This window comes from Patagioenas fasciata, chromosome 17 (genome assembly GCF_037038585.1).
Source record: "Patagioenas fasciata isolate bPatFas1 chromosome 17, bPatFas1.hap1, whole genome shotgun sequence".
Lineage (NCBI taxonomy): Eukaryota > Metazoa > Chordata > Aves > Columbiformes > Columbidae > Patagioenas > Patagioenas fasciata.
This window is the reverse complement of record NC_092536.1, coordinates 11,126,185-11,269,062: the sequence shown is the minus strand read 5'-3', so window position 1 is coordinate 11,269,062 and position 142,878 is coordinate 11,126,185. Positions and strand designations below refer to the sequence as shown.

At 47.1% G+C, this 142,878-nt stretch overlaps 1 protein-coding gene across 4 annotated transcripts; it reads left to right on the top strand.

Moving 5' to 3' along the window:
• Positions 1-37,797: 37,797 nt before the first annotated feature.
• TBX5 (T-box transcription factor 5) lies at positions 37,798-101,397 on the top strand. 4 transcript variants are annotated; one of them, XM_071815881.1, is made up of 9 exons: positions 37,798-37,818; positions 65,068-65,243; positions 66,933-67,027; positions 69,695-69,814; positions 70,509-70,656; positions 72,810-72,962; positions 81,135-81,226; positions 91,996-92,222; positions 100,749-101,397. In XM_071815881.1, the coding sequence occupies exons 2-9, from the start codon at positions 65,097-65,099 to the stop codon at positions 101,330-101,332; spliced, it is 1,566 nt and encodes a 521-aa protein (XP_071671982.1). In that variant the 5' UTR covers positions 37,798-37,818; positions 65,068-65,096; the 3' UTR covers positions 101,333-101,397. The 4 variants fall into 4 exon arrangements, with proteins under 4 accessions (XP_071671982.1, XP_065707594.1, XP_065707595.1 ...); XM_065851522.2 differs by lacking the exon at positions 37,798-37,818 and adding an exon at positions 57,312-57,549; XM_065851523.2 differs by lacking the exon at positions 37,798-37,818 and adding an exon at positions 59,862-60,104.
• Positions 101,398-142,878: the final 41,481 nt, after the last annotated feature.

Here is a 142,878-nt window from a genome sequence, read left to right as displayed (position 1 = left end):
GGACAGCACGAACAGGCTGGAGACAGTGAAATCCAGCCTCAGAAAGCAGCTTTCACTCCCCCGTGTGATGCCTCAGGCAAGGATTTGGATCTGAGGACTAGATCCTTCATCAAAGTTTGGAAGAAATGCATAAAAGTGGGAAATTTGAAGAGCAGTGAGTGTAGCCTTAGGCTCAGCTCTGTGTATAGGTGCTGTATAACTGGCATTACAGGTCTGCCTCTGCAAAGCGTTTGCTCTCATCCCTGCTTCTCCCTAGGTGGATTTAGTGTTGGCTGTGAACAGGCTCGTGTCAGAGGGCGTTCTCCTCCCACCTCTGTCACTCACAAGCAAACCTGTGCTTGGGTCTTGGGTTTGCACTGAGCTCCAGACCTGGCTGAGGAGTGAAGAGTCTGGATTTTCCCTGTACCTTGGCCCTCAGTCCTGCCCTGTCTTGCACTCAGGTCAGATGGCACAAGGTCCAACCTGTCTACTGGCAACTGGGATTGGCCCAATTCAGGCTAAATAAGGAGTATTTTGGGGTGCCAAGGTTTTTACAGGTGAAGAAAAGCAAACTTGTGGCCCTTTCCCCGTTTTTTGCTTTGAGAAGAGATGGAGAGGGAAGGTAGTTTTCTCCTGCCCTTAAAGTAGCCAAATGGCAGAGGTTCACTTCTTCCTCCAGCCTTGCTGTATCAGTGCGTGAAGTGACAAGCACAAACTTAAACCCAGTTTTTTTTCCCTGCTTTCCCTCATGCAGAAGTTCTCCTTACCTTTCAGGAGGACCCAACGCAAAGCTGACTTCTTCCATGCTGAAAAAGGATGTGAGAAAGGTTGTTCTGGTGCAGGGAAGGATGTGAGAAAGGTTGTACTGCACCAGGACAAAATTCACCCTGCCTCTTACCATAGAGGAGCCAGGAACTAGGGCAACCAAAAGGAGCTCAAGGTTTTTCCACCCTCGAGTGTCGTTAGGCTCTTTGGAGAGCTGTAAAGCAAAGCAGTTTTGCTTGGGGTGACTCCCCTTTTCTTCCTCCCATTCCCAGTCTTTTGGTATTAATGTGGAGAGCAGATGCAGGGGGGGAAACAACCACTTTTCTTCTTGTCCTGGTAAAGCACCTGTCCAGAGGCAGCACAAACTCCTTGGCTACAGTCTATAATGGAGGTGTTTTCCTCCTGCAAGTGAAAACTTCTTTTAAATAAAAGGAATATCTTTTCCTCTTAGTGTGTGTTGCAGGGAGAGGTGAAGGGGGTCACAGAAAATACCATTCTTTAAAAACAGAAAACAGTTCAGGCTGAAAGCACTCAAGACAGGGTCCTGTTCCCATGTAGAAATCTGAAGATCATCTGTAATTTTGTCCTCTAAATAGAGAACATTGTAAAGTTTTTGAACTGTTTGTACTATACTTTTCATGGGAAACTTAATGGAGGGGTGATTGACCCTTTAACAGAGGTGGAAGGGAAATGTATATGGTTAATGTGCTGGTTAAGATGAAGCTGCCTCAGTTATAGTGATAGTTGAGCTGCAACAGAGAGCATCTCTCCCTTACCCTTGTGTGAGTTCCTGTAGTATTTCTAAACTTGTCAGGACTAGAGCTGATTTCGAAGTTGTCATGAATGCAAAGAATATCTAGGAATATAACACTTGAACTACAGAGAGAAACTTTGATTTGTGTATGTATGAAAAAACATATCCAGGAGAGATTGTATGGAATAGATTTTCATCATGTTGACTTCTGCTGCTTTAGGACACGGGTCTGTGCTTCCTGGGTGTAAATCTCAAGCCATGCACTGCCAACAGAGTGGGATTAGGTTTGGATTTAATCTGATCTCTTAATAGTTATCAAAATAGGCTGGAAGAGCAGGGAAGATCATATGCGGAGCGAGAAAAGCTTTGGATGCTGCGACTATCTCTGGGAAAAGGGCTGGTTTGTACCAGTCAGTCAGCACTCTAGGTGTTTAAAACTGATTCTCCTCTACATGTGGTCCCTGTTGTGGAACTATATAACAAATCTGAAAGGACACAGCTTGGGGTGATATCCTTGAAGAGGATGGCTTGTTTAGCCTGCAGCGGCCAGAGGAGGGTCCTGTTACATGTCCGGTATTGTGCAGTGCAAGATCGAAGTTGTGTTGTGCAGGAAGGGATTAATATTATACTAAGAGGCTTGGCTCCTTGGTGGTTCTGTCAGAAAGCAGGTGGGAAAAAGAGGCTTTTTAATGTGAGCTTTTAATGAGGTGGTGAAAATCGCTGCTACACGAGGTGAGGACCTATGTTAGTCTTGAAAAGACATTATCCCTGCTCGGAGAGGAGAAACCGTGCAAATAAACACCATGATCTGGATGCAGCCCCATATTTTGCTGTCCCTAAGTAACACACAGGTCCTGCCAGCATCCCTGGGAAAATAATTGTCCCTGTCTCCCCCGGCGATGTCCCTTCGCTCGGGCCACCGGCCGTGACCGGGGCTGCAGCGGGGGGTGGCGGCCACGAGAGGGCACTGACATGATGTGGATTTCGGGGCGATGCTGCGACTCTTCCGAACCATCCAAGTGCCCTATTTACCAGGAAAAATAGCTTTCCCCTCTTTCCCCCCGCTCCTCTTAATCAGAAATCAACACACCGGAGCTTGAAACAGGATCGGACTGGCAAACCTCCAGCGTCACTGCCTACTTATTGTCTTTTTGTAAGGGGATATTTTTCTTCTAATCCTAAATTTGGCAGTTTTTGTAGTGCTGTTGTGTTCTATTAATCTTCCTTTAGTGCATCAGGGAGTCCTATTAAGCTGCAGCAGCACAGGTCTTCCAGGGAGCATCCTGTTTTCTTCATCCTGAATGCTGGAGATGGGACCCTGAACTTAATCCCAAATGGGATATGCAGAGGAGACAAGTTCAAAAGGATCACTTTATCCTTTCCAGCTACAGAATGCAGGTGTATTTTGTCCTGGTTGTGAGGCTGCAACTTCTGTTTTTTCTGAATACATTTTAAGCAGGGGATCCTTGGTTTCTTGATCCAAAATGGTGACAGAGAGGTTTCCCTAAGAAGTAGCTGTCTTGCCTGCAGAAGAAAGTACTGTGGGAACGTATCCTGCTTCAACTGAATTTCAGAGGGAATTCCAAACCAGATGGAAATTGAAATGTTTATTTTCCCTTTTCACTTGACCTTCTTTTTTATTGTGACTCAGTTTTGTTCTGATTTTTGGGCCACACATCGAAGTAAAAAGAATAAGTTTCCATCTTGGAATATTTCAAAATTTCCATTTTGGAAAATATTTCAGGATCTTGACTTGTATTTTTCCTTTCAACCTGCAATCAGGAGGAAATGAAATCAACATCCTGGCATGTCTTTAGGAGACAAGCTGCTGTTTTCTGATCTCTTCCCTGACAGTGGCTTTCTGATTTTGCTGGTGTGTTGAACTGGGATGATGGCTTTGCTATGCTGGAACTCATTTCCAAGCAGTGTCTCACTTTATCCTCCACCTGGCATTTAGTACTATAGCCAAGGTAAACCAAGATGCAGGTTTGAGCCCCCATTGAATGCTGATTCATGTTTTGAGTTCTGCAGATGGGAAGTCTCTCAGGAAACAGTATTATATCTACTATATTTTTTTCTTACAAAAACGAGCCCATGAGTTAGGATTGGAGCAGGGATGTTGCCAAGAATTTTGCAAACATAGGGAGGCAATATTTTTCACCTCTCTAAGCATGAAGTGTATTGTGAGCTGCACCAAAGTGGGGAGTCCTCTAAGCAAAATAGCAGTTTAGGCATTGCTAAGTAATGAGAGGCAGAACTGGGGTGGGCAGATTCAAAATCCCTGCCTGGTCCCGGGCAGTTCTTCTCCTTCCCCTGCTGATGGCAGTGCTTGGACTGTGTACAGGGACCCTGCTGAGCCCAGCGGAGGAGTCACCTGAACACTTTAGGGGTTCATATACAGCCCAGGATAAACCTTTAAAGGGAAAAAACCTTTTTGCAGGGTTATTTTCAAACTAGTGATTTCTTTCACCAGAGCTTGAGAACTGATGTGTTGGCAGACTGAGCTTTCGGAGGGGCCAGAATTGTTGTTTGTAGCCCTGTGCTCACAAGCTCTTCCCCACATCTCCACCGGAAGCTGAGGGCTTCATTGCTGGATGCAGTCTGGCATGAGATGGGCATCTGCACCAGAGATTTCCCTTAGTGACCAGCTTGATCCTCAGATCTTTGGGATCAAACCACAGGAGAGCGCTGGGTCCTGCAGGGAAGGGAGGGTGTTGCAGGTGAGAAATGACTTCTAGCTGTCCCAGCTGTTCATCTTTAAATGAAACCAGTTTATGCCAATAAAAACAAGCCACTCAGTAGTTCCTTCAAGTTATTCAGTGGGAGTAAAACACAAAGGACATGTACTCTCTGAAGAGACCTTTTTTCCAAATTCTGAATCTTCAGTTTGCAATTACTCTCTTTGATATAGACATGTTTAAAATAATGTAACATTAAAACAACCCCTCTTTCACTAATTGAGAAATGGGAACCTCACTTGCAAAATACAGATTCCTGGTGAAGCTTTGGTAATTCAATAAGACTAAAAAAAGGATTTCCCAGTTTGTAAAAACCCAGAGCTTTGCAAAGTGGCAAACAAGCAATTGAAGAAAAGGAAAAGTCAGCTCTCAACTGTGAGGTTTAAATCAAAACATCCACCCTTAAAAATTCTCAGGGACTTTTGAGGCTTTGAGAAGGAGGAACAGCAATTCATTTGCCTTGGGTTTAAGATGGTGCCTTGGATTGTTCAAAGAGATAGCATGTGTGTGGGAATACTTCCCTGGTAAATGAAGATATCCACTCATCAAAGCGGGAACCTGCCAAACGTGTGTTGCATAAAGGGGGAAATTCCAGGCATTCTTGGGGAAATTGCAACTTTGAGACTGCAGAATCAAGCCCATACCGGGTGAAATGCTTGTTAGACCATCATGGGAGTCCGTGTCCGATGCATGAAAGCAGGCTTGAATCGGCAACAACAGCATGATCATGGGTCGTAATGTTCCCATGTGGGGAGGGAAGGAGGTATTTTCTACTCCTTATGGACTGGAAATTTCTTCCCAGCACAGTGTTGCAGTCATACTGATAACCACAGCTCCATCTGGCCATCAGTTATTCATGAAGACCCCAACACTGATGGGAGTCTGCGTATATAAGAAGCAGCAGTGTTTTAGCTGTTAATTGGATGGGTAAGTTCCCCTCCTGAGGGCCAAGGTTGAACTTCCCATTGACCCTAGAACTGGTTTCTGAAGGCTGGAATGAAGCCAAGGATGCTCAGGACAGGTGGCTTTGACCAGCGTTTGCTACACTTGCTGTGCAGAGATAGTTGGCTGCGGTTGCTCCCAGGCTTTTTAGAGTCTGGTGAAAGAGGGAAGGACAGGTCCCATCCTTGCTGAAAACAGTGGCATCCTGGCTCCTATGGAGTCACTCAGCCTCTGCTTTGGTGTGGTAACAAACTTCTTCCCATGATTCCTTTGATCCTCTGACTTTGAGAAGGTTTCTGTAGAAGAGCAGGATTAGGCAGCTCTTGCTTTCTGTTTGCTCTGCTTCAGGTCATAGCTGACCCTTTGACTTGTTCCCACAGCCACCTGCATCACGCTCACTCTCATGGAACTTCAAATGTTCTCTTACCTCGCACTGGAGCCACCTAAAAAAACCCAGCCTGCCATATGCAGATGTAAATGGACAAACAGCCCCTGAAGGGAGCCAGAGATATTTCATTGTGCTGTGGGAGTGGATAGAAGATTGCAATTGAGTTGACACATCCTAAGCAGCTGCCTGGTGATGTTGGAGGTGGCCATGTGGGGTTGGGAATGGGTCAGGGCTGTGTCTTGTTGTGGTGCCATCTGCTTGTCACCTAAAACCCCACAGCTATGTTGTCAGGATTTTTCTCTAGAAACCAAGGAGGGATGTGTTGCAGGTGTGTTTCCTTTGTCTTGGGATACTCTTGATTGTGTGCGTGGTGGTATCAAAAGTGCTTGTTCCTCTGTGCAGTAGCTATGTGGCACCACACTAAGGCAGCCTTGTGCCCACTTGTGCTGACTGTTTTCCCCAGTTTGGCAAACCACTGGAACGAAACCAGGGACAGCTGTCAGGAAAGTCTTAACAGATCTGATCCACATCCTCCACCTCTCCTGTGTGTCCTCCTTGCTCTTACAGGGCTCCTTTTTTTTTTTTTTAAAGCTTTTTGTGCTTGAGGACCTCCCAGCCAGCCAAAAATCAAGTGTCTAGAGCTAGAGAGCAGTTCACTAAGCAGCTTCACAAGAGATGAGTGGTGTCCCTCTTTGCCTCTTCATTGTGAAAATATTCCCCTGCTTTCCTTGCCTTCATCTGCTCTGTAGCCCTAAGTGGCTTTCCAAATGTGTTTATCTGAAATTCTTTACATTTTTACCCTATGTCCCATGCATGGGAAGTGGCTGGGCTCTGGGATGCACCGCACTGAAATCAGCACTCAATGTACATCTGGTTGCTGGCCTGGCGTGGAGTTATCTAGAGGAGATGATCCTGTTGAAGGAAGACGAGTACAGAAATCAGAGCAGTGCCCTCAGTGAATATTCAGGTGATAAATGTCCCCCCGTGATTACATTCCTCTTCTGTGCATCTCAGCATTGCTAACTAATCCCTTCTAGGAAGAAGGCGAAGGAAGCAGGGTGCTGTAAATTACAGCTCGACCTAATTGGCCGGTGTGAGTTTGCTGTGAGGCCAGGCTGGGAATACACAAAATATCTTTATGTAAAAGAAGTGGTTATTAGCAGGAGATGCAATGAAATGGGGGTTTCAACCAGTTGGTGTCTTGTGGTTGGATCCTCTAGTGTCTAAGAAGGTGCAAACTCCAACTGAAGCTTTTCCTGCCATTGGGGCCTTCTTAGTATTTCTCTCTCCCCTGTGGATTCTCCAGTGTCTAATAATATTACTAATAAGCTGCAATGTGAGCTCAACGATTTCTTTCAGTGTGGGCATTAATAGGTCTCAGGATACAGGAGAGGGCCCTATTTTCATAAAACTTAGAGGAACTGTAAGACCTCTGCCCCCTCCACCACGCTGGGTTGGAGTTGGCCAACAAATTTGAAAGTTATTGGAGGCAGGGGAGATAAGTATGTTTATTTTATTTATATTTTATATATGTATCCCACGTGCGGACTGATTGCATAAACCTCATTTCTTAAGAGACCAAGCTTAAGCCTTATGTTTCCCTCTTTATTGTAATAAACTTTGTCTCCTTTTATTTACCCACCTGTAGGATTTGATGATTTCCCCTTTTCCCCTACTCCTTAATTTCCCCATATCCTGTTCCCGAAAGGGCTGGGGCCCTTCCCAAGGGATCATTTAATGCTGTTTCCCAGGAGGTCTGACTTGAAGGATGCTGATATGTAGGTGCGCGTATGTTATGCTTGTATTATTTGCTCTGCAGTGAGAGGGGAAAAGTGTATACAGAGATAGTCTGCTCTGGTGTCTCCCAAAGGCAGCTCAGATTTGTGTGCTTTCTTTTGAATCTGTCAAAGGCATCTACATCCCCACAGGAAAAAAATACTGAAACAATGCAGAATAGGAGCAGCATGAGAATTGTAAATATATTTAGTCCAGGAGGCCGCATTTATTGTCTTGGAAAGGATCTTTCTTTTGGGGACTGATTTTTTTTTTTTTTTTGATGACATCAGAAAACCCAGCAATGCTGTTTCAGAATTTGGATCCATGAGTCAATATGCTTTTAATGCTCCTTCGGTACATGTGTGCACACAAATTATCCCCTCACACACGCAACGTTATGTACATGTTTTCCTCTCCCAGCATTCCAGCCTGCTTGGGTTGACCTTGTCTCTCTCAGTGATTTAGGTTTTAGAGAAGGAATGGGTAAGGATTTGCTTTGACATTTAAAGGCAATCCAGGTAATTGATAGCACTGGCAGTGTCCATCTCTCCCTCCATATATCTGCACAACAGTATCTATTTTTGACGTAGCTGACACGCCATTTCCTTTGGCAGCCCAAGGGCGGCTCATCTTTAAATTAAACTCGTCTCCGACCCTTCCAATCTGCAAGCTGTACAGAGGCAGGCACTGGTGGGGTATATCATCTGGAGACTGTGCAGGCATATTTGAGCAGGGTGATGTATTATCAAAAGGGCTCTGCATTACTGCGCACTGGAACCAAAACAAGCTCTAAAGTATTAACTAATGACATGGGAAGTCCCTTAGGTATCTAATCACCTTTAATGTTCAGATTTAGAAGACAACTTTAAAGGAAGAAAAAGAGATTAGCAGGTCAGGTCAGAGCACCCCTTCCCCCTCCCTCCGCCCCCAAAATACAATTGGCTTTTTAAAGTCAAAACCAGATTCATATTTCACCTCATCAGTAAATGCACCATTAAAAAACGAGTCCTAGAGCTTGGATCTTGCAGCAAAGCTTTGCTGAAGTTTGGAGGGGCTTGAATCTTTGGCTTATATCAAAAGCACTGATGGCTTTTTTGGGGGCCTGGAAAGCCCCCTCTGCAAGGCTTTGAGATGAAATGGGGGGCTGTCTGGCTATAGGAATGGGAACCCCCTGCAAAATTTCAGCTGTAGAACCCCAGGTTTTCATGCACGTAGGCTGCTTGTTCTCAAAACTGTGGTGTGCTAATTCTGCAGCTCCCTACCTGGACAGAGGTGCTACAGGACATGCCCATGTCATATAGGAAATCTGTGTGGTGGGAAGGAAATACTGATTTTGGCCTCCCAAGACTCAGGCCAGCATGTGGCTTGCAGAACTGGCTCTGTGGACTGAAAAAAACCTCCTAAGAAAAGCAAAGCTGTTGTCAGTAAATTTGCTTTCCTGCATTGATGTGGACCCAGCTGTACTCTTTTTGACTTAGGGCCCTACAAAGTTTGGGACTAAGGCTTTCAACCCTCTGCTTTACCCAGTGGACCAATTCCTTCCTCCCACACCAGTTTCTCTCCGGATTTGAAGGAGAGAGGGTTTAGGTTTCAGTTTCCATTTAGGAATATCGCTGCTGTTTATCACAGGAGAAGATCTGCATGTGAAGCATGAGGCAGAAACCCCAGACCTGCTATGTCAATCTGGCTTGGTGTCCTGGGGAAATATCAGCTGTGAGTCAAGCAAGAGGAAAGTCTATATAGTATAAATATATGTCTATAGGCACAGATCTTCCTCAGGCCGGTTGCTCAGGAATTGCCCCACTTGCACCTTAGCTGTGGGTAATAAACCCTGACCTTGCAGGTTCAGTGTTGTGATGATAGGGAAGATGCTAACGAGGCTGTGGGTGACCTTGGGAGACTGGTCCAGCCTTGGCCATGAGCAACATGCTCAGCTCACCTGGTGCTAAACACGTTGACTAGAAACACTTTGTGTTGAATTCGCAGAAATATCAGGAATTGCAGTCTCTGCCTCCACTAACATGGGGTCTTCTCCAGTGTTGGTTCTAGTTCTGTTGTGCAGTTTCAGACTGGGATTTCCAACGAAACTGAATGAGTTTTGGCATCTGAAGTTCTGCAGAACTCTGCTGTGATGATGTTTGTGCTGTTCTGAGCCCTTCTGACAGTAGTACATGAGACCTCAGTGCTAGGCACACACCTCAGCAAGTTTGGATGCAAGTGTAAAATTTGCAGGAATTAAAGTTACTTTAAAGCCCAAATTCTACTGATTTTTTTGTTTGGTGGTTTTTTTTTTTTTTTGGTCCAGTAGTGCTTTGGGGTTTTTGAGTGTTTTCCTTCAATCCTTGCTTTTTTTTAGGGGTGCCCCGCAGTCCTGAATTCCTCAGTGTTTCTAGAAAACCAACGGAACCTGGAGATGCTCAGCATCCCTCTAAGTGAGGTTAACATAAAATCTGATTTCTTTCCCTCTTCCTTATTCTCTTCAGCCCTCTTCAAAAACTTCTTAGGAACAAGCCCAATAACTTTGTCGTGTCCTCATATGCTTTTCTGGTTTTTGGTCAAGCTTTATGTACCTGGCTTAAACTGCTACTTTCTTTTGAGAGTATAGGCTGTATTAAGGAAAGATTTGATACCCCAAGCCATAGAGAAGACAGTAAATATGAAAGCTGACCTCAAGTAGGAGGACAAGCATGATGATGAAGATCAAAGTCTTTTATTCTTTGTGTGGTTCTTTGATTTTAAATAATCACGCCCTGTGGAATCGTATCCAAGGGTGTGCACATATCCAGGGGTTGTGATGACATCATAAGTCACTGAAGCTTTGTTCTCATCTCATTTGTTATGATGTCACCTCTCCAGATGTATTTATAACTTTGCGATGTGTGGTTCCCAATCATTTATTCTCGTTAGATAAATACACGGATGGGAGGCTTTGGTGACACCATGGTAAACCACGGGAGTGAAGCCTGAGGACTTTGTGATTGTGTGGTTGGGCTGGAGTGCTGGCAGGAGCCTGGCAGCTGTTGTTGTGCTCCTGTGGGTCCCCCACATTGAGTGGTGCTGGTCAGAGGTTGCTCTGGAACAAGGAATGTGCTTGTGTTTCCTTCTTTTCTTATTAGCACTTGTAGATTGGTATTAAAATTATGGTACCAGCTGGTGGTCAGTTCACCTGAAGAGTCTCTTTACAAGAAGGTGGAGATGCTTCCTGGGATGGGAATTGGGAATTATGGCAGTGGACACACAGCACTAACCTGCTCAGAGCACTGTGTACCAGAGACAAGAACAGGCAATTGTGCCATTTCAGGGCTTTTCTAGTAAAATGGGCAACAAATCAGATACTTAAATGGGTAAGAATAGGTGAGAACTTGTTTATAGGCATGAGTCAAAAATTATCATCACTTCAGCAAGATGCCAGGGGGATTATATGGGAGATATGAGCACTGCAAGTGGGTATCTGTGTTGGGTCACTGACACTGAACCGATCCATCACCGGCTTGTGCTCCTTGTCCCTCCCTTGAGAGGAGGAGATGAAACGAGCCACTGAAAGCTAGTTGGCACGGCTGCTGCCTTCGCGCTCGACTGGAGCTCAGCCTACTTTTGCATTTCACTTTTGATTATTGAAATCCAAATCGTAATGGGAGATAATTAGAATGGCAGAGAGCTGATGGTGCCCACCTATGTGAAAAAGCAGAGTTAAGGCTCCACCAAGAAAACTGGGTGGGTGGTGAATCTGACTTGCTGCTGAAGTGGTAGGTAGTGAGCTCCTATGGAGGGGGATGCTAAATCAGTACAGGCTCCAAAAAAGTACTTTACCAAGCATCTTTCCATCTATGTTTGCCAGTGACCCACCAGTTGTTGCTTTTCTTTGAGGATGATGCTATGGTTGGAGATCTTGGAGCATAACCCACGTGACAGCGGGGTCCCAGCTCTCCCTTTGCCTTGCTAAATGGCCCCTAGAGATTCTGGGCCATTTGAGTGTGAAGACATCAAACTTCCTTGGTATTTACTGTTGTCCTGGAAATGTCGAGAAAGGATTTGCTTCCTTCTGAAGTAGTCAGTGGTATGGGAAAAACTGCTGGCTCCGTCAGCTAGTGCTCTGGATGACACTATGTTAGCATTGCTCCTTGAGCTTTTGGAGGACTGTGACACTGGTGTGTCATGTGCCACTGGCCCAGCCCTGGGGATGTCGGCATTTGTCTCCCTATGTCTCCTGACAGCACTGTGAAAACCACTCTGGTCATGGTACAAATATTCTTAGTATTTGAAGAAGCGCAAGTATTTTCTGCCTCTTTATGCCAAAAACAACAAGGGTAGTTGAGAGCTATTTTCTACTGCTGCCTCCTTGCTCTAGTGTGAGGCTGTGGTTCCTAAGTAGGGCCTTGCTACACTGTTACTGTGGTCCGTATCACTTGCTTTTCTCCTATCTGCCAGCAAGCAAGATTCAACCACAGCACTGATTTGGGGGGTAACCAATGCATTTGTCCATCTGTCATGTGTCTGGGTGTGTATGCTCAGCTGAGCAAGGCTGATGAAGGTGGGCATGACAAGGAACCATTTGTTCTGTTTTGGTAGATTGTCTAGATGCTTAAGATGCTGAATTGAAGGCATGGAAATCTTGTAGGCTCCCTGTGCAGAAGATGGCACTAGTTAAACTTTTTTTTCCCCTCACCTCTTCCCCGAAAAAGAGAATCCCAGCTCCTGGTTTGGCTGCCAGCATTTGGGCTGAATGGATTCAGGGGTGGCTGCATCTGTGTCTAGAGGAACTGGTAGAAATTTTCTGCTCCCCAGGCAGTGCACATGCAACGTGGAGCTCTCTACAAACTTAACACAAGGCAATAACGGAGATGGATGAGACTCTGTGAGAATGTTGTAAGGTTGAGATAAAATCTGCAGTTCTCAGGGCAGGGTCTCTGTGCAGTGGTGTCGAGGGTAAATGGAGTTTACCCACTTGGAACGTGAGTGACACACTGTTTATCCATTTCTCATCTACACCAGGCAATGGAAATAATTTCTTCTAATATCCCATCTTGACACCGGGAGGGAGGGGGGGATCACCCCACTGGGGGCTCAGCAACAGGTGCATGGGGGTCACAGGGAATTCCACCATTCCCATGGCATCAGAGGGGGCTCTGGGCTTACTGGGAAGACTGTGTGGCGACTGTTCACCCCAAATTTATACAAAGTTTTACTGCTAAGGAAAGGTCTGAAACCCACTGAGTTATGTTGTGCTCTGTGCAGAGAGCACCCTCACTTGTGTGCTCTCTCTGCTGGCATCTTCTCTCATAATCATTCATCCTCTCTATAAACAGATTTCCCAGTAATGGTTTTCATTTTCTTTGAAGTGTCCCATTCATTCTGCTGCTCTGCCCATTCATGTGCTCAGGGTTCCTTGAAAGGAAGACAGACACAAACATCCAAAGTGCTTGAAATATGTTAGCAGGGGGAGGGGATGGGCAGAGGCATTTCTTTTAAAATATATGTATTTGAGGAGACTATCATACTTCTTCCTTTTTTTTTTAAACAAACAAACAAACAACTGAATAATCTATTTTTGGTTTGGTGTTGCTTTTCCCCCTGCTCCCCCCAAGATCCCAGTGTAGCATGATTTTTAAATTCCACCTCCACAATCTGTTCTTGCTGCTTTAAACTATTAACAAATTGAAAGCATGTTCTGGAGGCTGATTTAATCCAGCCCCAAAGTTAAGCAAGTGCTGAAGCAGTTTGCTGATGGATACCTTTCTGAATTGGGACCTTCCAGGCTAAGATGTGACTGCCATCAAGGCTTGGTGGCTGGGCTCATGTGAGTAGGAAGGAATATTTGACCTTAAAGTTCAGGAATTACATCTCTTCCCTGTGAAGGTGGAGAATTGTAAGGAAGGGCTGCTTTGCTTTTTTAGGGCAGCAAAAACCCTTAATGATGGTCAATTAGGGTACATCATGCCCCGTAAAGTTTCATGTGCATCAGGATCCCTTTCCACTGCAGTAGCAGCGCAGATTTAAGGTTCAATCTGTGCAAATGTTGCTTCATTTTGTCCTGATGTTCCCTTCTATGGGGTCTGAACCTCCTGGTGCTTTCTCATGGCCCCAGTCTTCATCAGTCCCCCTCCCCAGTTTAAGAGTACCCTTGCTGTATCCCTGGAGAATAGTGTCAAACAAATGTATTCCATTTAAGTGACAAGTTGATAGCTTGCAATTTGCTCTAATTACATCCTCATAGACTTGTCCCAGCATAAGGTAAGATCTTACGATTCTTATTAAAATCAGAAGTGTGCAGACTTTCCAACAGAGACTGAGTTTGTGTTTAGAGCAGAGATGAGACCTCAACCTGGGTGAGGTGACTGCTGCTCTTGGGTGACAACCCTGGGAGCATTTGCAAAAGCAAGTGTCCCAAGCGAGTTCTCAACTGTGTTTTTCTCTTGACACCTGGAGTTTCTGCCTACACGTTCAAGATTGTGCATGGCATTTGAAGCTGTATTTGTGGCCAGCTTAAGGGCTTGGGGTTCTTTTTAATTATTGTTATATAGTCATGGACTGGGGGCTTGGTGCAAGAATGAGTTTGCTTTTTCTTCAACAGCTTTTTGTATTGGGCTGTTTTTTTTATTAGGACATGTTTGGCTTTGATTTCAGATTTATATGTTGTTCTGTTCTATCAGGCTCCAATAGGCTTTTTGAATCCAGGCCTCCATATAAATGGAGAATTATGATTCTAACATTATGCCTAGTAGCAATAATAATAAAGAACTGGAGGTTCATATTCATATGAATTGCAAGCCCAAATTCTCTTTCAGAGGACTGAACCTTTGCATGGCTGCAGCCCACGGAGAACACTCCATTTCAGGGAGTGGAAGGTCTGTGCCCACTCAACTAAGAGGGGTGGGGTCTGAACCAGATTTGGGTGAGGAAACAGAATTGGGGGAAAAGAGGGAGGAACAAGCCAGCCCCTAGCATACCACAAATGTGTTTTATATTGTAATATCAAACATTGGCTTATTCTGTGTTTTCTGTTAAAACAAGTCATAAAAGAACTACTTAAAGGGGACTCCATTCCTATATTTTATATATACCCACAGAGAACATGTGGAGCGCAGATAACGGTGACCAACCTTCCCCCGCAGCTTCTCTCCTTCTCCCCCCACTGCCCCATTCATCTCCGCCATCTAATAAGAAAAAGAACAGAGCTGGTGTTAACACAGGAGGGGTTGTTAATCTATTCGGAAACGGATTTTTTTGGGTCCAGGCATACTATTTTTTTCTTCTTGGCTGAAAGGGCCTAAGAAGGGATGTTGAGCTCGTTTCTTGGGGACGGAACCGAGGGCAAGCGCGGTAGCTGGGGCGGGGGCACCGGAGCCGGCCCGAGGGGGCAGCCGGGGTTCGCTCCCCTCTCTGGAGCGGAGGGCAGGGAGGGGTGTTTAGCTTGGGGTGGGATGTAATTGATAGCAGGGAAGAGCTGTCACAATAGCAGGATAGGAAACTGGCTATCCGGGGACAGAGCCAGCTTTTAAAAGCCCCTAATCTGCCAGTCTATGTATTAAAGGGTTGATTTGAGGGGAGGACAACGGGGGGAGGGGGGTTAAAGAGGAGGCCTGACTCCTGTTAGCTCCTTCTAATGAGGCAGTTGAATAGCATTTAAAAGGACTCCTGGCCTGGCATGAAATCTCACAAAGGAACCTCCTTATTTTAATGCACGCAACTGACTTTGCTTTACAAATGCTTTTATGGTGTCCAGACACTTACAAATCGACCTTCAGTGATTCTTGAGTTAATACGAAGTCTTGGGAAACATTAATGCACTATTAAAAAAGTAAGTCTCTCAATAGATCTTTCTAGTCTTACAAACACGCTCAGAGCTCTTGAGTACTCAACTCTGGGTATAAAAATGTAAAGTCGTTTAAGGCTATTAATGGGGGGGAGGGAGCCGATCCTGCATTCCTTGCCCAAGTCTCTCATTTAAGCTATTAACCTCCCGCTTGTAGGTTTTTTTTCCCCTGACTAAAGAGCAACGGATTTTGGCTTCGAGCAAGCATATTTAAAACTCGAAGAAGGGCTTGTGTGTCGGCAAGTTTATCTTCCCTCCCCTCGATATGTCAGTTGGCTTAACAAAAAAACAAAACACCACCAACCCTATTACTTCTCCTTAGAGACCGCGGATCTCTAATTACTGAACAATGCAGGGAAAGAATTTTAGGGTTCCCATCCCGCCGAGAGAAAATACTAGAGGCGAATGGGAACGGCGAGATCAGGTCCTGTCTGAAAGCAGTTGGAAAATACCCACTTCCCTAAAAAAAATACATATATGTACCAAAAAAAATTGCAACAGGAGGGAAACGGTTTAAATTGGCAAGCAAGATTAATGAGGGATGTGGAAAGAGCGAAGTAAATCGTAGTGAAATAGCTGAACGCGACAGGAAGTGTGTGTTTGTGTATATACATGTGTAGTGTGGGTATGTATATAATACGTATAGCTTGTGCGGCTCTTCTGTGAGAGATGCTGGAGTTTGAGTTTGGGAGCTGGGTTTCCCAGGGGCTTTGTCCCATAGACAGAGAAAGGGCCGGGGAAGGAGGAAAAGGACTGGGAGAGAACTGTAGTGATGAAGATGGGGCCGAGGTGTGTGGGCGCCTTTTGGGATAGGTTTTAACGGGGGGCAGTCTCTTTCCCCGGTCTCTGCCTGCTGTGGCTCCCCGGCAAACCCTGGCATTTCTAACGGCGAAAACTCGTTTTTCATCTATTTGTTTTCGGGTTTCGTCCCTTGGCGGCGGCTCCTCCGTCGGACTAATCCGGGGAGCGATGCAGGAGCCGGGCTGTGAGGCGGGGGGGCTCCCCGTAGCCACCCCAGCGGTGCGGGCGGCGGCTGCCCTGCTAGGGGGTTACTCCAGAGCTTGGGAAAAGAAAAATACCACCCCAAACACCCCACTCTCACGGTCCAAATTATCTCCTCTTAGCCCTGGGCTCCGATAAGACCGGGCGCTGCGCAGACAGAGACTGCCGGCCCGGGGGGGTGGTGATGGGGGCGCGGACCCCCGCGCTGCTCTTTTGTCTCGCTTTCCCCCATCTCCCGGCTCTCAGATGTTGCTGCTTTTTTTTTTTTTTTAATTTCAGGGCACCTCAGGGAACAAAGAAACAATTTAAACCCGACTCTAGGCAAACCAACAGTCCCGTCCTAATGACGAGGCGTTGTTTGTGCAGAACCGGCCGCTGCGCTCCGCGCAGGCTGAGCGCGGAGGCTCCGCTCCAGCGCACCGCGGAGGGGGGTGCTGAGAGGAGCCGGGAAAATAAACAATGCTCTGTTTTATCTCTTTGCATCCCCACTCTTCAGTTAAATTCGCGGGAGGGGGGTGTGTGGATTTGAGCGTATGAACAGCTGCTTAAAATCTAATATAGACAAATGGACATCTTGTATAACATTGTTTTAGTAGGCAACTCATTTATTTTGAAGTGCTCTTGCGAATAGTTTGGCAAAGAGCTTTTCTCCCTGCTGTTCCTGGAAAGTAGCTGGAGCATTTGCTGGGCAGAACTTGGGATCGGATGTTCGGGAAGGAAAAAGGCGCTCTGCCCGTGAAGAGTCTCCAGCTCTCAGGTCGCCCACCCCAACGCCCCGGCCCGGGGACGGTTCCACTTCACTCCGCCGAAAAACTATCAGGAACAACCCCCAAATAAAATGAAATGTAGGGCAAGACAGTGAGGGTAATATTTATTACTCAGGCAACCTGGTGGTTCTGTAAGCGTCTTTAGAGAATCTAACACTTGTAGCAGTTGAAATGCAAAGCTCATGGGCATCCCTGGCTGTAGGCTTGTGCGATTTAAAATTTAAAAAAACGTGGCACGGGGGTATTTTTAATCTGTAAATGGCTCAGTAAAAGCGGGTTCTGCCGTGGGAAGCTGAAACTGAGGGAGCGGGGTGCTCCTGCCTCGGCGGCTGCCTGGGACGGACACAAGGACCGCTCCGTGCCTTTGTCGGGGAACGGAGAGTAATAAATTCGGCTCCGGATTTTATAGGAACGGCGGAGCCAAAAGCACGCAGGCTAAACGCAAACCTGTGTCCAGCCAACCGTGGGGAGAACGGCTCCAAATGAGAGGATTAGAGCTCGGGAAATTACAAAAAAAAAAAAAAAAAAGTGCCGAACTAACTAGAAAATAAAGATTTTATTCGTAGAGGTGTGCGCTTGGGTGCTGTCATCCACCCGGAGTGCCGGTGTCCTTCCTCTCCGGGCAGAGGAGCTTGTTCTGCCCTTCCCGAGAGGACAAAATCCTTCCCCGGACATGAGTCTCTAGGGCTGGATACAGGGTAAAAAGGGAAAACTGCGATTGATTGAGAGCTCGTAGGGATACCAGGTCCCTCTGAGCTGCTATCCTCTGCCGTCTTACACGTTTATTTGTATGGACAAAATTCCCACAGGTCGCCTTAGACTTTTGTTTAGTTCGTTATGGGTGTGTATATATATATTTCTCCTTCGTACTAGGACAATCTGGTGAATTACTAGATGGGAAACAGCCCGCTCACCAAGATAAAGTTTTCTGCCTGCTCAGGGGTTTGTTTATCGTTTTTCTTCTCAGAAACCACTTTCTTGGTCTCCCAGAGCGGCGGCAGCGAACGAACACCCTTCTGCGCTTTGCCGTTGGGGGAAAATAGGCGTTTCGGATTAAAACACTGGTGTTTTTAGGCTGGATTGCTTCGGGTATTTTTTCTTTTCTTTCTGGTAATTTTTAAAAAACAGATTTGCCCCGTTTCGGAGAGAAAGAAAATGTAGAAATGTGCAGCGTGATTAGAAAACGCGTTCTTGGAGAAAGAAGGGAAAATAGAGAGGCGAGAGTTTTGGGGAAAGGTATTAAATCCCCGTTCTCTGTAGCTGCACGGGGCTGTTGAAATACCCTCGTAGTGAGACGAGAACCGAAGCGGAGCTCCAACCGCGCTGCTGCTGCCTCCGCGCTTCCCCGGGTCGGGCGCACCCGCGGAGCGGCCGGGCCGGGGACTGGAGATGATTTATTGTGTGTTTGTTTGAGATCATTCCCCCCAAAACAGAAACAAACCATTGATCTCCTTGAAAGGCGAAAAACCCTTGGCTCTGCTGAGAGGGTTTGCAGGCGGAGAGGAGCCGGTGCCCGCTCCGCACCCGCGGGCGATGCGCACGGGGGTGGCGGCAGCTCCGCGCCCGCGCAGCCGAGGCGCAGGGATGGGGTAGGTGTTTTCTCTCGCCTCTCTCAGCCGGGGAATATAAATTTTGACTCCCAAAACCTTGGCTCGGTGGGGGAGGAACCCGCTCACCGCTCTGTCTTTAGGTCCCGACTTAATGAAATTTTACCGCTTAAGGAAGCGATCGAGCCTGCCCGAGCACCAAAGGTGGCTGGACGTGTCTGTTAGCCCTCAATTATAACTTCATTAATATCCTGTGCTCACGCTCAGCGGCGCCTCCGCGGAGCGGGAGCTCGTCCTGCCTGCGCTCCGGGCCGCGGAGGCAAAGCGCACAGCTATTGCCAGGTATTATCATCATTATTATTATTTTTATTAATATTAAGATATTCGCCGGTGCTCGCTCCTCTCTGCTCATTCCGCCTCCCTCCCCGGCGCTGGGAACCGCACCAGCCCCGAGGTGTTAACGAGGGGACAAACGGCTGAGGCTGTGCCGCGGAGCAGGCGCGGAGCCCCGCGGAGGGAAGCGGAGCGGCCGGGCCCGCACCGCCGGTAGTGCTGGAGGAAACGCCTTGGGTTTCTTTACGGGCTCATTTTCTCAGAGGAGGATTTTACTGCATGCGTAAAGAATTTTGAAAAGCAGTGGTAAATATTTTCTCTTCTGGCAAGTTATTTATTGGCATGAAGAGAGGATTTTTTTTCCCCTCCTCTTTATAAAGCTACATGTGGTGACCATATAGGATCAGAAATAATGTGGCCTTTCTGGTTTTGAAGAACTGCTAATGTCATTAAAGGTCTTCCTAACACGCCAGCTAGGAGTTCAAAAAGCCTCGCCTTTTATCCTGGGCATATATTTGGTTGTTTATAAAGTGCAGACTTCCTTATGCTTCAAGTGCATCAGGAGGATTTCTTAACTCTGTAGAAGGATCTGTTTTCAACTATATTCTTCTTTGGAAATTGGACTGTTTAACTAGTGTCTTTCACACTTCTTTTCTGGCTGCTATTTTTATACATTCAACCACAGAAGACGTTCCCGCACACAGAAGCAAACAAAGAATTTGCCCCTCTGCTTCGTATTACAGAAAATATCTGTGCTGGCCACTAATTGTCCATTAGTGCTAATAAGTGGCTAAAACAATATTAGAAGATAACCCGAGCAACCTGTCTTCTTTGTTTTAATTTGACTTACTGAAGTCGGGAAGGTTTTGACGAAGACCCGACTAGACGTGCCTAGGGAATCTGTGTACTAAACTTTTGGACTGTTGATTTTGAGGGTCACTTATCTAAGCTAAGTTCAAAGTGTCACCTGCTTTAATCCTTTTTCTGTCATGCTCAGGGAGACTCCACACAGCACACAGTTCGCTTCTCAGAGCGCCGGCGAAAAAACCCTCTGTCTCGATTTTTCCCCCCCTGTTTCCCCCCACAAATACATCAGGAATTTCTCCCTTCGATTCTAGACTCTTAGGAAAAACTCATTTGAATTCAATTATTAATATTTTCCGGACATGCTCCTTTGCTGTGCCATTTGTAATATATTAAGATGAATTATATGTTTTATTTTTTTTAAAAAAGGGGGGGGGAAGGAGAAAAATCCAGAGAAAGAAGGCCTTTTCTATTAAATAGAAACAAGATGTTCAAATATAGAATGTATGAATTTGAAATCTGGTGTTTTCCACTCTTGGATGCTGATGGCGTTAAATAAAAAAAATCTACTTTGCTGCTTCTGCGATTAAAATCCTTACGTATAAACATAAATTATACACCGGGATATTATTTTTAATTAAAATTCTCTTTCCTGAAGGAGTTGGTTTTAACTTCTCGTCGGTTTTCCTGAAGATTTTTCTTTTCCCTCCGATTTAACGTTTTCATTAATCGGGGGATTCTTAAGCCGTGTCTTGTAAGCGGGTTAGTGTTTCTGAAAGTTTGACAGAAAACAGTCCACTTGTTTTGTTTTGGGTGAATGGTTTTGGTGAAAACGCATAGTTTTAAAACAACTCAGAGGGAGTGGAAAACTTGGAGCTCCTCAGACATGTCAACGAACAGTGGTCACACACACACAATCCCATGTTTTTAAAACGAGCTCTTGAATGTCAAGCTCCACACTTAGGCTTTGGAGGGGCAAACCTAAATTTACGCATCGCCAGCTGGTTTTAGGCACCTAAATAGAAACGGAACCGTTCTCAGAAGTGCTGAACCCTCAGAAATCTGTGTGAAGACAAGGAAGACAGCTCCGGTTCATCACCCCTAAAATCTAGTCCCTTTTCTCTCGCTGCCCGCATGTAACTTCAGGCACTCGATGTGGCTGTTGAGTTCAGCTGCCTTTATAATTTCCTCTTAGAGAAGACCTTGGAGAAGCGAGGGAAAAATACTTCTGTATTCAGCAAAGGACTTGGAGTGCTTGGTGAACTTCAAAAGGTTTGGGAGCAGTAGCGCAACACACCTGCTTTATGTTAGATGTTTAGATGGGTTGAGAGGAACCACCTCAGCCACTCAGTCCTAAATTCCTGCGCAAACCTGTAACGGGCCCCAGAAGAGTTCCCAGAGCATGTGTACCACACAACACCTCCTTCTCCTCGGGAAAACACACTTGAGGGCTGGTGGGACAGACCAACCTGCTGCCAAGTGGTGGAGAACTCCAGGACCAGAGCAGGGGACCTTGAGGGTTTGTGTTTTGAACACATATGGGGTTTTCTGTATTTTGATTCAGTATTTTGTCTCTCAGAAGTTTTGTCTCCTGTTGTTTCAGGCTGACGCAGCCACAGCACTTTTGGGGGAAACAAAATTTCTAATGAAAATGAGGAAAACGTGAATATAGTCAGCTTCTTTCTTTGTGCCTACTGGGAAATTATTTTGGGAAGGGAAAGAGTGGTTTTTGTGCTACTTGGAGCTGGCAAGAATTGAGGTAACAGAAGTCATGATTTCTCATGGGTATTTTTAGATTTTGGTGGGTTCTTTAGAAATGCCGGGGTCCTGGTGTAACACCTGAAACTCCACTGACCTGTCCATTCTTCTCTCCATTTTGGCAACTGGTGTCATCAAACACATGTCCTGTGTCTCAACAAATAAAGAAGGTGAACAGGTATAGAGGTCACAGAGAGAGATATTAAGGCAGGTATATCTGCTAATATGTTATAGTGGTTTCATTCTTTTTTTTCCTGTAATTTCTAAATCAATCATTCTGCTATCAGCTACCTCTAGAGATGGATGAGTAACACCAGTGAGATAAAAGAGTCAAGACTCCCTTTCCTGTGATTTGGCTGCTTTTTGTTAACAGTGCTCTGACTGTCATTATTTCCTATAAAAGACATCTGGAAAATCATCAATGTGTGGTGGAGAAAGTGGCTCTTCTCTGCTTTGTACTCCCCTTTGATCCAACACGGAGCACAATTCACTGCCTCTTGAGATCAATAGCTCCCATCCTGGGACATTTTTCATTCTCCTGTGCTGTGGGTGATTTGAACCACTTTAAGAAAATATGAATGTCAACTCCTTTTTGTCTTAGAACGTGTTTATTTATGAATTTGTGACAGTGAGGCCAGCGCCAGGAAGAGAATGGCATGGACCAGCTGGCTATCCCTGCTGAGTACAACCAGTTGAGTTGTTCTGCTGAGTTTGATTAGCTTCACCTCTGTAATACCACCTGATTAAAGATTTGCAAAAGTATGGGTGGGCATGGCTGTGTTAGACAGCCTCATGGTCATCAAAGCAGAGACCTCCAGAGCTAAAAGCATCAACATTTGTAATTTGAGCTTGACTTGTCTACCTGGAGTAGTGATGGGTTCAAAACTGTATGCAAAAGGGATCTCTGGGGGAACGGAGTGGGAAGGGTGTTGTGTGCGCTCAGGTTCAGTAAAAATCTGTTTGTTCTCTGGTCTTTTTAACCTGTTGTGCTCAGTTTTTCAATTTTTTTAACCTGTTCTCAGTTGAGCTCTGGTCTTTTTAATCAAGATTCGTGAGCTGCATGCGGCTCTATCGTACTTCAGATGTGGTTCCTGTGCCAGAGCTTTGTCATGATGGGCTTCCCACTCGTAAGCCTGGTCCAGGCAGGAGTTAGGGCTGAAGGGTCTGGTGTTAGAGCCAGTCTCACATTCAGCACAGCCTCATTCAAGGATGAATCCTTTGGATATCAACAACCATGTCCCACCAGTGACCCACAGCTGGAGTCTTCCCCATCCCAGTGTTTTGATTCCTCTGCAAAGAGACATGTGGGTGGGTGAGAGTGACTGTGTAATGCCTTCCCTTAAGAAAGCAGCCCTGGGATATGCAAAAAGGTCTGACAGTGCCGTACAGGAACTAGTGACCTATACGTTCAATGAATGGCTCAGTCGGATGAACTTTGAGGTGTTTGTCTGTTCAATCCCTCTGCTTTCCAGCACTAAATCCTGTAGTACTCAACCTGAAAGGTCCTGCTAATATGAGTAGGATCAAGCACAGGCCTACAAAGAGCAAGGGAGGTCATTATTTTCACAGGAACTGAAAGTCGGACCCTAAATCTTCAGAGGAGAGCGGTGCCTAGAAACCAGCTGTCTAATATATCTGCTGTGCTAAACTGGTAGCAGGGAGGGGAGAATAAAAATGTGTTTTGCAGTATAATATTCCTTTGTGCCTCCAAAAAGGCTTCTAATTTTATGTTTTAAAGGCAAACATTACAGCTAATTGAAGAGCGGAGAGGAAAAATGGATCTCCTTTTCTAAGCGCCAATAAGACTGGGTTCTGGGCCAGTGGTTCTGTGAGAGGTCTCCATTTACTACCTGTCCTAAACCTCAGGTATTTTAGAAGGAAAATGCCTGCCATATATTAAAGAGAAAAGTCATTAAATGGATGTCAAAAAAAAAAAAAAAAAGAGGACAGAGAAAACCCATATGACTGAATTTATGGCTTGCTTAAGCAGCACAAGGTAGCACTGAGAAAACATGAATGAGAACAAGAGGGCATCCACGCAATGGAAAAGGCATTTACCACTTGCTGCTTTCCCAGTGGTGACCTCAGGAGAAGTCCCCTAGGTTGGTAGTGTCACTGTCCCATCCCTGCAGCCTGGACCCTCCTCCTGCCTTTTCCCCCAGCCCCTCCCTAGAACAGAATAACCCTCCTCCACCTCACTGGGAGTTGGATTAGGCCCCATGCCCAGAATGTCACTGGGTTTTTATTGCTCTGGTGAATGCACCCATTTGCCTCTGGAGGAAACAGGGCTGAGCTCGAGCAGTCCTGAGCCAGCAGGAAATTCAAGGCTTTGTGGGCATCCAGGCAGGAGCCAAGTTAAATGAGCAGGAGGCAAAGCGAATGCTCTTGGGGACAGTGGGATTCAGAACGAGGGGCTCGGCTTTTGGGTAGGAGGGTGCAGGAAGAGGGCGATGTGGAGTTTTAGCCATGACCTTGATGGAAGCAGGGGGATGTTCAAAGTGTTTGGCATCCCACCAGCATTCAGGCTCCCATTGAACTTCAGGCTCTTATTTTGGACATACAGGAGCTTATTTAAGAGAAGAACTAAAAATCTCATCCTAGAAGGCATGTGTCCTTCCTAGCCCATGTCCTTGTTTTCTCTGGTTTCAACAATGGGACACTGCAGTCCATCCTACAGATGGGCTGAACCAGGACGCAGGATGATGGCTCTTCCCAGTTGTCCCAGCTGTCTGGTAGGGACACACTTGTTCTTAGACGAGGTGCTGCATGGTGCTGTTGCTTCTTATGCCTACCTTCTTGTATCTCGGTATACAAATCATCACAAGCTTTGGGTGTTTTGGGGAGAGAGAAATCAAAAATACCAGTGTCGTAAGCAACAGTTGGATGAAATTTAGTTTGTTGTTTTCTCTGCCTCGTCCTGCATCCCTTGCAACAGACCTAGTTGGGGGGTGAACAGTTTCCACTGGCTGCACTGGCAGCAGATTAACGCCATTGAAAACATAGCAAAGGAACTGGCTTTTGTGTCAGATCAGGTACTGCATTGATCACCTTATGGTTGGGTCCTGCGCAGTCCTGATCTTCTCTCTGCCTTTGGAGTGGCTTTGCTGTATGATCAAGCCAAGGGCAGCTGTTACCAGTAATCTCTTTAACTGTGTTGCCAAAAGGCTGTGGAGGGGAAAGTAGAAGATGGGATCAGTGAGAATCCTGCCCTGGACTTAACAGGGTAGGCAAAGAGCTTGGGAGAAAACAGATCCATTTTCTCCTCTGCTACTGGTTTGTCCCTGTGGCCTTGGGCACCTCACCTAATCTCGCTGTGCCTATCTTGTCCCCAGCCTTCTGCCTCACTAGTTCTGGTGAGGCAGGACTGGCCTCTCTTCGTGTGTTTGTAGGATGCTTCACACAGTGGTGTCTGTCATGTCCTAGCCTCTGGACTCTATCACAGCCCTACTACTATTAATAATCCAGAGGATTAGAAAGATAAGCCAGTTACAGCAAGACTCAGGCTAGCCAGTGCTGTCCGCTGACTTGCGGTATCTTATAGGTGGGGAAACTGCTCCAGTCTGCTTATTTACAGTCTATAACTTTGCAAATGGTATAATAACTGCTCAGGTTTTATTTCTTTGCAAACCCCTCAGCGTAGGAGACATCTGTGCTGACAGAATTATCTTTTTTCTTTTTTTTTCCCTTCCCTACAATGGTGCCTTTAACGAGAGCTAGGCTTTAATTGGTAGCTCAGATGGATCCCTCCCCCTCAGCTTGGGGGAGATGCCTGACAAGTACTATAGAGGTAATATACGGGCAGACTGAATACATTTATTTTAGCTATGAAGCACAGTATGTTATATATTTAATATATATTTAATCCTAAAGAGGCACAAATATTTTATTTATATATATGTGAAGGACCATAAACCTCTGCAGTTTTCTGTGTGCTTATTTCAGCTAAAGGCAGCAGTTGCTCTGCAGTTCAGGTGTCCCTCATGCCAGTGCTGTGGGACCCACAGTCAGGCAGATGTGGGTCCTGGCTTGACTGGGCTCTGGCCAGGCTGCCTGGGCATCCCTTGCAAGGCTTCCCTGGGGCTCCCTGGGGATGCTGGTGGCTTTGTCACATCCATGGGCTCTAGGACTCCTGGGGGTCACAGCAAGGTGAGAGTTGTTTATCCCACGGTGGAGGATCTAATCGAAGCCAGGGCACAAGGACAACCCTGTGTTGACTGATCTCCCTCTAGGGGCATTTTTCCTTTTTTGATTCAATACTAAGCGGATTCTGTCCCCTGTCTGACACAAGAGGGTTTATTCCTGTATGAAGAGTCTTGGTCTTCCTTTTGTGGGGGAAAATCAGACACAGAAAAGCAAAAGACAGGGATGGGGCTTTTGAGAGCCAGGTCATTACTCTGTCCCCTGGCTGGGTGGTCCATGTCCCTGTGCACCCCCTCAATGTGCAAAGCCAAGTGGTAACACAGGGCTGATGCTCCTACAGGTGCAGATCAGCTCCTGGTCCTTCCTCTTACACAGGTAGAGTGTTGCAGGGATGAGATTTGAATAAAATCAAGAAGAGAGCTGCTGTCTTTGAGAATTCAAGGATTTATGAGACCATCCAGTTCCTTTCAGCTGCAGGACCTGATTTAGCCCTACCCAGCAGCCAAATTGTAACTCAGTTGCACATATCTGTTCCTTTTCTCTTTCCAGCTCTCCTATTTCAGCACAAGGGGGATTTAGGAGAGAGATGCTGTGTGTGGGGAAGAAGGGATGAGGTGGATGTGATGAGGTTTATATGTGTGACAGATATTACCTGGGAACAGCACAGCCAGAGTTGGGTTTTGAGGCTTTTCAGTGCTGCAGGACAAACTAAACTTGCCAGCCACACCAGAGAGGCCTGTGCTGTGGGGAGGGAGAGGAGAAGGAGCTGGTGAGGAGTTCACCTGGGCTTGGCTTACTGCTGCTGCTGAAGAACCTGGGCTTGTTGCTGGAGGAGCATTTCAGTGTGATGTGGCAGCTCTTTGCCCTTGATGGCAGCAGCCAGCCTGGCTCCCTAGGGCTCTGGCATGGACTCCAGCTCTTTGATCGCATGGCACTCTGCTGTTAAGGCACCTGCTAAACTGCCTGTGCCTAGAGCCAGCCCTTTGTGCTGCACTCAATGCTGATTTTTCTGCGTCCTCTTCCCATCCTTTGCTGTTAGACTAAGAATGCTCCCTGCCCTGCTTCCCTTCCTCTCTTCCTCTGCAGTCTGAGAACTTAAAAGCATGTTTGAAAGGGTAAATAAGTGGTAAAACTGAAGAAACTTGGTTGCCAAACATTCTCAGAGAGGGATTTCATGGTGTCTAGTCTCGTGAACTTCTTGCTGCGAGTGCCACCTTTCTAATGACACTCTCATTTGTGTCTGGTAGTGTGGCTGAAATAATCTGGCTGTCTCAGTGAAGGCACTGACTTTTTCTTCTTCCATGTTGTGTAGGAACTTTTTTAGCCGCTGCTCTTCTAGAAACAATGGTGGAAATGGGACCAAACATTCAATATCTATGAATGGAGGCAAGAGAGATATGAATGAACTAACAGAGGAAGGGACATGCATGTGGAGCTTGTCTCCTTGCCTTAGGGAAACTGGCCAAGCACTGGGGTCTTGTTCTGCAGAGGATCACACCAAGCTGGAGTCCTTGGGATTGGCCCTGGTGGGTTTTACGGCCTATAGTGCTGGATGCTGTGACACTAACTGCATCCCTTAAAGAGAGGGCTTTTCATCCACAGAACAGCTCTAAGAAGGCTTTATTTAGTTGCTTATTCCGTTAGTTTCCTCCAGGGTGGAACCCATCACTGTGGCTTTGGAAGAGCCTGCTCTGCCCATGGCTGGCAAGGATGAGGAGCGCTGCCCAAACCATGGCTGCTCCCCGCTGTCTCTGATGGCTCGAGGTGCTGGTGGGGTCTCTGGAGGGCAGGAGTTGGGCTCTGTGCAATTTCTGGACCCATATTTTAGGGATCTTACAGAAACCCTTTGTTAGCAGCTCCCTAGCTCTTGACTCTTCTTCACCTCATGGACCCAGCCTCTCCTTCCTTTCTCCCCAATGTCTCCAGGTTCTTGCTCCTCTCCTCTTTGATAGCACTGGTACAAGTTACTAAATAATCTCAGAGCTTCTCTGCAGCGATTCACACTCACTGACACTCAGCCTGACCCTTTCTGCAGCCGGTGGGTAGGCTGACCCTGCAACATGCAGGTACTGGGAGCGATATTCCCCCTGTTAGAGCCATGTGTAGGACCCTTGTGACAAGAGCAGTGTTTACACGAGGTGGGGCATTGGGGTTTTCACACTGGGATTTGGGAACATTCCCCCCACCCTATTCCTCCTGAGTAGTTGGTCAGAAATGTTTATCAAGGTCTGGAAAGGAAACCCGTGTGTATAATACCCCAGACCAGAAAGCCAGAAAAAATCTAGCTGAAACCACAGGGTCAGCCTGGCAGATTTGCAGCGCTAATTTACTGGTGGCTTAAACAAATAGAGGCAGATTTGCACTTTTACCTCCTCCTCTGCTGTGCTATGCTGTGATCCAGAGGGCAGCCAGGCAAGGAGCCACCTTTGCAATAGGGTCACTAATGCCAGGTATGGTGGGGCTGTGCTCCTGGATGGTCCTTCAGATGGGTGTTGGAAGGTAGCAATGATTTCTGGTGACTGCCCTTTCCTTCCTCTACCTTGAAAGGAAAAGGGGATTGAAGACATAGTCCCCTCATCAAGCTGCTGAGTTAATTGTCCCCGTCCATGCTCCCAGCCTGCGGTCGATGCCGGGGAAACACCGCTTAACTCTGACCCCATTTCCTTTCTGGTGACGTTAATTCACTTGACCTTGTGTTTGCTGATCTCGTGTTCCTTTGCAGCTGACAGGCAGGCAGGAGGCTCAGGAAGGGCAAGGGCATGTGTTCGCATCGTCCTGCTGCTCACTGAGCACACAGGAAATCAGTGCTGGGCTCCCACACAGGAGCAGTGACTCGTTGATCCATGCTGAGGGATGTGTTGTTCAAATTTGAATTTAAAAATGGGAATCCCAGTCCCAGGTTCACCTTTGCTATGCTGAAGAGATGCATCCTGTATACGGGGATCCTGGGTCTCCTGGTAATTCACATTTTACCTTTGCCTCTGGGTCTAACATGGGCAGAGGCAATTTGCCGCTGGTGGGTAGTCAGGAGCAGCTTAATGTTTAACTCAAGTTTGTGTTGATGCCTCTGAAAATGCTCTCACTGGGGGTCTCTCTGCCTCTTTAGGATCATAAAACATGGTCCCTCTTGTATCCCTGGAACTCATCTTTCAACCTACTGTCCCTCGCTTGTATGATACAAAGATGACTGTGTGAAGGATGAGGAGAGGCTCAGATATTTAAATATGTGGGGGGATGTTTAGGTCAGGTCAGCGGTTGGGTTTGAGCTGCTCATCAGGCTGTGGCAGGTAGGGTCTGCAATGGTCGAAACTCCTGCCAGATGCTTTGGGTCTCCTGTTGGGAAGGGGTACTGTGGTTTGGTCAATGATGCTGGTTAAACAGTGACTGGTTTTCCTTGAAAAACTAGCAAGTCTTATAGACATATCTCCATTGGTATGGACGGACGTGTTACATCTCACGAACAAAAATGAGCCTTTGTTCTGAGGACAAAAATTTGGACTTCCCAGTAGAAGAGAGAGGAGCACCTTTGTTGGTTCTTTGTCTTTTTCTTTCATGTTTTGTCTCTGTGATACAGCCCTTTCCTCCCTGGAAGGTGCCATCACTGAGCTCACTTTCCCAATTCCAAATCTCAAGAATGTGATAAACCTTAGTTGATTTTTCCAAACCAAACGGCTTGAACTGGTGTCAGGGCCATCTGCTCTCCAGGTCATTATAAGAATTTGCACCGTAAAGCTTTGCCATGTGTTCTCTGCAGATTACATACACCTTTGGCTGTGCTCTTGTTGTTAGCTGCTCATTATTGGTTGGTTTGAAAAGCTTTTCTTAAAAATGCCTGTGTCCTAACCACACGTGTTGTATCAGTGGTTTTATAATGACCCATTTGGAATTATTTAGCCAGGGAACCTTGCAGTTTTTCCTTTCAATGTGTCCTTATAAGATGCCCAACTTCTACAGTTAGTCTATGAATGTACCCACACTATTAGATCCACTTGTTTATAATAGCAACCAAATGTCTTCAAATATTCAAGCCTCCTTTTATTTTTTACAGCACTGGCAATAAGCCTTTACATGTTAACTCTTGGCCTCTCTGGGTAACCTCTTATTTAAAAGCAACTTAATTGACTTTACCAGGCCTGGGCTATTTTTCATTTCTTCCTAGAGGACTCATTACTGGAGATGGATGTTTATAAACTGAATCTGGATCCTTCTCTCTCTAACACACACACAAGCCCCTTATTTTACCCCTTCCTGCCTGTTTACATTAGCAGGCCATAATCATATTCATGGATTCACGTAGTTTGGCGAAGATTTTTTGTAGTGGTGACCCAGTGTAAAAAGAAAAAGGCAAACAGTTAAACAGCAAGTGCTGAAAGGGAAAGAGCAAGCATTAAAATACTCAGGTTTTTAGGGATTTATCTGTCAGTGAGATGGTCAAGATTAGAAGAGAGGTTTGATTCTTTAAAACAGATAGGTTTTATACTGGTACAATTATTTTTCATGTATGATGTAAAACAGGTGTAGTCCGATGGTAAACTGGGTCCAGTGCTGGGTTTTTTTCTTCCTCCTTTGCCTTTTGGAAGTAGTGGTATCATTATAATGTAGGAAAAAGAAGTGAGGCAACTGGAAGCAGATTTTAACCAAGCTACAGTCCTTGGCATGACAGATACTTGAGAGTTAAGTGTCCAATAACCTGCAAATGCTTATGGCATGAACACTTTGTCCTTGTCAGCCTTCCTGTCTCTGTAAGCAGGGCACACACTTAAATCCACAGCCTTTGGGTATTATATGTAATGCACCAGCTCCTCAGCCCAGCCTACATTGCTATACATTTCCTGGTGTCATTGGATCCATTCTGATTTCCAGCAGTGGAACCTCTGGTACTTTGTGCCCATGTCCCTGGTTGGGTTTCAATCCACAGGCCTGTTCTGATGGAGGGGTTTTGAACAGCTGATACATTTGTTCAGTAGCTAAACTTTTCTGCTAGTACATGTGTAACTGCTTGAAAAGCCCATGTTAGTTCTTGTTTTGCAACTATCTATACAGAGGTCGAAACACCTATTAGGCCATATTGTTGGTTTGATTGGATTTGTTTTGTTTTGTTTTCCTCCTGTTTCTGCTTTGTACCTGAAAAAAAAAAAAAAAAAATTGTTCCGAATCTTCTGTCTCATTTTAAATCAGTGGGGAACTGCAACACTTTCCACCCTTCTCAGACCAGCAGAGCTTATGGGGAGGATTGTCCTGCTTATTTGTCTGGAATTTCCCCATGTTTCATCCTATCTTCCCATCTTCCCTGGGCTGCTTGCTGCTTGCTCTTGTTCACCCAGCAAGGATCAGTGGGACTGGATGCTCAGTCCCTACCAGCAGAATGAGTCAAGGGGGGGTGGCTGTAATGGGATCCCAGATTTTTGTTGAGAGAGAGCAAGTGCATTTTTTTCTGTATGCACCATCTTTATGCTCATCCTTGCAGACCTGCCATGGTGAGGAATGCTGTTTTCAGATGCTGAGAAGGAAAGGTGGGCAGTCAACATCTGAGATTAGCAGCCTCTGGTGTATCTACTGTGGTCTGGTATCTTCTCCATCACTATCACAAACTATAAATGATCCAGTTCTAACAGATTTGATGATACATGGGAGAAGCACAGGGAAACCCAAAAGATATGGGGGCTTCTCTGCATGAGACGCCTGTGGCAGGCTGATTATTTCTACGCTTGAAGCCAAAGGTCTTTTTGCAGCATAAGCATTTATTTTTGCTCTTCTTGAATTTATCTGGGTTGTTTTTTGCTCATTGCCCAGCAACAGGGTGCATGCCCCTTGCATCCCACCTCTGTGTGTGAGCACAGCTCCTGTGCGGTACCTGCCCTCCTGACTTCTTACTGCAAACTTCAGGCTATAACCTTCTGCCCCATGCTCTCTCTGGGACTAATAATTTATTTTTACTGGATTTTGGATAAAACCACAATTGAAGAATTTGGATTTTGAATAATCCTCCAGCCACCTTTCCCTGAATTTAATCCTCGCAAATAATTTCATGCTCTTTCTGTGTCTTTTCTTTCTGCTTTTCTCTGTCCTCTTTTCCCCCTTTTTAATTCTCTCTTGCTTTTCATGAGTTCCTTTAATTGGGTAGCATCTGCCAGTTTTATTAATGGGCTGTGTAATCCATTTACAGGGTCATTAATGAAAATATTAAATAAGGCCAGACCTAACAAAAGATCCTTGGAGTGCTCTGCAAGATACCTCCCACAAGTGTAATACTTGGCTTACTGCCTTTCTGGCAGGTTTGAATCCACAAAGCAATGTTCATATTATTGTTATTATTGTTATTATTATTGGCACTAGGTGATAACTAGAAATCCAAGCCAAACCCTGGGTTTTGTGGTGATAGGCATGGTGCACATATGCTCTGATTATTTATTAGAAAACACCAGCGTCATAGTGTGATGGGGGTCCTGGTTTTGGCTGAGAGCTACACAAAGAGGAGATCATTGCGGGTCCCAGGGTGGTTACAGTATGAAAAGAGGGACCTAGATGAAGGATGGGAAGGGTGACAGGGAGAACAAGGGCACTGCCAAAGGCTTTGCCCTCTGACAGTCAGGTAGCACTTGTCTCCATCTGCTTGATTTTAAATTCCCCATTAAAGTGTGCAAGCCCTGGTTATCTCATGAACAGCTTCACCTGCCCAAAATGGCAATTTTTGGTGAAATTTGTAAAACTGAATATCTTAGGGGGTGGGAGGGAGTGAAATATATATCTATATATATATATACACACACACATATAAACTAGCCTGTGTCTTCTGGAGTGTTACTGCTCGACAGACCAGCCGAGTGCCTGATTTAAAACATAAGCAGAGGGGATTCAGCTGACCCACTGGCACTTTGCATCAGTGCTTTTTTCTGCTGATCTGTTGGTCAGAGGGATATTCAAGTTGATTTTAAGATTTTTGGGTGCATCTCCAGTTGCTGCTTAAATGAAGAGGTGAGCACAGTGTACAGTAGATGGTAGCACAAAGCTGTAGGTAATCTGGAGAGAGAGCAGAGGGGGAATATAGCAAAATACTCAATGGAAAAGACTCTGGTGGGTGATATCCTGCAAGAAAAAGTGTGAATTTCCAGAGCAACTTATAGCACGGAGATGCCCAGCTCCCAGTCAAATTCCCACCTTTCATGTTTTCAAGAGCTGAAGCTAATTAAGATAAATGCCTGTATATGTGAAGTGTGCATCAGATGTGTAAGGAGGTATATGTGTACACAGATGGTTAGTGTGGATTATTTTCATACCATACCCATATATCGAGCCTTCCGGATGCTGCAGGTTTAAGGCCTTTGGTTGCATTTCAGGAGACCTACCCTAGTGCATGTGCCTGTGTATATGATACTTTTATATAGTCTCCTTTCCAGGTGCATTTTCCACAACGTGTGTGTGTATACCAGAACCCCTACGTGACTGTATGTGGAAAACAAAGTCTTTTTGTTACTTTGCAGCTCAATCTGAGCAGCTTTCGGGACTCCCAGCCTCGCAATGCTCCTTGCAGACCCTTAAGTCCAGGCGAAAAAAACCCCACCTAAACAAAAAGGGTTAGGGGTTGGGGGATGGAGGGGGAGATGTTTCTATTGAAAAGAAGAAATTTCTGACCATGTTAGTTTTATTGGCCTGGAGGAACCCTATAGATTAACAACCAGCAACCCCCCCTCCTCAACAACACACACACACACACACTCCTTCACTGCCACCCACCCCCCACTCCAACCCGGAGACCTTAAACAATCCGGTAGAAGGTGTGACTTCAAACTTGGTGGTAGGGATAAAGAGAAAGGAAGCCGGAATGTAAGCACTTGTGTGATGTGATTATTCCCAGAAATGCCTCGACATCTCCCCGCTGTCCTGGCACGGCTGCCAGCGGTGCCGCGGAGCTCGGAGCTAAGGTGCTGACCGCTGACTGCAGAGACACCGTGATACCTTATCGAGGGGAGGCATTGGGTCCCCTCGTAGTTACAAGCGGAAATAGGGCTGGTAGCCAGCTGAGCCTGCTGCCAGGGCCACTGCGGCCTCAGCATCCATGAGAACTCTGCCAAGGTAAAGGGGAGGGCTCCCCTGGGCTGCCCCCCCCCCCACCCCACTTCCCCTGCCTGGGGGTCACCCTTTGGTTCCCTTGGTCTGGGCTGCATGGCCATGTCTGGGGTTGGAACCGATGGGGTTGATGTGATGGGGGAATGTGTGGGGATACCCAAGTGGGTGGGCATGAGGGGGCTTGGCCTGACATGCGTGGGATGGACCCAATGGGGCAGGCATGTGGCGCCTGGGACAGGGGGTGCTGGGACCTTGTCTGTGGGTGCAGAGGATTTGGGGTGGCGTGGGTGTTTGGTGGTTGCCTCTTTATTCACTGCCCTCCAGGTGTCTGGACTCGATAGAGGGGTTTGGGGGTATGTCTGGGGTTGTCTCTGCCTGCGTCATGTTTTGGATGCAAATGTGCATCCAGATGCTCTGATACAACTTGCCTAGTCACTTCCCAAATGCTTTTATTAGTCATTTATTCACCTGAAGTGGTGCCTGGTTCTCCAGCTCTGATCCCATGTGTCAAGGGAAAAAAAGTATACTTATTCTCTCTTATAAATATATATATTTTTTTTATTTAAATGATTTCATTTACAGGGGAGGTGGAAGTGGGAGAGGGCTAATGTATAACAGGTGTTTTGATTTCATGTTACTCTTTGAAAAGCAAATCTCACCATTTGGACCCTGTATTCACCCTTGGTTGGTGAAGAAAGTAATAATAGGAATTGTTTAGGAATTCATCAAAGAAAAACCCACCTCCTTTCCCCGCCTCTCCATTCCTGCACCGTCGGTGGGATCCAGCACCCCCTCATAGTAGAAGGCACAAAGCTTTGGGGTGTGTTTTGTTGTGTTTTTTGTGGTTGTTCGTTTTATTTTCTAAGATGCTGTTTGGCGATGTGCATTAGCAGCTTGTCACGGAGGGTGAGGTGTTGACTTTTTCCTCCCGGTGAGAGGGACGTGGCAAACAGGGAGATGCAGCCCCGGGGCGAGGCGGGGGGACGGCGGTGCCGGAGCAGCTGCGGCTCCGCGGGTGCGGATCTCCCGCGGGGAACGCGCAACCCCCGTGGGTGGTGGGGTGAAGGGCAAGGTAGGCAGCGGCTCGGGGAGCCGGGGGACCCACGCCTGTGTTTGCAAAGCTGCTGCCGAGCAGCTCCCGGCCCTTTCGGGGCTCTTTCCCGCATCTCTGCCTTCGCAGTCGGCCGCGTCCAAGAAGTAGCTCAACATAAATATATATATTTCTTTCCTATTTCCGCTTACCTCCCACTCGAAAATAATGAAAACCATTATTCATATAAACCACGGCCCGGCCACTGAGTGTTCCCAGTGTCAATCAAGCGGTCAGTTAAAAGAGAAAACAAAAAATGTGCCTGGACGGGGGCTGGGGGTGAGCGGGGTCCGAGCTGCGACCCCCACGGCTCCAAAAATAAACCCCCGGGATACGGGGACGAATAAAGTTTGGCTTGGTGGTTTCTTTTTTATTATTTTTTTTTTCAAATATATTTTAGTAAATATATTGTCTGAAAAGCGCGTTTCGATGCTTTTCCCGTTGCCTGAGAGCCCGAAAGTGCCTCCCCGCTCGTTCGCAAATTCGTAAAACATCACAGCAGTGGTAGGGCTGAGGTAGATAGTTACACGGGGAAAAATGATGTGTTTGCACTGGGGTGATTTGGAGTAAAAACGGTGATTGGAGAATTAACATCGAGTTGGTTACGCGGCGCTAACGACATCGTCACGCTGGGGTTTTCGGGGCTGGTTTTAGGACGGGGTTTAAATGCGCCTAAAATGCGAATAACTTCTGGCCTATATCCGTCCACGTCAGGATAAAATGGATTCAGGATCTTAAGTGATGTTCAATTCCAAACCCAATAAATTCAACCAAATATCTGGCAATTCAAGAGCCAGATCCAGCAATTGGTTTCCCGGCTTCTTCTGGTGCTTTGGCAAACCCATGGGTAGACACAAATTCTATTTCTCCTGCCCGATCCCGCTGTAGGTGCCTGTGCACAAACAAACTCCTGGTTGCCATTGCTACCGGCTCCAAGAAAATCTGTTTTTCTGGAGCCCAGGACTATTTCCTCCATGTTTCGCTTTGCGAGGCTGCTATGTCGTGCAGAAACCCCGCTAATTTGTCCGACCCATCTTAATATTCACCACGAAGCTAAAGGAATGAACCGGCTAATTCTTCCTTCGTCTTTAAAGGTGATTTCAAAGCTCAGGGTGGTGGGAGGAGGGCTCTCCGCACCCCTTTTGAAGAGGCAGGGAGGAAATCAGAAATGAAACATCTTCCCTCCGAGATGGAGAAAGTCCTGCGAAAACTCTTCAGACACTCACACCCGCCGGGGAGCTCTCCCAGCAAAAGGCATGGCCGTGTTTTCTCCAGCAAGTGCATTGCGAGAGCTCTCCGGAGCTGGAGATATTCGTGTTTCAAACTAAGGGAAAAGGAAAAGAGAAGTGTTTTTCTGTACGAAAATCAGGGAATTCGCCTATCTCTTCCAAATTTTTTTTTTCCCTCTTGTGTTGAAGCTGTTGTAATTTATCACTCGAACGGTTCTAATTTCGTAGCGATGGCGGTGATAGTTTTTAATCCCGAGCCTACCGGTAGCCGGGTTTTGCCCGAGCCCAGGCTGCTCTTTCTCCTCGTCTGTCAAGAAGATGGGTGCCTCGCTGATATTATCTACAAACAACCTTATTTCTCCCGAAAAGCAAAGGTTCAGTGGTTCTCTTCAAGGCCCCCCGAAATATCGCATCAAACCAAACCCAGCGCCACCGCTAAACCTGGTTTTACTGGGAATCACTTCGGGAGCGATTTTGGGGAATTTTGCCCCTTTAGATATCTTTAGGAGAAATTTTTTTCTCTCCCATTAGACACACGGAGACACCCCTGAAATTCTTCCCCACCCCGCTTTGGCTGGGGAGAACAGTCGAATTTAAAAGCCGCCGTGCGCAGCCCGAACAATAGGAGCCGTAAACCGAGACTATAAGAAAGTTGTCGGCAGGGACGTAGGAACCACAAACACATTTTTTCCCCCCAACCATACAATGTGGAAGCTCTTAAAGGGCGCTATCTGTAGACATCTTGCAATCACTGGTCTTCCTTGTCATCTGAAGGAGAAAGGGGAAAATATATTAAGTGAAGACACACTTTAAAATTACTTATACATTTTAAACATGCTGGCAAAGGGAACTGCCTGATAAACTCTTGCCCAGATTTCCTTTTTCTGGGGTAAATTATTTCAAGTTGTAACACAAATATCTCCCTCCTCTCCCTCCTTCCCCCTCAGCTTCATCGCATTTAATTCAAACGAAAACAAACTCTTGCAGCCTCACAAACAGCCCGGGCTTGGGGCAACGGCAGGGCCGGTCCTGCAGCCCCGAGTGGGGGCACACACCCACTTCAGCTGGTTTTAGAGGGGAAAAAATTAAGAGTGGTGACTTAAATTAGATAAAATGCTTAATAACAAGCCTGCGCACCGCCTGGTTTTGCAGCCAGGTGGGAGCGGAGCTGATCGTGGCTGTGCTTGGGCCGGTTCTCCTGAGCCAAAATCACCCCAAAGCGGTCGGGGCAGCAAATTATTTCCCTCCTAACGAATTTCCTAGCCCAGATTCCAGCACCTGACGACGAGGGCTTCAGCCAAGAGCGCTTTACCGCCTGTAAAGCCGCCAGCTCCAAACAAGTAAAGCGGCGGAGGTTTGGCCCCGGATTATGCGGAGCAATTTTCCCACCGTGTGAACGCGCTCCTTGGTTTTAGAAATGGGATTTATCCGTGAGAAAAGAGCAATGTTAAAGAAAAAAAAATTAAAAATGAGGCTCTGGTGATTTTTTTTTTTTGCTCCCCGCACCCCCCCAGCTTTTTTTTTTTTCCCCCCGTTCATTTGGGGTAGCATTGGACCTTTTTTTTTCTCCTTTTTTTTAGAAGAAAAATAAAAATGGAGGAAGGCCTGGGATGTGGTAGGAGTAAGGGATGCTCTGCCCGGTTGGGTATATCCCTTCGTGTGGGAGGGAATATCGGGCAGCGGGGAATGGAGGCAGCACTGCGGTTCCTCACCGGCGGTAGGAGGAAGGATCGGGCCCCGACTCGCGGTTCGAAGCCCAGAGAGAGGGTGGAAGGGAGGGTTCCTCCCATGGGCTGGGGACTCTTAGAGTCTGCTCCGACTCTAAACCCATGCAGCAGGATCGGGCCCTCCCTTGCCAGCGGGGTGTCCCACCGCCCCCACCGCGCTGCCAACATCTTCAAACGGCGGCCGTCGCACAACCTGAGGGTAATGCGGGGGGAGGTGGGATGGAGAGGGGGGCTTTTTTGCTTTTTCTCTTTCTTTTTTTTTTTTTTCCTTAAGTCTCTTTCAAGCTGAATTTATGTTTGTGTGATGAAATGCCCCTCTGTGTTTAACATTCCCAATGATCATTTGTTTCCTTAGCTCCATTACTCCTTTATGAGAGCGCCTTTCGCCCGGGCATGTTTAATCATAACCGCTTACGCAATATTTTCTTTGGGATAGATTCACTCAGCCTTATTACATATCAATTATTTCCTTACAACTTCGTTCCACACCAGCTGCTTTGTTATCTGGGCCTGCCACCCTTTACCCCCCCGGTGTGTGGTGGGAAGGGAGGGAGCCGTTTGTTTTTCCTAGGATAAAATACTGCTAATAATAATGCAGATTGAGTGGAAGGAGAAGGGAGAAGCGGCGGTGGGGAGAGAAGCCCCGCAGCCGGGGGATGCTCCGCAATCTCGGGGGCTACATCTCCTTGCCACGAACAATTGGGGGGCAGAGGGAGGGGGTACAGGACTGCTGCGGGTCGGGGTGCCCTTCCGCCCCCCGCAAGGGGTCCTTCCTCGCCCTGGGGTTGCGGGGGAGGGTCTCCCCATTTCCTAAGGCCCCGGGGCGCTGCGCTTTTGCACCGTATTTTGGAGCTGCTCCGCCGTTTCTGCGCCTCTTAAGCTTCGTGCTGGCGCAGAGGAAAGACTTTCTGCTTTACAGGTCCCCGGGGGACCTTTACCCGGCCCGCCGTCGTCCCCTCTGGCCGGCCTGCAGCCACCCGCCTAGAAAAGGACATTTTGAGTCAATCCGAGGTTCCTCTCCTGCCCCGGCTTGGGTTTGAAGTAATTTCAGTGTCGCTTTTATCGTGATTTTACATTGTGAACAGGCTGCCAGACTTGGCTTCTCTCTTGCTTGTCTTTTCCTCTTCCCTGGGGTGCCCCTGGATGGGGTCCCCTCATGCACCCAAAGGACGGGCAGCAGTGCTCACCTGGGTGCTCCCGGCCCCCGGGGGCGCTTTTCTCTTCATTCTGATGCAGTCAGGTGTGGGCAGGAGGGAATAACCTCATACACAGGTGGGGAGAACTGGGGGTCTTGGGACCCCAGCAGATCCCACATTCCTCAGTCCTTCCTCCTTCCCCCTCTGCTTTTTACTCTTTCTGCCCCAAAACTCAAGCAATAGCATTTTGTTTCCCATTTGAGGAGCCCACAGTGCAGCCCAGATTATTTTCTCTTTTTGTCCTTTTTTTTTTTTTTTTTTTTGGATATTCTCCTCGATGCCAAAAAGCACGAGATCCTTTGGTTAAACTGTGTCTTTATAGGGGAAATATATATATCCCTTTATGTGAGCCATAAAGCTACGCTGGGGAAGCGAGAGGGGCCGATGTGTGTTGTGAAGTGGTCCCGGTTCACACGGGATCGTGACTCGCTGTGAAAGGGACCCTGAACTGCACCATCATCATGACATGAGCTAAGCAGGGAGGACACACACAGGTTTGGAGCGTGTCAGGAGCCTGGGCAGGATATATCAGGGAATTGGGGGGGGGTTAATGCTGAATTTCCTGGCTCTGGTGAGCTGGTCTCTCCATCATCTTTACGCGTGCACACATATATGTGAACAGATGACTTGGCAGCGGTGAAAAACACTTAAAATAATGCCTCTGCCTCTGGCCAGGCCTGTGTAAATATCTCACTCTCCCACATGCCCGTCTAGCTTTTCCTGATGCTGCGTTACTTGATCACAAATACATAATTTGCGCGAGTGTGTGTATACACAGGGCCGCTTTGATCTCGGCGCAGAAATGCCCCCCTTCGCCTTTGGAGGGGCTGCAGCCCCGAGAACAAAAGCAGAGAATAAAAATGGTCAAATAACACATTTTCAAATGGGAAGCGTGTGTCGGCTTCCTCGAGTGGTTCTGGCATTTGGAAAAGGGGGGAAAAAAGAGACTTTATTGAACATATAAATTTAAACTTAGTTACTGCTAACAGTTGCCTTATAAAAGGGGTCCATATAACCCATATCAGTGTTTTTTTCCTGGAGTCCCCAGGAGCGTTTCCCAGCGCACCCGATCTCTTGGCAGTGCCGGTCCACGAGCAGCGGGGCTGGCTGCGGGCTTTTGCAGGGGGAGATGTTTATTTTTCAGTCATTGTTGGCTCCCTCCCCTGGATTATTTTACTGCTGCAGATTTAAGCCCTCTACTTATTTCTTGATTCTCTGGCAGTGCTTTCCACGAGCTGCTCCCAGCTCTGTGCTTTCTCCCTTTTGCCGTGTCTCGGGGTGGTGAAATTATAGGGTATGAGGGAAATGTGTAAATTATAGGGTTTATTAAAATGTAGACGAGCGCGTCTCTCTAGGCGAAACAGATGCAGGATGGCTTGAAGTCAGCCGGCCTGACAAACTGCAGAGCAAGGCGGCAGGGGAATCATTAGGGGGGTATTTCCCGCAGGGAGAGAGGAAGCGATCCTGGGGTTGAGGAGGAGGCTTTGCCAAGCAGCTTGGGGCTGCCAAAGGTTGGGGTTCCCCCAGGATCCCCCCAAAGTCATGGCAGGCTCCCTTGGGGCGCAACAAGAAGGTTGGTCCCAGCGAGTTGGATGAGACCTCCGGGTGCTGGGCCCCTGCATCCCCTTGCTCCCAGCCCCTGGGGGTACCAGCCCTCCCCAGAGCCTCCTCTCCACACCTGGTCACAGACCCGGTCTCAAAGGCGATGATTTATTTAGGCTAAAGCATAATTCTTAGTTTACAGTTTGGCTTCTCTGATATTAACCTTAGCTGCTTTTATGTTAATCTCGGGAATGATGAAGAGATTTTCTGTGGCAGGAGAAAGCGCTCGGAAGGATCTTGGGGTTTGGGGATTGAGACTCACTTTTTGCCCTTTCCCTCCCTGCAAGGAAAAGCAAACTGGTGAGAAATGGGGCTGTGATGGAAATATGAAGTGGGGAGGAGGGTGGAAAACAGCCCTGGGTGAGGTGGTCTTGCTGCTGCCCCGTTCCTCTTGCAATGCATCCCGCTGGTGCCTGAGAGATGGAGGTGGGTAAAGCAGGCTGAGATGCCACCAGGATGGTGAGGGCTCATGGCAGGAAACTCTTCAGCCTTCCCCAAGTTCAGGTGGAGAGCACGTGTCTTCTCCTTGGCAGGACTGAGACACCCCATGTGCCCAGGACACTGCTGTCACCCTGCAAGAAAGCAGACAAACACCCAGTGGTCCCTTCTCCTCTTATCACAGGACTCAGGGGCTGGACTGTGTTCACACCATCACCCTTGGGATCATTCTCCTTGTCACTGCTTCTCCACAGACCCACAATTTAACAGGGAAGGTCATCTTGAAGACAACATCTCAGCCACAAGTGACCTCGCACACCACGTCCTCCACACCTGGGGCCACAATGTCCCTACAGCAAGATTTGCTCTCACATAAATACGTTAGAAAAGCTGATTATGCTGTTGGAGCTGCCTCAATGATACACTTCAGCATATGGCAGCAGGGCTTAAAACAAGGTAGCAAGGCAGGGAACCCTGCTCAGGCTATTAAGATATCCTCCGCGCATCCCAAATGATCCAAGGTAAATAGCTGGAGCATTGCAAGAAGCATTGCGCTTCCAGTCCCTCTGAGAGTTTCAGCAGCCCCGCTGTACTGCAAGAAACAGGACACAGCCTCTGAGCTGCAGAAAACTGTACAAAGTCACACATGGAAAGATCTTGTGACTCTCTTAGTCCCACAGTATCGATTGCAACCAGAAAAGATACTGTAATGGGAATTCTGGGGATGTTCTCTCCCATCCGTCAAGTTAAGGCAACCGAGCACTTTTGCACCACTCCCGTTTCAACACCTTGTGGAGCTGACCAAGTCTTAGTTCACGTATTTTCTGTTTGTTTTGGAGAGTGTCAGATCTTGGCAGAGCAGCAAAATGCAGACAGAAAGGTTAACAAAGGAAAGCGTTATTTTACTAATCCCTTCACACACTCCATTTGAGGTAACTAAAATGTGGGAATAAAAAGAGCAATTAAGAAGGGCATTGAAATATTTATTTAAGTCTCATCTCCAAAAGCCTGGTTTGGGGATCACAACCAGCTTGTTTATCACAATGTGGCCATCATCCCCTCCTGTTCCTTGGTCTGTGTATCTGTGAGAAAGGCTGCCCACCTTTCCCTCAGCCTTTCTCTGGTTTACAGCATTGGTTGTCAGTCTTGGTTCTCAATTTATGGCCTGAAAGCTCATTTACAAGCTCATCTGACATTCTGTCCTTTTTTTTCCCTTCTTAACCTAGCTACTGCATTAATTTAAGAGGAAAACACCAAATAGAAAACGGTCCTTACGCAGCTCTGGGAGAATCACTCTGTGAGTGGAAGAGGAAACAGGTCTGGGTAGTAGATACTAGAAAAGCAGCTGGATTTTAAATAATAAGGATGTGGAAGAGCTCAGACTGAATGGTGGGAAAGGGAAAAGAGGGCATGTCAGCGGGGAACAGGAGGAGAGAGCCTCCTGGCCCAGCTCCGTTCCTCCTCTGGGGCAGTCCTTGCTCTAGACAGATGCAGGAATTGGTGAGAGCTTTGTTTTCTCATTTAGTGGAGTTTCCTAGCTAAAATGCTTTTGAAAGACAAGCAGATTTGCAAATAAAGGACTGTCAAAACCAGCTTCTTAGTTCAGATGTCTGTCTTTTTTTTTTTTGGAAGTAGGAAAGGGAGGCAAAAGAGGCTGGTTGCTGAATGGAAATGTGCCTAATGTGATGTGGAGAAAGCTTATACACTCAACAGTTGTATTCTCAATGCAAAAAGAGGGGTTTTATGCTGTTTGATATTTCAACAAAAGCTAAAGAGGAAATGAAGCAAACTCATCTGCATTTCCAGAGGGAATTCTGCAGTGTGCGTGCTAGAAATATCTCCCTTTTCTCCCTTGGACTTTGTTGCTATTTTTATGTTACCTTAGATCATGATCCTGGATTCTTTGATCGCTGCTTCTGGGGTGCTACTATTATTCCTAATAATATTTGCTTTCTATTTGTGACTGTTGTTTTTTTTTTTAAATGATTTTTTTGAGACAATGGCGTTGCCTCTTCTCTTTTGCTGCTGGCTCAGCCTGGTGGGAAGGAGACCTTTGCATAAAGGTCTGTCCTTTGCCTCTGTGCTTATCTCAACCATACATAATTCTTCCAGTGCTCTCCTGATTTCTGAGACACACGCGATGTGGCAAGTGTAACGCTCACGTCTCTGCGTTAGAGGACCAGGGGAGTGGGTTCATGTGTTTGGAAACATCAGGACAGGCAGTAGCTATCAAGTGTGAGGGTGATTAACTGAATGGGGACCCATAGGCTGGAGTGGCAGTAGTTTCGCGCTGTGAGGATGGAAGAAGGCAGGTGTCAAGTGTTGGCTCTCAGCTGCACATGAAACTCGTGTTATTCCATGATCTAATGCCCGGGCCAGTCACTCCCTAGTACTGAGCTTAGATGTTCCTTAACTAATGAACTAAACAAAGCCAAGGTGCCAGCTGAAGAGTCTCTGCTTAAAATTGTTCTGGTAGAGCTTTAGTTGCGCTCACAAGACATATAGACAATATTCCTGACCGATGTAACTGTTGAGAAAAGAGCACGAAAGGCTGGTTGTGTGCGGGAGGCAGTGATAAAACAGGCGTTATTCCGTGGGAGGGAGATCCTGCCTTGCTACCGAGCAGGTCTGAGCTTCTGCTGCTCAAGTCCAGTGCCTTGGATGGTTGCCTGTGCTCTCTGCTTCCTTGGGCTGCTCCTTCTCCTCCAGATGAATCCATCAGCCTCTATTTCCACTCTTGCACCAGACTTGTCCACCCATGTCATGTTCCAGAAGAAGAAAAAGGTCCTGTACTTGTGCTTTCTCTCTTCTGTTGTTTGCCTCCCAAATTACTGCATTTTGATCACCATTTCTGCTGCTGGGGTTTGTGGGTTCCAAATGTCTCGGCAGCAGATCTGGTGCCACAACAATATTTTTGTTTCCATAGGACAGAGGCCTGGGCAGCTCTTGTCAAACTCTGTCCCTTTTCTGGTTGAGATGGGCTTGGAGGGATGAGAGGTTTGCTATCTCAAAGCAAAGCCAGAGTGACCGTTGACACATGAATTGGGCACCAGGCACTAGTGCCGTGTTTACAAGTGTGTTGATGTCAATATAGGCATTTGCTGTGTATTTTCTGCCTTAAAAACGCTTTAGTCAGTTGTAACGATCCCTGTTGAGATGAGCAATGCACCTCTCTTCTACTGCTGTGCCTTCAGTTCCACTTATGGCCACTTGGGACTCAACATCTATTTTATATACATAGACAGAAAAAAACGAAAGGATTTTATTGTGCAGTACGGGGAGGACGGATAGAGATGGGAGCCCTGAGAATTCCCAGCCAAGGCTCGGCAGAGGCGTAAATGAAGCAAAACTGAAGCAGGCTCCTTGGGGAGAGGGATTGTTGCTGGGGGGATAGGAGCAATACCGGTACTGGCTTTTCCATCTGAAAGGAAGAGCAAGGATGTGGGAAGGGAAGAGGTATATGAGCCCACTGTGGGAGAGCAGAGGCTGAAAGGAGGCCCCAGCATGAATTCTTCCCTTCCCACTAACTTACAGCATTTTCTCTATTTTGTACAGAACGTGATACTCTCTTAGGAGTGACCCCTCTGACCTCCCACCTCCTGATAGGATGGCGAGTAAGTGAGTGCAAAATAAATGGCACCGAATAGACCTTTTCAAAGAGAAGGAGGGAAATAAATCAGGTTATTCTGGTGCGGCATTGACAGCACGTCAAAACAACTCCCCAAAGCGTGAAACTTGGCTGGGGAATGGTAATTCCACTTACATGCCAGATACTTACATGCCAGATGTATGGCTTATCATCATGTCTGTCTGCCTGTCTACCTGTCTGCCTACCTGCTCTTACTGTAGTATCAATTCTTTAAGCGCACATAAGCTATTTATGATCTTATCTCCAGTTCTGGAGCGGAAACTGGGATCTGGACGTGTGAGAATTGCTCAGGAAGGGAAGTCTGCTAGATTGTAATAGCTGGTGACTCAATGTAGCAAAATACTGCACCAGTCAATGTTGTAGTAGATTGATGGTTATATTTTACTTACTGCAGAAGCTCTGCAGTCTTGCTGAGACACATAGATGTTAAGGCAGGTGGATGATAGAAAAGCCCAATGAACTCTCTAAACTCAGACTGGTACTCAAGGTTTGTATTATCCAGACCCCCTTCCTAAAGAACAGTGACAAACAGATCTAGAGCTTGTCCTGCCAGAAAAAAATGCATTGCATCGTATTCTGCCGAGACCAAGCCTTCATAACGCACACAGAAAATCACCGCTCGGCAATTCCACCAGGAAACCGAGAGACGAAATCCAAACATGATGAACTCCTCCAAAGCCCTCAGCATTGATCTGCACTGATCAGTAAGAGCTGATGAACGAGGTGTAAGGAATCAGGCTAGAGAGCTCCCCACCCTCTCCTACGTGGTTCTCTGGACACACGTCGCTGAATTTTCTGTGTACAGGAGGCTTTGAGAGGGAATGCATCTGTGGATTTCATGCCTGTGAGCTTCATGGTTACTCCAGTGTGAGCAGAATAAAGAAGGCTTAGAAATGCTGGTGAAGTTAGTTAGTATACTGGAACATTCCTGGAGATTCCTATAAGTTCAGAAAAACTGTAGAAAATTATACTCCCTAGTAATTTCCAAGGCTAAAGTCTGAGCTCACTTCCAGTAGTGCAGCTGCTGTAAATTTACACTAATTAGTAGTAGTCTGAGTAATTTGGGGAGTAGTTAATGTTTTGGAATTTGTATGCCTGTTTGTTTTTCTCTTTGGAGGATTGGGGGAAACATATCTGTGCTACACATTGGATCTGGTAGCAGGAGGGGGTGTTTCTGTTGCCAGCTTCAGACCAGGCTTCTCATCTGTGCAGAGCGTGTTTGTAGAAATGGAGCTCAGGACATGGTCGAGGACTTGAGCACACAGACCCCTTGATCCCAAGCAAGGCCTACAGCTTAGCATCAGCAATTCCATCCATAGGGTATGCTGTGTTTCTAGAGGTGATCCTGAAGCTATGTGCTCTCTAGATGGGGAAGTGGAGGGGTCCAAAGGAGTTTTAAAGAAAATCGCTGCTGTCTGTGAGAGGCAACTGAGCCGTGAGTAGCAGAAGCGCTCGGACCAGGCAGGTAGGAGCTTCAGGATGATGCCTCATCCATAAAACTTTCCTGATCCACAGGCATCATGTTTGCCTAGGCTGAAATTTAGCAACTTAGGACTGACTTGCCATGTAGGATGTCTCTTATTTCTGTTACCTTCCGCTTTTGGAAACAACCAGGGCAATAGCAGTATCTGTCCTACTTTGTCTACATGGAGACCTTAATGATATAACCAGGGGTGAAACTTATACCCAGATACATACCCCTGTGTCACAGAGTGGGAGGCATTGTGCTGTGCCTGTTTGGTTTCAAAAATCTTGTACCTGATGTGAATGGGTTTGTCCTGGTCGCCTGCTCTGCAGGAGTGCTGGGGAACCAGCCAAGGTCAGACTCACAGCACTAAGCTCATCACATATATTCATCAGACCTAAGAGATCTAAAAAGCAGATATTTAGTTTAAGCTGGTTGTTTAGGCTCTCTTTGTTAGTGGTGGATGGGTAAGGGCAAGCCAACCCTGCTATTGCAGGGAGGTGTCTTAGGACTAGCTAAAACACCTTTCTTTTGACTTCAGAGGGAGCTCGGTGTAACCAGAATGGTCTAAATGTCTAATTGAGGGGTTTGAAGGAGGGGGGGAGTCCCATTCAATCAGTAGCAAGACAGGAGCAGAGCCCAGTTTTCATCATTTTGAAGTCTTGGAACTTTCACCTTGTTTATTATCCTAATATCCCAAATCACCTTGGTTTATAAGCATGACACTTCCACTAAGAGAAAGGGGAGATGTCACGTGTGACTGCACTGGGAGCGTAATTGTGTTGTTGGATGTCAGAGCTCTGCTACTGGAAGATAAGGGAGGGGTGACAGAGCAAGAGGAGAGACCACCTGCCTCATCAAGTGCAGGCGCTCACAATTACAGGTGACCATGTAATAGCTGCTTAATCCAGAGGGGTCCCCAGAACATCCACTGCATACGCCGCAGGCCATAAAACACTTCCCAACACCCTATAACAAATTTAAGACCGCTAGTACAAAAGACCAAAAGCCACAAAAACTCAAACATGCAGGAGAGATCAAGGGCATTGCCAGTGTCCCGGGTCCCGGCAGTAGCAGGGAAATTGTTAGGTGAAAATGTCCAGATGATCTTAGGAAGTGGACCATGGCCCACCCTACAGAGGAAAGCAAGAAAACCTTACCAGTCCCTGCCAAATCTGACCCGGGGGGAAATTCTTTCCTGAATACAGGCCAAAACTCAAAGTAATTGCACATGTACTCTTTAAAAATGGATTTTATTTAGGAGAAACACATTGTCATCATCATCCTGTAAACTGCGCCAAATGTGTGCTAAGGACTTCCCGTAGAAGGAGAAATGGGAAGGCTCTAGCTTTTTTGCAGAAGTGCTGTGACGAGTGAGGTACCTCCATCCCACCACAACCTGACTGGTGCTAGATGGAGAACCTTCTGGAGACACCCCAGGTTTCTTGGGGAAAGAGGCATTACTTAGCTTGAGCTGCTTTTTCTTTCCTTTCCTTGCCAGAGTCCCCAGACAGCTGTGGTATATTGAATTATTGAATTTATGGCTTCTAATCAATCTCAGTCTTTTGAAAGCAGGACAAAGCTTTTCAGAGGGTTTAGTCAAGGTCCTGGCCTGAGGAACCTTGCGCAGGGTTGGTACATCCATTGTGGCTGATCTAGCATAATGCAGCTACTCTCTTCCTCCGATGAAATCCTCTCTGATGCACAGGGCTTGTAAAAGTCCTAAGTGCCACTTAAATCTAACTAACAGATACTGAAGGATTTGTTCTCAAGGCAAATTAGCTTCTGTTTCCTGCAGTCCCAACCCAGTTTCTCTCGTTTCCATCTCCGTTCCCTTTGATTTGACTCGGTTACAGCAGCAATTGCAGTCAGAGCTATCTAGGCTGCAGTTTAACTGTGTCTGGAGAAACAGATGGATTTTAGAGCGTCTGCCAGTAAGACTTACCGAAATTAGAAGACTGCTGAGTTTCCAACCTTAAAACGTAGCCAGCTCTGTGCTCTGGATGGAATTAAGAGTGGAACTGGGAGGGAGCAAATAGACATTCACTTGTTCTCTTACATCCTTTTGCAAGGTTGTGTGATGCTGAAGCCCCCTGTTTCCACGAGGGATGAGCCCACCTCGGGATCTCAAAGTCCTTGTCCTAACCCAAGACCTTAGTACTAAGTAATGGCATCGAGAAAGACATCAAACTGCTCTGCCGTTTTACAGACAGGTCCATAGTTTTTAAAAAATATGGCCCAAAATTGAACAGAGCAGTTGGTGTTGGACTTTCCTGCCTGGTGTCTGACAACCAGAGATGTTGCCGTTACTGTTTGGGGAGGATCATGACCCATCTCCCCAGGGTGCTGCTCTGGGACCGTTTGTGAGTGTGGGACAACGTGCTGCTGGCCCTGAGGCTGCACGGTGTAATAAGGACACTCGTGCACTAGGGACTGCACAGACACCACCCAACCAGTTCAGAAGCTACCAAACAGGATGAGCAACAGCTTTTCCTCCCAAGGTTTCAAAAAAACCATCAGAAATGCAGGTATTTGCATTGCACTGAGGTTGAAGCGGACACCTAACTCTCTTGATTAGGGTTGTGACAATGATGTGTTCAGGGAACAAATATTTCCAGCTCCGTGGGTGCTGCAAGGCACTCCTGAGTGCAGCCATGGGAGGACAAGCTGGGAAGACCCCAGGTATGGGATTTCCTTAGGGGGAGCTCTTAGCCCTGCAGCCCTGGCATGTGCCATGTGTGAATCTGCCCTCCCTGCTCCATCCCGGTGACGTTGTCTCCATTTTGGCTGTGCTGAGGAGCTGATGTTGTCTTTATTTTGGCTGTGCTGAGGACCCTCTCTAGCCCCAGGAGGGTGGTTTGCAGGCAGCCTGGGCAGTGGCTGCTGTTTGCGATCCAGCAGTCTGCTGCTCCTCTGGAATCCGGTGGCAGAAGAGCTTTGGCATAGGGAGCACTGTGAGCAGCGGTGTTTCCAGCACACCTGGCTGACCAGCAGGGATGATCCAAGACAGAGTAACTGATTCACGCAGCCACAACTTCACGCTTCTTTCTGGCCCTGAATCTGCTCCGGGTGGACATCCAGGGCCAGCCTTCCTCTGCGTTCACTCTCGGGAAGCTCAGGCTAGTTTCTGAGCATGCTAAGCTTTCTGGCAACTTGAGTTTGATAGGAGCCTTGCTTCAGGCTCCTTTCTCATCCCTGGTGAGGAGGAGTGTGGTCCATGCTCAGATCTGGGTGCCAGACCCCTAACCACCCCACTTGCCATGTGAGCCCTCCCTCCTCAGGTGCTGCAAAAAATAAAATAACAAGATTTAATGACAGGTATCCTGTTGAAGTTGTAGAGCTGAGTGTTGCTGGGAGAGTCTTGGCATCTTTTTTTTTAATAGGAGGACTTTATCTATATTTGGAAGGCAGCAGGTTAAAAGCACAAGTCAATGTTAAGTTAAACTGTGCATGGAAGAAATAAAAATAGCCCAGGTTGGACTAGGTGGGGAGAAGAAGAGGTTACACTATTTCCATTAGAAATGACATTTAAATGGAGGGTGAGCTTGAAACTTTGACAGGACCATGAACATCCCCTTTGGAGACTGATCCTACACACCAAGGACTGCAAGGATTTCCCTCCTGATGAGGACTTTCTAATTCATGTGTCCCTTTTAGGTGTGGGAAAAGTTCACTGAAAAGAGGGATGAAGGATTATTTTCTGAAATACTCATATGAAAATCAACTCCTAAAGACAAATCACTTTCCTGCTGGAGATTTGATTTAGGAACTAAATGATGCACTCCTCTTTGTTCCTCTCTCTAGAGGAAAAAAGCCCCAAGTATTAAAGGATGTGCTCAGGTGCTGCTCCTGTTTATGAAGATCCATGAACAGAGCGTGGGGCATTTGTCTGGACTTTAAGTTCAGTTCCTCCATGCTTCAGCACCCGCTGAGCCTCAAGGCCAAGTCTGGAGCGTGTTTGCCAAGATGTGGGTCCCAAATCACTGCAGAGTGGGTCCGGGACTTTGCCTCTTCCCACGGCGCTTGGCCTTGCCCCATGCTGCTGGCTGCGGAGGCTCCAATGGGATGTGAACAGCTGCTTCTCCTTCTAAAACCACTCAAGGGAAATCATATCCAAAAGGTTGTGGAAAGACAAAAGACATGAGCATAAAGAAAAAAAAAAAATACTAAACTCTAAAACTCTACCCATCTTCCTTCTTCTGTGATTTTGAGCGGATGGTTTAAGGTGGTGAGACCTGTTTTTGACTCAATTGAGCAGGACCATCCTGCCGATGTTGCTGTGGTGGGGCAGAGCTGGGTCCATCCTCATGGACCCTGTGCCTGAGGCAGCTGTAACTCCAACCCAATGGGCTGGGCAGAGCCCTCAACAGGCATTAATAACCTGGGGGAAGGTTTCTGCTGCTCTGGCCAGAGCAGGCCTTGCTGTGCACCAAGCCCTGAGCCAGTCATTGGGGTCAAGCTAATGCTGACACTGGGGCCTTTGATTGTGTTTGATTCATGTGCATACACCACTGGTAGGTCAGATGGGCTGTTAATCCCCGAGTCCCTTCCCCCTTCCCCAGGAAAAAAAAAAAAAAAAAGCAAGAAAAAAGAGGAAAATGAGAAATAAGTTTAGCAGGCGACATACTTCCCGGCTTCCTTGAAGGCTTGCGATGCGAGCTGACTGTGAGGTCCGGATGTTCAGAAATGCGTTTCCTCTGTGCTTTGGTGGGTACTTTTTGGTAGCCTGGTGACTAAAATGTGTTGGAGGGGAAAACAAAATCTCAGTTGATGCATGGTTCTGGTGGTAAGATGGATGTAGCGTGTTTCAGGGGGACCCGGGCTCCCTGGGAAGCCATGGGAGAAGGAGGTGACCCCACTTTGCTGTTTGTGTTCAATCCTGGGGATTTAATTTCTCTTGAATCTTAGCACTCAGTGGGTTAGACGAGGCAGGATGGGTGCAAAACTGTGTGCATCCCCACCTACTATGTCTCCCTAGGAGAAAGCTTTTACCCTGTTTGCATGCACATTTGTACATGATGGGAGATTTTTTCCAGCTGATAAAACGTATTTTGGTGTCGCAAAAAGACCTAATAAGCAGTTTGTGGGCGTTCTCAGCCAAGACATGGAGGGTGGTTATCAGGACCGGGCTGCGGGGACAAACCCTCGTCGGCGGGCAGTCCCGAGGGGGTGATTCCTGTGGAGAAATGGGGCTGGAAATGTCTCCCCCGAGACCAAATCCCCTCGGCGGCCGCTCCGGAGGGTCCCCAGGGCTGTGCCCTCGTCTGGGGATGTGGAGTTTCCCCATCCTCAATGTGTGCGGGTGGGTGGGAAGGAGCAGGAGCGAATTGGAGAGATTTGGGAAGGGAACAACCCGGGGAGCAGCAGCCGAGCGGGGTCCTGGGGGCGCGGCACCCCCTTTGGTGGCTGAAAATAGCGTCTGCCGGGCCCCGGGCTGTGGAAGCTGCTGTGGGCAAATGACCAATTAGGGAATCTTTGTCAGATTCGAGAAAGCCGAGATAAGTCTCTTTTATCAGCCTATAAAAATACCACTTTCACTTATCTGGAGCTACCTACGCCGCCCAGCTGCGGGAACCGGGAGGGGGGAGGCAGAGGAGGGATTACGGATGCGCTTGACAGCGAGGGGTTTTTTTGGAAAACCATTTTCTGCTGGAGAACAAACCTTCTTCCCTCCTCCTCCCGGAGCCCACCCGCTCCCCTTCCCTCAGCCTGCCCAGGGCGGGGGGGGCCTTTCACCCGCAGGGTCCCGCTTCTTCCCCAAATCTTGCCTTTCCTTCTGATTTTACACTCTTCTCCCAGGCTTCGTGCCGGGTGTCGGCCAGGCTGTAGAGAAGCCGAGGAGTTATTAGGGCAACGCTGATGGCCTGAGCGGGGAAGGAGCACCCACGGGCACGGGTGGGTGTTGTGCCTGTGCGTTTTCTAAGCACGATGAATCCACGGGGCGCAGACAAATCCACCGATGCTAGTGGGTAGAAGTCGGCTCTGTGCTTGTTTATGCACGCATCTTCCTGTTTATATCTGTTTATATCGAAATGATCAGATCCATGCAGCCTTTCTCACTTACAGCCGCACCCCGAGGTCGTGGGTTCCCACGTCCGTGGGTCTGGGTGTTTTCTGGACACCCAAACGCATTCTGCATCTGTGCATCTGCATCTGAAGGCATCTCCGTATGGATACCCACAGGCAAACAGCGGATCAAGACGTGGAGAGAGTGCTAACATGCATTCCTACTGTGGGAAAACATGCTGCACTTTGATTATTTTCTCTGTGGTTTCCAGTCTATTTGGGCTGTAGGAAAACGAGCAGATAAAGCGTGGAGGGGGGAAAAAGCAACCCATCAGGCCACCCGAATCAAATCAGTGCTTTCTAGGTTTTTGAGGGGCTGTTGGTGGAGAGAAAAATACGGTGAAAACCACGGTTTTCGTTAAAATACCCTATGCAGGTTTGCTCAGGCGGGGCCTCGGGGTGGGAGAAGAGCGGAGAGGCAGTGCATGTCCCTCACCCCTTGTCCCCACAAGGTCCAGGCCAATAGGACAACCCCTTCTGTTGTTGTTGTTGTTGTTGTTATTATTATTATTATTGACAGAACAAGCAAATCTGACTAGCACTCTCCACGATGCCTCAATACACATGGTTGGGGTGGGTGTTTGCTAAACCTTGGCTATCGGGGAGGGGAATAGACCAGCGTGAAGTTGTGCCTCTTCGGGCTTGGGCAGACAAAGCTTCGCACCGCAGTTTTTTCTTGCGTCGTTTTTCTTTCGAGGAATTAAACTCGCGGGTGCGGAGCAGGATACTGACACCGAGGTGGCCCTCGGAGTTGGGGGGGGGGGGGGGGCGGCTCAAGGCGAAGGGGCAGCCCCCGGGGCAGCCTCTCCCATAGGGCCGGTACCTTTCGCACAGATTTGTTGGAAGGGTTTCCAAATTCTTTTCCAAATATAGCTCCGGGGCGGCTGTCTGCCTCCCCCGTGTGCCCTTCAGGGCTCGGAGCCGCAGCCGAGGGACAACCGCGACCCTCCCACCCCCGCCCCAGCCGTGTCCAGCAGGCGGGTGGAAACCCGGAGGGGGTGGAGGGTGTTACTCCCACGCAAAACACGCGTGGAAGCTGCGGGACCGAGCCCAGGTGCCTCCTGCAGCTGAGCTCTACTTTCCTCAGGTTTCAATGAGGCTTTTGGGGGGAAGGAATGGGATGCTTTGCGTCCCTTCTCCTCTGCTGTCACCCCCGGTCCCTTCCCGGAGGAAGGCACCTTCCCCTCCGCCCTGTCACGGAGACAGCGAGAAGGGTCAAGAATTACTGCTCCTACCCACACGGCCTAACCGAGACCTGGACATTCCCACCCAAAACGCCTTGGAAGAAAGCGGGGGGACAGAGCTTTGGGGAGAGAACCGCCCCCCATCTCGCCCAGCTTTCCCACCCTCTAGTGGAACCTGGGCTGGTGGAAGGAGGCAGAGGCTGGAGGGGGCTGGATACCCCGACCAGCATCTGGGGTGGGGGGACCCCTCCCCAATGGGCCCTTACTCTAGAGCCTTCAAAGATCATTTTAACAGCGATAAGTGTGATTTTCCTTCTCCCCCGCTTTCCATTATAAAAGGCTCCGCCTGGGATATTTCTCCCCTATCACGTTTTTATAGCGAGATCAAGGACAAACTTGTTGCATTGTGGCGGGTCCTTTGGGGTTTTTCCCCCCCCTTTTTTTTTTTCTTTTAATTTCCAAAAGCGGGGTAAAGCTCAGAGAAGTTTGCAGTTCTCCCGTTGTAATTAAGAGGGAGAGGGAGCGAGACCTTGATTGCTTCTGCCCGTTCTGATCGCTTCGGAGGTGGGGAAGTGGGGGGGGGGGGCGGAGGGGGGGGACGGGCGGGAATTGATTTTAGATTTCTCTTTTATGTTGGGTCTGGTTTCTGGTGATTAAATTTCTCTCTTATGTGGACTGAACCTAGGGATAACTGATTAATAACATGCCACTTGGCGCCAACACGGGGTCTCGAGGCCTTTAATCGGCAAGATGCACAAGAGAACAGAGAGAAACACAGAGCAGGACAAAACTCCACCAACTATTTTCGCTGGTCTCTGCCTCGGCGGATTTTTTTTTCTTCATTTTTTCAGTATTTCCTGCTAAACTCGTAAACTTTATTTGATTTACAGCTATTTCATGAACCTGCTTAAACTAACATGTGTTCCGTCTTGTCCAACTGAACAATAAAAAACAATCTTGGATCCAAACGAGATTTTTTTTTTTTAAAGAAACGAGTTATTAATGACAAAAAAATAGGTATTGTCTTCAACGGCGGCTGCTCCGGACCGGGGAGGCTGGCGGGCCCCGCACCCGGCAGCCGAGGTGGGGAAACCGGGCTCGGCTCCGCAGGTACCACCGGAGGATTTTGTGCTGAGATTTGATCGACTTTCTTTTTCTTTCCCTAAAAAGTATTATTCGTTGGAAATGAACGATTTCCAAGTATGAAGTGTCTAAAATGTACTCGCAAAAGCATTAATCCCCAGCCCCCGTGCTGGCAGCCTGCAGACAGGCTCCGGAGCAGGTAAACACGTCTGTCTCAATAAAAAAACCAACCCAAACCAAACAGATCCCAAAACTCAGTCAGGCACAAAATGAGCTCCTAATAATTTCTCAAATAGGTGAAAGCGGGATTTTCTGTGCCCACAACCGCTTCTCTACCTAGATCAAAATAGACAAGCATGTATCCAACACAAACGCTCAATAGATGTACAACAGGTACAAATCTACTTATATCTTTAACATAGAAAATCGAATTCACCAAACCGAATGGTAACACCAGCATCTGTTCTCACCCAAATACTCAGCCCCGTTCCCCACCTCTGTTTGCGTGGAAAAACACCCTGGGAAAGCTACTTGCACCCCCCAGAATTGGAGCCCCCACGCTGCGGGCAGCAGGATGCGGCCGAGCTCCACTGCTCGCAAATCTCACTGCTCCTTCCCCTCACACCCGTGGGTCTCTGCCCCTCGGAAACAGATTTCTCTTGCAACCTTGTTGCCGCGGAACCATCCGCGGCCGCGCAGAGCACAGGGCCCTGAGATTTACAGCTTGCGGCCTCATCCAGCCCTGGCACAAAGGGCAAGTCTCTATATGGGACAAACTGCTTTTTGTCCCCTTTTCTCTTCCTTCTGTGGATATTTTTTTTTTTCACTTAACGATTTCTGAAGAGAATAAAAATACTTCTTAGGACCTGCTTAGGTGATTCACGTAATCTGTATTTTTCTCCCGATGTCTTTTACGATGCCCATGACACCCGCAAGAACTCGGGTTAACGCGGTTCCCGTCCGCAGAGCGGGGCTGGGGGAGCTGCAGCTGCCCCTGCACTTCCTACTCCCGCGGCTCCCAAAATTTGTGGGTGTCCTACGAATGTAAATGATACTACAGTCATAAAAGTTCGACCACGCTTTCGCTCTGCGTTATTTAGGGCAGGGGAAAAAGCAAAGAGGGAGAGAAAAGGGGAGAAAACGGAAAAAACAGGAAGAAAGAGAGTGAGATGGATTGGGAAGGAGGGAAGTAAGAAAGAAAAATGAGTTGGGAAGAAAGGGAGGAAAAACGTTTGCGGGGACGAGGGAGCTGTGGAGGTGCCTCGGGTTGCCCGCCCCGGTCTCGCCGGGGGAGCCGGGACCGGCCCTGCCCTCCCTGGGGGGAAAGGAAAGAACTGGTACAGGTGTCCCTTGTGAAGGGCTTTTTTTTCAGTGATTAATTCAAAGCTTTTCGGTTCGGGCCCCTCTACCTAAGCCCCCACCAGCTCCCCCTTCAAGGTCATTGCAAGATCACTTTCAGGGAAAAGCACGGGGCGCTGGAGACTTTCCCCCTCTTGCCCCCATTAACTTTCTTCCCAGGGCGAGAGCGAAGACCTTATCTGCTTTTATTTTCTCCTTCGGCCCGAGATAACGCCCTGATTGACACCCTGTTTGGCAAGAGCAGATTAGCCTTTCCATTCTGGTATCGATAACGCGCCCCTCTCCACCGGGAGCATCAGTCATCGATCGGGGAGGGGCATCCCATGGGCACCCTGTGCCAAAAAAATCACCCGGACTGGCTCCCTGAAAGGGGGAAAAAGAGAAAAGCAGCCTAATTCCTTCTTGCCCTGGGCGGCACTGTGGCCACGGGAAAATTTGAGGAAAGGGCCAAGCACCGTCTCCCTCCAGCTGCAGTTAATTCTGGGGGACATCCCATTTTGGAGGCATAAAGGGGAGAGAGAATAGACCTCTTTTGCTCTAGGGATGCTCCTAGTTTGATTTTGGGACGCTCTTTCCTCCTTCTCGTTTGCCATCTGAGAGAAAAAGTGACCTCCAGCCCACGGCACGCGTGGGAGGCTCCGAAGGGCAGCGCTGTGCCCACCCCAGGCTCTGCAGCTCTGCCCGGCTGCTTATTTTTCATTTTCGTCACTGTTTTAAAGCCTGAAGTTCGCCTGCAAAATTAATGGGCTGAAGGGAAGGGGGGGAACGGTTTTTAATTGCCCTTTTTTTTTTTTTTTTTAAGTAGCCAGAAGGGCGGGAAAAAAGGATCCGAAACCACAGACTTTTAAAGAAAAATACTGTTCACAAATAATTACAAAAAGAAAAAGAAGAAGAAGAAAAGCTCCAGTCAGGTATCTACCCCCGAAGGCTCGTCTAAACATAAGAATTCTAGACCATTAAATGCAGGGGTTTGTAATGGAAATACTGGCACGAGTAGAACTGTATTTGCGTTATTTCGACACAAACATCTTGTTGATAAACCCTCAAATCAATGCAGTCACTCACTGCTCCAGTAATTTAGGGAATTAAAAACAAACAAACAAGAAAGTGAAAGGAGCAAAATGCTTCCAGAGAGGATGATTATGTTAAATATTTGTTTTCTCCCAGGTGCGTGTTTCGCTCAAGCGGGTATGCAGCCAACAGAAGACAGTTAGAAATAAAAGAAGAGAGAACAGGTCGGAGAGGGGAAGTAAATTACCTAAAAATGGAAGGGGGTGGAAAATATCTGTGTTACAAGAGAAGGGAAAATAAAATAAAAAAAAGGAGTTAAAAAGCCAAAAATTCCGAAGCATGTATGTTTTACAAGGTGGGGGCGGCCAGCACCGCTGCCCCGTCCCTGGGCAGGGTGGCTGCCGAGGAGCCGCCGGCTGCGGACAAAACGCAAAAGACTTTTCGGTTTGGTTAAGCCGCCCCAAGACGTGATTTTAAAGGGGGTGTGTGTGAGGAGAGAGGGGAGTGAGTTCATGCTCGGCACTATTTCTTACTGCTGACACCTCGACCCCACTGCAAGCCAGCACCCCGGCCATCCCCCCCCCCACCCCTTCTCCACCTCTCCAGGGTAAAACCCGAAAGGAGAAACCTCCAGGGTGAGTGACACCCTCCAAAGGTAGCGAGAGGGCAGAGGGGCTCCGCAGGGCTCCGGCCATGCGGCCCCCAAAAACGGGGGTTCCCCGCGGCCCCGAAAAGGGTGGCGGGGCCCTGGATGCGCGGGCCTGATCCCGCGCTCCTGACTGCGGCGAGGAGCTGAGCATCAGGGATCGAGCCCGTGGGGGCTGCAGAGGGCTCGGGCTCCCCCCCCGCCCAGCCACGTACCCCCACACCCACGTAGGTAAGTGTATGCGGTGTGGGTGTTTGGCTCCGTGGTTGCTGATGGATGCCCCGGTATTTCTATGCATGCGGGACCTCATATATAGATATATATACGTATATGGAGTACAATGTATAGGCGGCGTTCACGTATTTATCCACTCGCGCAGATTTGCGCACACTCGCGCTGAGCTGTGCGAAGGGCTGGGGCAGACTGATGCTTGTGCGCACCCAGAACCTCTATGTAGACCATAGATAAAACGTAAAGCTCCACAGGCGTGTATAGTATGTAGGGCACGGGTGGCTCGCACTTGTATAGATGCGATTGTGCGACTGTGCGCAGCGATCTCATTACCCGCAGAACCACGCACACACAGTTTTGTGATGCGTCTGTGTGTGTGTATATATATATGTATATTCGCGCATATCTATGTATCTCTGCACCCCCGCGTTTATGTTGTACGCTCAGCTTCCTGGTATAAAATTTGCCTAAACGCTTGAGCAAGTCGTGAGTGTGCTTTTGGAAACTGTGTGTGTCCAGACTCATTTAGACGTGCACACCTATACTGATATGTATACATCTCCAAACATACATGTCTTGGCTTTCCTGCTGCCCATCTTTCACCCGCTCGGGTGGTGTTTGGGTCCAGCAGCGGTTCTGGGCTCAGCTCCGAGGCCGAGCGAGCGGCTCTCGGGCCGGATCCGGAGCGGGGCCGGTGGCGCCGGGCGGGCGGGGGGAAGCGGTTTCCCCTCCCCCGGCTGCAGCCACCTCGGGGGTACCCCAGGGGGCACTGGGAGCGGGGGACCACGACACTTTTATTTCTGATTTGGGGTAAACTTTCGGCAGGAAGGTCCTATCCTGCCCTGGCAGGCAGTGCCAGCCCGGCTTCCCGCAGATGAAGGCGTTGTGCAGTGCACGATCATCCTCCGGGGAGGTTTTTCCCACCATCCCCGCTATTTGGGGGCGACCCCGAGCTGAGGAGCGCGGCTGGATCCAGCACTGAGGCAAACCGAGGGGCGGCTTTTTCTCCCCGACCCGCCGCCTCCCTCCCCTCTTTTTTTCCTCCCCCCATCCTTACTGTGCATGTTACTCAGGGCCTGGCTTTCCCTGGGTGTCTGCAGAGCTCGGTGGTGGTAGGGAGAGCTCAGCCTGGGGAAACTGGGTGAATCCAGGCAGGTTTTACTGCCGGGAGGGGAATGCAGCCTGCAGCCCCCTCGGCCGGAGCAGGGCTGAGAACACGCACCCTCTGCAGTGTCCAGCTCCTGCAGGAACTTCTCGCTCTTCCTTAGGTGTTGCTCTTTATTTTCTCTCTCACTATTTCTCCTCCTCCTCTTCCTTCTCCTCCTCTTTTTTTTTTTTTTCTTTTGGAGGAAACAACGTTTTAGTTTTTTTTTTTTCTTTCTTTCTTTCTTTTTTCTTATTCCTTTCCGACATCTTTCTGCAGTGACCGGGAGAGCATCCCAAAATCCCTCCAGGTTGAGGGAGAGCTGGGATGCAGGGAAGCGCCGGCGGCTCCTCTGCAGCCACTGGCTGCACTTGGCTGTTTTTTGCTTTTTTCTTCCTATTTTTTGTTTTTGTAATTATTTTCCTTCACTCGTCAATCTTATTTGGCAAATAATCGCCTCGGTTTACTACTTTTCTTTTTTTTTTTTTTTTTAATCAGAGAAAATAATTGTTTCCCGAAGCACACTTGAATCTCTGCAAATAACCAGGTTATCATTTACTATATATAGCCCAGCGTACTTTCTCCCAGAGGCTCCTGAGAATTCATTTGACAAGTTTCCTGCTTACTCTAATGGCATTATTAAAAAAAAAAAAAAAAAAAGAGCTGAATAATGCCAATACCGTTGAATTGAATGGGCTGCTCCTGGTGTAGCAGCAGCTTTGCTACTGGTTTTCCGCTTTTCATTTCCAAGAAAGAGGGGGTTTTGCTGGAGTTTCCATGCCTGCTTGGGTGATACACACTCATATATATAACATATGGCCCCTCACACACGCATATATGCGTGTGTGTTGTATGTCTCGGCGTGTGAGCATATATATTTATGTGTATATATACACGCATCTATATAGAGAGGTTACACGCACACAACCTTATTGTATTTTGCATTGAACAGAACGGATTTATTTGGGGAGAAAAAAAAAAAATCCGGAATCTCACTGATAGGGCTTTAAAAAGAGGAGAATAATACAAATTAACCTTCCATTACTGCTGCAGTCAACCATGACAGAATAGGCCAGTTGCGTGGTTGGTGACGTCTCCGTGTCCTATAGGAGCAAAGCTCGTGAGATAGCAGCTATCGCCTTGAACTCTCTTTATTTTATTGGAGTATGGCTGGTAATAAACAGTAATATTTAATTTGTCTGAGACCACAAATCGGCTTCTAGCTGGAAGGCTCCTTTGCCTTGACATTACAGTTCTAGGGAGCCTGGACTTGCCGTCCTTTACTCAGCTGCCTTTTTTTTTTTTCCTTATTGACCCCCCCCCCAACCTGCAGACGGAAATAAATTCGATTTATTTGCATCGTTTTCGACTTGTCTTCAAGGTGTTTGAGAGCTAGTTTGGCATTGGAGAGGTGAGTGCTTTCCCAGGCAGCGGCCGTGCTCGGGTTCGCTCTTACGAACTTCAGAGATTTCCACTTTTCGCCTTTCTTTCCGGCGAGGAAAGGGCAGCTCGTGTTCTCCCTCGCTAGAAGCTGCGAGAAACCTTTCTCCTCGCTGCTTTCATTTATTATTTTAAGATAAAAATCCTGGTTTTGTTTTCGATCTCGAACACCTCGGAGGATGCTCTCCGGTGCGGGGAGGCTGCAGCCACCGCGGCCGCGCTCAGCGCTCCTTCCCCGGCTTCCCAGCACCACGGTGATCGTCTGCTTTATTTATATTTTGTCATTCTTTTCTTTTTCCTCTCTCGATTTGCACCTTTCAGAGCAGCACCCGTGCGATGAGAAGGGCTTTGCAAAGCCTCACGGTGTCCGCTCGCCCCAAGGCCGGAGCCCGGGCTGCTCCCGCCGCCCGCCCCGCGGGGGAAGAATCGTTCGGTTTGCTCGCTCGCTCGTTTGTTTGTGTTTGGAAGGGCTCCACGGCTCCTTTCCTCTCTAAAAATAATGAAATATGGGACAAGCTTTGTTCTGTTTGTTTAAGTAGCGTTCTCTGGCTTATTCCCTGTGGCTACAAGTGCAGTTATTTTATTATTCTTATTTGCAACCGTTTACTGTTGGCTGTTTCTTCTCAAGTAGCTGTTTGAACTGGCGTGCACATGGAGAGGGTTTGAGAGATGCCAAACTACACCCACACATGCACCCACCCCCCACAATAGCCGCTCACCCCCAGACTTTTCGCTTCCTCACCTCAAACTTTGAGGGGGCTCCGGTGCTATCGCGCCCTGCGAGAGCTGAGAGTCAGGGTGGAATTTGCTGAAAACTGAAAACTTCCGCGAAATGCAAAAGGGAAGGACCGAAAGGCAGAAAAGAGTGAAGGATTTTCTCTTTCTTTTTTTTTTTTTTTTTGGGGGCGGGGGGGGCGGACGGGACGGACACAACGGAATACACTGACGAGAAGAGAGTGGGGGCAGGAGGAGGATGGGCAGAGCAGATCTAAACCATGCCATTTATTCCGAGTCTTATCAAAAATCCGCCTCGCCAATCTGGTTCTCTTCAGCCTGCAGAATGCGACAGGGAGGCTGTTTACCCTGCGCTGACCTATTCAACTTTACCCTCCAAATAATACATTAAAAAAAAAGGGAGCAAGAGGGAGCGAAGGAAGATGCAGATAAACCCACATCCCCGCTCCTCGCTGACGGTTTGATTATTTGAGGACGGCAAATTGCTCCGGGGGCTGCGGCCCTCGGGCCGAGGCGGCGGGGCCACGGGGCGGCCGGGCAGCGAGGAAGAGGATGGGGAAGGGGCAGAGAAAGATTCCTGGCTACCTCTAGAAGCGGGGACAAGGACCACAACCCCACGCACACACCCCGGGCTCCACGATCCCTGGGTTTCAGTCCCACTCCACCGCGTTTCATATTTCCCCTCACGCCTCTAGCTTTTGCCCATTAAGCGAGTCCATTTGGGGGGGATCCCCTCCCACCCCCTCAACAAAAGGCCTCTGTGAGCACTAGCAAATATAGAGCTGGGTCTAAATGCACACGTCTAGGCTGCCTTTGAGAGCCGGGGGGGTGGCGGAGCCGGGGGTGGTGCGAGGTTAGCGGAGCCAGCGATTTATTTAAAGGGGTGAGGGAGGGGAGGGGTGGGGGGATATTCCCAGGCGCTGAATTTTCTCTTTGGTTGGGAGAGATGGATGGAGGAGGGAGGGAGGGAGGGAGCGGGGAAGGAGGTAAGGGAGAGGGGGAGGGTTGCTGGGGAGTTTGATGATTGTCTTTGTGCCTTGTTCTTGTTTGCCGGCCAGAAAAATAGGCTGGAAAAGGAGGTTTGGGGGGGAGGGGGCGGGAGGGAGGGCTGTGTGAGAGTGAGTCTCTCCGGAGCAGGATCCCAGCTGGTTGGGCAGTGGGTCCCGGCACTTGGGGAACGGAGCTGGACGAACCCACGTCACCTCCGCGCTCCGCTCCGCGCACGGCTCCGCGCAGCCAGGGCGGCAGCGCCGCGAACCTGCCCGGAGGAGCGGCAGCTGCCGGCCCGCACGAAACTTTTTTTTTCCTTTTTTTTTTTTTTTTCTTTTTTTTTTTCCTCCAAGGGGGTGCTGTTTTTTTTTTTTTTTTCCGCTCTTTCCTCCTCTCCTTTTTTTATTTTTTTTTTTTTTTTTTTTTTTTTGGTGAGGAGTAGAAAGAGTACGGGGTGAGGAATCTGTATCTTCCAGATCAGGCTGAGGAAGGGGTGGGGGTGGGGGTTTTATCTTGGTCTCAGGATCCTTTCTAGTGCGTCTGACAACCTGGAAGTGTTTGGAGAGAGCAGAGAGAGAGAAGCAGGCAAGCAGGCTTGCATTGGATAGATTTTTTTCTTCCAGGCTGGGTTTTCACATGCTGATCCGCAAATAAATAAATAAAAGGAAATATGCACACGAGAAGGCTGATCCCATTGTAATTTCCATTGCAAAGGGGGAAAATATACACATACATTATATAGATGGAGATGCATTGATTGCATGGAATTCAACAAGCAAGGTAACAGCTCTTCCATTGCCATGTATGTCCGTCGGTGTCTGTAATCTGTGTGTGTGTGTGACCGAGGGAGAGCGAAAGTGGCTGGCTGGGGGCATTGTGAAACACAAATTGTCTTTGCCGAGGAGCTGCGAGGCCTCGGGAGACATGGGGTGCAGGGAAAGTGGGGGGGTCTCTTCTCCCCAGGGCTCCCGCGGCCGTGTGTGGGGCTGGGGGGGCCGGGGCGAAGCTGGAACAAAAGCAGAGGGTGGCTTATTTTTTTCTTCCCCTCACCTTTTTTTTCCCCCTCCCTTTCGCAAACCCACTTGGTGCTACTTTAGCAAGGCAAGATGCATTTTTCATACAGCCACCGCGGCCTGGTTCTGTCAAGCTCCATTTCTTCTCAGCAGCTCTTTAAAGGGGAAAAAAAAAAATTAGAAGCCACGGATGACCAATTGCTCGTAGTTGTTGGGTTATTTTTTTGCCGCTATCACCTCCTCTTTTATTTTATTATTTTTATATCTGCTTCATTATGTCTGGACGCGGAGAGCATCGGGGAGGCTTGCTGGGGCCGGGCTGATGTGCGCTGCCGTAGCTGGGTCCCTCTTTGTTTTAATAAATACGCTTTATATTTCCCCCCCCGCCTTGCCTTCCCCCCGTAACTTTGCCAGCTCAAGGGGGAATAATCACTCCAAGCTGGAGGGAAATCGATCAAAAAGTGGATAACCGGCACTTCCCAAGGAAAAAAAAAAAAAAAAAACCAAACAAAACCAACAAACAAACAAACCAAAAAAACTCAACTAACAGTACGGGGCGGGGGGGAAGGAGGAGGGGAAGAGAAAAGCCTTAAATGGTCCCCGGAGCTGCGGCTCTGCCCCCGCGGGCTGGGCCCGGGGCACTGGCTCCCGCACGCCCCTCGGCCCCGCTCCCCTCCGCGCACTTTCCGCGCTCGTAGCGGTTTTGCTTTGCCCTTCAGCCTCTCACTGCCAGGCTCCTGGCTGGTGTGCGGTGGGAAAGGAGGTTTGGGAAGAGAGGGAGGGGGGCACGGGCCGTTTCTGTACATGATCTTTACCTCTAGAGGTGTGGATCTGGAGTCCCTTCGCTTTTTGTCCTTTTAAATTATATATACGTATATGTATATATTACCACCACTAGCAGAGAAGATAATTTTCTCCCCCACCTCGTTTCCACTTCCAATTTTCCTTTGCGTTTAAAGGAGAACTGCCTTTTTTAATCTTCTTATTTTATTGGGTTTTTTGGAAAGGGCTTTTAAATATCGTTGCAGGGAGAAGAACTCATTTCACAACATTCTCATGTACTTCAACCCAATGTTGCCTCCATATAGTTGGCCTTTCAAAAATGAATCCCCTCCTTTGAAACATGCAAGAGATATTTTTTAAAAGCCACTAAAACTCTAAACTTCGGAACAAAACCCTGGCAGATAATTCTATTGCTTTTATCTTTTTAATTTTTTGTCTGCTTTGAAAGTTTTACCATTCCTGATAGAGCCTTTAAAGCAATGTCAGAATACTGCCCTGAAATCTCGCCGCGTTACTCTCATCAGATGTGAATTGTGTATTTTTCAAGCTCGCTTTCTCTCCTCGTGCGGTTTTACTCTAAATGTTATTGTTCAGCTCACTTCAGCTCCAATTCCAACCCCGTTCACCAGCCCGGGTGCGCGTTACCTTGCACAGCGTCTCGACCCATTGATTTATTCGCACTTTTATATTTTAACTATCTCGTGCATCCTTTGCTTTATTTGCAACTGTTCGCGGTGGTGGGAGAAATGGATTTTTTTTCTTAAGGGTGCGAGAAGTGGAATTTTCTTTGAAAAGGGGATTGTATGAGGGCCCTTGCGTGTCGGTGGCATTTGCCTGGTGGAAACAGGAGTGGAGTGAAAGCTCCCACTTTCCTGGGAGGAAAGTGGGGGGTTTAAGCCCCCTCGACGGCAGCGAGCCCGGGGGAATTGAGGGTGTTCAAGGTTCGGTGGGAGGCTCTGCCCCCCCTTTCCACCCTGGATCCTCGACTTCCACAAATCATTTGTGTGATGAGTTGACCGATCCGCAGCCCCCCAGTGTCTTACTCCTCGTATCCCTCCAGACAGACCTAAAATACGCTGTTTACCTTTTCCAAAAGATGCATTTAATAATACCGCCTCCCTCCTCCCCTCCCTCTCCCCCCCGCCTCCCCCAAATCCTATCATCCCTTGCGGGCTGCGATAATAAATAAAAGTCTTTATTTCTCCCTCTTCCAAAGTTAAAGGGCCTTGTTCCCTCCCCGGGCAGCTGGAAGTGAGTTGTGGGGCAGCGCGGGTTTGTTGGGCAACCCTGCCTAGCGCTCCGGCTCGCTCCCCCTTGCATATATATATATACAGATATATATATATATTATTAAACGTCAGCATTGACTTATGCGTCTCTTATCTCTGCTCTCTCCTCGATGTGTGCCTGCAGTGGGGGATTCAGCGAAGGAAGCTCGTAACATGGCGGATAGCGAGGAAGGCTTTGGGCTCCCGACCACGCCGGCTGATTCGGAGGCCAAAGAGCACCAGGCTGAAGCCAAGCAGGACACTCAGCTGGGGGCCACCAGCAAGTCCCCCACCTCACCCCAAGCAGCCTTCACCCAGCAGGTAATGACCTCCGCTCCTCCTCCTCTCCCCCTCGCTCTTTATTTTTCCCTTTTCTCTGCGTTTTTTGCCACAAATACCAGCTCAGCTGAGTGGCTGCTCCAGCTCTGGGCGGTGATGACTCGTTTTAGGCCCCAGGAGAGCGAAAAAATCTCACCTGATCGTCAGAGCCGTGGGCCTCATCCTGCCTTAGTGTTATTTGGGGTCGCATTCGAGCGCTGAACCTGCGGGGAAGTTCACGCGTGAATATTGGGGCGCGTGGAGGGAACAGGCACAGAAAAGCACCCAAAATACTGGAGAGAGGCACCCGCTCATGGAAATGTGCACTCATGGAGATGTGGACTCACAGCCGTCCACGCGTGAGCGTACGAATGCACACGCAGGCACACACACAGACAGCTGCATGTGCGGGTATGTGTTCGCTGTGTCCGTGCATATTTGTATATGATATAAACATATATATATGGGGACTCCTTGTACAACGGGGCGTACACATGCACACGCAGATACAGCCACATTTAGGGCAATGGGCCCTGAGGGCGGGCAGGGGGTGTCACGCGTGGGCACCCCGAAGCCAGGCATATCCCGGGGTCCTCCTCACATCCTCCATCAGCCCTTGCCCCCCGGGACACGCGTGGGCTCCCACGGGAGACCCGCCGGCCGCAGCTCCCGGTAGGGCAGGGCAGAGCAGAGCAGGCCGGAGCGGAACGGGCCGGGCCACCTCTCGGTTTCTCCGTCCCCGCTCGGCCCGGGCGGTACTGGGACCTGTTCCCCGGTGCTCGGCCCCAGCCGGGTCGGGGCGAACGGGGCTTTTCTACCGAGATGGTCTCGCCTTCCGCGGCTGCAGAGCCCCTCCGGAGAGCCCCACTTTTCCCCTGGCAGGTAAATCCTCGGGGGGAACCTCCACCCGCTGCGGATGCTGCTCACAGGGGGACGGGCACCGGTTCCGGGCTTGCCCTGCCCGCCTGATGCTCGGACCCACCGTATGCATATGGCAACCGAACCCAGAAGCGTTTGGCGAGGCGCTTCGGCTTTATTTTGAGAGGGGAGAATATGCGCTTGGCTTAGGAAGGGGATCCACTGTACCTCCCATCCCATGGTGGGGGGGTATATTGTCCCTGCGGTGGCATCTGCGGTGACAAAGCGCGGGGCTCGCCGAGCCCTGCTGCGAGCGGCCCTTGTGGGGGTAGAAAAGAAAAAAAAGAGGGGACAAGGGGAGCAGAGCTGCCACCGCACACCACTCCAGCCTGGAGAAGCGGAACGTTCGGGTGTAAATTACTCATCGGAGGGGTGTAAATCTCCTCCGGCTGGTTCTTGAGAGCAGCTGGGCCGAAGCACTGGGGAATCGCTCCCAGCAGCGGCCGGGCTGGGAGGATGCGGGCTGGAGCCGGCTCCGGGTACTCCACGTCCTTTTCTTTCCCTCCCCGGGAGCACTGAGGCCCGTAGGATCCTGCCCCAGCCCGCCCCCCTTGACCAGCATCACCGTGCTCCGGCCTGAAATCTCATTCTCGCCGGCTTTGGGGCCGTATTTTCTCGGGAACACCCCGAGCTCCGACTTCCATCACCCGGCCTTTTCCCTACGAGCTTCCCGCTGGGGCCGTGCGGGGCCCCGCCGCCCTCTCCTCGGCTGCCCCCAACGCGGTTCTCCCCGCAGCGCTTGGGTCTGACGGCTTGTGCCTTCCTCCCACGCAGGGCATGGAGGGGATCAAAGTGTTTTTGCACGAGCGGGAGCTGTGGCTGAAATTTCACGAAGTGGGGACGGAGATGATCATAACAAAGGCCGGGAGGTAAGGGATGCGGGGGGAGGGCGGGCTGCCTCCCCATGCGTGGCTGAATCTCGTGTCGTTTGTGTGGGTTTGCGGGCGGGAATTACCTATGCGGTCAGGGGGGGAGACACACGCATGTTCACAGAGCCGCGTGGGTGGGGGTGCGGGTTCCTGATATTGATACGGTCGCGTCTCTCGTGGGTGAGATCCACCCCCCCCACCGTGCGCGGATGTGCCACGGCCCCGGGAGCGCCCGCAGAGCCGGGGGCGGCCGTGCGGAGAACCCTCCCTGCGAGGATACAGGCAGAAGAAATTGTTTCTTCTGGCTTCTTTCTTAACCAGAACAGTTGGATCGTTAAACCCAATTTCAGGCCTTTGGAAGCTTTCCAGGCGAACGCGACTTGCAACCACTTGGCCAAAAGCGAACCTTGTTTAGAGCAGCTCGCTGGGCGATTTCGTTAGTGGTGTTATTATTATGTTTAATTAAAGCAGCAACTCGTCTCTTCTGCGATTTTGCAGCGCCTTACGCTGTTTACAGAAGTTTCTTATTTATTATGCGCGCACTGAGGAGAATGTATCCAGAACACCCACGCCCACCCCGTTTAAAAGTATATGTGGTCTTAAGCTACTGTTTATATACTGATAGAAAAGCTGTTTAGATGCATAGATAGATGTGTCCGCAAATAGGTAGCATCCGGATTTAACTGCGTCCAGATACACATTTCTATATGTGTGTATTTGTCTGCGTGGGTGTGGAGAAAAATATACAGCCTTGCAAACCCAACTTTATTGGGACTGCGCCTAATCGATTCCATGACTGGCTTAGTAAACCTGATCCATAGATATTTATACGTGTACGAGTGGATATTTAAGTGCGTTTGAGGCGATTTAACATCATTCTTAATATTGATGTGCTGGAGAACTGTTAAATTGAAAAGTGCCTAAGCCACCGAGACCCAGTAAAATAGTCTCTCCAGTCCCATCAGTAAACTGGGGGCAGCCCGACAATGGCTTTTTATTTCGTGATTTTGAATTAAAATCATCGGAAGAATGGGCGAAAAAAAGAAAAGACCCTCCACGTATAGAAATAGTAGTAGTTTTAGATTGCAAGGACACACTAAACAACGCGGAGGCGAACTTTCATTTTGCTCTGTCATCTGGTATTTGTTGTGGTCTTCCAAAATTTGCCTGAAGAGGGAGGGAAAAAAATTGGCGCTGGTTGTATAAAGTTTTAGCGAATAGATATGTTTCACGGCTCGCCTTCCCCTTGGATCTCGGTGCTGCTGGAAAAATCGGTATTAAAGAAGGGTCTTGTTTGTGTCCAAGGGGACGTGGTACAAAAAGGAGGAGGGAAGATGGTGGGGGTCGGGGTTCTGCCGACCCCCTGCCCCGTTCGGGGCTGGGAGAGCGGTGGAACCTCCCGAAAAAACTGACTTCACAGAAGGAGAAAAAAAAGCAGCACACGGAGGGAGACATAAACCACCTTGCAGAAATTTCAAACAAATATCGCGGTGGACAGAAATCTCATCTGGAAAGCAATAAAACAGACATTTACAGTGCAGGGGTTTTAGGTGAGATACGGAAGAGGTTTCCTGATTTATATAATTCCCCATGTTTATTGTTGGAGAAGTTGGTGTTCTTGCTGGTCAGGTGTTTTCGATGGAGTTATAGATCATTCTTCAGGTGCAATTTGGTTTATTCTCCCTTGAATCTTTTGAGCTAAATCCTCTCGTTTTTCGTTGGTAGCTTTTCTTCCCCCCTCCAACTTCTTACAACTGAATTAAACCCCAGCCCAGATGCCCTATCGCAGAGATAAGCGCCCGAGCCTCGGAAAAGAGCGCAGTATTTTTAGAGGTGTGGGGTTTTTGTTTATGCGTGTTTTAAGTCCAGGGATACATTTTCATCTGCTTTATTTTTAAATATTTGGAAAGCTCAAACTAAAATAACATCGGTCCCTGCCTTGCAGTAATGGAAAATATTTCGAAAAGCCCCTGTCTTCAGTGTGTATCCGAGTGTTTCCAAGTATTTGTCAGGTGTGCTTGCTGATGTCTCTGTATGTGCAAAAGGCTGGACACGGATCTGGTGTCACACCTGAGTGCGTGTAGGTTGGGTTTTTTTCATATCTGCACATAGAACCGTTGATACACATAACGGAGGTTAAAATAGATGTATTTTAAATATGTATATTTACTTTTAAACTTTTTTTTTTCCTCGAATCGCATCGCCTGTTCCAGAGGTTTATGTATAGAGGGAAGTGACTTGCTTCCAACAGTTCTCACGACCAGATTTGTTCAAAGAAGGGGGAGTCGAAATCTTGGCAGAACAAATAATTAAGAAAAATACGAATAAACGTTCAGGCATACGAGTAGGTGAATGAATAAACCCGCCAGCCTTGTAATTAGGATTCTGCCTCAATAAATCACCTGTTTCGCCTCAGCTGGGACCCGAAGTGGTACCCAGGGTCACCCAAACATCTCCCCCACCCCAGGGGAAGGGTGCATCCATCCTCAGTCCGAGCCTTTCGGAAGGTCCAGTTGAGATTGTGGCGTTGCGCTTTTGTTAAATGACTTCCCTTCATCCCCCTGTCTCTTCCTCGCAAACACACGAAACCACTTTGGAAAACTTTCCCTTCTTTGCTTTTATACTAATGCACTTTTTTTTTTTTTTTTTTCTTTAAATTTTTAATAGGCGTATGTTCCCCAGTTACAAAGTGAAGGTCACTGGACTTAATCCAAAAACTAAGTACATACTGTTGATGGATATTGTACCAGCGGATGACCACAGATACAAATTTGCAGATAATAAATGGTATGCACGCGTGGGGGAAAGGGGAGGGAGGGGAGCTCTGTGGTGGGTTTTCTGGGTTAGCCAAACCTGGGCAGCGCAGGGTGGGAGATACCTCGGAATCAGCGGCTCATCTTTCCTTTTTTCCCTGCAAAGGAGAGATGTTGGGCTCCACCTGAGCCTCTCGGGATGCTCCCAGGGTGCTTGGGAGAGACATTAATTAAACAGAGAAAAAGTCTGTCGCAGTTAGCTAACGACAACTGTAATGCTGTTTGACGATGAGATTGTTTGCTATCGTGGAACCGATAGTTTAATTATATTAAGGACGGGAATATCTCCGGGCAGGAAAATCTTTAAGGATTTGTCCACGGTCCATCCTTTGCTCTTGGTTTGGGTGCCGGGAATTAGGGAGGGGTGGGAAGTTTGGGGTTAAACAGGGAAAACAGCGAGAGCCATCTCCGACGGGAAAGGCGCCAACGAGCTCAATTAATTCCCCGAGAAGTATTTGTAAATGCTTTTTTCTCCCCAAGCGCGGCGTGACCGCCGGCATCGCGCTGCCTCCGCGGACGGGCTGCCGGACCAGGAGGGACCCCAGGTGGGGGATGGATGGGGTGCAGGAGCCCACGGGAGGGTCCCCCCCCGCGACGGATGGATGGGGGGCAGGAGCCCACGGCAGGGTCCCCCCCGCCCGGAGCTCAGTGTTCCTGTCCCCACGCAGGTCGGTGACGGGAAAGGCAGAACCGGCCATGCCCGGGCGGCTGTACGTGCACCCCGACTCCCCGGCCACCGGCGCCCACTGGATGAGGCAGCTGGTTTCCTTCCAGAAGCTCAAACTCACCAACAACCACCTCGACCCCTTCGGACATGTAAGTACTGGGGATGGGAGGAGGACACGGCACCCACGGAGGTGCTGCCAGGGGTCCCACGCGTGCTCACGGGCATCTCCCACTGCTGCCAACACCACCAAGGTCATGGCAATGTCACCCATCCCCAAATCCCCTGTGTTGGTGGGGTGCTATTTTCTTCCCTGAGAGGGTGGGATGAACTCCTAAGGAGGACCACCCCACACAAAATGGAAGCATACACCTTAAAAGTGGGTTATTTAGCAGCGCTGCGTGGGAATTGATTACAGATCCCCGAGGACTGGAGTCCGCGAGTGGGCGAAACTCTCCCAGATTAATTGAGTATTTAGCTGCCTGGTTTTAACCTCATGGGGAGTCTTGGAGCGTTAAAATCTGTTCCCTGCCTCCGTGAATTTGGCTAACAGGTAAAATCAATCAGGCATAATTATTTGAGGAAATAGGACCTAAAACCATGTGGATACCTCAATCCAGGAGAGGAAAAAAAAATAAGGCAACAATAATTAAAGACAGTAAAAAAATTTGAAATCCCCCTAGAGCTTCTTGGACATAAAGTCTTTGCTATACTCGTGGGGCCGAGAAAGCTTGTGTGCATTCTGCAGCCAGAACCAGCCCTCCTTCGAAGGTCTCCAAAGATGAGAGCAAATATATATGTGCATGTATGAATAATATATATATCTATAAAAATATATATATATATAATTACTTAATCGGCTATTCGAATCCAGAACCCGCCATCCCTTTCCAAGAGCGTATTTTTCTCCAGTCTCATTTCAACACTTCAGTTTAATTTTTTTTTCCAATTTTTTTTCTTCGCTTTTTAATGATAAATCTTGTGCTATTAAATTCCTGACCACGTGGTCACTAAGAAGCAGGGAGTAGGGGGGAAACTGCAGGTCAGAGCGGCCAGACGAGCCCCCAGCCCACCACAATGCTGAGCATCTTTTTACGAGCGCTCCTCCAGCTGGGAGGGGTTGATTTACTTTTTTCCTCTTAAAAAATATATTTTAATTTTACGTTTAGCTGGGGGCAAAGCAGTTGGCAAGCGCTGCTTTCTAGGGATCAGGGAGGGGACAGCGGGGACCCCGCAGCAGCGCAGCCGGGGGGACCTGTCCTACCCCCCGGGGTGGTTTTGGGGAGCAGTCCCTGGGAGGGACGAGGCGGGGGATCCGGCCCCGGGGGGACTGGCCCAGGCATCCCCCGCTGCGAACAGGCGGCTCTGGGGAAAAGCCCCTCTAAACAACCCGAAGGCGCTGAGGGGACAATGAGGGGACTTCAGAGGAGGAGCTGCACCGGGAGTCTCTCAATTAGAGTCGCTGTAATGAAATTAAAAACCATTAGATCGTTCACCGTTGATGTCTACGACTTTCCTGGATGTCAAAGCAATTTGCTTAAACCCCCGGGACGGGGGAGGCGGCGGCGGGGCGCGCTGCGTCTCGCTGTCGCCAGGGTCCGGCAGTCATTATCGTGACCGAGCGGCCCCCCGTCGCCCCTCCGAACCCGCCCCCCCCCCCCCCCCCCCGGCGTCTTCCCCCGAGATTAACCCGGTACCGAGCAGGGACCGCTTTTTATCTGGAACACAGCGCGTCCCTCCCCACCCCGCCACCCTCCTCTCCCATCCTCTGCGCGGAGCGGGGGGACACACACACTAAATGCTTCTAGCCTTCCGCTTCCATTCCCCCTTCTTGCTTCTATGCCCTCCTGGGGGGGCTTGAGATGCTCGGGCCATCGTGGTGGTGAGCTGGGAGGTTTTAGGGACATGGGGAGGTGGAGAACCCCCAGCAGCAGCAGGTTCAGGATGCCAAGATGTGTTGGGGGAACAGCTCTGGCCCCTCCAGAGGGGCGGGGGACACAACAGCAGAGCTCAGGGCTGGTAAGGGGGAGCAGAGGATAAGAGCCACCTTTAACAGCATCACCCGGCCGTGCTGGGCTCCTTGGTTGTGGCAGGGTGAGAAGTTTCTTTAGAAAGATGTCCCCCAACTCCAGCATCTAAATCAGCCCTTCTGGGGAAGCCCTGAAGAGGGTGAAGACTTTGCGGAAGGGGATGCGAGGACCTGCAGGTCCTTCCTCCTCTCCCCATCCCTGGGTAGCTGGTGGGGGTCTGCATTGCGCAGTGTCCCCTCCATTCCCATGGGATGTCCTCTCTTCTCCTTGCCCAGATCATCCTGAACTCCATGCACAAGTACCAGCCCCGGCTCCACATCGTCAAAGCGGACGAGAACAACGGTTTTGGCTCCAAGAACACTGCCTTCTGCACCCATGTCTTCCCGGAGACTGCCTTCATTGCCGTCACCTCCTACCAGAACCACAAGGTGAGGGGCTGGACTGGTGCCCCCCAGCAAAAACCGGGTCCTCTCTCCTGTCTTCACCCTGCTGCTCCTCCCAAGGGCCTCGGTTCCCCCGTCCCCTTCTTCCCTCCTCTTCTTTTCACCTTCTTCTTTTCTTTACCTTTCTTTTTTCTTTTCCTGTTCTTTCCTTCCCTTCACTTCTTTCCCTTCTTTCTCTTTTTCTCCTTTCTTCTTGTCTTCCCCCTTTTTTCTTTCCTTCCCTTCATTTTCTTCCCCTTCTTTTCCTCATCTTTTTTTTTTTCCCCTTTTCCTCATCCCCCCACGCTGCTTCTTTTCTCCTTTTTTCTCCCCTTTCTTCATTTTCCATCCCCTCTGTTATTCCTGGCGATGCAGACAAAATGTCTAAAGACGAAGTTTAGGGCGAGCCGAGGGGGAATTAGCTCAAACAGGATGGTTTGCTCAGAGAGGAGACGACCAACCGAAGGAAGTTTGGCTTTATCTTCTTTCCCCCCCTCATCGGTCAAAGGCTCGTAATCTGGAGAAGGGAGCCCGGCGCTCCCCTGTGCGGCCGGGGCGCTGATAACCCTTTGTTTGGGGAAGGGGCTCCTGGCCCGGCTGGCTCTGTGGGGAGGTCGGCAGGGGGCTGTGGGTTTGGCAGCGAGGAGGCCCTGGAAGGAAAGGGAGGTTCTGTGCTTGAAATCAGCTCCCTGCCTGCCCAAGGAAAACAAAGCAAAAAAAACCCAACCCCAAACCAAAAAAACCCCTCATATATGTATCAAATGAGGTTTTCTTGACATGCTGCTGGGTAGACATGTGTGCCACCCCATCTGCCTACCCACATGGGGGGACCCCGCCATGGGGTTGTGGCCGCCTTTCCTTCCCCTGCTCAGCTTTTGGGCTTCCCCACCCAGCGAGGAAGGAGCTGGGGGAAGGCTCAGGGCTGGGGTAGTCTGAGCAAATGTATTTAAGTGATGCTTTTCACTCACTGCTGCCCGCAGACCCCAATAGCCCATCTCCAGGGCAGTGCTTCATGAAAAGCCAACTTTCCTTCCTGGCAAAAAAAATAAGTCCCTCCCCAAATAGCATAGAAAACATTTATTGTAAGCTTTTACTGGTACTTCTGGACAGGTAGGATGGCTCCTTTGCGCTTGACGGAGTGAAAGAATTGTTTTTCAAAGGGAGAAACGTCATTTAACACCCCGGATAAATCCTGAATGCTTTCCTGGAGATGTAAGTAGGAAGCTCCTAAACCTGTGCGAAATGATTGTGTTTCCTCCACCGCTCAGTTGGCAAGGGGGATGCAGAGAGCCGAGGGAGGCTGGAGAAGAAAGATTGTTTCACCGTAACTAGGGAGAAAAGAAAATACTTCCCTGCCCTTTAAAATAGGAGCTGTTGGCACAACCAGGACAAGCAAGCTGAATCCAAATTGAGCCCTCGCCAAATTATGCCTTAAATTATAACTCCGCTGTGAATGCTATAAAATCAAGTTTAACTTCTGCTTGATGGATTCGGAGAAAGAATATAATATTAATAGAACTGGGAGTTAATAAAACAGGACACACTGCTCGCTTTAAATGCATTTCCCTATGAGCACACAGACCTGAATTTAACTGCTTTCTTTTGAAGAAAAATAGGGCTGCTTTATAGGGGGCGAAAAAAAAAGCTATCATGCAAATAAAACAAAAGCCAAGTAGAAACATGTAAGTACAGTAGTTTGGGAAAACTGCCATATTAGGAGGAGCAGGAATATTTGATTGTAAATCAACAACATCTGGTTGATAAGGAACGACATCTGCGTATCCGTCTCTGTCAAAACAGACACGCTGACGAACGCATGAACCCCTACAGACACACACGCGCTCGCATCCCAGCAGACACATGCACCCGCACGCAGACACCACGACATCTTTTACACACCCCCCGACACATTTTACACACACTTACATCCCTCCCCCCCGAAACACACGCATTCCTCCTCTAGCTGCACCAAATCGTTGGGGGAAAGAAATTAAGAGTAGCTGTAGCCCCAAGATAAAGACCCAACTGAGAAAGATAGAGCCATAAAAATAAACCAGGGAATGATCTACCCTAAATGGCATCTCCCTCCAGGGAAGGGAATAAAATTTGTAGCTTGCCCCAGTGCAGATGGAGAATAATACGGGGGCTGAGGCGGGAGCAGCTGATGCTGTGGCAGATACTGGTTGTGCAAAGGGGTAATAACATCCTTCAGCTGCATGGGGTGGCAAGTGGGGTCTTTTCCACAGGCAGAAGCTCGAGTTCAGCTTTCAGAGCTGAGATATAGCTTAGCAAAATATCTTTTCATGTTGCAATGCAGACTGTGTTGCCTGTTGCTGTAAACAATCGCAGTCCCACGGGTCTGGGTCTGTCTGTTTCTGTCTGTCCATCCTCACATCTCTTTGTTGGTGCACTGCCTGTTTTTTCTGCTTAGAGCCATCTCTCACTTGCACCCATCACCTGTAGCTCATCCTTCATGCAAACTTTCTGATCTGCACAATCACACCAACATATTTCACAAATAATTTTTATAAACCCAAGTATTTTACACACACATATACACACAAATTCATACGTGCATGTGTTTTGGGTTTCAAGAACTATGTTATAGGTGAATTATATTACAGAATTAATTGTACAACTTGCCCATAAATGCATCCGAGTCTATGTTTACACAGCTTATAGGAACACTCGCGTGATTCTAGATCCATCAATTTATTTCAATAGCACAGCTGCGATCCCTATGTAGGGCTTGTGCTTATTTCCCCTGATGTTTTAGGCAGCCTGAAAAGATATTTAAACACACTGGGCTCTCCCTCTCCCCAGCCCTGGTCCCCAAAAGGAGGGTTAAACTAGGAAGAAGGTTTTGGTAAAGTTTTCAGTGCGGTTGTCAGCAGCTTGGTCGACCACCTCCCCCCTCTCTGCAACCGTGAAAAAATACCCCAGAAATATTGAGGTGTTAAAATAGGTCACATGCACATTTCATTTCCTTGCCATTTACACAATGGGTGCTTGCAATCAGGTTGATTCCCAAATATTAACTTCCCCTGCAGTTAAGTACCATTTTGCTGTGGCTTAAATCATTGTGTTACTAGTTTGTATTTATTAGGTACTAGCTCTCTGCTTAGGACCAGGAAATGAACCCTAATAGACAGAAATAATTAAGGTTCTGCCCTCATGAGGGTTCTTTCAAAAGCAAGAATTCACAACAATTATTCTCATTAATTTTTACAACCTACTTTCCCCGTTAGCTGGACTTGGGCTTTATATTGGTTTCCCCCCCTCAGGATATCCAGTTTTATGCTGATTTTTTTAACATTCTTGGGAGCCCAAATTATTTTAAGGAAACATTAGCCCCCGTTGGGATGCTATAGGTGCCCAGAAGTGCTACGTTCACCATAGCAATGCAGAGAAACAGTGAAGGGCCTGGCTGGAGACTGATCTGCTGTGTCCTTAGATTAAACAAGATGAGACCATGTGTCGCCTTTTCATCGGTGTCTTCCTTCAAGAGCTCTTGTGTCCTTCACAACCAGTGTCTGAACCAGTCCTGTCTCCCCTTTGTCCTCAGGCTTCTTCCTGCCACCCTAGGACAGGGTGTTCAGCCAGTTCCAAGCTCCCGGCCCCTTTTGGTCCCTGATCCAGCCGCGTCCCCAAGCTCTGCAAAGACACCTTATCTCTCTCCAACCTCAGTGCCACCTCCTGACCCACCACCTTCTCCTCCCCAACCCTCTGCAAGGTCTGTCTCTTCTCATCCTCCGTTCTTGTCTCCTGATTCAGTCAACAGCCTCCTCAATGAGCCCCTCTGTCTCGCACCAGCACCTCCAACAAGCTCCCAGTCCCTCCCATTTCCTTCATTGGCTTCTGAGTTCAGCATTTTCTCCCCCCGCTTCCTCTGGCCTTTCCCTCAAGTTTGGAGTCCCAGCTCTTCATCCAGCTCTTCTCTTTGGCCCAGCCAGATGTCCGTAGTCTCAGCAGGAACCTTGTCTTCATCTATTTTTTTCCTTCCCACCGCTCTGGTTTGGCTTCCTCCTCCATGGACTTGGTTTCCACCTGGGTACGTGAGAGTGTGAAAGAAAAAGGCTCTGTGCTTTCAAGCCTGAAGCCCAGCATCCAAGTTTCTCCCAGTAGCAGTGACAGGGATGGTCCTGGCCCATCTTTGCCATGCTGAGCAGGACCGTGGTCATCTGCACATCAGGGACAGCATGTATTTCCACAACATGCAGCGGTCCACACGTGCTCAGCTCAGGAGTAATCACCCTGACCTCTTCACCACTAAGTGGGGTGACCTGAATGGTGATTTTTTTTTTTCCTCACTGAGTTTTTTAAGTTGTCCAAGTGGGGAAAATTTTCACAAAACTAAGGATGCCCCCCTTGCAGGACATGAAGTCCCTTTTCCAAAGAGTGTCACTTTAGGACAGTGTCAGAAAAGCCTGAGAGGGTCAGGGTGGTGTGTTTTCCCTTGGCTGAAGTGCTCAACAACAACAACAAAAGTAGGACCAGTTTTGTTGATAGCAGAATAAGTAAATAGAAAGAGCCCAGGGCACATATGTGATATGGAACATTTCAGCCCTAGCAAAGTTTTGCAAAGTTAGATTGAATTCAGAAAAATATTACTATGGCAAGTGCTTGACAAGAAGTAATGCTAAGTGGTAATTTTGACCCTGGCCATAACAGTGGTCATGAGCCTGTAGACACACACAGTCGTATAAATACATGGCTGTGCCAAAAAAGTAGAGCATCTTTCCTCAACTTAACTAGATGCAGAGCTAAATTTTATCATGCTGGAGCTACAGATGCCGTTGGAAATATCTCAGCAGAAGAGCTTTGTGGTCAGCTAGCCCAGAGAAAGTGGCGCCAAGATTTCATTGGGAACTGTCGCTTCCCGTTAAAGTGAAGATGAACCCATCGGTCAGATAAGCCCTGAAAAGTGTAAATGTGGGAGGCTTCACCCTGGCAAGCTCTTGTCTCAGAAGGGTCTGCAGCCGCTTTAGAAATCAGTGGTCAGAAGTGAACTTTGCCATCCATTTATTTCATACACAAACACATAAACAAAGCCCTACAGTTTTATTAAATCTGTGCTATATAATCCAGTCCTGGGCATTCTGTCTTAATGACCTAGCAGGATGTTTTTTATATATATATGTATATATATATATATATTTTTTTTTTTTCATGATGTAATTGTCATTTGATTTTCTGACAGTTTTTTGTTCCCCCCACCATGAGTTACTTTCAATTAAACAGAGTTTCGCTATGGCAAAGTTGATCCAGAAGAAGGTTATTTCCACCCATTTGTTTGCTTTTCCACCTCTGAAATAGTTTGTCAGCCAGCCAAAAACTGGCCAAACAAAATACCTTCCACAGGCTGTTTTCTAAAGCAGGGATTCACCACCTTTTTCTCTATTTTGTATTTTGTTGTATACGGTTTTGTTCAATCTGGCTCGGACTCTCCTTGGCTTAGCGCTAGGGCTGATGCCTTGAATTGTCATCTAGGGAAGCTTTACTCTGAAAGCTCCTGCTGAAATCCATCTGAGGGACATGAAAGAGCTGAGACCTCATTTAAAACCTTCTGTAGTCCCTGTTTTCTAGATGCCTTCAATCTAGCAGAGCTCTAATTTTAAGGAGGCTAAAGTTAGCCAGGCTTCAGGTGGGGCTTTCTGCCCGTGATATATATGTTAATACTATTGCTTGTGAAAGTGTTTCTCATGAGGGTAAGGGAACTTCTCTACTCATAAAGTGACATATTTTCAAGACTGAGGTCCCATATGATATTTCATCTGACATTTCATAGGTGATTAAAGTCTTGATTCATCACACAGGGCATTCAACTGAGGTCCTTAAATTAGGGTCTAGCGTGCTGATGGCTCATTCTCTGGTGAACGGAGAGTGGTGGGGACCTGTGAAGGCAATGTGACCCACCTCAGAGCCCTGGTACCCTCTGGCAGCCCCCATCTCTCCTCACTGTTTCCAGCAGGAATGCTGGGAGACGATGTTCCCCATGCAGGCACCTTGGTCAAAATGCCTTCGGTTAGGTTGGGATGAATCCGGCCCTTTGTACATTTGTGTGCTGGTGCCAATCCTGTAAATCCTCACTCAGTGAAGGACTTCACTTATGCAAGCAAATATTGCTATTGGGTTCGGCAAGTGAGGACAACTTGTACGTTGAGCGCGTTTCAGAATGCAAATGGCATAGAAATGTTCAGAAAGTTGAATAATGCCTATTATTCATACAGAAATGCTACCACCTCTCTGGTGGAAATTGATAGGCTATTTCTTTGCAGAATACACCGCTGGTTGTTTGATTATTTCAGGTTTTTAGTTATAAAATGTGCTAGAGAACAACGCAAATGACAAATTGGACCAAATAGATTGTTTGTTCACCCTTCTCTTTGAAATCCTAAATGTGTGACAAAAAACAAAACCCCATAAAACAATGCCTTGTTTATTTAATAAATTAGGTCTTGATTTAATGGGAATGCTCATGGGGACAAGTATAGGGGTGATGTGGTTTTCGTGTGAGACTTGGGGCTGAATTGGGCAAAAAAGGCAAATAAATAGCCTTTGGAAAAAATATATAAGATGAGAAAACAGCAAAATAATCTGATCGTGCAGACACCTGGCGGGGTTTGCTATTGACACTAGCTGAGCCAGATTTTTCTCTTCGAATTTTGGCAGAGAGGAGGGTCCGGTTGTGTGTGCTTGACTCAGTGGACATGAACCTCTCTCTGTTCCGCCGCCATTAATCTCGAGCTCTTTCCTTCCTGTTGGCCAAATTTCAATAGGAAGGAAGGACAGTGTTTCCATAAATGCGGTGGGCACCTGAAGTTCTTCCAATGGCAAACACAGGGTCGTGTCTTCTCCTGGGCAAGCGACCCTCACGACTGTTGGTTGAGGGCTCAGACTGTCAGGCAGTGATGGAGAAGGAGGGGAGTTGTGGCCTCTTCTGCTTGAATATTAAAAATAAGCTGAAGGCTGGTACGGGACTTTGCACAGAGACTGATCCTCTCCTCCAAGGCTGGGGTTCCCTGACTGCAAACTCCAGCTGCGGACAGATTTATTTAATATACGGGTGGGTTTATGGTTATGTTTTTGCTGAATGAGCCAGAGCTCCTGCTGCCTTTGCTTTGCCGTGCCAGCTCTGGAGGAGCAGCTGGTGTGAGGTTGGCACCCAGACTCCGTCCTCTTCTGCAAAGACACCGAAGCATTTGCATCAAATTTGGCACAGCAGAGTGACTCTGTACAAGATCAGCAGGGCATTTGAGAGTGTTGCTGGTCCATGGTTAATATTTGCTTAAATGACAACCACTGGCTTGGGAAAACCTACTCAGCCAAATCCTCTGTGAAGGACAGGATTGCACCTCTTTGAGCAACACTTTGGATAAGGGTACGTTCTGTACAGCAGCTGCTTTAGATGTTTAATTTAGATGTTGTAAGAGGACCAAAGTCAGGAATCAGAGAGGGATCCATCCCAGGAAACTTGAGAGGCTGAAAGTAGCTAACTAGGCAAGCAAACTAGTTCCTCTTAATTCCTTCTAGAATTAGCTGAGAGGCAAATATTCTTCAACGGCATGATGGTCAGAGGTGGAGTTGTCCTCCAAGACAATTATTCCAGGCAGTGGTTACAGGTGTGGGGCTGGCTGGGAATGGATGGCAGATGCAGAGCACCTGGAGAACATTTAGGTGGTCTGAAATACAGAAAGGGTGAGCTTCATCAGTCTGAGAAGATCCAGGTTCCGAGAGGTGAGGTTTGGGTCATGGCTGAATATGGATGAGGAAATACTTGCTGGTATCAGTGGGATTTGTTCAGGCAATATGAATTTCATTCCTGGTCTTTTGGTAAGTGCAGCCCTTGCTGTTCCAACAGCAAAAAGAAAGTAAGTCACTCTAAGAAAACACTTTTCCCCCGTTGAGAAATTTTTATTTGTGTACAGCCCCACATGTTAGTTATGGGACAAGCCTGAGAGAAGTGGGAGGTTGATGAAAGGAGGTATTTTTCCAGTGGAGAGATGTAGAGGAAAGCCCACCTGGAGTGGTTGATGTCTGAGCCGAAGGACGACTCGAGTTCCTGAAAGCGGTGTTTTCCCCCACATCCCTGTAGGCTCGGGTTTAATAACAATATCCCTTCTCTCCCAGGCTGTGCCTTGGACTTGTGATGAACCCATTGCATTTCCTCCCTTTCAGATCACCCAGTTAAAGATTGAGAACAACCCCTTTGCGAAAGGCTTCCGCGGCAGTGATGACATGGAGCTCCACAGGATGTCCCGGATGCAGAGGTAACGTGTGTCTCCCTTGTGGGGACCAGCACAGGACCACGCGAGCCACCTGGGCTTTGCTTTGCACGTCTTTTGTGGTTTGAGCTAAGCCAGGACCTAATGGCGGCTGCTTGCGTATTTTACGTCAAGCTGTTGAAATATCACTAGGATATGGGGCTGAAATCCAGGACTTTCCACACTCAGGCAAATGCCCTAACTGCTGGGTTACAGAGGCAGGATCCCACTTGTGGGTTGTCCTCTTGCCCACTGGGACCTTGTATATCTTTCTGACATGTCCGCGTCCACAACAACCTCTAGTTTGTACTAAACAGATGTCTCTGCATGTGGGCTTAAACCTGTTTAAAGCAACAAGAGACTTGGAGTAACTCCGAGAAGGTCTGGTCATCAGATGACTGTAGAAGAGCTGTTGGGTATTTTTTTGCCCAGGTGGCAGTGCTTTAAAGACAAAATTCTCAGCCCTGCTCTGAGAACAGGTTTGTTAATGGTGCTCCAGATGCTTCTGGAGATCTTGGTGCGGAGACCTAAGTTGTGCTGGTTTCTGGCTTTCAGAGGGTCTTTGGCAGGAGGGGAGTGTTTGTCTGGTCAGTTCTGGATGTGCAGAGCAGGAGCGTAGGCACGGTGGTTTCAGGTTGAAGAAGGAAGGTATTAGAAAATGTTGGGATCTCCAGGGCCAGGTGGCTGAAGAGGTCTTTTTGAATCTCAGTTTTGGATGTAAGTGCTTAAGCTGAAAATCAAACCTAAATCCTGTTTAAAAATCCCATTTCAAGTCCTTTTCTAAATGTCAGGTCCTGCCAGTAATTAACTTCGTGCCTTTCACTTCACTTGGAACTTCACCCATGTGTCAAGTTGCTTCCTGGTGCAAATGTTTTGCAGGAACCCTGCCATACCCATGATTATACCTAAGACAGATGTAGACACTCAATATAGCATTTTTCCATCCAGGAGGGCAGGAGTGACTCAGATCCCTTATTCTCCGGGACTGACAGAGCTGGCTGGTGGTGGAAGGTTGTAGGGACCTGTATTGGGACCTTCTGCTGGGAGGTCTCTCTCTATCACCCACCCAGGAGCTGGCTGGAGGTGCTCACTGCAGGCTGGGGTGCAGATGTCGGTGCAGATACAGAAGTTTCTTCTGGTTGCCGGATTTGGTGACCTGAGCACGGCTCTCCGTAGCTGTGCAAATTGTGCTGGTGGGCAACAAATAATGCCTGTAAATGCTGACGCCCATAACGCTACTCAAATGGGCAAATGTACTCCTGTGTACAAACATTTTCAGGCTCAGACCCAGAAAATCCGGTAAATATATACATGAAAATAAATAAATATATATAAAATAAATACATACATAAATATAAAAATCATGTTTCTCAATCTAAATCATCTCTGTGGTCTTCTGAATGTGGCCTGTGTTCCCTGCCTGCCTGCCCTTTCCAACGACAGCACAGATCCTGGCATAATATGTCAATATTTATGTATTTATGGGTGCACTACCACTTGAAATAGTTTCCCCCCTCCCCGTGCCAGCTTCCCAGCCTCTATTGGAACTTGAGTAATGATGTCCACTGCACATTTTTGCTGCTAAACTACCCTTTCATTACGGTCAATGGAAAGATTTGAAGGTTTACATTCATCGCGGGGTTTTTTGGAGCGAGAGGGAGGAGGTAAAACAGTGAGGACTATTAGGAGGGCTGGATGCCATATGAAGAGCATGGCATAGAGCCACGCTGAGCTTGTGCTAAAAATTGCTTGGCATTTTTATGCGGGCTTGCGGTCATAGTCAGCGATGCAGTGAACAGAAACACTTGGAATATATAAATGCACCCACTCAGACCTGGGTCAAAAGGGTTAAAATCCACAGCGTCGACTTTACAGGATAATTTCTGATGCTCGCTTCCTTAATAACTTATCTTCTGTATCGATAGCATAGAAATGGCTCTGTACCTTTACAAAGATTCCATTTTTTTTTTTTTAAAGGGAGAGCAGGATAAGAGTATTATAGTAAAATAAAGACCCATTCAAGGTTGAAAATATTAGACAAATATGTACCCACCTTTGTGGCTTTTTATATCTATCTGAATATATACAAAATTGTATATATATAAATATATGAAAACATACATAAAAATTATATATATATTAAAATATAAATTGCATATATAAGATAAAGAACCATTCAGGATTGAGCATGCTAGAGAAGTATGACCTACCTTTGTGGGTTTATATAGGTCTAACATATAAACATATATTAAAATATAATTAAATATATATGAAAAAATGAATATATAAATGTATACGTGCGTGTGCATATGTAGCAAAGTTGTTTCGCAGTGATGGACCCATTCCCCAGCTGGCATGTATAGGTACATCTGTCTTGGCTTCAGGGGAGTGACGTCTATTTATGCCTTGGAGAATATGGTGGGATTTGTTTTTAGTGCTTTTTTTTTATTTTTTAATTATAGAAATAAGTAGCTGGAAAAAAACTCTTTCGTACAGACTTTTGTACCAGAAACTGGTGACCTGACGTTCCTCAGGTCACTGATCATCTCATTAAGGGGTATAGCTATGGAGGGAGTTAATTTTTCATGCTGAGGAAATTCTTGGTACCTCTAAATTTTCTTTATTTCAATTTCAAATGTGTTTTAATTCCCGGCATAGGGCTATTGCAAAGGGTCATCTCCTGGCTGGAAGCAGCCCCGGGGGAAGCAAACGAGGCTGAGATGCAGGGGTGATCCAGCCGGGTGCGTGAGCTGGCTTGTGACATCGCGTGTCCCTCTGCTCACCCACCTATGCTCCCACCCCTTGGAGCAGCCTGGAAAGCCTGAGCCCTGGTCAAGATGTGCTTCCAGCACTGGACGTTCAGGTCCCACCATCTTGCACAGGGCTTGGGTCAGACGCGAGTAGATGTGTGGTGATTGAAGATGTCGTCTAGAAGAAGCATTCTCAGGCCGGGCGGGTGTCTCAGCTCCCTCTTTGCAAAGCAGAATGTGATGGGCATGTTTGGAATGTAAAGCTGCTTTCCTTGGAGAGCTCACCCCACAGATGGTAGGATGGGGTGAGGAGCCCACCTTCTGCCTGTTTCGCCTTCAGAATCAGAATGATTTGCTTACATGTCTGCCTTTTAAACAGACCAAATTACATGGTATCAAGCCCATCTTCACACAAATAATTGCCAGCTGGCCAGTTCTTGTTGTCTCCTTGCATGTTTGGCTGTCAGATGATGGAAGGGAGATCAGCTTGCTGGGTCCAAAATTCTCTCACTCACCTCAGGGCAGGTCTTGTAGATGGGTGAAGCAGAAGCAGGTCTAGGTGCCAGTGGAGACTTGGCCTGTTGAATCACAGAATGCCAGGGATTGGAAGGGACCTGGAAAGCTCATCCAGTGCAATCCCCCCACTGGAGCAGGAACACCCAGCTGAGGTTCCACAGGAAGGTGTCCAGGCGGGTTTGAATGTCTGCAGAGAAGGAGACTCCACAACCTCCCTGGGCAGCCTGGGCCAGTGTCTGTCACCCTTACTGAGAAGAAGTTCCTTCTCAAATGTAAGTGGAACCTCTTGTGTTCCAGTTTGAACCCATTACCCTTTATCCTATCATTGGTTGTCACCGAGAAGAGCCTGGCTCCATCCTTGTGACACTCACCCTTTACATATCTGTAAACATTAATGAGGTCACCCCTCAGTCTCCTCTTCTCCAGCTCCAGAGCCCCAGCTCCCTCAGCCTTTCCTCATAAGGGAGATGCTTCACTCCCTTCAGCATCTTTGTTGCCCTGTGGAACATCTACCCTTGGCAAATGGTACGGATGGAGAGGAACTAAGATGAAGCAGGGAAGAAAGACAAGTCAGAGAGCCAAGAGTGAGCTCAGAGCAAGGTCTTGAGTGTCTTGTGGAGGATTCTCCCTCAATCTCTGTGTGTCTCTAGCCAAGCAAAAGCAGCAACAAGAGTCGGCCCAAGTGGCCTTTGGGGACAGGAGCCCTGCAAGGCAGATGTGGATGTCTTTATGAGTCCATTCCTCTCCTTGGTTTTCTTCTTTGTGAGACCTCCATGGTGATTTTTATCCTCTGATTTCCCAGAAGAAAAGTTAAGAAGTCTGTCCAGGTAGAAAACTTCATTCAGCAGTGATATTAAGCCTTTCGGCAACAGATGATTTCATTCAAAAAGAATAGCCATGAGCTCCAGAGAGATCCAAATTCCAGTGAACACAGACTTCTGATACATGTTAATTTTCCCCCCACCTCCTTTCTTTCCTGAGACACATGGGACCCCTTTAGCAGTTTCTTTGACAGGATGAGTGCTCTGGGAGAACAGTTCTTTTTTTTTTAAAGTTTTCAAGTTCCTGAGCATGAGATCAAGTTTGTTATTTCCTCAATTGAAAAAAAAAAAAAAAAGGACAAAAAATGCTAGAGGAATACGAGTTATACTGTATCTGTATCCCAGAGTCATGCTGCAATTGAAAAACATAAATCAGCCAAACGTTATGTAGTTGCGATGCTGGGAATTTTAAGTAAAGTGTTCCTTTCAGATCTCTTGCCCTTCTGTACTGTAAAAATTCCTTTTGTCTCTGCTTAGAACTTCTGCCTGTGCCAAGGGGAATTTGGTGTGGAGAGCAAGAGCAAAGCACGCGGCAGAAATCCACAGAGGGTGAAGATTATGCAGAGGGACGCTGAGATCTGCATTGCAGATGCCAGTGTAGGACCTTGCCCTTAAAATTCCCCGTGCATGAGAGTCACTGGAGCTGTGCAAATAAACCATAGCTATTGGGTGTTTTTTAGGGGATTGCATGCAAGCTGTAGCTTTTAGGGTTTTTGTTGTTGTTGTTGTTTATTTATTTATTTATTTACTTTAAGCTGTGACTGCCAAAACACAGCAGGGGAGAAATGTTTGTGAGTCTGGGGCCAGAGGACTGTGAAAAAGTAATTCTGTTAAACCCTTTAACCAATTTTTGCTTGTCATCTGCAGCTCCCATTGTCTTTAGTGGTTATTATGGGTGCTGAAGACCTTCTGAAAGTCTCAGGCCCCAGTAAATGTTTATTCCAATTAATGCAATTTAGTACTTGAAGCTTCTTATTGGGAAAGCTTTTGAGAGGAAAGATGATTACATGAAAGGGTGGCTCTTAGCTCCCTTGATGGGTATCCTGGGTCCTTTCAAAGCGAGGCAAAAATCCAGAATGATCCGCTTGACAAAGAGTGGCAGTGTAGCTCAATGTTATGTTTTCTTCATCAAAGAACATGAGCCACAGTTTGCTGCCTTTGGCATTAATTCACAATAATCCTCCTGGCTCCAAAGGAATTATTCCAAAGATTTCCTGGTGTAACCAAGAAGATAAACTGGGCCAGACACAAAGGACGTAATATCAGTACCATGATTCAGAGCTGGCATAACAGAGAAGACAGTGCATTTTGGGGTAGAATAAATGGATGAGTCTCTAGGGTCCAAAAGGGTCATCTACCCTGCCATGTTAACATCATGTTGGACTGATGGACACCAGCTTGATTCATGCAAGAAGGTCTCGGTCCACAGCAAACAACCTTGCTCTCCTGGCATCTTCTCGTTGCATCTTTACATCCACTTTCATTTCCCGTGTTCTCTCGTGGAAATCTCCCAAGAGCCATGTGCTGTCTGAAACATTTTCAGTGTGAGACATACAATTATAACATCTGTTGAAGAGATGATGCTTTCCTCCAGCAAACATCCCCAAGGAAATTTTCCTGGTCTGATCCCCAGTGGAAACCATAGGCTTGAACTGTATTCTATAGAAACTGACAGAATTGAGATAAAATCCAAAATAAGGCTCTGCAGACTTCACTGGAGGATATTCACAGCTCTTTGAAAGTGAGAAAGTTGGCTCAAGAAACATAGGGTAGCTGCAGTTTCCTCTGTTGCTCCTTCTTTGGGGCAGCAGGACCTGACCTGCAGAGGCTGTTGGCCAACATCCATTCTCCATCTTGTCTCGTGGTGTTTCTTTTCTTTCATTTATTTTTTCCTCCTCTTTTCCTCTTTCTATATCTGTTAATGGTTGACCTCAATTTGTTTCCCATTCTTGAGTCTCAGCAGGAAGGACAACAATTGGTGGCCTAGGAAATATGAAAGCAAAAGCCTTTGGGTCATATTTGTACATCTGGAATTCGGGACTGATTCTTCACTGCTGTATCCACAGGTGCTGGACAGGTGGAGGGGACAGGATGGATATGATGGCAAACACTTGTTCTTTTGTTGTGACTGACCAAGGAGGAGTTAAAATCTGACAATTGGAAAGAGTGGAAGGGTATTGCTTTATTTGACCACTGTTATACCTGTGGTCAGATTTTAGACTAGAAGTTGCTATTGTGAACAAGATAGAGACAATATCTAGCTCAGGGTCTTCAAAGAACATGGCAGCAGCTAAACATGGGGAAGCTAAACATGCCTCATCTTGACCTAGAATGGATAACAGTATGATCCTTGAGGCCTGACGTTTACTAGGTCTTTTGAAATCTTGTCACCATGAACTACAGCAACTCTGAGAGCCTTGGTAGATAACGCTTGGCTGCAGAAACATCAGAAACAGCCTCTAAAATAATTTGCTTAGGGCCAGCAGGGGCTGGATGCTTCAACACAGAAGCTTCCTGGTTATAAACTGTGGCTCTTCCAAGAGATTTTTAACAAGGTTTCTGTCTGGCAGTTGCACTTACTGTGTATTGGCTGGTACATTAGGAAACTCGAAGTCTGCACATGAAAATAAATTGAGAATTATTACTCTCTTCCAGCACAGTGATAAGCAAGAAAGTGAACTGGATGAAAGTGGACTCTGTGAAGGTCTATGTTTATAATTTTTCCACGGTTTTTATTGGTTTGCAGAGGCCAACAAGGTTTTGAGCTCTGAGATCACAAACATTTCTTGAATTTGCTCCTTTGAATTGTTTGGTAGATATGAATTTGTGGCACAAATGACCTTATGGAGCTCCCGACTCTGTCATGGTGAGGGCACCATTTGGCTGGGGGAGGTGGAAGATGTCATGAAAGAAAATGAGACCGAGTTGGTTAATTCCACCTGGTAGAGTCTGATTTGGGTGGAAGTGCTTGGAAAATGCAGGAAGGATTCACTTGTAAGGTCTGATCCTCTAAAGAGCAATGTGTGTGCTATTAGGAAATGGTTGCGTAGAGTCGGTGTCTGATCCTACGAGTCTGGGAAACATCGAACCAGGTGTGAGTTAAGAACTGAGTCCAGAATTCAGGACTGAATGCCTTCACTATGACTTGGACCTCATCCCACAAGCTCAGATGAAAATCAAAGCAATATTCTCTCCTGGTGGCCGTTCAGCTGGGAGCCTGGTGGTGCAGAGACAGCACAGCACCTTGTGCAATGTGGCTCCTTCTTCCTCCCTGTCCCCCTCTGCTATTGTAATACACCAACTACGGTAACCGAATATTCATCGTCAGCTTCCAACAGACTTTAAATAGACCAGTGACAGCTTCCTTCCTTGTAAATTCTTTCCCCAACCAGCTTTTATATTTTTTCTTCTAATTTTACAATTTTTAATGCAAAAAAAAGAAAAAGTAGCCCATTAACACCGTAATGTAAAACTAACTCCTAACTCACATTCTGGCCCAGGAACAACAGTCTCTTCCTTGCTGTGTGGACAATTTCCCACCTTGCCTGCAGAAGTCAAGCTTTAACAATTCTTTTCCCTCCTTCCTTTGCTACGATTTTTTTGGACAGCAAAATTTCTGGACACAACAGCCATTTTGTGCCAGAGCTGAACAAAACCTTTCATTCCATTAAACTGTGGCCTGGGATTACAACCAGCTATTTTGGGAATAGCGACTTTTAGGCACCGAAGAAAAAACCAAAAGAGAATCTGATACATTTGTAAAGACTGAAGGACAAACTAGAATGGTAGCTGTGTATGCTGCGTATTGAGTGGGCTCAGGAAACTGTATAAATGTTTTAAGGTGACTGTTCGTATCACTTTATTAGAGCTCAGCTTCTATGCGGAAGAAAAAGGTAGAAATACAGAGGTAACTGCCTTTGTGTCTAGAAAAATGGCAAAGTGAAAGAAAGAGAATATTTTAGATATTTAGTTAGAAAATACTTTCCTTCCTCTCCCTCCTCAAATAGTTGATTTTTTTTTTTTTGACAAAAATAGCACCTAGCATGTTTTGACTGAAATGGAAATATTTCAGTCTGGAAAGAAGTCATTGCAATACCTCCTGGGAGCTGCTGTTTGGAAACTTGGTGTCTCCAACCTGTTCCTTCTCCATCGTGGCTCCCCCTTCTCACCGTGTCTCCTGCAGAGCACCACGGTCCTGTCGTATGGTCCTCTCTTATGTGTCTCCTTGGAAGTGCATTCTGAAGGGAATTTTTGGTCCCCAGTGTACAACAGGAGTGTGACATCCTGACACTGCCTATGTTGTGGTAAAAATATTACTGTTTCAGGTATATAGATCCTTTATGGAAAGGAAACATATTTTTTTTTTAATCAAGAAAAAGGTCAGGTTGTTGAATTCTGCTCTTCTCAGCTCTCCATTGGAATGCAGAAGGTGTAGAGTTAAGTTAGAAGTATCTGGGATGGGAATGGCTTCTTGGTGCTTGTGTGGTGCTTTGTGCAGCGGAGGTCTGATGTTGATGGGGTCTCTGAGCTCCCCTGAGAATTTACTGTAAGAAACACCCATGCAGATCTAATTCCATGTGTGAATGGGGAGATGATGGCCCTCCCAAAGAGACATCCAATTATTACCCCACTCAAGCAGGGAGAAACTGTGACAACTGTCATCTCAAAAAGAGCCACAGAGAACAACAGAAAAAATGAGGCTCTGCCATTTCTTGGGGGCTTTGGTGTTGGTGGTGTTGCAGTCGAGGAAGAAGGAACCAGCTAATCCAAGCAGCAGCTTCTCATTAGGGAGGAGAGCTAAGGGCAAGGTCTATGTGTCACCTCCCTACAGCTTGTCTCCTTGGAAGAGAAACCTGGTGGGGATGCAGATTTGGGGTGTCATGCTGATACTATTTCCATAGGGATCCCTGTGTGAAGGTGGAGCATTGTAAGAGCAGGCAGCTCAGTACTGTGAGCTGATAGGGCTGAGTGACCTCCTAGAAGGTTTAGAAGCTGTAGCTCTTGATCTTCCTGAAAAGCCACCCAGGTGGGGTGGAAATGCTCGTGCTGGTTGTCCACAGGCAGAGGGGTCCTCTGAAGCCCCCGGCATTCATTGCTATGTTGAGTATCTGAGGGGTAATTCTCTGTTTTCTCCAAGTCCATTTCACTTTTGTTCCTCATGCACAACCCGGACTTGGGTTCTGGGAAAAAGCTACCTGGCTGGTGAGCCCAATGGGTGGAAAACCCTGCTCCTGCCAGCCCCGTGGGGAGGAGCTGCTGGGCTTCCAGGGGAAGAAATCCCACCTTTGGAATAGGCTCCGCTTGGCAAGCCACCGGTGCCTGGGGTTTGGGAAGGTTTCATGGCACAATGAGAGACACATACATTTGGTTTTGAGCTCCTGGGTGAGTTTTCCCTCTGTCACAGCTTGGTTGTTGATGTTTCTGGCAGCCACCACAGCAGTGGTTTGGATGAAAGCTCCCTGCTGTGAGTAGGTTTATATCATCGGGATTGTTCAATTTTGTAAATAAGTTCTGAGTTGCTCCAGTGATAGGTCCTCTCTGAAGGATGTTAATTGGAGATTCAGTGCTCCTCCTCGGTGTGTAAGTGGCCAAGTGAGTTGCTGATGGAATTTAAGGACTCGTTCTTACTCCAGCATAATGGTTTTGGGCAGGTGAGTAGGAGACCTCAAAGCCAGCTTGGTCCAATAGTTATAGCCTCAAAGGAGGAAGCTTATGTCAGAATCTGGGTTTTGGTTTGTGGCTCCTCTGAGCCTGGTGGTACTTTGCAAGGTGCTGCTGTGTTGCTACCTCATATTTCTGTGTTTTAGCAAGTTTGTGGGTTCAGGGAGCACCCGACTATCTTGGAGATAGCCCAGGAAGAGGCTTGCACCTCACCTCAAGTTTCTGAGATTCAGCTTCAGTTTCCCCCCCTGCAGAGCAGGAATAATCTTGTCCAGCCACGTTACTGATGTGCTTAGAGGAATCTCTCCAAAACACACTGTAGGGTCTTGTAGGAGAGGGGATTTGCAGCCAGCATTGGCACAGCATCCCTGCTTCAAAACACATTTCAGGGCAGGGGAACAAACCAGAATTTCCACCAGCGCGCACCTTCCCAGCCCAACTTTGCTAAGGTTTGTGGTTCTGGTGTGCAGCAGGTCTTGGTGATTTATTTATTTCTCTTTTCTGAGCTCTCCAGAGTGGAGCTTGTTCTCCGGTCCAGGGATCCTCTGTCCAGGACAGCAAGGCTGGCAGACCCTGGGGAAAAGGAATGGGGACAACCACCATAAGGAGAAAAAGCAGATCTAAATATTTAATCCTTCTACAAGTCAGCTTGTAAAATGAGGTTTTTATTTACATGCATGTGCACATCCACATATACAATATAAATAATATATAATTTATAAATGTTATCACAATATAAATATAAATCTTGTGTATTTAGACATAACTGCATATATCTATTTGATGTATGGGTGCAGAACAACAGTTGTAGTGGAAGAGGCGCAAATCTGAAAGGAAAGTGAAATAGAATGCTGCATGGATAAAGTGCGATGGGGCTGCAGTCTCCTGGGAGGGATGTCTCCATTTCCCTGAAAGTCTAAACAACCACCATGACACTAATGTGCTGCCTTCGTTTATTAATCCACTGATGTATTTATTAATTGATTGCTTTTCTGCCTTGTTCTCTTTTTTTTTTTTTTTTTTTTAGTAAAGAGTACCCGGTTGTTCCCAGGAGCACAGTGAGACAAAAAGTGTCCTCAAATCACAGCCCCTTCAGTGGTGAGACCAGAGTCCTTTCTGCCTCCTCCAACCTGGGCTCCCAGTACCAGTGCGAGAACGGGGTATCCAGCACCTCCCAGGACCTGTTACCGCCTGCCAACCCCTACCCCATCTCCCAGGAGCACAGCCAGATCTACCACTGCACCAAGAGAAAAGGTCAGGCCTTGGCTGCTCTCCACTCTGTGCTTTCCCCTTCCTAACATGACCATCAGCATTTTTTCTGATGTTTCCCCTTGCTGGGCAGCCCCAGACTCCTTTCACTGATGCTCGAGGATGAGCAAGGGATGAAGGTTGTGTGCTGGAGGTGGGCAGCTCCCCCAGGCTGGGCTGGGAATCTCCTCTCACCTGTGTTAACCTAAAACCCCATCTCTGCTGGGCTGGGAGCGAGTGGTTTGGAGGGGTGGCAGAACCGTCCGTCTGCCCACGGTGAATCCACATTCAGTCAGATAGCTGGTGCCGGAGATAAAGATGACTTATCTGTCTCCATAGCCCCCTCAGGCAAGTGGAGATACCTTGACAACTTGAATTTTGCAGAGATTTGACTGAGAGTGTCATGGTTGGGAGACAGTTGTCTGTATGCAGAAAGTAATTCCACTTAAATGCTCAGTCTAATGAATGGGGCGTGGGATTGAAAATCATAATATCCATGTTCGTTCTCCTCTGGTGTGACTGACCTGCTTTGACAGAGCTTGAAGGATCAAACTGTGAGGGCTTTACACTGACTGCTCAGCTCGTCCTGGCGTGAAGAGCCCCGTGATATCGATGGGATAATTGTTCTTCGGCGGGAGTGAGCGGTTTTCAGTCTCTGCCAAAGCAATGGGAATGCTTAGAGGCAGAAACACTTGCAGGATTTAGATAGCAAAAGCTCCACCCCAGACAGTTAGAAAAAAGTAGGGAATTTCCAGGGCTGAATGCAACCCTATAGGGTGGGCAGGAGATGATTACTACCTACCCCTGCTCTGTTCTCTCAGGCTTTAGTCTACGTTGCATGGAAAATGCTAGCAGGAGTCAGCATGCACCATGGCATTTGAATGCACCGAGAATTTCTCCAGCCTGGTAGCCTCTCCCCTCAGCAGATCTCTTCCTGCTTCCCTGCACGGTCCTATCAGTCAGCCACATGCCATTATTTTTAGTAACATAACCCCTGGGGCACTGGGATGTGCAGTGTAGACACACAGTCTAAGGTAGTGATGCTGGAAAGTGCTGGCAGACGAGGCGGGGGGCAGTGGAAATGATCTCTAATATCCTTGGTCAATCCCTTCAATATTGTAAGGGCACGTGTGTGTGGTGTACAAGTAGATAAGCAAAGCAAAAATAGTTGATAAATCTTAATATTTTCTGGATGTGAGACTGAGCCAAAGAGTGGAAAGCAGAGACATCATTTTCTGTCCCCTCCAGCTGACCGGGTGACCCTCGTGTTTGTAGAGAGTGTATCAAAGCTGTGATTGGAAATGGCGATGCTAGACTTGAGGTGGGGAAGGAGGAGTTGCAGTGGTCTTCCGATGTCTCTAAGGTCCAAGGTGGGGTGTGTGTCCCTTGCTACTCCCATGTTGGTGCAGGACTGTGGGTGCGAGGCTTTGGGACACAGCTGGGTCCCTGCAAATTTGTCGATGGAAAAGCAAGTCCTGCTCACCCTTGGTGTCCCTCAGTCTGTGACCTATCCTTGGTGCTCCTTTGCCCCAGGGGCTGAGCTTTCACTGCTCCTCTTCCTCTTTCCAAAAAGACCTGACCAAAACAAGCTGTCCCAAATGGCAACAAAACCTTTGGACAACCTCCGACTGCTGCTTGTCCCCACACCGCAGGGCAATTCATCATTCGCCTCCGCATTGTAAGGTGATAAGGAATCAGCAGAGGTTTCCTTCCAGTTTTGGGATTCCCGCTAAGTGGTGTCTCCATGGGTGGTTTCCCTCAATCCCCCAATTATCTCACTTCCTCTTATTGTCACAAAAGAGACGACTATCTGCCCTGGAATAAGCTCTCTGGCCCCCTTTGGCCTGCAAGACCCTTACAAAAGTGCAGGAGACTGGCAAAGCAAGGCTCTGTCTGTGGACCTGATGGCCCCTCATTATCTCTATGATGGCTTGAGTGGCACAAGCCGTTAAGGGCCTTTTATCAAAGCCGCCAAATGCTTTAATCAAGGAGAAGCAATGTCCTGTCCGATACCACCGGCTTCTTCCCTGGAGCTCTACTTCTCAGGAGCCTGAGTCCCTGCTTTCCTCCCTGCGCCTTTTTTTCCCCCCTCCCCATGTATCCAGTAAATCGAAAACAGCCACCAGGGCTTAAAGAACAGAAATACAAAGTTAATGGGAAACAGAGAGCCAACATAAGCTGCCAAGCAGCTCTTTGCAAAGTGAAATTAATTAAAAAAAAAAGTCACTAGAGATGAGCAATTCTGCTGAGATAAATCAGAACGTGGTCCAATGTTTTGTCTCAAACTCAGACTGAGCGTGACACTTTCTTCTAGCACTGAGCAAGGATCTTTACTGAACTTGGGAAAATGACCTTGCCTATAATATTCCTCTTTTTCTTCTTTTTCCAGCCTCTCCTTTCTATATGAAATATTAAGCTTTCCCTCACAGCTCTCCTGTTTTCCTACTTTTCTACATAACTTTTAACAAGCCTCACCATCTAAGAAAAAATGAAAGCAAGACCGTGCTCTTTCCTAATGCACCTCTGTCCGTTTTCTGGACTGGAAGTATTATTGATTTTGTTGGATCATCAACTCTGCAAACATTGACTTCTCCTCCGTCAGTCTAGGCTTTATCTCAAGCAGATTATTTCCTTTTTGCAAGGCTGTGGTTATGGATAAGTGCTTGCAGGGGCAGAGGGCAATTCGACTGGATTTGAGACCAGCTGGTGTCTGTTTCTTCTGTAACAAATACCACCACTCTTTTCCAAGATAGTCTCTCAGATATGGCTCCTTCCAGCTTTGACATCTCATGATGTTTCTATGTACCCTTTTTGATCAGGAAGTCAAGTCTTGGTTTAGGCTCAGTTGAGAATAGGTCTGTATTTGAGCAGCTCAAAGGCACCTTATTCAACTTATACTTCCTTGGTGACCTAAGACAAAGATTTAGCTCTGTGGCTGACAGTGTTGTTCTTAGCTGTCAAGCCAAGATGGATTCACTCTGGAGATCTGATACGGAGTTACATTACAGGAGAGCAGCAGGGCTGCGAGGGGATGTTATCTCTGAAGGTTCCTCTCTTTCAGGGAGCTGATCTTCTGAGTGAGGAAGGAAGGGAGGACACATCCCAGAGCCCCAAATCTGGTGATTCCTGGTGTGTGGGTGGGAGTGTGGCCACAGCATTGGGAATGACCCCAGAGTGGTGCAATGGGGTTCCTGTTCCAGGCGCTTTATGACCATGCTGAAGGCTGGGGAATGGCAGTCCTCCAGGCAAGGATCATCCTGCATTGTATCCCCAATCCGCGGTGAGATTACTTCTGCTGTTTCGCAAAGAGACTGGTTTTGAGAGGATGGATTAACTCCAATCCTGTATCCTACCAAGGAATGGCCTCAGTTCTTGATGTGGATTTTGAGTCTGCAACAAAGACCAGTTAGAGCTTTGCCTTTTTTTTTTTTTCTTTCTGGTTGTTCTCCACCTCTCCCTCTCTCATTGTTGTGCTTGAAGAAGCCCAAAAGGACTTACCAGCAGGCAGCTTGCTTTTTGTCTTTCATTTTAGCCCCACGTCCCAATTAGGGCATTGGGGCTTGTTTTCCCTTGTGTTATCCTCTCCCTCAGACTTCCTGCAAACTAAAAAGCCATCTCTCTAAACCTCTGCTCCCTCCCAGCCTTACACAATCTCAACCACTTGACAGATTTCTGGGATGCTTGTGATGCTGAACAGGAGGAGACTGGAACTGCCTCTCCCTGGGGAGGTTTATGAAAGTTGTCATGTTGGCACCCTGAGGGAGGAGAGGGATGTGGCAGAATCCACCGGCTCCAACCAGCGAGGACCGTGTCCTTCAGCCACCTAGCTTGGACATGACCCTGCCCATAAGAAAGAATGTATCTGTCATCTCCTTCCTACTCTGCTGAGGTTGGTGGAGATACAGCAATGCCTTTCCAACTTCTGCACAAGAACAAGCACTGTTAGGGTGGATAGACCTCTTCATTGATTGAGCTGGTTTCTCCCTCATCCCACTCAGCTTTTCTTTCATTCAAAGTATCTGTAGGACAAAAGTCAGATACAGAATGTCTTGTTGCAGGACATCCTGCTCATCTTGCCCATGTTAGGAGATACAATAAGTTGGCCAAGGCTTGAGCTGTGCTGCAGCTGGAGATGTTTGCAGCTTGGGGAGATGCAGTGGAGCCCAGAGCAAGGTGGCTGCTAGGGCATTGAGGGTGAAGAAGAGCCTGCCTGCATGGTGGGGAGATATTCAGAAGGCTGCTGTGCTCCCAGCTTTTGTTGTGCAGCCACATTTCTTGTGGAGTTGTAGTTTCAGCAGCTTCATATAAGCATCCCTCTCCCATCCGGAGGTGCCTCCTGGGTCTCTGCAGGCAGCGCTGGCAACTTGCTCCTTCTGGAAGAGCTGCCAGCTTTAAGTGTTGGATTGTGTCTGCCTTACAACTCTTTCTGTTGCGTTCTTCTGCAGTGCAACACAGCCACACAGAAAACTGTGAGATGGTTGAAATAACCCACGTGTCTCAGGTTTCATGTTCTAGGATGTACCTCTTATTTTTCCTTTAGGAAGCCCATTTTGGCTGAATCCGTCTTTTCTTTTTTTGAGAGCCCTTGTCAGCCTTGCACACTGGTATTGGCTATTCAGGCTCAGGCTAGATTCATACTAGAAACCAGACTGGATAAAACAGCAGTGTTGGTGATAATCACCCATTGTGTCTCCCTCACAAAGTTGGGATGAACCTACTGTAACATCCTGGAAGTGTGGGTGAGCTTTGAAAACTAAAACAGTTGGGTCCCATTCTTCATTGTCTTCTGTCCCAGGGAGCTGATCGTCATGAATTGGAAAGGAGCTCTCTGGATTTACACAAAGGGAAGAGGTGGGCTCAGTGCACATGAAATACAGAAATTTTACATGCTTGCGTTTCGTTCTGGATGGCCCTAATCTTGGAATTGGGAAAATTCCATTTAAAAAGCCATTTTAGTGGTATTTACAACCCAGCTGGAAGTAGTAAATACCGTAAATCTTGGAACTGCTTATGCTCTTGCTCTTGCTCCTTCACTAGATAGATCATCAAATTCCTTGTGAGGGAGCCAGTTTCCACCCCATTCTGCAGCCTTCGTTTTCCTTGGATCCACTTCGGAGCAGCTTCTCCCAAGCACTGGCAGCTTCCGCGGCTTGGCAGAACCTTTTGCTTTTTGAGGCTTGCGCAGTATCAAGGGGCCGGTCACAAGAGCTGATCATCACCCTTGTCTTCCAAGAATAGCAACAGAACCGGAGGATGATCAGCATCCCCCAGGATGGTCAGCAGCTCACAGAGGTGCCCAGCACCTCTGAGGGCTCAGTGGCAACAGGAAAAGGACAATGGAGTGCTATCAGGGAACAACATCAAGAACCAAACCCAGAGCAGGCAGGCAGTTGTCTCTTCTGTCCTGCATATGGTGATGCTGAGGTGAAAGGACATTTTGGAAGAGACTTATGGCCTTGGAACACACTGTTCAGGCTCTAGCGCAGGTGGGGATGACTTTCAACTTCAACCTTCAGCATTGTGTGAGAGCTCTGTTTGACTTGTCCTCCTTTTGCCATTCTCTTACTTGAAGATGTCCTTCTTCCACTCACAGATGTGCTCCACACCCCACAGGGATGCATTTCATCTGCTCCGGGCTGGCTCTGGTCTCCTCAGCCAGGAGTGGTGGGGCAATGCCAGATCAGACCAGAGAGCCCGGACCAGTGTAAACTGACACCAGCTGAGGTTCTTTGCTTTGCATCATCCCATCTGATGATGAAGATGGACGGTTCTCTTCCCTCTCCAGCACTTTGAGGTTACATAGATGAGAAAATCATCAGGAAGAGGGGCCAGAGGGCAGCAGAAGCTGTTAGGGCAGACTCTGGTCTTTCATTAGCCTCTGTGTCCTCTCTGGAGATGGGCACAGTGTCCTTACACATCTTAAATCTGGAGTGACAGTGCCATTTCCACACAGGACGTCGGTGAGCCTGGCTCTAGGGAGGCCAACAGAGTGATCTCAAGAGCTTACAGAAGAGAGGGCACCTATAGGGGTTCCACTGAAATTCCGTTGTTTTTGTTTTTCTCACTTCACCTGCGATGAATTCTGGAAGCGAAGCCGTAACTGCGGCTCTGCCTGGCTGGGCTGTGGCGGGGAGCGAAATGTCGGGGCTAAATGGAAAAATCAGCAACCTCAGGTTGTAAGTCAGGCGCGTTTTTTACACAACGGAAAAACAAAGTTTGACTGGTTTGTGTTGTATATTTAAAAAAACTAAAATAAACAGTCAAACCCCAAGCCAATGATTTCTAATGCCAGCAGAGTAATGCGGTTTAATGCTGAAAACTTTATTAGCAGAACAATGCTTCATTTTACAAGACATTGTTTTTCCACCCTAGTGTTCTTATTACTCAGTGGTGGGTTAGGGAGCCAAAACTTTTAGGCTGGCTGTAAGAGCAAAAGCTCAGGCTGTTCTTCCAGATGTATCTTGTGTGATAGACCCGTGTTTAGGAGTGAGCTTAGATCTATGCTTCCAGCTTTTGTCTTTCAGGGGGCTACATCATCTCTACTGCTCCTATATAAAATGAACCTCATCAGGATTAAGGAGACTGATGCATTTTTGCATCTCTCTGCTTACTGTTCTAGCTATTTCAAAGATGTGATTGCATTGCTTGGTTATCCCATCCTTTCTGTCCTTATTTAAGAGAAGGCAGAGGAGGAAGAGAACTGGATTATCAGGGCTCTGCATTGCTGGGACTTAGGAGCTGGGTTTTGCTGTTGTCAGGAAAAAAACATGGAATGAAAATGAATTTATGGGCAGCTGCTATTATAAAGTCACAGGACACCAAGGGGAAAGTCCCCACAGTTTATACCATGGTACTTTATGTTTTCTGGGGTTGTCAGACCAAGACTAACAACAGCAGTTGTTCCAGCTGGATGTGGTAGACACCTGAGTGGAAATAATGGGTTATTTTACAAGCTGAGTGGGTGCAGCTTCCAGGAGAAAGCACAGGGCTGTTTATAGTATTATAATAAGGGTATGTGCATGTTTACAAGAAACAAAAGGTGCCTTGTTGCCCATCTGCATGTCCTGAATACGGGCACTTGTATTGGAGTGACCCAGCAGCAGCATCTGTGTTTTGGCAAATGCTTTTTGGGGGGCATTTTTTTTGTGAAACTGTTTTTCCTTCTTCTGTATTTTGGGGGTGAAAAAATAAAAATTGCAGCCCAAAACATGCTGGTTGAGAAAATTTGAAAAAGGCCATTTCTTGCAGTGTTCTTTCAAACTTTACCCCTGCTGAAAGGGTGCAGCCAAGAGGGCTTTGAGAAGACTGGGATGCTTTTTTGCTAGCACCAGAAATCTTATTCTTGCAGCAGCAGCAAAGTTAATCTGGGTCAGAACAAGCTCCCTTTCCCTTGTCTCGCTGTCCTTAAATTCTCTTGGTGAAGCGCTCGTCCCTGGGAACTTTGCCATCCATTCCAGCAGAGCTGGATTTCATTTGATGACCCTGCGAATGAATAAATAAGTGCATATTCATTTATTCATTTTGCTTCACCCTAGAGATTTCACCTAAATTGTTTATCTCCTTCCCTCTGTTGGCCCGGGATGCTGCAGGAAACAAAGGGCTCTGCAAGCTGCGCCTTGTTGTTTCTAGCTGTGAAATTTGCTTTTCTTTTTCGTTACCCTTGGCTCCAGCACACAGCCCTGTGTGGATTTATGTCCCTGGCTCCCTTGGCACAGCTAAAGACCAGGGCTGGAAAACTCCAAATTTGATTGTCTCAACTGTGCCATCGTTGATGCTCTCCCAGGGGGATTTTTCTTGCGGTCTCCATTTTCGTGTATTTTATCATGAAAGGAGATAATTGTAAAGGCTTTTAGTTCGCAGCATTAGCTCTGAGCCTCTCAGTTGGGACTGGGGACCACTGGATCCACAGACAGATGTTAGTCCTCTGGACAAAGTGCTGGCAGCAGAAAGGAGATGAGATGGGTGGTGTGGGGTTGTGCACGGGGTATCACCAAGCAAGCTGAGCCTCAGGATCCCTGCAGCATCTTATAGCCTTGGTTTCCCTCCCAGAGCTCTTAGTTAATCCCTTCCCCAGCCCAGCAAATAGGGCCAAGTGCAAGACTTGGTTTCCGCAGAATTGGTGATGGTTTTAAACTTAAGGAGAGGAGATTCAGGCCAGACATGAGGAAGAGAATTGTTGCCCCTGAGGGTGGTGAGAGCCTGGCCCAGTTTGGCCAGAGAGGTGGTGAATGAACCATCCCTGGAGACATCCCAGGCCAGGCTGGATGGGCTCTGAGCAACCTGAGCTGGTGAAGGTGTCCCTGCTCATGGCAGGGGTGGCACTGGGGCAGCTGGGAAGGTCCCTTCAACCCAAAACCCTTCTGTGATTCAGATTCATTCCAAAGAAGGGATCTGGATTTACCCTGAGAGAAGTGTCTGGATCAGCTCTGTGCAGACTGTGTCCTTGGTAAAATGAGGATTTGTGGAGAAGGAGGTTCAGCCGAGGACACAGTGGTGTTGTTTTTTGCTACCAGGAGTTTTCTCTCTCAACAGATGAGGAATGTTCCACCACCGAGCATCCCTACAAGAAGCCCTACATGGAAACTTCTCCGGCAGAAGAAGATCCTTTCTACAGGTCCAGTTACCCCCAGCAGCAGGGACTGAACACTTCATACAGGACTGAATCCGCCCAGCGCCAAGCATGTATGTATGCCAGCTCTGCTCCCCCCACGGACCCCGTGCCCAGCTTAGAAGACATCAGCTGCAACACGTGGCCGAGCGTCCCGTCCTACAGCAGTTGCACAGTGTCTGCCATGCAGCCCATGGACAGGTTACCCTACCAACACTTCTCTGCCCACTTCACCTCGGGGCCGCTCATGCCCCGGCTCGGCAGCGTGGCCAACCATACCTCTCCCCAAATTGGAGATACTCATAGCATGTTCCAGCACCAAACCTCGGTTTCTCACCAACCCATCGTCCGGCAGTGTGGACCTCAAACGGGCATCCAGTCCCCCCCCAGCAGCCTACAGCCCGCAGAATTCCTGTATTCCCATGGCGTGCCTCGAACCCTTTCACCCCACCAGTACCACTCGGTCCACGGCGTGGGGATGGTGCCAGAGTGGAGTGAGAACAGCTAACAAGGTGGTGGGGGAAAAAGCAAGAGCATTAGCTATGGGGGGGGGGGGAAAGAAGGAAAAAAAAAAAAAGAAAAGAGAAAAAAAATGGGAGAAGGGAAAGGAAAAATACCCTGTCGATAATAAAAGTGAAAGTATTTTGCAAGACTCTTTAACTGAATGTTCACCAATAGCACTCGAGAGAGATGGACACTGATTGAAACCACAGATGAAATAGTCATCGGCCTCCGTGTGACTCGCCCCCCCGCCCCCTTTTTTTCTTTTGTTTCAAAAGAAAAAAAAAATCAACAGATCTGCACAATTCTCCCCACCGTGGTCCCCACCCCCTTTGTGTTGCTGCCACCGCCAGCCCCCTGTCCTTGTCCCCCCACCCTCCTGCTCTTTTTGTTCTCCAGGGGACACGAAGCTCCTGCTGCCTTTCTCAACACGGTCCGAGTGCTTGAACGAAAACAACTAGGATGTTACTTTTTTTTTTTTTTTGTGGTGTTGATGTTGACAATGTTATATAATAAATAATAATATATATATTTTTTCTTGCAATTTTCTCAAAAAAAAAAAAAGACACCAGCCCTTCTTACCAAGGGTGGATTTTGGAGCGGTGTTTCTTTCTTTTTTTTTTTTTTATTTTAAAAATTAGTATTATTGTTGTTACTTTTCAACAGAAAGAGGTGTTATGAACACACAGATGAGAAAAGCAGGTACCTACCTCGCCCAGGGTGAACCCGCTCCCTGCAGGGTCCCGTTTTTCCTTACAAACGCCCCCAAACCCAACTCTGCAGGAACCAGCCCCATCAACTCATCTCCTTTCCTACCCACGTGCCATTCTCTCGCTCTTCTTTGCTTCCCATCTCCCGGTCTTTCCCGGTCCATCAGCCGTCTCTGGCAGAACACGGGATATCTTTTAAACTAGAAAACATCCCCGGCTCGTCTCCTGCCGAATATTTTACCGGTGTGCGGAAAGCAAAGCTCCGAGCCAGCTGCGAGGGGGAGGGAACGGGAGGAGAGAGGATGCAGAGAGCGAAAGGAAAAACTTTGCTCATAAAAATGATGATGACGCTTGTTTGCAATCCCTGACTTTCATTTTTATGGTGCGTTCTCTTTCTTCCTCAGAAAAGAAAGATAATCAAGGGGATACTGGTCTGGGTATGTTAAGTGAGATTAAGTAAATGTTTAAAAGGAGCAGAAAATGATCATGAGAGGCTGGGAGGGGGGAGGCAAGAAGAGAAGAAAAAGCAAATGTGTGTAAGTAAAACTGTCTACTGCAGAATTTTTCAGGTGTAAAATTTCCTGGTACTATTTATTTATACATGGCAGTTCCAATAACTCATGGTATGTCACAAAGCCAGCAGAGCAGCTGATTCAGAGGGGTTAAACTTTTTTATTGAAACAGAACTTTGCTTTCTTTTCTTCTTCTTTTTTCTTTTTCTTCTCTCTCCAAGCTGTGCACACTCTATATAATTTACATATACTTTTAATTAAAAGTAATTCTGATTAACAAAAGAGGCATACCTGTGTGTCAGCAACTGAGAAGGCGGGTGTGAATGTGTGGGAATGCTGGTATGTGGTGGGAGGAATCACAGACAGGTACCTAAAGCCATGTAGCTAGGAAGAGAAAATAATAATTCCTACCCAGCTATGCTTTCTTATTCTTGTGTGCCAATTTGTGTCTAATAAATACCACATGCTCTGAAGTTCAAGGGACCTGCCCACCTTTTTTTTTCCCCCTCTGGTTTTGGGGCGTTTTTTTGTTGTTGTTCCATTTTTTTTCTTTCTGCTTGATAACCATAGGTTTGATTTTTATTGATTTCTGGCGATGGGCTGGGCTTGAGAATGTTGTGTTTCTTTGCTACACAATTGTCTGGGTCCCCCAGGTCCTTTCCATTCTGCCTGTCCCCAGGCGGGATGCTCTTTTGGGGTCACGTTCTCATCAAGGCAGATGTAGAAATGATGTTGGGATTCCAGGTGGGTTCTGGGGTGACATTGAGGTGGAACTGTCGCGCGTGCCCACACAGAGGGGGTCAGTGGGGGACACGTTTCAGGGGCCTCAGTGAGGGAGGGGAGGATGCTGGATGTTTCGTGGATTGGAAACAAGATGGGGGAAAACAGCTCCAGAGTAATAAAGACTACATTCGAAAAGGTCAGCAGGAAGGTCTCCACCACATGTCTGGGGAGCTACAGCCACCCCAGGGAGCAGCTTGGCCAGGAGCTGGGGACAGGTCAAGGATGTCCACCGCCTGTCCCACCAGCAGCAGCTCATGTGGCTGCAGCAGAGGCATGGCCAACATGTGGCCGGCAGCCTTGGTGGCCTCCTGTGCACCAGAGATCTAGGGGCACGTGCAAAGGGACAGAAGGAGCCACAGGTATTGTTCTATCCCTGGAGACAGGCCAGGCTGGACGGGGCTCTGAGCAACCTGAGCTGGTGAAGATGTCCCTGCTCATGGCAGGGGTGGCACTGGATGAGCTTGGAAAGTCTCTTCCAACACAAACTGTTCTCTGATTCTGTGTAACTCTTCTGTGGGCATGGCTGGGATGTCAAGTTGTACCCAAAGCTGTTTGTCTTTGTGGGGCCACCCCCAGAGAGTTACTCAAATGTTGTGTTGCTCAGTAAATCATACGCTTGTTCCTCCAGAATATGCAGTTGTCCAAGATAAATGACTGAGTAAATTGCTCTTTGAGTTAAGGAATGAAAAATTACACTCTATTCAGCTGTCAATGACATTGTGCTTTCCAGGCTTCGTTATCCCACTGCTAATCATGTAATCATCTTATCACTATATGGTAATTTACATGTAATTAAATGGCCAGTGGTTACTCTGTAAGTAAAGAGGTCTTACCAGAAATGTGTGGCACGAATCTCAAAGAGTATCAGGGAAACTAAACCCACATGGTAGATTACTTCGCAGGCTTTGGCAGGAAAGCCTCAAGCTTTCAGCTCGGCTAATTTCCTCTGAGCTCCTCACATTATTTCTTTGGCTCTTCAGGGAAATGATGAGGCTCTTTGGTGGAGTTTGGAATGCCATGATGGGCTCTGATCACTGGGGTTTGGCTCCCAAAAAGCCAAGAAGATCCCTAACGATGCAGTCTCATGAAGCCACATTGGCATGGTACACGAGGAGGCCATCAGTGGCAGGAGGATGGACCTGTCACATCGGCACAATCTGGGATGAAGGCAAAGGTGGGTGGAGGATGCAATACAGTCTTCTCCTCCTCTTCTTGAAGAATTTGTTACTGGCTACTGCTTCAACGTGGCATTTCTGAGCATTAGCCTTGATGGAGCCCGGTTGTGCCATAGGAACACGGTCTGGTCTTCGTTCGAATTAGTAGGACTGTAAGGAGTCAGATAAGACATGAAAGAAAGAGGTGGCTTGTTCAAATGCCCATGGTGACTCGCAGGCTGGATCTGGATGTTCTCAGTCTGTGTTGAGTCCTGAGAAACAGCTTTTAGTTCCTCCCAGCTCACCAGCTGACCTCGTGGTCCAAAATGATATTGGAAGCGGTCAAGTAGAAGAGTGGTGTTCTCTCCCTGTGGTGACATGATTTCCTTGATTTTTCTTCCTATGGGCTTATTCCTCAGCAGAGTATTATGACGATGATGATAATAAGCAAACAAAAAACTTAGGGGAAAACATATATAGGAGTTACTGTCATAGAAATAATTGGACAAAAGAGATTGCAAAATTCACCCTATTCAGATCCAAATTAATCTATCAGAGGCCTTGAAACTTGAGGGAGATCATCCCAGCAGGAATATCAACCCATCCCTTGGTACAAGGGACCAGGCATGGCCACCACCAACCTTTCCCTGGTTGTCTACAAGTCCTAGGAGTCACAACCCAATCCTCAGAGTTGCCTGGTGGTTTCCCAGCACTGTAGGCAGCACTGAAGGTGTCGGGTGGTGGCCTGGACCTGTGGTGCTTCTGCCATGGATGTGAGGATGGGGATGGTGGGAGAGTCCTGGAGAGCTGGACTTGCCCATCCCCAGGAAGTGACCTGGAGGGTGAACCGTGTCCCCAGGCAAGGAGGGAGCTTGGGCACCAAGGAGATCCCTGCAAAACTGGTGGAGGAGGTAGTGGTGGCCCATTGTTCTCCTTGTGGGACCTTTCTCACCACAAACTTCTCCCTTTTGCTGACAGCCTTCGAGCAAGCTTGTTGCTCCAGCAGCACGAAAAGTAGTCATGAAACATCACCGGGCAGAAGAAAAACAGGGCTTTATATGTGAACCATAATAAATAAGTGCAGGCTGTGCAATTCCTTCGAGGAGCAAAGGAGTGAAAGAAACCCAACCTCTGCGAAAAACAACTTTTAGAGAGCGAACGCGAATTCCCGGGCTGCGGTCGCGATGCTGTTTTTTCAGCTGCTTTCCTGGGCTAAAATCCTCCCATGGCTGGTACCTGGGGAGGCTGCAGATGCCCAGAGCGGGCACACAGAGACCTCTTTGTCCCTATCAGCTCATCTCCTCTTCTCAGGCTTCAACATCCAGGATGTTGAGTGTTTTTGGGAGGTGACTTTTCCCCATTGTGGTACCTCCTGGGATTGGCAGCTCTCAAATCTGCACTGGGGAGGTTTTTCCTGGGGACAAGGATGCTGGAGAGGGGCAGGGACACCCCTGTCCCGCTCAGTGCTGCTCCAGGGTAAAGCCGTCCTGCTTCCCAAGGCCAAAACCTGCCTTCGTGCCTCGAGGGCTGAGGGGAAAAAACATCCCAAAGTCTCAGGATTCTTGGTCATAAATCCAGCCCACAATATCATAGATTTTACGGTGCTGCCAACTCTGACAATTTTATGGTGGGTCTCATGTGATTTGCAAAAGTGTGTGTGTTTTGTGCTTTTTTTTTTTCCCCCTCTTAAAGTTTCCAATTCCTCAAGTCCTGTGATTATATGAGACTCTCAAGGGGTTTTGAGCCTTTCCCCCCTTGTTCTGTTTTTTTTTCTTTGTTGGGTTTTAGGATATATAATAACATTGGAAATTTCACTGGAGAAGAATGCGAGGCAGAGAAAAGAAATTGCTTGCCTGGAGGTGGGACTAGAGCTCATCACCAGATTAAAAATATTTTGCCTTTTTTGTTTTTGAATTCTTTCTGGAAAAGTGAATGCTTTGCTGAATTTTTTTGTTTGAGTAATAGCAATTTGAGTGAATGGAAAGTGCTCAGAATGTGGCTTGAATAAGTTCCTACCCCCAAAAAAGAGAAATATTTTGTTTACATTCAGCAGAATTTATTATTTTGAAATTTCAAAGGAAATTTTTCAATCTAAAGTAATTTTGTAGTGAAATACTGATGTGTTTCACTTGGAACCTTTCACATCCAGCAGCTCTGATGTCTTTTTCTCCTTTTGTTCGGTTGAAACAAATCGTACATTCTCCATGGCTGGCTCTGTGTTTTGCCGTGGGTTTTACAGGCTTTACCTTGCACTGGGCAGGACTCAGCTACACTAACATGCAGTTAAAAGTCAACAAGTGTCTCTCACGGCTCCTTTATGAGATAAAAAAAATGTATTTAGGTGCGAGGGCTCCTACTGTCAATGGGAAGGGCTGGTGGTGGGACAATGCTGCTCATTGGAGCATCCTGGCTGTGGGCATCACCCCGGAACACCTGGGCACACCTGGGGAACGCCCGTTTGCTGCCCATCAGCAGAGGATTGTCCTGTGGGCTCTGCAGGTGCCTTGAATGAGGCAGCAGCAGCTGGAGACACTCCCCAAGGTTTCCCACCAGCATCGTTTCCACCTGGATGAGCCCTCCGACCACAGGGATTAAAGGCAGAGACAAGATCAGGGGTGGGCTTTGCCATGGGGGTTTTTGCATTGGCAGGTCCTGGTGATAACCATCTCAGCAGAGCTGCTGCTGTTTGGAGAACGTTTAAGTGCAAGTAAGTGAAAAAAAAAAAAATAGGGGATGTGATGCGGAGGTGGAAGCTGGTCCCTATAAGTGGGTTTCTATGTAACCTATGCAATGCTCTCACTCAGGGATGTATAACATCTTGTAAGTTGGGGAGGGTTTGCTTTCTGCTTAGGACCTAACAAATGACTTGTAATCTGCCTCAAGGCAAAAAATGTTGCTTGCATTATAAACAGAAAGTAGAGCCCTAAATTAGAAACAAGAAGGAGCAGAAATCTGTGTTAGCACATTGCGAGCTCTTTAATTAATAAGGGACTGAGGGGTCTGGTAGTACTTATATCCATAAATGCTGGTGTTGAGATGCTTTAGTTGCATAAGGCTGAACAAGTATGTTATTACTTTTATTATCATGATGATAATAATATACCGTTGATCTTCCACTGCTTTGTGTGATCTGGCATGTGAAAAGCACCATTACTAATGCATGTCTGTATCACTGTGGTGGTGATATTCCCCTTTGGTAGCTCCAGGGATCCCAAAGTCATCAATATTTCACTTCAGCTTTTACTGAGACCTGGGCTGTGATGAATCAGAAATTTGTTTGTCGCCCCTGGAGTTTCCAGGGGAACGCTCTTATCAAAAGGTAATGAGGTGGTCATGAGGGGGTATTATTTTCTCTTTTCCTGCTCTTGTTGTCTGGACTTCTAATACATCGTTTATGATCCCATCACTGGATCTACTAGCGGTGTTCCTGCTCATACAGCTTAGAGTGCAGTTGATCTTTGTTGCAAGGATGCATGGCTGGTTCCTGTTCCAATTGTTCACCAGGATCTCCAGGTCCTTTTCTGCAGAGTATTTTTCTATATCCAGCCTGTCCTGTTGTATGGGATTGTCCATGCCAGAGGCAGGGCTTTGCCTTTGAACTTCATGAGGTTCCTGGCATCCCACTTTTCCAGCTTGTTGTGATCCCACTGAGCAGCAGCTCCATCTTCCAGTATATCGTCTGCTCCCCCAGTTTGGTCTCATCTGTGAACCTGGTGAGACTGTAATCTGTTCCATCATCCTGGTTGTGAGTATATTAAGATATTAAAGAGCATTGGTGCCAATACTGGCCCTTGAGGGATGCTGCTTGTAGCCAGCCAGCAGCTGGACTTTTTGCTGCTAACAATTGCCCTTTGCACTTGATGGTCCAACCGATTTTCCACCCACCAAATAAAGTCCACACCTTGCCAATTTGGACTTGGAGAACACTATGGGAGACTGTCCAAGCCAGTTGCAGATCCTGATGTTCATCAGAAGCTTAGGCTGGGGGGTTCCCCAATATTTTCCATCTTGAGATCACTGTAAACCTGAGAACGCTTGCATGTACCTTCTTCATCAGAGCCTTTGATTAGAAACACCACAGCCCACTATAACACAGGATGGTTTTTGTGGGGCACATAACTGGGGAAAGCAAGCCTGGTTGAAAAGCCGGGTTAACGTGATGTATTTGCTGTTGTTCAAGTCATGTTGGCTGCCCTGCCAGAGCTCAGCGTTGGGCCTGCCCGGGCAGGGAAGGAGAGGTAATTCCAGACTTGGAGAGCTTTTAATTGAAGGCAGAGGGTCAACGGACCACGGATGGTCCATGATGCTGTAAATGAGCAGCCTGGAGCTGGTCAGTGAGTTATGAAAGCGTGTGCCCATACACTCTGACAGCCTCGCTGAGTGACAGGCACCAATATTGCCATTGGGTCGATGCCAGGCAAGGTGGTGATGACAAACCCAGCTTGGCAGCAGCTGCAGCGCTTGCCTACGTGGGGAGCAAATAATAAAACCATGTTTTGGTTCATTTCCAAGTGTCCTACGCTGAAGTTGTGTAGCCAGGGAAGGAGACGGCAACTGTGGGTCATGGGCCACAGATAAGTCAACCTTGTACTGCAGGGAGGCCTTCAAAACCTCCAAAAACACTTTGCAAAGGAAATTAAATACCACTGTTGGTCCAATGTGGATAGCTGCCTTTTTTGGGGAGCATATTTAACCAGCACCAAAACACTGCTTAGGTTCGAATGACATCATGTGCTTAGTTTACAAAGGAATAGTTGTATTTCCCCCTCAATTTTTAAACAAATCACCTGAAACAATGAAGTGTGTTTCTATGTAAATCATCTCCTAGAATAGGAAACATCAAAGCTGCTTAAAGTTTGACATAAAACATTGCTGTTGGGATGGGAGGCAAGGATAGTTCTCATAGCAGTTGCTGAATCTTTTTGTTAAGACAATTTCGTCTGATCTGCTTTTTTGCCTTTTTTTTGGGGGGGGGGGGGGGAAGACAATTCTTGCCTCATGGCACCCCACCACCCCAAAATGTTATTCACCTCTAGCGGGTATCCAAAGGAAAAATGAAACATGGAAAAGTCAGGACTGCGAACCACAAGGGCCACTTCATTCCTAGCTGTGCTGTAGCATTAAAAAAAATATTCTGAAGTCTTAAGTATTTTCCTAATGTCTGTCTTCCAGACATCGTAGTTCAGTTTATGCCAACATTTGAAGACTCTTGCCTGTAAGGAAGTGAGCTCTTGGTCTGAGCAGGATTATCACTGTCCCAGGGTATTGCTGATCCTTATATGGGATTATTTTTAATGTTGGTTTGCTTGGATTTTACTCATATTTATACAGCTGTTAATAAAGTGAAGGAAAGGTGTGTGTGATATCTCCTTTCTCATCTGATTGTGGCAGCTTTTAGGACAACTTTAACAACTTGATCAGTTATTGATGGATGGGGCAAGAGCCCTGCCGGTTGGCAGACGGCGGCTGCTCTTTCCAGGAGGACAGACTTCCAAGAGCAGGAGAGGTGGCCTCATGCCCGAGAGGTGCGGGGAGCTGAGATGTAACGGTAGCTATATATAACCTAAATTAGGACTTAATCTGAAGCCAAACCTGGAGGTTTTGTGAGCCAGGAAAAGTTTAACAGGTACTATTTAAAGAGTGAGGTAGCCTGAAAAATTCTTCGAGCTCAGTGTTCTCTTGCTGAGGACCTCAACAATATTCAACTTGACTTTAAAAAATTCTGCCTTTTTGTTCAAGGTGGTTGAATTTGACTTGTGAAGGTGAAAGTCTCCCAAGAGACAGCTGCAGTGATTTGATTAGGCTCATTTCTTTAGGAAATTAAGCTACAACATGCTCTGGGCCATGTAGCCTTTAACTGACAGTCTTTATCCATCATTCTTGTCTGCAGCAGGGCTGCTATTGGGATTCCAGTAGGAGTATTCCTGTAGACAGGTTACATATGTGCCCAGGCAGGGTTAGGCTGGAAAAAAGGTCTTGTGGTTTTCTTTTTTTTGAGTTCAAGCCATCCTGATGAAGTTTAGTGCAGTGGAACTGTATTAATTGAGTCCTGTGCTGTTGGGAGTCTGTCCTCCTGCAGGACAGATGAGTGGGATAACTGGAGGATAAGTTATTTGTATATTAACCATAATAAAGTGCAGATCTTGCTTGTGCAACTCATTGCCTTGGGATTCAATCAAGGATGTGATTCTTGACCGGAGAAGAGGGCTAAAATGATACGATCAAAAGAGTAAAGTGGCAAAGAGATGTTATTGAAGAAAAAGCAAACATTGCTTTATTCTCACACTTTGGAGTGACCCCAGCGGCCGGCAGTGCCGGCGGGGAGATGCTCCCTCGCATCGACCCTTCCAAAGTGCTTAGTGCTGCTGCCCGTGGCGGGCGAGCAGCTTCGCGGTGACGCGACCCTGAGCTGTCCTCTGCTCCCGTTGCTCGTGCGAGTGCTGAGGGGCCTCTTTATTAGTGTCATTGATGACCATGACCTTTCCATTCTGTCTCTGCTGGAGTTCATGGTGCTCCCCCACGCTGGGGAGGAATCGGGCTGGGAGACCTGGTGATGCTTCTTCCCCATCCGCCTCCTGGCTTTAGGTGGGGTGGAAAAACCTTCAGGCTACCTACCTCCATTTCTTGAAATGAAGGAGATGAGGGAAATGGAGGAAACCCCCTTATATCGCTGTAATTTTTGAGACATAAAAGCTTTTCTTTAAGAGCAAATCCTTTTTTTTTTTTTTTTCCTTTTTCCTCCTTGTGGCATTAGGGCTCAAGAAATTCCTCAGAAAATAATTTGTCAAGGTCTTGACTGATCAAAGACGTATAGAAAAGGACTTTTCTTTTTTTTTTTTAAAAGGGGAAAAAAATCCCCCTCTGAGCTCAGAATGAATTGGCAATTCATTTACCAACTGTCAGATAAAGTAGCTCAATCCCTATCACGTCTTTAGCTGGAACCGTGGCCAGAAGGAAGCAATTCTCGGCCCACTGTGCGTACATGCTTGGGGTATGTTAGTGATTAGGGTATTCCTGCCTGGGGGATGCAGAAAGATATGACTCAGATTCGCAAAAGAGCCATAAATCTCCCTCCTTTTATTCAAAATGTGTGTTTTATAGCCATTTCCTGGCCAATTTCTGCCTCGAATAAATATGTAACATATCTCTGTGTGTATAGTTTTTTAGGTCCAAGCGCTGGGCTCCCTCTCAAGAGTGAACTGTCTGTTCGGGAAAAGTTTGAATGTGGTTCTCTGGTATTGTTTCATTCCCAGAAAAATCCCTCATTGAACCTTAATTGGCTGATCAGTGTCCTGGTGGCACCTGCTCCTATTCTCATTCATCTGTGGTTGGGGTGACCTGGAAAGGGACTGGGTGGGAGATATGATGTAAAGGACCCCAAAAGGTCATCCAGGCCCCAAGGTGGGATCAACTAGATTGAAAACTGGAATTTTTTGGTCCAAAGGCCCAGGTGTGGGATTTTGGTAATCCCAGCCATGAGCCAGGCCTCACACAGCACTGGATTTGGATGTCAGCAGCAAGTCAAGCTCAAAAGCTCAGAAGGTCCTCAGCTCACATCCATGGTTAGGCTGATGGAGCTGGGCTTACCACAGTGTTGGAGCCCACTTGTCTCTGCAGCTGAAATTACACCTAGTTCTCAATTTACAGGTTACAATATGCCCATAGTACCTGTGGGACTGCTTTTCCCCATCTCAAAACCAGCTTTGTTTGTGTAGCTTTCCCCTCCTTAGCCTCCCACCCCACATCCCTTCCAACCAGTTTCCTGTCTCCCGGTTTACTGTTCCCGCACCCTCTTTCTCGAGTGTCATCTCTGTCTGGGTGACACAGAAAGTACAATGTAGATCTGAAGGAAAAGGCAGGAGGAGATATACAGCAATGGAGGAGGAAGGAGAGGCAGGGATGGATATTCCTCTTTTCTTAGGTCCCTGTCATAGTCCGCACAAGTAGAAATGTCCCATGTCTTTTAATCATGTTATCTTTCGGCATTTCCTTTAATCATGTCACCATTTGGGCTGTAATTCTTCACCGAAATGAGTGATTGAGAAATGGTCATCAGGAGACGAGCAAATGATTCAGCTTCTCCCATGTTTCACTGGAGGATGGGTCCCAGGAAGAAAGAACAACAACAGGAACAACTCTGCTCTTGGAAAGTAATATCACTAAGTGTTCTATCAGTGTCTGGCTCTTCCGAGTCACACAGAAGGCTGATTCTCCTCAGTAAAACAACAGGAAAACCCATCCTCTTTGCAGGGAAAGCAGTAAAAGTTTGGGGTCTGGCATTGCTGGTATTTTATTTTTAGCTCTTCCTTCTAATCCTTTAAGCCCATAGTTCCTTTCTGTTTCCTTTTCCCCTAAACCAGGGGCTGCAATCATTTGGCCCTGGTTCAAAGCACAAAGCCAACGGCAAACCTCCCAGATCCCGTGCCAGAGAAGTCTGGTAGGGGCTGAAGGTTTATCTTGTAGAGGCCTGGATCTGAAAGCTGCTCAAGTTGGTGGGAATCTTACCACTAACCGTGAGGAGCTTTTTTTAACGAAGCCCTTAAGCATACACTGCCTATCTGGCAGTATTCTGAGTGTCCATGTTATTTAAAAATAACACGTCTGGTTGCAAGAAACAGCCTCAAAAAGTTTCCCAAAATTTGGTCTAAGATTTGAATTGATCTCACATATGCAGAATGCAACGTGATAGGTCAAATAAAGGATAAACCAAGAAAGATGTAACAGGGCGATGATCATGGGATTTTCTTCTAAAGGTAGATAGCAGAGGGCAAAAATCATTCACTGGAGAGAAATACATGTCTGTAATTGTGCTCTGGATGCTCTGCATGGGAAAGGCACTGTCAGGCTGCCCTTTCTCTGCTGCTCTTTGTTGTTCCTCAGTGATCTCTTTTGGATGAACATGGGCTTCTCATTGCAGATTTAGACCTTTCCACAAGCCATTCCCACTGTGTGAATAGTCCTGTGACTCCCCAGTACCAGGAGACATTTATTCTCTTGAATTAATTACCTCTTCACTAGTGCTACTGCCTCTGCATCAGGCACTGCTGTTATCAGTGTCATTTATTAGCAGAGGAAATTACTTCTGGGGATCTCCTGAGTGCTAGGGTTAGTAATACTGTACTTGGGAGGAGATTTTTATTTCAAACCGAGAAACAGCGGATCTGAAACCCTCCAGAGAAGTGTCTTTTACTCAGTTCTGACTGCAGCTTAATTTTTTTCCCCCCACGGTATCTCTATTTAAGGCCCACTCATGTAAACATTTATAAGCACATGCTGGGTTTAACAATGATTCATCCTATTAAAGTCAAAGTGGCTACTCACAGGATAGTTTCCAGAACTAGGCAATAGATATAAAAAGGGCAGGGACCATGACTTTTCTGTGCTATCTCAAGTGGCTAACACTTTAGACACAACAGGCTCAATTTCAGAGGAGCTGGTCTCCCTTGACTGTACATTAAAGCCGCTTAGAGACATGAATTTTCCCCTCTAAGAAATCCTTTATGTTCGAATATCCCAAATAGGCTGAGATTATTGGGGCAGCCCAAGGTTTTCAAGTAGCTCCAGTGAAGGTTCGGAGCAGGGGTCTCATGTAAATGGTTCTGAGAGAGGGATAGTGGGATGCGACTTTTTATATACAACAAGCTTTTATTATCAGCCAGAAAAAAAAACAAAACAAAACAATCAAGCTGACATGCCATCTTTTAATTTTTGACCCAGAGGATTTCAGGGCAGTAACAGAGACAACACTTTGAAAAGCTATTTTTTCTTCCTGAATTATGACACTTGTTGCATTTTACCCAGCCCCAAAACACAGCTGGTGAAAGGGCTGCAGAGGGAGGCATCTGATCCCCAGCTTGGCACAGCAATTTCATAGAATCCTTGAATAGTTTGTGTTGAAGGGACCTTCCCAGCTCCCCCAGTGCCACCCCTGCCATGAGCAGGGACATCTTCACCAGCTCAGGTTGCTCAGAGCCCCGTCCAGCCTGGCCTGGGATGTCTTCAGGGATGGTTCATCCACCACCTCTCTGCCCAACCTGGGCCAGGCTCTCACCACCCTCAGTGTAAAAATTCTTCAAAAAGGAATGCGGGAAGCTGCACATCGGAAGCAGCAGCCAACAGCGGCGGCAGCTCCTGGCTCTGTGTGGGGACCACGTGCTGCCCTGGAGAAGGCACTTGGCTCTCCCGGCTGCCTTCAAGCTCTGTAAATACCATCGTGAAGTGGTCTGTGTACCCAGCACAGCTCTGTGCCCCGCTAGGCTGGGAACCCTTGTTTTGGCTGGGAGAGGCTGGTTAAACTGGCTCTGTGCAGCTGCAGACATGGTGACAGTGATGTCCCTACCTGGTGGTGTCACGCAATGTGTCCCACCACCGCAAGGGTTCTCCAGGAGCCTGACGGGAGGTAGAGAAAAGCCAGGTAGGACAGAGAAGGGACAGCCCTGGACTAGTTCTTAGCTTCTTATTTTTGTAAAGGCTATCAAAGCTATCGCAGGAATGGGGCTTTTTTTGACACCTCCCTGTGCATTTAGGCCGACAACCTCAGCAGGGTTTCAGGGGACGTCACTGCGGTCTGTTGCACGCAGACGTGACCTTCTCTGCCCATACCCTCAGCTGGCTGGATGGCAGCCAGCGCCGCACTAGAAGGCATGTAGCTCTGTCAGCGTGCCGCTCAGCCTCGGCTATTACCCAAAATAGGAATTAAAAATGTGTTCAATGCTTTTTTAAAAAAAGATTTTCTTTCAAATGAAAAGTAGTAGAGGTTTTACTAGCGAACACCATGTTTTTCATGTGAGACTTAGATGAAAGCCAAATAAAAAAAAAGTTATCCAAAACCAAAGCTATAGCAAAATTCATTTTTCATTACAAGATGATTCAATGCAGAGAAATGTTTCACTTCTTTAATGATTTATCAACTGTCTTCAAATATATCAGACAACGTAAGTTAAAAATTATAATTCTGTTGAAAAATTACATTTTCTCTTGGAAATAAAAACATTTCAAGAGAAAAGTTTTCTCTGGGTACCAGTGAAGTGCTCCTGGAGTTACGTAGCTTCTTGCTGTAGTAATTGGGAAAAGGCATGAAGTTGGCTGATGTTTTATATATATGTATATATATATATATACACACACGTATATATATATGTATATGTATATAGAATTATTGAGGTGTCCATAAAATATTTCTAATCTACTTGATCAATGGGAAACACTGAGGTAGAGATGGCAATGTAATATTTTTGTGGGAGCTACAACCTCATCAGACACTTGAAGAAGGTATCTATGGATCATTTATGCTTCTGCAAGAAGAAAAGTGGTAGCAGGATGTTATCAGGGAGAAAACACAAAAGCCAAAGATCCTGAGCATGGCCAGGCAGTTGTTTTAGAAAAAAGAGTTGCCAGGAAAAGCCTCAAGATGATCGTGGTAAGGTTGAGTGAGGGAACACCTGGGGAAGATTGATTAAGAGACGGCCAATGTGCGTGTGTGATTTATGAGGAGTGGTCCTGGCTTTAGTAGGAGTTCTTTGGAGATATTGCTGCTATGGTGCAGGACAAAAGAAGTCCTGGATGCAATATAGTTACCGGGTTGTCAAACATCACTTGCTAAGGTTCCACAAGTGAGATTATTATCTTAGCGAGGGAGAAACAGAATATGAGGTCAAATAGGCTGTGGGGCAGCAATTTGCTTCAAGAAACTGTAATTTTCTCTATGCATCCGACTCAATGTGTAGGCATATGTGTGTGTATGTATATTATATATCTCTCTTTCTGTCTACCTGTCCGTCTTGCTATTTACTCAGCTAACATCAGTCACTCCTGCTCCTCCTTCCTGGCAGCTGGGAGCAATTCAGTGTGATGGAAGGGCGGCTGCTTCAGCTGGGAGAAGATTATTTCAGGGACTCCCAGGATGCCCCTTTGGGCTTGAGTTTCCCTGCAAGGAGAGGGACTGGTCTCTTGTGTTTTGCCTGATGGAGCTGAACTCACAGGGATGGTGTTTTGAGATACAGCAACTGGTGAGTAGCTCTTTGGGCTCTGGGCTGGGAATTGTGCAGCAGAGTTGGGTACAAACTGGGTTCTGTACCCCAGTGAGTTCAGTGCCTCTGTCTCCTAGTCCACTGTAGCTCTGTAGATCTCCTCTGGTGCCCATCCATCCAGGCTGGCTCCTCTTGGAGTAGGTGCAATGTCAGAAATTACACTGGAAATGAAAGAAAATAGAACTGGGTTGTGCTGTTGTCTCATCTCTGCTCCTCTGCATCTCCTGAGGGGCTTCCACACCCTCCTTTTTCTCTTCCACTATCATTTTGATCTGCTGTCTGTCCAGAGTCTCTGAAAAGTTTCCCAACACAGGGGTGAGCATCAAGCCTGCTGACACCAGCCCTTCCCTTTGAATGCGAGCCACAGGGCCCCCAGGGAACGATGGCCACAAGTGCAAAACCACAACCCTGATAAGTCCATCCCTCCTCTTTCAAGTGCTCAACATTGTCCGAGGCACTGGAGCCTCCATTTGAGGATGTAATGAATAACTAGACGGCGTCTGAAAGATGGCTAAATGAATACGCAGTGTTTTCCAGCTGGATAAAGACAGGGGAGCAGATAAGAGGAGCAGGATAGCTTTGGCTTTTGGTGTGAGCAATGACCTCAAGTTGCATCTTATTAATACCGGCAAAATGAAGGAGTTTGAGTGTCCTTGCAGCTTGCAACGCCCAAGGGTCTGGAATATGCAATCCTACATATACTGTCTTTCAAATGCATCAGTAGAGTTTTCTGCAGTGTAATCTTTGGGTTTGTTTTCATGCCATTTTGAATTCTCTAGGGAATGACAATGACTGGGCTGTGTTCCCTCTCCTTTGATAAGATTGTAGCTTTTGGAATTTTACATTTGGAGGTGAAGCTTTGAAAGATGTGTCCAAAAGGGAGTGAGCAGAGAGCTTTATAGACTTTGCTTCTGCTCTTATTCAAGACAAGGTGCCAAGTTGCTTCTTTCTGTTCTGCTCTCCAGAGCCTAAATAACAATATCTCTTTCATTCCTGGTCAATAATCACTCTTGGTACCAAAATGTGCACATCTGAAACCATATGATGAGACATCAGAATACTTTTGAGGTCATGTTGAGAAGCCAGACTGTTAGAATGAAAGGGAAAGCGGGAAGACAAAGTCATCTCATAAATCACAGAAATCTTTTGATACCTTCAGATCTAAAGGTACAATGGGGTAAAAACCACAGCCAGAAAAAGAATATAAGACACTGGGGTTCCCTTTACCAAGAGATCAGCTGGGAACTTAGACAAGATACAGTTATGGCATCACTTTGGGAGGACGATCACACTTAGAGCAATGACTGCTTTTGCTTGTGTTTGTCAGGAAAGATGTTACTGTCCTATGGGCTGGGCCAATCAAGAGGAGTCTGGGTCCAGAGCTTACTTTTTTGTGGGGGACATAAACCCCTAAACTGAGGTTTTCTGCATGGAAAGGGACTGAGCAGGATAAGTGGCTCATATTGGTCTTAGGGAGGAGGTGCAAAGTCAGTGGGACAACTGTCTGGCTATTAGTGAAACGGGAATTCCAGACAAAGCTCTTCCCTGACAGGGCAGTAGAACGATGGGGCAGTTGCCAAGAAGGCCACAAATGTCATCTGTGCTTTTGAGACCCAGCTAGACATTTTTATAGGAAAAGAACTGTGTGTGGGGAGCTCGGAGGAAAAGGAATGAAAGCAAATGGGGGGGATGAGGTGCAATAAGCTTCAGCAGGGATGTGTTTTGGGGCTCACAGCCTTTTCTGAGAACTCTGTATGGCTGCTTGTTGGGATCTGTGTCCTGACTGCCGTGATGCCCACCTGAAAGGGGCTTTTCCAACAAATCCCCGCTCTGGCTTCTTGTATATGAGGCAGCTTTTAACTGAGACATGAGGAGAGCAGGTCTGGATGGAGCAGAACCCATGAGCTTTTCTGGGGGAATGTGCCAGTGAGTCGCATCAGCTGGACGCAAGTACAAGATGCATGTTCCTATGAGCACCATAATCATTAACCTGCTGAAAAAGATACTTAACCACTGAAATGTATTTGGGAGCCTTTAGCTTGTATAGGCTGTACCAGTACTTGCAATCCCCTCGTGAGTGCAGCACTTGTTGCTCTTCCAGGGTGAATTCCCCAAATATGCTTTCTTTGTGTGAGAAAACTATCTCCCAGAGAGATCAACTGCTCTTTCAGTCAAGGCTGGGCATCCTCATCATCCAATTTTGGCAATTTAAAATTTAGGCATCGAATTCAAGCTCCCCATCCAGGCTTTTATTTAAGCAAGGCGCGTGTCCTTTGGCTCCGAGAGGCACTGCAGGTCAGTACCGCAGCAAAAACACAGATAAAGCACGTGGTTGTAGGGATGTCCCAGCACTGCGAGATGGTGCACAGGCTTTGGGTGAGGACACGACATTGGCACAGACTCAGATTTCTGTTCTGAGCCTCTCGTATGCCTAGACAGAAAGATAAACAGAAATGGGAAATGATGGCTGGATCAACAGAAATTTGGTTTCTATTCTGATATTTGCTCTTGCTGGTGTTTACATTCTTTCCAAGCAGAGACAAAGTCAACAACAAACCATAATAATCGCAGCAGCAACAACAGCAAAAAATCCCCAATGGGCCTGTTTCCTAACTCATGCTTTGGCACGGACCGTCTGCTGCTTGCTGCTTGTGTTATAGCACTGCTTGGAAGCGATAAGAAGCACAAAACCTCCTGGACTTTAAAGTGCACTAGAAATAGAAAGCGAGATACAGCGCTACAAAAGGAAACCGCCTGGCTTCAGGCTTTCCCCAGGGCTGACTTTGTGGTTCAACACCCAGGAGCCCGATGCAGCTTTTCAAATCAAGGACAAATTTTCCCTTCTCTTTGGTGGGCAGTAGGTCAGTCTTTCAGAATCGAAATATCTTTGCTTTAACTAAATTTATTGCAATCGACGGATCAGTGAGGTAAATGGCACAGGTACCATTGACACAATCACGCTTTGGCTGAAGCCCTTTGGTCCAGGGCTTCCTTTTCACTTTAGGTATAAGGTAGCTGTGGGCCTGCCAGTGGTAGAAAAGTGATGGATTCTTTAGCAGAAAGTTCCATGGCTCACCCAAGTATGACGACTAAAAAAACTTCTCCTCCTTCTGTTTGGAAGGGAGGAGCTTTGGGTGGTTTGTGGCTCATCAAACGTGGCCCCTCTTGGGCTCCTATAGTTCTCCACTGAGTCTGTGGCCTTTTTCTTGCTGTTCAACCCATAGATGCCAAATCCCTTCCAAACCAACATCTACAGAGGCTGGCAAGTATGCTAGGTGATGGAGTGAGGAACTTTTCCAGCAAATGTGGGCTTGGGCTTGCGAGACCAATGCAGAGTGCCAAACTCTCTGGTTTCCCTGTACTTGGCAAGGGCTGCAGGAGAGGGAGATGACCTCTGGAAAGTCAAGAGCTTTGCCCAAGGACTAGCCTTAGGGAGCACTTGTATTTCACCAAGCCTTAGGTGAGTGAAAAACCCAAATACTTAACATCAAATATTTGTTTTAGATCCGTTGACTTCGAGGAACCACCCAGCCTTTGGCCACAAGTTTAGTGAAGGTGAGATCGCTGTGCTTGCACAAATTGCAAACCATCTCTGATACTGGGCAGGTGTGGAGCCCACACTACTGCATCTTCACCAGCACTGTTCTCATGCTTGAACTAGCCCTGCTCACCGTGCGCTTTCATTTTTTGGCAGTGAATTCAGTTATGCACCTGCTCAACTATTTAACAGAGGTGGACCCGGGAGATCAATAGCTGCATGAGAATACTTAATCCCCATTTTCCACCCCACTGACGTGTATCTTCTTCCACCCTCCAAAGCAAACATTTCAGCATGCAAGAAGATCAGGACTGCTTCCCGTGAATAGTTTTGATCTGTTCTTAAAGAAGAGACCTGGGAAAATCTGTGGAAACTTTCTTGCTGGCCCAAGTGAATTGAGAGAAAGAAAACATTGCTTCAGAGTTAAAAAGCAAAATGTTTTTGTTTTTTCTTGAGTTCAGAGATGAACATGAAAGGCAATTCATAAGGGAAAGGGGAATAGCTGTCTATAGAAACCACAAAAAAAGCTTTCTAGGACCTGGCTCCAATCTTGCTGCACTTGGATTAATCACTGGTTTGCAACCTGGATGTCAACAAAACTTGTGCACAATCAGCTCCTCTGCAAAATGGGTTGTATACAGCGGGACAGGGAAGAGGGTCTGCCAGTGAATTGACTGTTGCACTGGCAAACAAATAGGAAACTGGTGTTTGATCAGAATTAATTTAGTCTGGATCTGAGTTTGCTAATATCTGCTAAAATCCTAACCTCATCCTTCCTCTTGCACCCCTCCCAACTGAAAGAAAAGGGAATAAAATAAAAGGAAGTGGTTGAAGAAATTCTTGTATAATTCTAGGTCATGGCAAGGGCTGTGTGTTCTGCGCAGGGAGATGATAGCAGCTACCATGACTGGAAAAGACATTGGCCATTTTGAATCTAGCACTAAAGACTTCTTCCCATCTGGCCCCGAAAAAGGAGGGGGGAAAAAAGAAAAATTAAAAAAAAAAGCATTTTTGTGCATGGAAAGGGTGGCTCATTACACAGGAGGAATCGTGTCCTGGCTGCCTGGGGAGGCAGGATGTCAAGCAGGGAAGGCCAAGCGTTTATTTTGGAGAAGCACGCTCCAAGTTTCTCATTTGCACATGGATGTGTTTCACTTCTCTCTCCTCCTGTAGTTCCATCCTCTTTTGTGCCTTTCCAGCCAGCGTTCCTACTGGTCCCAGCCCTCCTGGTGGCCCTGTCACCCCTAGGGCACAGTGTCACTCGTCACCCATTGGCAGCAACCCTCCTGGCAGAGAAGGTGACCTTGGAGGCTGGTTTCCTCTTCCCAAACTCGTTGTGGTGCTGCCCTGCTGGGAAGCCTTGGCTCCTTCGGTTTCCCACACTTCAACTTGCTCATTCCTTCCATGAGTTCCCAAAATGCTTTATAAGAGGCCCAAACACCTGCTCTGTGAACTTGGATCCTTGGGAGAAGTTGGCAGAGATGTTCCTCCTGGACTTGTGTGATGTCCTCGAAATTGCAGGTAGATCTGATTCCTCCTTTCTCTCCTGAAGCATCTGGCATATTCCCTCATTAGTTATCTCTTCTTTTGCCCTTGCATCTCTCTCTCTGCCTCTCTCTTCACTGCATTTTAATTGCAGAAGTGGCAGTAGATGGCCCGTGTCATATGTGTCAACTCGAACCCTCTGTCCTGGCTCCATGAACAGGCCACCTCACAACCAGGAGGTGCCTGATCTCCACCAGCCAATGTCACTTCCAGAGCTCTGCTCTTCCCCTGGATGAATAATGGCATCGCTTGCCTGTGCCAGCTCTTATTTCTGCCTAATACAACTGTCTGAAGTCAGTCCAGGAGTCTGATCTTCAATCAGAGAATGACAGCGGGGACTTAATCTCATGCACAATTAGTGGTCAAGACTCCGCTCTAGAGATACAGGCGAAGAGACGCAGCTTCTGTTATTCACTCCTTCAGCAACAGTCCAATAAAACCAAGCTTTGGATCGCTCAGCTATTATTTTGGAAAGAGGAACAAAAATAACAAAACTAAGCCCGTTGCAACCCCTTGAAGTGGACTCGAATGGAAATAAAAGCCCTTTGCGGAGTGAGCTTTGGATTGATTTTTCATTTTGTGTCCAAAAATTACTTGGAAAGATCATGTCGGCCAAAGGCCAGGGTCTAGTCTGCGTACCTGCACTGCTGTCCAGATGGAGAAGAAAAAGAACAGATGCATCTAGATGAAGAGAAGGATTTCAGAATGTATTTTCAAAGCCTCCTGTTCGCTGAAAGGGCTGGAAAGCAATTTAGAAAACATATCTAGGGTTTCCTTTGAACATAAAGAAAAAATTGACTTGGACGGTGCTAACATAGTGCCTTTCCAGGCTTACCACAGTGGGAAAATGTCGTTTTCTTGCTAGGAACTCAACCCAAACTCTCCCTTGGGTCAGCTGCCTCTCTGTATTGAACAGGCTGGTGTGGGAGGAGACAGCGCATGGGAAGTTGAATGAGACTTTAAAAATATTTGGCCTTCCTATAATGGAGGTTAAAGTTGGCAAAAGGTTTGTGTGCGTGCTTTTTTTTTTTCCTATGGCTTTGCCCAAGTGTCCAAAGGGATCTGTGATCGTAGTGCTCTCACAGGTTTGTTAGTTATAAGCAAAAAGGAAATTATTTGGCTGGCTCAGGTTTGGTTATATGTAGAGAGGGCTGGCTGAGGTTCCCATCCGAAGAGGGATGCTCAGCAGTTCCACCTGCCTTAGGTGATGCACGTGCTCCATGGTATGAATGGGGTCCTGTTTTCTAGTCCTTTGGTGAATCTCTTTGGCCATGGGGAGATCATCCACCTTCTACTACAGGGGCCATGGCTCTGTCTACCTCCCTTGTCTCTGAATTCATGAAAACATGTATGGATAAATAAAATCTATGCACCAATTGTCCCATCTCCCACCCCAGTTGCAGCATCCCCTTCTCAATCTTTTAGATGTGCTTGTTATTCTACTACAAGGAGAGAAATTTTGAAAGACAGGGATTCACATATTCTGTGTTTGTTTGTTTGTTTGGTTTTTTTTCCTGCTATATTAACTATAAGCACAGAAAAAGAAAAAGCAGACATCCAGACTAGTATCAGCAATGTTTTCCATGGTAACCATGTTTTTTTCTTTTAACAACTCTGGAAACTGATGGTGATGTGTGTTCACTAAAGGTGAAGTTCTGGCAGCTGCAACTAATGCTGGAATTAGTGGAGCTAGTGCTGAAACCAATGGATCTAATGTGGGACTAAGGCTGAGCTTGATGGAAAAACATGGTGCTCCCGGTGAAATGTTCCAAGGCCAACTGTACAAATCAGGTAAAGACAATATGGAAGAAAACATCTAAGAATAACCAAATGGAGGGCTAAAGTCCAATCTCAGATACATGGACACCAGACTCTGATTTCTGTTTATAATAATATTACTTTACAACCTTCTGGCAGCATTCATTAGCCAAAAAGTTGTGTTTAATTCCCTTCCCACTGGAGGACTATGTATTCCACCACTGCGGACTAAGTCTTGGGGTGAGGGAGAACTAGCCTTAATGTGTCCAGAAACCACATACAATGTGAAAAGCAGAACTGACAAGTATGAAAAGTCTATTTTTACAGAATCCAATGATGTATTTGAGCTGCAGCAAGCTGTCAAGTGCAATGCAGACTGAATTGATCCAGACTTTAGCCTTTGTTGTGGGACATTATGGAAATTCCTCACGTCCTTGAAAGAGACCCTGAGGAAGAAGCACTGAGGTCTCAGGCCAAGGTCTTGCTTCATATTTACCCTCTAAGTTTTGCTGTGAATCTTCTATGAAAGTGGATTTAGTGACTTCATCCTCCGATTTTGCCTTACCTAAGATGTGTAAACTAGTATATGTCCTAACTTGTTAAAAAAAAAAATACACATGTCCGTCAGCAGTGATATAATCCAAGAGTTTCTAGGCTAGAATATTCCACGAGGAAAGACCTAAACCTTGGATGTAAAGCTGGAAGAGACGGCTTAAACAGAAAATGGGTCTGATGCTGTGTAGAACACGGGGAAGAGCAGGAGAGATGGAACCCAACTTGTTTCTTCTCACCTGTGCTGGGACAGCCAGACCTTTGCACGTCCTGTGCTCATTGGGGCTCCTCAGCAGGGCTGTGGACCTGTGAATCAGGGCTCGTAGTGGCCATTCCTGATCTCCACCCCAGGTTTGGCTTTGGTTCTGGTATCTCCTGAAGCATCTTGGAGCACGGTCTTGGGAATGCAGAAAAGCTGCTTCCCAGAGGTGTTACTGGTGTGCTGATGTGAATTGATGGAGGAAACCAGAGCGAGAGTTCAAGCTGGTTTTACCATCTCCTGGACTTCCCAGGCTAGAGATGATCTTAGAGGACCACTCTGCTTCCAGTTCTATCACTGTTAATCTAGAGAGCCTGGCTTTGGTGGGCTAACATTCTTTTTACCATGATGGTGCTGTTAGCCTGTGCTAAAAGGAGGGGCTGGAACAAACCCTGAGCACAATGCACGTCTTCAGATGGAACAGAGAAAACATTTCCTCAGCTAAATGCATAGCAGTGCTAGACTCATGCATGGAAGATCTGTGCCTGAAAAATTGCCTGTCTTCAGCTGTCATCTAGTTTAATAAAGGCAGGATGGAGATAGAAGAGCTTCTCTGATTTCTTCAGACCGTCTCCAGTACAACAGCACTGCAGCAAAACTGGATCAGTATGCAGAAAGGGAGAAAAAGTTGTCTCTTTAGAGAGACAAGCAGACAGACAAATAGACAGCTAGCCAGATTCCTCTCTGTTATATGCATGTAACTCCAAAACTATTAAAGGAACTATTTGTAACCAGGAACAGAATCAAACCGCTGGCGTAGCTCACTCTAAAAGATTTTCAGTTCAATCTCTGATGGCATTTTAATAATAACAGCTACTCATCAGCAATGTCAGGGTTAAATGCTCCCAGCATGTGTGCAATTGCAGAAATACCCCAAGAAGAACCAAGGAAATATTTCCATCTTAAACTCCGATAAGGAGTGAAAACGTGCAACTCGTTCCATATGGTGGCTCAAAGCCCCAAGCCAAGCGGAAAGCCGCGGAGTCTGCCAATGCGTAAGAACTTGCAAGCCTGATAAATGAGCGCTTTGCTTTGGGAAAGCCAGAGACGAAATCGCACTGGAAAGAAGAAAACTGAAGAAAAGTAAGGAGTCTTTAAAAAAAAAAAAAAAGAGTCAAATCTTAGCAATTTCTCTTGTTGGATGGCAGCAAGAATTTCTGGAAATGTTTTACATGTCAAAGATTTAACCAAGCTGGGATGTTTGTGGACAAGTTGTTATGCAATGAATAAATAAATCAGGAAAAAAAAACCCAAACAGGGGGAAGAGTCTATCTTCTCTCCTGCTTTACAAAAATGATCCTGGACTGAAACAGCTGCATTCTTTTGGGATAGTCTGCGCAAGTCAGGGTGAAGGTGCTCCCAAACTGGAGATGGGCCGTTCTCTGATTTCTCTAGTGTTGACATGTACGACAATGCTGTGCTTCATCATGCAGTGAGGAGGGAAAGGGCACCAGAGGAGAACAGCTACAGCAGAGAAGTGTCTGAGCATCCTCTGGCAGCGGGATGCAGGCTCCCAGCTGCTCTCCAGCCCTGGGACCACCCCCAGCACCAGGGATGGGTGCTTGGCCAAACAGAAGTGGGGGCCGTGTCTGGCACCCAGGGTCAGGGGAGAGCCGGGAAGGGAGCAGAGGGTCAGAGCAGATTGTTGCACCTCCCGCTCGGTGCCTGAGATTTGACAGGTCTGCATTCTTGGCTGAAGGGATCTGGCTGTGCCATGGATTTCTGGAGAGCGGGTAAATTCACAGCTTGGCTGCCTGGAGGAAAGGCTGCTCCTTTGAAACAGGTTTTTTGATGGTTAAGCAGGTCACCTGAATATACTCTTGTGTTAAGTCAAATCAGAAATAGAGGAGGAAAGCAACCACACAAACAAAATCAACTCTCCTGATCCTTCTCCAAACAGGGATTTTTAATCCAGGAGGTACTTTGAAGCGATGACTGTAGAAAGCACTTACATTCCTTGCAATGGACAGCAATAGGAAATCTTAACTGGCTCATTTTCCTAAGCAAACTTGTTGTAATTAAATTGTCCTGTTACATAAGCACTTCTGCATGGGCAGAGAGCAGGTTGACCTGTGCCAGCTTGGTGACTTCACCCACACAAGACATGCAAAGCCAAGAGTGTTTTGCTGGGCTAAAAAGAGCAAACCCTGCAGGTTGTAAATTGCTGGGTAAGGTGATAAATGGTATGTGAACTGGCCAATATAATCTGTCTGGAAAGCTGAAAAGAATCCCGCCTTCTCATGAGCCTAAAATATTTCTTTTTCTAGAGTACCTTATTTTCCAGCTATGTACCACGTTCATTCCCTTGCCAAAACGTTTGTTCTCTAGTCTGTGCTTCTGTCTTGCAGCTGCTGACAAAACTGGCCTCCCAAAAATCTCATTGGCAAAGGGGAAATATTAAAAGTTTCCTGTATTTGGTGTGCCATGCTAGGACAGCTGTGTACTTACAGCGATGGCTGACTGTCCACGTTATACACGGGGTATAAATAAGGGTGGGTTATTTCCCTGGCGGTGCTGGAGCGTTCAGGTGGGAGAAGGTAGGTTTGCTGGGATGGAGGAGTTTGCTGGGATGGAGGAGCTGGTGTGGATTGTTGTGGCTGTAGTGAGATGGACGGGGACATTTGTCATGGGATGCTCAGCTGACGTCAGGCTGGCACAATGTCCTCGGCAGAGGGAAGGTGTCCCAGCCCCACCTGGACATGCAGAAGATGTGGTGGAGCTACAGAGATCTAGGAAAAATTATTTCCTGATTCAAGGATGGTGTCTTGGACAGTTTGTGGCTTCTCAGGTCTGTTTGTTGGTATATCAGCCAGTGCCTTGGACCTGCTTGGCTCTCCTGGGGGGCTGTTGAGAGCTTGACTAAACCAACAGGCTGCACTGAGACTGCTCTGGTTGCTGCTAAGCCAGAACTTAGTTTATATTAAACCAGGTTTACATTAAACCAACGTGGTCCTGAGCCTGTCATCTTCTGCAGCTCTTCCATGTGCAGTATAACATGTGTATCATTCCCCCCATCCAGGCTCTGGCGAGATGCTTTGCTTTGGCCACAGCTGTTGTCCACCCTCCTGTTCCTCTGCCACTCAGTGCCGTGGCCTCTCCAGGGCTGTCACCTCCCCCTTGGTGTTGCCTAATGTGATGTGTCTCCTCCCAGGCTGATGGCAGGGAGATGCTGTGTAATCCCACCCCTCCGTGCCCACAAGCCTGGCATTTATTATTTGCTAAGGCTTTCTTTAGCCAGCCCAAGACACTGCAGGGAAGTCTGTGCTAGGCCTGGGCTGGCCAAAAATTCAGTGGGTGGAAAATTTTGGAGACTGAATGTTGAGACTTCTCAGATGACGATCTCTTTGATTTCCATTTAAGAACAAGTTAAAGAGCTAATTTTGATTATGACATCTCCCTGTCCTTGCAAAATACCCGCCCTCCCCCTGCTAAAGGCATAGGCCTGAATCTTAGGGCCAGATTTTCCTTTGTGTTTTATGTTGTACTGTCATTTACAGCTCAATCAAAATGCCTGTGAATATGCTCATTTTCACACTCCATTCTCCTACGCAGCCTGTGCGTGGCTGAGCAGATCCCACCAAAGATCTCGAAGGCTTTTAGGCACCTAATTTTCACCAGTGGGTGTCAGACGCCCAAGCGCTGTTAGATTTGAGCTCAGCTTGCTTCAGTTCAGCCCATTTTTATTACACAAGAGAGTATCTATAGTGGCTGGAGGAGTCCCTGAGCTAAAGTCTGGGAAATATTGCTTAATAACTGAATTGCTTAATAATGCTTAGATCTCTTCCTTTTTTTTCCCTTAGAATGACTCTTGGCTACCTGTGATGGTACTTTAGATCACCTGTGATAACCAGGTGATGGGATTCCAGCACCTGCCTGGCATCTCCTGTCCCTGCAAAAGCAACCCAAATTCCTGCCACATCCTGAGGGTTTCCTGGTAGGTCACTGGTCAGAGGAAAGAAGGTTTGAAGTTTTGCCCTCTCTGATGTGCACTGAAGCGTTGCCAAAAGTGGAGATGCTTTGAAATAGGTATTCTAGAAGCGGCTCTTCAACTGTTATGAAAAATCTTTATACTCTTGATTTATTCCTGGCTGTGTCCATTTAGTGCACCAAAGGGCTCGACTGGATCATTCTTCAGCTGCTTTGATTGAAATTAAGGATGTTTTTCGCCAACACTAAGTCAATGAGCAGCTCTGCCAAACTGATGTCTGCTGACAGCGTGTTTGCCTGGGACAGCATAAAAACACCACCTCGGGGTAAGACCAAAAGTCCATCAAGTTTCCTCTCAAAGGGGGAACTGTTTGAATCCTGCACATGCAGGGGCCACCTCTCACCTGGGGAGGTGGTTTCCTCAGGCAAAAGCTCATCTCTTGCACTTTGGCTATGCTGACCCCTGCCGTCACCATGATGGTGGGAAACTCAGCTGCATGTTTTGAGAGCTGAGATGATGTTCTTGTTCTCCCCTGGTACTTTTTTTTTTTTTGAAGGATTGCCAGCTTATGCAACCAGAAAACTGTAGCACACGTTGCAACATTTGTTTTTTAAGGTTTTATTCCCAGTTGTAGAAAATTCCGTTGATGAAAACTCCCTTTTGAAGGACTTCTTGAGGCTGAAGCTTGGAAGATGTGCCAATCTCCTGACCTGAAGTTCTGGCTCGGTCTTCTAGATGGAGATGATACAGCTTTTAAGTCAGGTCTGTAGATCTGGACTTGTCCTGGCCTAGTGCCTTTTGGAAAGATCAGATCTGTTAGAGGCCATGCTATGTAGATGTTGGAATAGAAGGGCTGGTTCAGATCAAAGATGCATCTGGCCCAATACCTTGGCTGTGGTGCCAGAGGCAAATGCTTAGGGCAAGATATAAGACCATGGCAAGCCCCTGGCAATACTTCCTATGGCACTTTCAACTTGTGGCAATTTACAGCTGAAGGACTTCCTGAGTAATGGGTCATATCTACATCCTTGCGTGTAATTACCCTTAATGGATCTTTCAATGTCTTTAATTGTTTGAACCCATTTATGCTTTTGGCTTCTCCTATGACAATGAGTTCTACCACTTAATTAGGTGCTGTTTAAAAACATAACCATAAATCATAATAGCCTTCAATTATAATAAAAGCCTTGAATTTGGATAAGATTGCCAGCATGGATAAAGCCTATGTAATTACATTCATGTATTAGGTCTACAGCAATGGAAGGAGCCTCATACCAAAGTGTGGGGAATACGTACGACTAGTTTATGGCAGGATCTTCAAGAGAGGCTGGTAATTCAGGACCCTTCAGCTCTCAGCTGCCTGATGGCATGTCCTTTGGCAGCGTCTGCTTTATACAGAGCTGTCCATCTGTTTTCTTTTCCCTGGTGCAGTTAGTAGGAAAGGTTTATCCATCTTCGCAGACTGCTGGGGTCTTTATTGTTTGAGGAGAAAGGTCAGGATAGTGGAAGCTTTCCCTGTAACTTTTGCTTCCCTGTGGATTTGCAAAGGCTGGAGTAGCGATTCTGCTCTGCACTACGGTTGTGTTTCGAACCTACCCACAGATTCCCCGCTTACTGCTCAGCCTACAAGAGCTTCTTTGTGAAAACAAGCACACAAGGGGCTCTGCCTCTGCTCCCCACCCTGCAGACAGCTCCCAGGAGGGCTTCACGCTTATCAGAGCACCATAGCTGTTAAAAGACCAGCTCTGAAGCTTGGTCTTCACGTGGTAAAGGGGTATGTCCTGCATCCTCAAGGCAAGTCTAAGAGCTAGATCTGATTTGCTTCCTGGCAGTTTTACTCTGCCTTTCCAAGCAGTGTAATTCTGCAACATTTTCTGATGGAAATAGACCCCAATTTTTTGTTTTTCCTCGATGTACTGGTAATTGTGGCACTACCAGCTCCTCACAGTTTCTCTGGGCCATTTTCTGCTGTGAGTTTTGGGGAGAAGAAAAAGGGGTCCACTTGCTTAATCCTTCCAGCTAAGTAAAATCATCTGCACTGGTAAATTCTCCAGGAGACGTACAGTTCAATGCTTGTCAGGCCAGGATATTAAATTAAGCAATTTTCATCAGATAACACATCTTCTGGTTCATGTAAAATGTCCGGCAAAATGCTGCGCTCATAATTCAGCCCGATCGAAAGCGAGCTGCTAATCCGTTTTGCTTTGGAAAGAGGCGAGAGCATGGCAGAGGGGCCATCTCTGCGGGACACCCCCGTTTGCGGCCGCGCACGTGAAAGGGGTCCCCTTGGGCTCTCCTCCCCCTGCTCGGGCAGGCAGATAGTGCTGCTGACCCTTTCAGAGCGACGTAGCGTGGATTAGCTGCTACGCGGGGAATCCTTTTAAGCGATGAAACCTACATTTGGGGAAATCATTCTGCTTCAGTTCCCTCCTGGCAGATGCGGATGGTGGAAATCTTCGGGAAGGCTCATCTGTGGTGTTTGTGTCCTATTGCGCTTCTCCGTGGCCCAGAGCTCCTGTCCCATCCAGAGCTTTGCTGTCCTCACCAACCCATGGGAAGCACTTGCCCAGCGCAACTGGCCAGTGTTTTGGGGGAACCTGCCCTCCCATCGCAGCTAAATGTTAGAGCATGGATTTGAACATTCAAATTTTATATTAATTACTTGGGATGCATCATGAAAGCATCATGAAAATGTTCTGGCAGTTGTTAGTGATAATAATGATAATAGCGGTAGCAGGGGAACTTTTTATTTGTTGATGCTTCATAGATAAACATTGTTCCGTCTGCCCCAAATACAAGGCTGAGAACCATTTAACATTTCTTCTATTTCTTTTTTAATTAGAGCTGAGTTACCTTGTAATTACATGATTCCAGAGGCTGGGGCTTGAGGAAAAGCAAAAGGATCTACTGTGATGAGGTTCAGGAAGGGGATGTGGCTTCTTTCCTAGGTCAGCCTGTCTCTGAAGGAACCTCTTTCCTAATAGACTAGAGTCAAGCGATTTTAGCTGCATCATGTGAATTGGGCATTTTACCTTTATGGGTACCTGTGGCCCATTGGGGACTGCTTGCCATACAACACCTGGGGAGTGGTTGTCCAATATCAGACATCTAACCCAATTTCTTTCCCTTTAGCCAAGGTAGAAATTATCCATCTTCAGAGCGGGAGACGCTAGCCAGGGGCAGTTCTGCACCTCTCCAACGCGATTAGCAAACCGGACATGAATCGCTTCATTAAAGCCGAACAACCCTGGGCAACCACATCATTAGAAAAAGAGCCAGGAAATCCTATCGTGGGGGCAAACCAGAGACATTCCCCAGAGCCTCTCTCTTCAAAACGCGGTGACCTTCTGCTCGCTTGCTCCCCAGCTCCTGCTGCTTCGCTGCCCGGTGAAAGCCCCGTGCGATGCGCGGTGGGGTCGGGCTTTATTGCCTCCATCCCCTCCGCGGGGGGCCCGTTTTCTCAAAGCCCCGGCTTGCCGTGTCCAGCCCTGCCTGCTCGTAAAAAGGACTTTGCAGCAAAGCAAAGTGACAGGTGAACAATCCCACGCGAGCGGCTCCTGTCCTGTGGGTGATGAACGGCCGGGGTTGGGGTCTTGGGTGAGCGGAGGGGACAGCGGTGCTGGGCTGTTGCAAATGAGCTGCCGTTAAGCTTGTTATTATTTATTTGGTATATATATATATACTGAAGATAAAAACCTCTATGTCTATATGAAATCACCCTTTACATTGTTATGGCACTGCAGTCATGTTATATCTCCCTGTATACACTACCAAGCTTTAAATGTTTTAATGTACAAATACTAATAGCAAGGGGGTTTCTTTCCTTACTCAGACCTGAATGCCCCATCGGTGTTTTCACAGCCGTTCCACTGTGGCTTCTTCCTACTCAGCCTCTTGTTATGTCTTACCAGTACATTCTTGCTCCCGGTGCTGTGAGGATCCTGGATTTGTGCTCGGTTGCCTGGAAAAATCCTGCCCCAAGTCCTTTTTGGGTCCCAGCTCCTTAAAAACCTCTTTGCAAATCCCACAAAAATTTATCTGTAAATAAAACTAGGAGGTGTTTCGCCTCAATAGAGCTGGATTTAACTTGTTGTTGCCTCTATCAGCTGCTCTGGGAAGAAAATCAGGTTGAAAGATAGTCAGGTGCTTGGCAAATATTCCCCTCCTCTCTGCATTTCAGCTCTAACATCAATGACTCTCCGTCTGTTGGTTCAGTCCGTATTAGCTGTGTGTGGATTTGCATGCCACTATTAATTGCAGAGCAAATTAAGCTTCTTCAGACCATATGTTGCTGCTATAGTGTAAACAAATATGTTATTAGCCACTATAAAAAATAAAAATTGAAGCACAGTTGGACTAATATTATGGCAAAGAGATTAAATGCCGACATTTAAAAAATTGGCAGTATTTCCACAATGGGACTTTTGTCATGTAATGCTGTATCTACTGGGATTATCCTTTTAAAAAATTGGCAGTGTCCTCAGAAAGTGCAGCTTCTTGTTTATATTTTTTCTTTTTATTTTCTTTTTTTTGGCAGCCTCTTGAAGAAAAAAATATAAATCTCTTTGCCATTTCCAAGCTTGGAGAACTTTTGTCTTTATGCAGCAAAGTACCAGTTGTGTAAGCGACAAGATTTCTCCACTCAGCGTCCTGAGGACACCCATCGATCAACAACAGGGAACTGAAGTAAGAGGAGAGGGGGGTGACTTGGAAAATAAACTCTTCACGTTGAACTGACGAAGTGGGAAACATCCGCTGCTGGCCCATCTCCACCGGCTCGGATGGAGTCGTGCCAGCACGGAGTTTGGCCCGGTGTCTTTCGACTCATTATTCTTTCATTGGTTATTTGCTGGAGTTTATTGAAAGCTGGAGTTTTACATCTGCTGTCTCCCAGACTTTCTTTCCTCCTATGATGAACATGCTTTGTTTTCATATTTGGCTTTCACAAGGCTTGCAGGCCCTGGTTTAATGGTGAACAGGTTTTTTGGGGGGAGTTGTTGGCCATGTGCACACGCAGGTATATATGAGGTTTGTTATTCTAGAGACGCTCATCAGCAGTGAGGCATTTTTATGTAGCTAGAAAAAATTAAATGCAGAAAAGTTTGTTCCGAAGGAAAACCAGCATGTATTTAATGTCTCACTTTTTTTTCTTCTTCAGTTTTAGCAGAGTCCTATATTTAAAAGCAGAATTCAACTTCAAAGATGCAGGTATCTTAAGCATTGTCTAGTCTGCCTGCAATTTAGATAATTATCAATTAAATATAAACAATCAATGTTAAGCTAATTATAATGATGAAGTTAATTATAAAAAGTGATTATAAATAAGTCAGTTGCTTAGACAACAACTAATTATCTTGCTGCCCTCCCTAGGGCCACAGTTCCCAATAGCTCTTGAGGACTCGCGCAGCCTCGATGACCTGAGCAGAGCTGAGCTGGGACTGTGAGAGCTCAGCAGTGGCTTCAAAACCTGAAGATGAAGCAAAGCTGCCAAAAAGTAAGTCATTCAAAAGCCTATAAAACTGCATTTTTGAAATGCCTATCCACGTTTCATAAGCTGAAGTTGTAGCTGGGTATTTGATGGCTGCTGGTTTGTCTCTGTCAAAAGCAGAAGATGAATTTCAGGTATGAAATGCTCCCTGCCCAACAGTTAGGTCACAAAAAAGCCACAAATCTGGTAGACATTTGAGTCCTATACATGTTTAGTTTTTACTACATGCAAAGAGGAACCCTCAGCATTGTACCCAACCTCCTGCATGGCTACAGGACCTGAAAGCTCCCTAGCAGAGTGCAGGCAAGAGATGTTTGGTTATGGGCTTCCCAAAGAGGGAGCTTTGGAGAGAGGGGACGAAACTGCCTCGTTAGCAGTCTTCAGAGAGATGCTCACAGATAATCTAAATTTTGTCAACATGCTTTCCATGCACGGCATGGTAGCCCCTTGCTGAAACTTGCCTGATGGCTTCTGCACAGATCGGACTCTAGAAGAGCCCTTGGTGGCCAGCAATAAAGGTGATCCAAAGCCCCATGATCCTCTGATAACAACAGTGGCTTGTAAGCACGTTTGGGGAGGGCTTATCCCTCCTTTGCAACATGACTGTGTGTTTGGCTGTAAATTTCTTCCAGCTGTAAAGTCAGAGAAAACACTGATAAGCTCTGTCTGCCCCCCTGTCCCCCCAGCTGGGAATGATAGATTTACCAGAGGGAGCTCAACGTACCAGTTCCCTTCTCCTCCACAGTTGGAGCATATGGAATATATTGTGGTCTGAGGGAAATACATCTTAAGAATTTCTCCTGCGCCTCTTCAGGAGCGTTCCAGGGTGGATTACAGCAGGTGTCACAAAGTGGCACACTGAAAGAGGGTTAAATGACCAGCCACAGTCAATGACACCCAAAGACACAGCAGACCTGTGCGACAGGCTCCAAAAGTTTTGCTGTTGCTTGGGTTTGGGTGAGAAAAGCAATGGAAGCTCCAAAATATTGGAAGAAAAAGGGAGACTTTCCAACGGGAGGAACAACGAGGAGATATCAGAGATCTGCCTGGAAAAATCCGCTCCTGCAAAGCATCTCATCCTGGACTGCGATAAGCAGTTTCCATAATGTGCTATTTATTCTCTGCTGCGCGAGGAATAAACCTGAAACACCCAGATTGCTCCTCTGCAGTAAGCACGTTGCCTGGGACATGCACGTATATGTGAATTACAAGAGGTCTTCAATCCTCAGGGAGTCCTCAGTCATGTCAATATTTCTTGAATTTAGTAGCAATTTAGGTATTATCAGTGGTAATACTTTCAACCAAAAGCAATAGGCCAAATCCTACAGTTTACCAGCACCTTCTATTAAGGCACGCAGCACCAGGAAGGATAGAATAATCTCCACAGGATAAATACACTGTTTTGTTATTTTTTTTCGCTAGTGGCTATGAATCACTTTGGGTAAAAAGCAGGAACAAGCTTAAAATACCAGCAAAGGCACATCCGTTATGGGCAGCCAGAGCTTAAGCTGCCAGGCTGATGGGAGCTCGGAGTTGAGATAAAGATCTGTGCATTGACCCATGAGGCTGAATTATCCACTATATGGAAAACCACTGACCTAATCATCTTCCAGGAAAAGGCACGGTGTATTGGAAAGTATACAGACAGGCTTAGGAAGAAAATTGGGAAAGACAGACCATTTTTCCTCCTGGAATCTCTGGGACCTACTGTGGACTTGCGGTGGTTGTTTCCAAAGTGTTTTTGCCCGTGGAGGAATTTTCTCTGGTGAAGTTTTCACCACAGCACTGAGCGGGCCTTGATTTACCACCCTCAGAATGTCCAGGGCACCAGAATTGCATTTGGTTTTGTGTCGACCCCGGATGCAAAGGCAGGACTTAACATAGGCTGAACCTGTGCCTCTCAGGCTTTCCTTTCACCTTCATCCCTCCCTGCCAATCTGCAGCATTTTCTGTTATTTCTGCCCAAATCGAGTCTGCATCAGGTTCAGGAGTGTCCTTTGCAGGGAACTGTCACGGACCCAGAGGTGTAGCAAGCTGGACACCGATGGGAATATCAGTGGCTTTGCCTATGGTTGGGTTTTTCCCATATCCTCCCTTCTTTTTCCCCATAAACTGTGTCTGGGTGGGGCTTGAGGCTTATAGACATTTGTCTCACTTTTCTGGATGTCTTGTCAGAGATAAAGGTGGCAGGTTTTTAGCCTGAATGATAGCATGAAGTCACGTATGTGGCCACAGGGCATCACCAAAGTCTTGGTCAGAGCCTGATGCCGGGAAGGAGGCAGGTGGGCCCATGGCCTCTCCGTACAGTGGTGTGGCACGTGGGTAAAATGTGGGCACAGAAATGGAGCCAGTTCTTTGCAGAAGAAAATAATAATATCTCTGAAAAAAAGATTGGGTCAAATCAGTCCCTGTTTTTCCCTGAAAAAGACTTTTGCTACGACTCTGTATTCTGTGAGGAAAGGCTGTGACATGCAACCCAGTTGTGTGCCCCACTATATTTGAATTGCTGAAGCCTGAGGTCGTGTCTGGAGCCCATCACTGAGGGATGAGATGATGCTGGCCACGCTGGAGGAGAGGGATTTTTCACGAGTAGCTCTCCTCGTCTACAAGCCAGATTTCCAGTTGTCCCGGCTCCATCTGTAGTCAATGGAGAGTGACCAGCAGCCCAACAGACCATCCTTCAAACCAACAGCCTTTTTTAGGGGGAAAGAAAGACCTTTTGAGGTGTCAATCCCTTCTCAGCACCTACAGGTGCGGCCTGGAGACAACCAATGTTGGGTAAATGACTCCCAGCCAGTTGAGACACAGACTGGAAGGAGCACTTTCAAACTAGGTTACGAACAAATTCCTTTCTTTCAGAGGTTTCTGTGAACTTGCTGCTAAACTAGGAAAATTTAAAAGCTGGGAAGATGTTGAACACCTCCAGGCACAAGAGATGTCTAAGGACACAAGACAAGATGTCTAAAGATGTCAAGTGCAACTTGAATATCTTACACCTTGCCAGTGAGCCATGCTTAATGGGTCAGGCGGCAGAGGTGTGAGGAAATCAATAGAGCTGGAGTGGAGATCTTTGCACATCCCACAACTGGATGGTTTGGTTTTTTGTTTGCCTGTTGAGGTGTTGTTTTTTTTTCTTTTGGTCTTATTGGTCCTTCTCCTTCCCCCGGTCCTCCTCCTTCCCTCTGTCCTTCTCTCTACATTTTCTGTTCTCTTGTAGTTTTTTCAGGCTTAACCCTCTGGAAGGCTAAGATTTGAAGTGCAGCCACAAGAGAATTGAGGTCTGTTAGGACACAGGGTATTTGGCATGGTTTGTGCTATGAAATATCTGTGAGAGTAGAAAGTAGGAGCCATGTCTGAGACCCCAGGGAAGGAGCTGAGTCTTGCAGACAGGGCTGGAGGCTCCAGCTCTAACCCCGGTCTGACAATTGATAGAGAAAAATCCCGTGGCTGCCGTATTACGGCACTAACGAGGAACGCGCGTTCGCGTCTGATCAAAAGTCTCAAACACAGCGCTCTCCCCGCTCGCTCTGCCTCTGATCTGCAAGGACATCGCTGGCTTTTATCACTCATTTTGTCTTTATCGGAGCAGGGCTGGTCTCAAGCGCTACAACCTGATTATCTCGGAGGAGGTTGCCAAGAGCATGTCAGGGATCGTTAAATGTAATAATAAAGGAAGCGGGAGGAATCAAGTGGTTTGAGGAGGAAATCAGAGGGAATTCGTGGCTGGGGTTGCCAGTCTGGTGAAGGCTGGGAATCATCAGCTCCTGAGCCTCCTCAAATTGGTGAAACGTTAAAGGAGAATACCAGTACGTGTCCTCTTCCTCAACCCTCCTTAAGAACACAGTTACATAAAATGCATATAATCTAGAGGAACAAGCAGCATTGAAAGTCAAACTTCAAATCCCCGCTTGGGTCACAGGTTTGGCCCCACAAAAATGTGGTTTAGACTTTGTTATTTAGCCTGTGGCTTTGAATTTGTTAGCGATGAGGAAAGTGGTGTCAGTTCGGTTTGCAGGAGAATAAACAGCAGCACAGCAATGTGGGTTTTTTTGCTGAATTTGAAAATAAACAACAATATTCTTGGGTCAAAAAACCTATTTAATCTGAAATTAACTTCATTTTTTCCTTCAAGAAATCTTGAGAAACATTCCTGAAGAAAATGGAAAGACGTTTTAAACTAAGAGTGGACTGTAATTAAGTGCTTTGCTTTTAAAATGACAAAACAAAGTATTTAGGTTTTCTCCATTGTTGAGCTTACCAAATTATTTGTGTTTAAAAATGTGTAATGAAGTGGTTGCTCTGATTGAATTTCCACTTATTTTGATTCAAAATATAACTCCAGCCAAATAAAAAAAAAGTTATTTTAGCACTAATCAAGATCAAATTAATCAAATCTAATTTGCTACTGGTTTGTAGCTACTGCATTAGTGAAGGGGATCTTCTCCAGTTAGAGAAATGGAGTTTTGATATGAATTAAAGGGTTTTCTTGGTCTTGTAACAACTTTCATAGAAATAGGATAAACACAGAATAAAAAAAAAATAAAGCTAGGCAAGAATTGCTATTAAACCCAAGCCATCCTTAAGTAGGTAGAGTTTCTCAAATTTTTTTAGCTCCTCAGTCTTATTCATCTTGGCACCTACAATCCTCTCTAGACTGGATGCAAATCCTCTTTGTTGTCTTTTACTATCATTCTCTTTCTATTTTAGCAACGGTGTTTGTGTTTCCTAGTGGTCCCAAACCCATCTCTGCTCTGTCAGGAGGACCCAGAAGTGCTGGCTCCAGATGTCTATTCATTGTATTTTACTTGTGTTTTATACCCTGTTTCCCTGAAAATAAGACCTACCCTGAAAATAAGCCCTAGCATGATTTTTCAGGATTTTTGAGGAAGCTTGAAATACAAGCCCTACTTCAAAAAAAAGCCTTAGTTACAGTTCACAAAAAAAAAAAAAAAGTCAATTTAAATAGTGCCCAGGCAGCTATACATGTAAAAAAGTAAGCATCTTGTAGAGTAAAAATTAATATCAGACCCTGTCTTATTTTCAGGGAAACAGGGTATGTATACATCTAGAAATATATATGTTATTGTTTTTAAGTCGAAGTTGATCTGTGAGGAGCAGGACTTACGGACCTTGCTCTCCTGTGTCTCGTGGCTGGATTATCGTGTGCCTAATAAGCTGTGAGCTCGGATTGCCCCGCTGGCGTTCCCCCGGGGACAGTGGCACCTCGTGTGTTTTGACAGGGGACAGGCTGTTCTCCCGTTCATGGGCTGTCGGACGCGATGTTCGCTGCAGGCAGGGGTGGGGTTACAGCCTCCAGGCGCAGCTCGAGGTTGGGGATCAGCGGTGACACATCCAGCCGTGGTGACAAGCGCCAGGATCGATATTCCCATGCGTTACTGCTCTTGGGGAATCAGAGGTCGGCTCACATCAGGGCATGGAGCAGATGGACTGGGAAACCCAGCTGGTGGAGACTGGAATGGAGCAAAATGCCATGTGGTTGGCATCGGGGAAGGAGAGCGCTGTTTTTTTAGGTTGCGTGCCCTTAGTATGGTTGCAATTTGGGGACTTTTCTCCAAAGCAGAAGCTGCCACCTTGACTTCTGTGCTTGACCAAGGTTTGTTCCAGGAGTGCGAGCTGGATTCCACCTGTTTTAGCTTCAATTTATTCCTTACCTCTGTCTTTCCTGATCAGGGGAGGCAGAGGAGCTGTGTTGGTTGTTTATTTACACACAATGTTTTTGCTGCACCATCCAGAATTACAGAGCTTTAACTGCTGCAGTTTGAGATAACGGAGGGGAAAAAATTATTAACACCTGCCAGCTTAAGCACAATGAAAATCCCAGATAAATTATGTCTGTGTGGCCTTTCTTAAAATCATAGAATCATTTCAGTTGGAAGAGACCCTCAGAATCATCGAGTCCAACCATCACCTAACCTAATTCTAGCACTAAACCATGTCCCTAGGAACTTTGTCTAAACGCCTTTTAAACCCCTCCAGGGATGGTGACTCCATTACTGCCCTGGGCAGCCTGTTCCAATGCCCGACAGCCCTTTCAGGGAGGAATTATTTCCTAATATCCAATTTAAACCTCCCCTGGCACAACTTGATCTTGCATGTATCCATAAGAACACAGGTTTTAATTAGGCGATTCCAGCACACAGACAATGCCTTTCTAACAGCGATCCCCGATTCTTGCAGGGAAACGTGCCCTCGAGCACTTTGTCCTGACCCCATCCATGCAGGGAGCAGCTGGACCAGGCTGGGAATCATCCCACACAGACCCAAAATGAGGGATGCAGGATCAGGCGGACGCAGGCCCATTAGGAAACTCTGCGTAAGGTGTTGCAGTTGGATTGTCAAGCCGGTAAACCCATTAAAATCCTTACTAGAGGAACAGGAGAGCTTGCGTTTGCATGTGTCACCTTCAGGCTAAGATAAATAATAATAATGAGGACAATGAGTGATTTAGAGGATTTTTACCAGCATAATTAATGCTGATTTATATCACAGGGTAGCAGAGAGACAGGCTGTGATAGAACGAGCAGGTGAAGTTTCTGAATGAGAGAGGGAAGGGGATGACAGTGGGGAGTGAAAAATGAAATGTGCTTGCTAAAAAAAGCAAGCGGAGCTGGCTTGAGCACCACGTGGAGCAACGCAGGTGACATAAATAATACCAGAATATCTGCCATTCCCCTGAACAGGGATCACTCGCTCTGTAATTAGATGGAGTTATTAGTGTCTTTGGTTGATGTGTGAGGGGATATAGGGCTCTGTAAGACAGAAAATACGAGTATCTCTTCATCTTATAGAACCAATTAAATAGCAGCAAGGGAGAAAATGAGTTTAGTCTAGGTAAAAAAAAAACAAAAAAACTGTGTGAGTTATATGACTTTGAGGGTGGGCTTGGTAGGATCCAAATTAAATCACGTAACCTCTGTCTGGAGAACTTGCTCCTCAAAACTTTGTCCAGTCTGCAGCTCTGCTGGGAGGACCCTTCCCACCCATAGGGACCTCCTGGAGTCACCGGGGCTCCCTGGGGTCCCCTCTGGTGTCCAAGGAGGGCAGCCAGCCCTGCAACTGCTCGCTTTGACCATGGCCCCAGCTGAGATGGCCCCATCCCAACATCCTCCTTACAGTCAGGTCTAGCAGAGATGGCCCAGCTGATCACACAGAGTGTGATGATGGTGATGGGACTCTTCTGGGCTGATTCTGCCCCAGTGTGGCCATACAATCTTGGCCATTGATTGCAATTTGTTGGCTATAGATTGAAGATGTTGTTGATGAGCATCAGCAAAGACACGGTGTGTACCAGAGCGGTGAAGTGAAGCTGTCACCATGTTCATTGGGCTGTCAGGAAAAAGGGGATCATTTCTTTGACACGATGCCAATGCCTATTCCTTGGAGCAGTGGGAGCTTCAGCAACATTTATTTTTTAATGTGAACTTCAGCTGGCAACCAACCCCATTATGGAAACAACAGGTTGGATCAATGCAGAAGCATCTCCCAAACTCCCTCTGCTGGGAAGGATGGCAGGCAGAAATCAATGTGGAGTTTATTGCCCTGTGCAGCTGGCTGCCTGGAAGTAATCCCTGTAATGAGCTGCCCTCATTTCCTTGAGATGGGTTGTAACATGGCTTTGGGGAGCTGGATGTTTGGTGAGTGTTCTGTAGGTCACCCAGGACATCCCACCCATGTGGGTGGTGGTCTTGCAGGCTCTGGTTATCCCATGCACAGCATCACCATCCAGAGGCTTCTCCCTGCCTCCTCTCCCAATGTTTCACTTCATCCCACCACTGTGTACGAGTGGACCAAGGGGGTTCTCCAACTCCCAGAGACTTAGTTCAAAAAAGTCATTTAACTCAAATGCACGTGGACCAGGGATGTCTGCAGGACAAAGCCGAGAGGGAGGTCTAGGGAGGCGATAGGCTTGAAGAACATCAGGTACAAGAAAAACAACAAACCAGCTTTGGGACTGCTAAAATATTGATTGCGTTCGTCAAGTAAAGCATAACATATCCCTGCTCCCGCTGTGCTGCCTGTGTTTAATGTATTGATTCTCCCTCCACCCTTTCCTGCTCGCACTGGGTAGGATGAGCCCAGGTCTGTTTGTGTCCTTTGAAAGAAGGAGCAGGTCAGCGTTTCGAAGTCTTTTTCTCAGGAAAAGAGGGATTTTATCTCCCTGCAAGGCCTGTAGCTGCTGTTTTGTATTGAATTCTCTCCAGCTGCTGCATTTGTACCTTCTGCACCCAACACAGGTAACTGAGGCTCTGCATCCCTGGTCCTGGCCATGCTGCCCTCCGTGTCTTCCATCGCAGTGACACTGGGGACACAGCCAATGGTTCCACGGCCACACGAGCGGCTGAGCAAAACTTCCCGCTGCTCCAAAGCGGCTGCACTGGTCTCCCTCCCCCACATGGGAGTCCAAAAAGACACCATGACTCACTCCTTTTCCACAGGCAGAATTGCCAACTCTTGAAATACTCAATGTTTTTCTTAGAGTCCTGGCTCCTGAAGCCATGTAATTACTTGAGCTTTCATTTTCTTTAAATAAAGTCATTTCTGACACTCGTATTTGCAAAGAATAGCCAGAAAATGTGACCTCTTATGGGCTCAGAAGCCACAGAGTGAAAACCCCACCTTTACTCTTTCTTTTTCTATTTTTTTCACGTCATGGTTTTTACAATCTTCTCTTGCAGATTGGAGTTACTGGAAGTCTTCTTTCTCTGCCTGTTGAGTCTTGCAGCGTTGCAAATGCTCCTGAGTTTGTGCCTTGGTGATGCGGAGACCTTGGGTCCATTGGCTTCAAGAATTTGTTTTTGATGTTTTTCTGCCTAGTGACGTTCAGTTTTATGCAACATAAGGTAAGTAAAGGGGTGGGAAATACCGAACTATGCAAAAACCCACTTCTGGTATGACTTGTCTTGTCTCAGCGTGTCCCAGATTCATCCCTTATTTTGAATTCCATCAGAAAACCCTGAGTTTACGCTGGTCAAGTTTAATTGTCTCCCAGCAGAGCTCAAATTCTTTACGAGCTCCGTTCTGCTGAGCGATGCTGCATTTCCTATATCCGGGCAAACCACAATCCCATGCTGCACCAGTCTCTAAGCAGCAAATGTCCTGGTCCCAGCTTTGAAATCACTTGCCTGACTTGTTTCTCTGCTCCTTTTAACCCCACATAGCAGGGCTGAAGATGCTGTTTCTTCCGCCCTGCCCACAGGTGCCATGAGGGTAAAAGCCACAAATAAACCTTGTGCTTTCTGGCCCAGGAAGAGCTCCAAGATGCCCTGGGTTCTGTGC

Coding starts and splice junctions, on each gene's coding strand:
- TBX5 (XM_065851521.2), top strand. Junction 69,815..70,508: donor AAATTTGCAGATAATAAATG/GTATGCACGCGT, acceptor GTCCCCACGCAG/GTCGGTGACGGGAAAGGCAG. Junction 70,657..72,809: donor ACCTCGACCCCTTCGGACAT/GTAAGTACTGGG, acceptor CTCCTTGCCCAG/ATCATCCTGAACTCCATGCA.